This window comes from Grus americana, chromosome 1 (genome assembly GCF_028858705.1).
Source record: "Grus americana isolate bGruAme1 chromosome 1, bGruAme1.mat, whole genome shotgun sequence".
Classification (NCBI taxonomy): domain Eukaryota; kingdom Metazoa; phylum Chordata; class Aves; order Gruiformes; family Gruidae; genus Grus; species Grus americana.
Window position 1 is genome coordinate 189783698 of NC_072852.1, and position 143722 is coordinate 189927419.

Consider the following 143722-nt stretch of genomic DNA (forward strand, 5'->3'; position numbering starts at 1 on the left):
GGGGACACGGGGCAGGGTGGGGGGGGTGCCGTTCCTGAGGTGAACGTTCCCGGGGCAGGGAGGGGCTGAAGGGGAGTGCGGTACCACGGGCGGGGAGAGACCTGCCGCCGCCCTTGCTGGGCCGTTTCGAGGGCTCTGGGGGTGACGCTTCCCGCGGGGGTAGCGCCCTGCCCGGCCCGCCTGCTTTGAGGCGCGGCGGCGGGCGGGAGCCGGCCGCTTGGGGAGGGTGGCGAGGGAGGTCCCGCGGGAACGCGGGCCGCCGCAGGCCCCCCCCCAGGCTCCCCCGCGGCGGCCGGGGCGGTGATTCCGGCGCTGGCGGTTTGTCCCCGCCGGGAGCGGGCGGGTGAGTCACGGGGGGGGGGAGGGAGGGGGCGGGCGCTGCCCCCCGCCCTGACTCGCGGGCGCCGCGTCTCTCCTTGAGGCTGCGGGAAGGTCCCCGGGCTGCAGAGGGGCTGGGCCGGGCCAGGGGGAGACCCCATCTGCCCCGGCGGGTCCTTCTCCCTCACCCGGAGGAAGGCAACCCGTTGTGCGGGGTCCTGTGCAGCGCTCAGATGCTGGCGCCGCCCCTTAGGCTGGGGGGTGGCCAGGAAACCCGAAGTCAGCCTGAAACCCGCCGGCCCTGGTGCCGGGGGAGCGGGGGGCTCGCTGGTCAAGGGAACTTGGGCTCCTGGCGGGCGGTACTTGCGTCGTCTGTCGTATCCACTGTGTTTAGGGTGTGGAAACAGTGTTCAGTACCATTTTGATGGTGAACTCCCACAGACACGGTTTGTCCTTTCCCTCGATGCTTAGGAGGAAAAAAAAAAATTGGCTAGCTCTAGCTGTGACCTTTTCCCTTACATACATGCAGAAATTAACGCTAATGTTTCTTTGATCCACACTAAAGCACTCCAAATTTACTTTCTATAAATCATACAATTGTGGAGTCTTTCCAACCAACTAATGATGAAGATCTCTGCTCTCGGTTGTTTGGTTGGTGTTTTTTTGTTTGGTTCCCCCCCCAGCAATACAGTCTCTGCTGTTTTTGTTCTTGTAGCCTTAGAGCAGTAACTCTGGAGCCATTTCTTGGCATAATCGGTTCAGGAGATTGCTCTGCTTCTTATCTGACTGATATTTTTTTGCCTGATCCAGCTGATGTGCTTCCACAGCCACTGCTCTAGAAGGCATGAAGCCACTGTACTCCTTCCTTCTCTTGAGATAAAATTGGCAGTGTCCTGGTTTGATTCACCTTGCTCTTCCAGGCAAGATTTCTGTCATTAGGCAAGAGCCGGTTTGGGCATTTTTTTCTTTTTTAAATTTTTATTAAGATTAATGAAAGATTAGCGTTTGGTTTCTAGGAAGAGAGGGATAGATCAGTATTTCCATTACAGATTGGTATGCATTCTTATGCCTGTGAGCACCTTATTTTGCTTTTCCTGTTGGGGCTGCATCTCTGACCTGTGCCATCCGTTCTCAGTCATTGGGGTGAAGTTGGGGATGCTTCCCTTTCAGCCCAGTTCACCATTCAAGGCCATTAAGGAATCTCCAATCTCGAGGACCCTGTGAGAGACGGGAAGGAATCTTTGGAGTCTGTGCAGACCAAAATACTGCAGCTAGGTTACTTTCAAAGTAACATCTTTTACTATGGCTATTTCTCAGTGTGGATCCTGCTGGTGGTAAGAGTGGCCAAGCTGGTGTGCACCCAGTGTCTCTTGAGCTGCTTGTATCTTTCCAGCAGTGCAGTGTTAGAGCTCCAGCAGTGGTGCTGTGTTTCATGACCAGCAGCGAGGTTCTTCTGGTCCAGGTTCTACTGGTTAATCTGAATCCCTGCTGTCAGAGGAAGCAAACCAGCAGGTGCTGCAGAGGCCACATTGCCGGGCTGCCCTGGAATCCAGCTGCATGCCCCTGTTACACTGTGAAACATTTGGACTATCGGAGAGGCTTGGTTCACAGACATTTTCTCTCTACGGAGGTGTTTTGGGACACCTTTCTTCCCCTCAACTCCCCACAGAAAGTTGCAGGTATCTTCTGAAGCTCCTAAGGTCAGCAAGACCAGTTGCTGCTAGAGTAGTAATTGTCTCCCTGAGGTGGTGTGATTCAAGTTAAGGCTGTGGTGCTGCTTTAACAAATCAGGCCTTGGGATTAGGAACTTCATTGGAGAGTAACATCGAGTGAATGTATGATGTTGGCCTCTAATTGCCTTCTTTTTACATCTCTGAGATAGGCACATTCTTCAGACATGCCATTTTCTATCCTATTTGTATGTTGCTGATTTTTGATTGACCATCTTAATAAAAACAGCATCACTTTTACATGTCAAGCATCATGTATCTTCTTGGAGAGCATCCTAAAAATGGAAAACTTCTGCAATGGTTCCTTTTCCAAAGTGCTGGAAAAAAGGCATTTTAGAGCCCTTGCCATACCAGGAAAATGGCCTGGTGAAAGGAGACTTTGCGTAAATCCTGGAGGGTGATTTGGAATTTTTAAAGTTTGTTGCCAGTAAATGAAGGGGCGGGAAGCCATGTTAACTCTTAGTGGTAAAATCTGTCATAAACCAGCACGAATTCTAAATCAACTTTGAATATTGCAAGCTATAGGCACGCTGTAATTTTCTTACCAACACAAGAGGAAGGTGGGACTGAAGCAGCTGGACCCTCTCTCCTCTCAGCCCCAGTGATTATCGCTGATAGAAGAATCCCACGGACAAAACTTATATGCAGTTCCAGTGGGATTTATACAAGCAAAACCACTTTACTGTACTTTTCTGTACGTACTTGCTTTTTGCTGTTATCTTTGAAGCCATTTGGAACACTCAGTTCTTCCCGCTCCTGTGCATCTTACATTAGATCCATATTAGATCCCCTATAGGGCAGAATCAAGGCTGGGTGTGTGTCTGTGGTAGGCATTAGTACTTTTCTGCTGGGAACAAGCCAATTTGATTAATATTGAGAAAGATTCTTTCAAAGATAGATAATCAAGCCGAGCCTTAAGTGTGTATCAGCCTCTTGATGTGAGGCTCATAATGGCTAGTACTGCCGTCAGAGTCACATTTATAAATCTGTGCAAGAGATTTGCTGTGAAGGAACAAAACTCGGTGATCTTAGTGCTTATGCTCATTACTGGTAGAGCTGACACAGCTGAGCTGGGAAATCTTGAGACTAGATGTGTCTTTCTTTGGTTTCAGCTTTTTTTTACATGGTGGGCAAAGTTATACCCCATGTGTAGTCTAAATGAGACAGTTCTACCTTTTCTTCTAAATCTGGATGAATGATTTCAGCATGGTTCTGTCTGGTGGAATGCTCTTGCTGCCCTGATAATGGAAAAGATTCCAGCTACCTTCATACAGTTTTTGTTTGTTATTTGTCATGCATCCATGAGGAAGCATAAACATATATGTGTGTCTCAATACTCATTTTCTGATCTTCAAAATGGGCATCATCCATCTGAGGACAAATAAGACAGTATTAAAAATGCAAATTTCACTTTAAATTTGAATACTAAGTCAATAAATCAAAAATAATATTTTAGTATGAAAATATACCTGAAAAAAATAATTTGAAAAAATTGATACCAAAAATGCTCCGGTATCATTTGCTGTCATTATGGTTTTTTCCTTAAACAGCTTCTTCTCCCAGTCGATATTTGTGAGATTGTTGTTGTATTATCACATAGTGTTAACCTGTTGGGTTTTTTTTTTTTTCCTAAACTGCAGGTTTGAATGGAAGATGTTATGCTAAAGGTCTTCAGGCAGGTCTGAGAACTAAAATTGACTGTATGACTTTTTTCTTTTTTTTAATTGTCTTTCTCCTTCTTAGTACAGATTTGTTTCACAAAGAATATTTCAAGATCTTGGTCAGGCCAGGTTTTAATGACACAGGTAAATTTTTCACAGCTTCCTTTACAATACCATTCTGTAGCCTTATAGATTGTCACCATTAGACTTTTTTTTCCTGTTTAAAAGTTTTGTATTTTCCATTGCCTAATTTTATGTTACTGCTTATCATTAAAATATATATACAGCATACTAAGTTTCAATTTATTATCTTTTAATACTTGCGTCCTATTCCTTTTAGTCTTCATTTAGCCAAGTTCTGTGCATTCAACTTTTTTTATAAATGAAATTTTATTTTTTACTTGTCTTGCAAACATGGAAGCTTGTCTTGTTGGGGGTTTTGGTTGTTTTTACTAATTTCACCTGAGTGGGTTTTGACCCTGCTTTTTTTTTTTCTTCCTGAAATTGTTACCAAAGAGTAACTGATTTGATCTTACGATTCAGGTAGCTTAGGTAAACATATAAAACTCATCCTAGACTGAGTAATTACTGAGAAGGCTGCAATCAGGTAAGATGTAACCCCAAGAATTTTTCAGGAAAGTGATATTAAGATAGCTGGATCTCATTTTTTTATGTATGTTCTAGGACTTGGACTGAGGATGCCTATTTTTCTAAAATGTGCAGAGGCAGCTGCTTGCCTTTGAAACTGTCTAGCACCTTTTAGAACTCTGTACTTTGGCTTCCCCAGCACCAGAACACAGTGAAACTACATCCCTTTGCAGAACAATCACCTCAAAAAGAAGTTGCGTTCTGGCTTCTCTTGGCCCATCTTCAAAGACAACCTCATTTTCATTGTCTGTCCATTGGGAAACCCAGAGGATAGCCTTTGAAGCTTCCTAGGGATTTTTGTATTCCCCACCACCCCTTCAGCCATCCAAATCCCTTGCTGTTTCCTGGCTCAGGAGCTGGAACCACAGTGAACAGCAGCGTACCATCCAGGAGAAGAATAGTTCATGCGGAATTGCAAGGAAATGGGTATTCTAGTAGTTTCATATAGTTCGTTTTCTAACTGTACAGACTGAGTATGGGTACTGGGAGACTCGGGTCATGGATATTTGTGAAGTACTTAGGTTCTCCCAAAGAAAGTTATGATAGAAGTGCACAGTTAGATTATTTTCAGAGGAAAAACTGATCTCTTTGAGGATCATCTGTGCTGTGACAGTGGAAGTGAGTCGATTAATGATGGAGAGATTGCAAGACAAGGAGGCTTTTGTCATTAAAATCAAATTAAACTGTATATTTGATACATACTTTTCCTTTAGTGTTATTGGCCTTAGATTGAAAGGTCTTCTAGGTAATGAGTTGTCTTCATATGTATTTAACAGTGTTTAGCAGAGCAGGACTTCTATTTGGTACCATGTGGGAATATTAAATCTAACATGGAGAAAGCTGCTTAAAACAAACATTTCAAAATTACAGTTGTAATAAGGTAGTACATATGAGAATTCAAACAGATTTATGGTTCTTATATATCCTTCCTGATGTGCTACATTGCTCCTTTCACTTAAGGTAGGATTCTGGTCAAAAACAAAAACCTGTCTCAGCTCCAGGCCTTTAAATTTATTCTGTCTCTTGGGTATCTCAGCTGGCATGTCAAGACCCAAAGAACACAGAAAACACCCTCTAGCATACAAAAGCTAAAGTATTTTACCTGTTTTTTGGTGTGGTGATTTGGGGGTTTTTTTCTTTCTTTCTTCTTGAACTTAGTTTCTATCCTTGAGATGCTGGTAGCAGCAGGCAGCAGCAGTCCACTTGATTCCTGGTAACACTGGAGTGCCCAGGGAAATGCTGGTACAGATTTCTCAAGCTTCCCTCCAGCCCCCCAGGCCACGAAGGCAGGAGGAGTCCTCTGTATTCCCTAAAACAACAGGTCTGAGGAGTAGTAATCAACTCTGGTTTTGTTTAGCCTCCTCTTCTTGTAGCCCTGGCTAAAAGTTCCTGCATGCGTGGTAAGGGGTTAACGCAATCCTTCACACAAATACCTGCAATGTACAGTGTTGCCATGCAGGCTCTCCTCAGGATGCCAGGAACAGAACTAGGATATTCTTCCCCCCACAACACCACTTTTAAACCATCTTTCAGATGACTGTTACATCCCTCCCTGCGTGTCAGAACCCTGCCTGCACCCACTGACCTGAGAGATCCCCTGTCACCGTTCCAGCGATTGCTTTTGTTCCTTCTTCCAAGCATTCCTTCTTGTCTACACTACCAAGTTTCAGTAGCCCCGGAAATCACATCCTTCCCGAAGCACTGGACCCTGCCGCACATTTCATAGCATAGCAACGTAACTCCATTACCATGGATCCCAGACACAGGCGTGCAGAATTTATCTAGCTAATCGAGCGGCTAAGGGACACCAATTCCAGCTACAGTCAGCTTGGAGTATAAAGCAGTTACAGCTAAAAGATAGTCTACAAGCGCTTCCCAGGGAGGCAAAACAATGAGGTGAGGGTTTTTTTGTTGTCTTTTTTTTTTTTAATGGCCAACGTAATGGGTATAGTCTTGGTAAACAAGAGGACAGAATTATTCATTCATCCTTAAATTGCTTCCCACTGAAGTATCACACCTGCATGTGGTATTTGAGAGCTGGGAGCTTTTTCTTTAAAATACTGCCACGCTGTAGAAGTTTATTATCCAGCTTTTACTCTAAATGTGATTATTATGCATTGCCATCTTTTGCCCAAAATCAAAATACACTCTAAAAGAAAGATGCCCTTGGTTGCTGTCTGCAAAGCAGCTGGCATGACTGGTGTCAAATGGAATATGGACCAGTTGGTCTGTCTTTTGCCACTTAGCACTTAATGAAGACTTATCAAATCTCAATGAGTAGCTCATTGGAAATCTCTACAACAGCCATCTATAAAGCACAAACATAGGTCTTCTAGAATAAACCAAACCTGATAAAGCCTCTTTCATCCAGGGAAGAAATCTGTTCATCTCTATTCCCTGACTTCGAGCACCTTTGGCAAGGTGTTTGGGACTGTTTGCTGAGCATGTTATTCAAAGGATACAGTTAAAATGAAGTGAGAGGGGTTTTTTCTACTTTTATGCGCACATTGAAGGCCTGATATAAGGGCTATTTGTTACGGAAAACTTGAATGGATGCCACGGTGGGCAAATCTGTCTTGCACCAACTTGCAGAAAAATAGTGTCTTGGATTAGAAATATTTCAAATGGGAAGGAAGGACACTTAAAACATGGCTTTGAAAAGCACAAAAGGATAATTCTTACCGAGTTGAGATTACAAAAGCATTTCTTATTAGGAAAATTTTAGAACTGACTTGAGACCAGCTTATAAAGAACCTTGAATTACAAGTGTAACCTTTTTTCATAACAACAGTCTTCACCAAGCAGTGCTGTTTTGGTCAGCGATGAGTTCTTTTGTTGTTGGAGATGGCTTTCAATTTCATGATGTTGCAATCGGAAAGCTTCAAACATTTCAGGATCAGCTCTAATATTTTCCTGTTGGTAAGCCATTTTTAAGGCAATATACAGTTTATGGTTATTTTCCAAATATGGGTCCAAAATAAAAAGTCCAGGAAAGCCCATCCCATAATTCAGGCTGACACTAAGTGTACCCTTCTCCAGGTTTGGCGGAGTGTGTCGTGTACACTGGTTGTGTGATGAATGTAACATTTTCTCTGAGAGTCTCCTGCTCCTTCCCTCCTTTGAGGTATTTCTATTTTCCGTTGCTTCTGTTTTCCTAAGACCTTGACACTGTTATATGCATTCATGTTGGCTGGTTTATGTGAGTTGTGAATACACAGCTAACAGTGATTTATATAACTGGAGTCTTGAAGGAAGATGAAACTTAACAATGCAAAGGAGACAAAAAAGTCAGGCTTTTAACTATTCTATCCATTCCATTTACTTTCAAGGTATTGCAGGGTGTTTTTTGTATTTTTTTTCCTTGATCAATTCTTATTTTTCTTGGTGTCTTCCATTTCAGGTCCTCTTTATCTTGTCTTTTCCTTAAGAAAAAGTTACAATATGTTTTTTCTTGACATTTCTACTTAAATATTCATTATGGCTCTCCTCAGCTGGCCGAGGGAAAAAAGCCAAAACTACTCATTTGCCCTGACAAGTGTTTTCACTCTCCATGTTTTCTATGATTGGTTGTGCTCTGTGCTTGACTTCTGCAGCAGCTAATAAGTAACTCCTGATCCAGCAAAAGCTTCCAAAGGTTGACTGATATCACTTGAGCTCTTGTTTCAGAGGTAAGTGACAGCCCTTTAACCCAATTACAGTCTAGTGCAGCAGAGTTAGACTCACTTGTGATCCTCTACCAAGCAGCTACTACAGTTAATGTATGGGGAATGGAACAGTATTCCTTTTTCATAAGGGGATTAAGGTCTGTTGTGCTTTAATTTATATATTGTTTGGAATGCTCCGGCCTGTTTCTGCCATAGTGCCACTTTTTCCATTTGTGCATCTGCTCATTGTTTCCTAACTCCTCCTCTTTTTTTTTTTTTTTTTTTAAATACTGAAATCTATTATTCATGCATTAACGTGTTTTATGGTAGTTTTCACTGAGACATTTGGAGTTTTTACTTTTGTCTAGTGAGCTGGACACGTTTGTCACAGTGTCCCTTTAATTAATATGACCAATTTTGCCATAATGTCAGTTACTTTGTGGAGTATGTAACTGTAATTGTGACCTTCATCTAAATCTGTTCTTTATCGCACTAGTAGCAATCCAGCAGACCACTGCCACTAGCGCCAAACTTTCCTGTAATTCTGACATCATAGTGAATTCCTCCCCAACTGGCAATAAGAAGGTCTTACATGCCTTTTTTCTCTGCTTGAATTCTCTGTTTTCTGGATTGTGAAATTATCCTCTGCATAATTCAAGAACCGTTTCATGATCTATGTTTAGCAGAATTTGTTACCCAACAGATGTCTGGACAGTTAATGACCTCTGTAAGTACAGCCCTGTGATTTCTTGCTACTGATGGTCCAAGAATATTTAATCTCTTCTGCTACAAGTCAGCACTAGGGCAGCATGTCACCTTTTATTAAAAAACAAAAGCATAAAATGTGCATAAATTTTCCTTTCAGAATTGTTATGCCTAGTCAGAAGTGGTATTTCTCCCTCATTCTCTTTTGAATCTTTATGTTCATTAACGTGTGCATACATAAATGCGCATAGTCCCATATTTTTATGGCAAAAAAAAAGAATAAAACCCCTTGAAATTAACTAAAATATAATTTCAAAGAAGTACTTCCATAAATACAGGTCAGAACTGACACTGCAAGCCCTCAGGCTAGGGAAAGGGGTAGATGCCTAGAAAAGTCCGTGATAGGAAAGACTCTTCAACTGTCACTTTTATGCACATGGCAAGTGTAGTCTTACAAGAGGATTTGGAGGCACTGGAGCTAGATCATTACCCCTGGATAGTGACATGTTCACAGTATGAAATCATGTTGCAGCTGCACAACCATTCCCTCTTTCCTCCTCTCCATTCAGATTAGGGTTGAGCCCATCCCTGCACAGGAAAGTTGTGCTAGTTTCTCTTGGGTTTTTTTCTCTCTTTTCAGTTATTAGCACTTGGGAGAAGAAAAGTATCAGGCAGGATTGTATAAAAGAGAAGGTAAAAGACTCCCTAACATCTAGCACCCCTTTTGCAGGGGAGGGAGTTGAGGATTTGAGTGCTGATTGATACATGTCCAGTCAGATAGCCCTATGGAGGGATTGTGCAAGCCATATGCCAAAGTCTTCAGAACATAAATCTGCACAGTGAAGTGCTTGAGAGGATGGCTTGTACTTCACTGTGTGCCACTGTGAAGGAGAGAAACCGGACTGCCTGTACACAAATGCTCCTGTAGCAGTCGGGCTCCTGGCAGCTGTCCAGGACTCCCACCACGTAGCTCCTGAATGCCAAGGAGTTTGCTAGATGTCTTGTCAGTACTTGATCCTACAGTGGAAGAGTCGTGTGGCCAAACTGCTGGATTGGAAAGATTCATCAGCTGGATCTACACCAGTAAGGCTGAGAGGCCAATGCTTAGGCACTGCTATGCAGAGCTCTTACAATTGAATTGTAAGCACGTTATCTGGCAGTTTTGGCACGTGACTCTTAGCAACCTCTCAGATGGTACGTGGACATGGTGTGGAGGACAGCATGGAGCAGGGACCGTTTCCCCAAAGGCAGTTTTACATCATCACTCTTTCTTGGAGAAAGAAAATGTAGTTCTGTGATGCAAGCTGGGACGCACTGTTTGGCCTTAGAACCCAAAGAACAATCTCTGGTCTGTTTTATGAGCTGATAGAGCTGGACCCATGCTGGAGCAGGTACCAGAATATCTTGCTACAGTTTTGGCTTTGGGCTCTCTAGCTTTAGGGAAAGGCTTCTTTTTCAGTTTGGTTTTGTATTTGTTTGTTGGGGTTTTTTTAAATGTGTTTAAGTATGTGCATACATGTATACTTACCCATGTGGCTTTTCAGATGGAGAAACCTATTTCCAACCCTCATTCATTACAATTTGAGGGTCTTTTTATATATTCATAATTACTACATGTCCCTTCTCCAATGTCTTCTCCCTTGAACTTTGAGAGCACTAACATGGCCAGTTCTTACAGTGTTTCTCATTGTGGTTCAGTGAAAAATAACAATTGCCCTAGTTCCCTCCTATTACTGGGAACGGATCTAACACACCAGACAAGTTCTTTTGACTTCAAGAGCATCACTTGGCCTCATATGGAGCCTTTTCAGCACCTTTATTTTTGACACTGATACCTGATTTAGAGCCTCTGTGTGAAAATTGTCCTGTGCTCCTACTAAGCATACAATACAGAGGCTATTCTGGGGCCAGTTAGCCTGAACATCAGGGGCTAATCAAAACTACTGAGAATTCAGTCTTTTTTTTTTTTCCAGTCAGTCCTGGATGGGCTGACTTGGGGTTTTTCTTTGTTTTCCCATTTGGAGTTTCCTCATTCACTTTCAGAGGTACAAGATGTACATCCACCAGTTCCTCAAGTCTTCACAGAGGTATTTCTACTGTCTTGTCAGCTGATATTTTTACACACAGAGATCACCAAGTTCCAGTTGAGGACATGACTGAATAATTGGTTTTCCCCTCCAAACACATGTGGCCTCTTGTCTCTAGAGCATTTACTATTTTACACATAAAGAGTATTTCTCCCAGTTTCATGAATTTTTCTCATTTGATGGCTATCCTGGAATGGGCCAGTGCTTCCACACCCACTTTTGTCACAAAGGATTTCTCCCCAAAGCATCTAAACCTGACTCAGATATGATTCTTCCTTCAAAATCAAAGGGCACTCTGTAGATTCTGACTATAGACATACGGGCCTACTACTGTGCAAGATGTTCAAAGCAATCAGACATTCTGGCTGTAATCTATCTAGAATAAAAATTATGCTTATCAGGAATGGTCATGAGGTAATCAGGGAACCAAATGCTCCACGACGCCATCTGTGATAGTGCCCATCTAAATGTGGCATCACTGGGACGTATAGATGTGCTCACAGGCTGAGGAACCCCTTCCTGCAATGGTGGCCAGAAATGCTGACCCACCTGCTAAAGTGAAGGTGACTCATAACATTTACACAGAATAAGACATGAAAAAGTTTGATTAGACAATCTGAGATTCTTTTTAAACTCCTTGAACAGCCCTATAGTACTGAGTCATGCACTGAAACTTCTGCAATTTTTCTCTCAAGCTGCTTCTCAGGACTTCTTTGCAGGAGTCTTTTTCCATAGAAAGGATGAGTTCAGGCACCCTGCTTCAGGAACCACAAGCTTTTAAAGCAATCTTTTGTCACAGGTTTGAGTCGAGAAAAACTGGCAGCTTTAATGAAAGTCTACTTTTTTTAAAAAAAAAAAAAAGACTCAGATGCTTGTTTTGTACAATATGAAGCTTTCTATGTAATTGCAGTAAAGGGTAATCTACAAAATGGCTTGATTTCAAGAAAACTGCACAGCTCCAAAAACTTTCTATTGAAAAATACATATTAAAATTATGCTAGAGCTTTGTTAGCAGTAGCACTGATAAGATCTTTCTGGCCATAAGCTGTATCAGACTTTTTTTTTTTTTTAAGTATTTCTTCATTCCTACTTCTAAGGTACTTTCAATATTAGCATGCAAAAAACAGTGTTTAATAGTAGTTTTCCTGCTTGATTTTCTCTTTATATGCTCAGATCATAGAATCATGGAATGGTTGGAAGTGATTGTTAAACATCAGCTAGTCCAACCCCCCTGCCATCAGCAGGGACACCCTCCACTAGACCAGGTTGCCCAAAGCCCCATCCAACCTGGCCTTGAACACTTCCAGGGAGGGGGAATCCACAGCTTCTCTGGGCAACCTGTTACAGTGCCTCACCACCCTCATCATAAAAAAAATTATTCTTATGCCAATCTAAACCTATTCTCTTTCAGTTTAAAACAGTTGCCCCTTGTTCTCTCACTACAGGCCTTGGTAAAAAGTGTCCATCTTTCCTGTAGGCCCCCTTCAGGTACTGGTAAGCCACAATTAGGTTTCCCCGGAGCCTTCTCTTCTCCAGGCTGAACAACCCCAACTCTCTCAGCCTGTCCTCATAGGAGAGGTGCTCCAACCCTTTGATAAGCTTCGTGGCCCTCCTCTGGACTCGCTCCAACAGCTCCATGTCTCTCCTGTACTGGGGCCCCCAGAGCTGGATGCAGTACTCCAGGTGGGGTCTCACAACAGCAGAGTAGAGGGGCAGGATCACCTCCCTCGACCTGCTGGTCACGCTTCTTTTGATGCAGCCCAGGATGCAATTGACTTTCTTGGCTAGAAGCGCACATTGCCAGGTCATGTCCAACTTTTCATCCACCAATATCCCAAAGTTCTCCTCCTCAGGGCTGCTCTCAATGCCTTCATCCCCCAGTCTCTATTGATAACTGGAGATTGCCCAACTCAGGTGCAGGTCTTTGTACTTGGCCTTATTGAACTTCATGAGGATTCAGATGGTTGAAAGCATTTTGTCAACCTAACAACATCTATTATAGGCCCATGTGTAGTAAAGGTGAGAAAATAAAAAAAAAAATAGCTAAAAGACAAAAGTTGTTGTAAGAAAATGTTCCTTCATATTCCCCGGTCATGTTCTTAATTGTACACTTTAGATGAGAGAAAAGGAAATACTTCAAAGGTATTTTATAGTTTGTGCATTATGTAAGAGAAATCTATTTACCTTTCAAGCAGGTTACATAGGTGACTTTAATGCATTTTCCAAATAGAAAATGTATTTCTTGACAATACTGCATGATTCTTCAGTATTACAGAGGAAAGGAAGATGTAGGGGAAAAAAGAAAAAGTTCTGAAGTCCTGAGGCCTAGAAAAATACAAGAATAATGAACTTAGAAGAATAAGTGGTCAGAAAGTTCCACCAAAAAGACAGTGAATTAAATTACAGAGGGTTTTTTTTACAGCAAGTCGGGAGCCCAAAATGTGAGTAATACTATAGCAGGATCAATGAGGACAAAGGAAACAGCAATAAGACTGCATACAATGCCAGAACTGCTTATGGGGCAAAATGTGTGAGCCAGGAGTTCTCATTTGCAGCCCACACACTGACACAGCATCACTTTTTTTGTTCTCACATGTTCACAGTCAGTTACAAAGCCAACAGCACTTGCATGGCAGCTAAAAATGAGTGTATTTCTTCTCGATAAGGTGCTACATGGTGATACTGTCACGCGTATTTTTTAAAGCTAATCTTTTTCTCCATAACTTTGACCTATAGCAGATTCAAGCTGTTTCTGATAGGTCCTCATTTTCTGAATGCCCACATAAAACGAAACTAATGAAATATAAAAGAAAACTGTCACAACGAGCATGTAGGGTTTACTAATAGAAATGTGATAGGCAGTACTATTCATTGTGTGACTGATAAATACCTGGAGCAAAATAAGGAGCAATGTCTGAATTTGGGGGTGCATTTTTATAACAAGTTTTGTATTTTTAAGCAAGATGGACAAGTGAATTTTCCACAGAACATTTTGGTGCTCTGTGAAGTTTGCCTTTCTATATAAAGAGCTCATCTATATTTGTTTCCCACATGCTTCCAAGAATGATGTAGCATCTGAAATTAAAAATATTTTTCAGTAACTATCTTATGAAGGCTATCACCGTGGACAAAACAGGAGGAGAGAATTTTAAGCACGTATTTTTGCAGTTGCATAGAAGTGCAAGTTTTGAAGAAATTGTAAATCTCATATACTGTAAAGCTGGAAAACATTTAGTTTACAAATAGGCAGGGAAGAAAAGCATGGGAGAGAATAAAACACTGCCAAGTTCGACAGCTATTGAGAGGCAGCTCTACTTGTTGCCAAGTAGTTTTACCTTTTTTAATGTGGTTATCTTTTGTGTATATAAGTTCTTCGGTTTTGCATGGGTGATTGAGGAAGAGGCCTCAGAAGCTGAAATCTGGCTCGCTGTCAACGGAGCAGTTTTAAATTTAAGCACTGAATCAGTCAAACTGCAGTTTCACTCCCACACTAGTCCCCCTCTTGCAGAGTGAGAGCAACTGGAATCAGATTACTTAATGGTTCAAAGGGGCACATGTTGGATAGTTTGGGCCTAAAATTTAATTGCCATAAAATAGTTTTTCTTTATTAAAGGCTGGTTCTTGGGATTATTAATATGGCCTTTTCTTTATTAAAGGCCTGTTCTTGGGATTATTAAGATGGCTTTTATTGTTGTTGAGCACTTTATGAAAGGCCTGTTTTTCTTAACATCCCCAAAGAGGCCAACTTGTTTATGAAATTGTCCCACTCCTACTCAGTGGCCCCAGTGCTCCCCAGTTTCAGCTGAAAGGTATGCGAGATATCACTATGTTGCCAGATCATGTAATGATCATAATTTTGCTGAAAAGCTACAATTACACCAAAACAGAACATATTGCCATGCTTTTTGGCCAGGGGATTTCCCCTCCTGTTAGAGAAGTAACAGCTTTGCAGACAGGAGTATCTAAATACAGGGCTAGCAGCAGAGCTGGAGACCTCTGGCCACCTCCTCTCTGGGCCACCTGTTTCACCTGCAGGTCCTGCTTGTCTGAACTGTCACACAAGATGTGATTACGTACTTTTTTTAAACACATTTAGTTTGTAAAACTCAGAAGAATCTCAGCCTGATAAACCAAAATAAATAAATAAAATGAATCCGAAACCCAACAAACAAAACATAAGATGGAGCCAGAGAGCAGCTTTTAAAGCAAATTGCCAGAGAAGATGGGGAATTCTATTTGCTCCAACTCCTAAGCTTCGAACAAGACTGCAGATGAGGAATTGGAGAAAGTCCTCCAAGGCTCTGGTGCGGTATGAGGGCATGGAAAGTGGCTCCACTGTGTGTGAACGCATTGGTTCAAACCAGCACTGCTTCTTCCCAGAGGTCTTCTGTCGTCATCCTGTACATGAATACATGAGCCACTGTTACTGCTCACATGCAAGCAGCCTAATGCTGCTCTATCCAAAGCAAAAGAGTGAAAGTCAACCTGCATCAAGAAAATAAAGGCCAAAACTAACAGAGGGAAGGCTGTTTCATTTACCGTGGTGGCATGCCAAAACGCAGAGTAAGAGAAATTATGCTAAGAAACAAAGATGAGGTAATATTAATTCAGTATAAAGTAAGCTGCATTTTTCATCTTGTTTTTCACTCCGTGTTACTAACAGATACTCTTTTCCAAGAAAGTTCAAATAATCCAAGCATACTACACAAGTAATCACACTTTCTACCGATTCAGAATTTATGTTAACAAGAAAAAGAGCCTTTAAATGATGTCCTCATATAAATTTCCTCCCATGTAATTTTTGTGATTTCCTGCAAAAAGCACATACCAGTGGAGCATCATATAATTCTTAACCCTATGGTTTTTTGAATGTAGAAAAAAGAACTAAATAAGCTTGCTTTTTTTGGCTTCAATTTCAGTTACTAAGTCATTTTGCTTTCCATCCTAGCAATATTTTTAATCCATGCAATTTGACCTGAAAGCTATGACAGAAAATGAAAAGACACCTGCTAGGAAGTATTTCTAAGATATACTTTATGGATTTTTTTTCAATTATATGGGGAAACACTTTTCTAAACTACTCTAATTTTGCTTCTGTAGGTACTCATTAAACTTGATGTCTACAGCAATTCTAACTTGAAGTCTTTTTGTCCATCAGCTTTGGTCATTATGGGAAAATTGTTTTTTAAAAGTTTTTGATTAAATTGTGTGTGACAACAGTAGATCTGGGAGAACACTCAGGTCTTGCTGGTAATTTCAATGCCTATTCCACCATTATGACAATATTCTTTTAGCCTGTTGGGTGGAATGCAGGAGGAAGCTCCAGGTTCCCGTCTCACTTTGAAATCTATTTCTTCTCTGCTTCCCTTCCTCCTCTCCCCAGGTTTCCATGCATTACTTTTTCTTCCCTCAGTCATAGAAAAACTGGTTTTGTGTGCAATAATTTCCCAACCATATTTCCCCATCTTATAGGGGAGAGGAGAGCATTGACCTCAAGTTTGGACACCTGGTAAAGTGATGTACTAGACCTCAGGACACCTTTCTATTATTCAAGTACCTTCCTGGTCTTGTGGAGGAAGTCACCATTACAGATAAGCTTTAAAACATGCCCTTAAGATTTTTATCTTGGCTGGATCCTCTCTTGCATTGTGGGTTTGTTTCCGCCCCCCCCCCCCCCGCCCCCCCCGGTTAACTTATTTCCAAAGATCAAACCTTTACATAAAGCTTATATTTCATTTCAGCATATTGTTAGTATTTGACTTTGGTCCAAAATGCATGCCCCCCTTTCAGTGTTTTCTTCCAAACAGTGTCTTAAACCTTGAAGGAATAGTGTTGGACCTGAAACTGTTTAAGGATATAGAAGAGACAAGGTTAATAAGGAAATGTAGTATGTTTCAATAGGCAATTGAAGAAAATCCAGCTAATTTGGGGGATATGTAGGATGTATTTCCAGTCCAGTGTGAACCATGCCTTTGCCCATGAAAACACTCATTTTCTCCATTACTTGCTTCCTTAAAGGCCTTTTTGACAAAAAGTATTTTGGGTCTCCTGAGAGCCTGCAGCCTGCTGTCTCCAGCACACACTCAGCCTCTGTTCATCTGTCAGTGATGCATGGTGCCCAGTCTTGCATGCAAACAACTGCAAAGACAGGAGACCTTGCCAGACTTCAGTTTTAAAAGACATTTTTAGATATACGTCTATTCTGAAAACTATCAAGTTTATCAACATCTTCAAAGAGTATCTCACACGTCTCATCAAGTAGTGAGACAAGCATTTCTAGCTGTAGGTCTACCCTTGGACCACAGGATCATCCATAGCAGTAAGAGGATTTGTATTTGCCTCTTTAATAGTACTTCCCTTCTAAGAATTGTGAGAAAGAGATGTTATCTAATGCAATCACACATCCTCTGGGAAATAGTTTGAGACTGCAGAATCATTTCCTATAAGCCATTATACAGCCATCAGCTGTTGCCAACCAGAGCTTTCCCTCCACAGTACACTTAACCTCTAATAGTTTAGTTAAATAAAGCTTAAATGTCTTGCTGTGGTCCTGCAGATACTGCTTGTTTGTTTAACATAACACAGATTACTAAACAGAAACTTTGTTTCTGCCAAAAAAAAATTACTGTATCTTTCCTCTGTTGCCTATATCTACTACATAGGCAACATAATCCCGAGTGCCTACTTGCGTCCTTGTTCTGTTGCTGATGTCGCTGTATGTTTCTCCCAGAGAAGAAGTAAACTGATCTTTGGGTTTTTCATACCTGAAGTCTTACAAGTCTCCTCAGTGTTTCTCCTGATGGGCAGGAGCACTGAGTTTTTTCAGAGAACTGCTGCTTGTTGGCTTAGTGTGGGTAAATCTAAAGTTACAGCTGAAATAATGCTCTCCGATCTGCTGTGATGTAGGACAACAGTTCAGACACTGAGCATGATTTTCCAGAATCTTTTGAGACAGATTATGAAAGTTTGGCGTATACCTCAGGAAGAAGTGCTTTTTTCACTGGGTTTAGCATGGCACTTTGCTTAAGTTACCTGTCCTTCTTGGACCTCAATGAATCCATCAGGAAAAGCGAGTGGAAAAGTAGCATCTTGACGAAAATTAGGAGCTGCTGGAAGTCTGTTGTGTTTCCCTTAGGAATAAGCTCTCCAGAGGTGAATTTCCACTGCCATCCTGCCACGACCCCCTGCCTGCCGCCTTACCTCTGCCCGGGCTGGCCCTGTGTCCTATTTCACTCATTTCCAACACGGAATACGGAAATTCATGTAGAAATTGTTCAATTATGTAAACGTTGTGTGATGGAGAAAATACTACAGCAAGTTTAATACAACAAGGTCCCACCGTTTAAAGTAGCAGCAGAAATCCTGTCGTTACCTCACGTGCTGACCTTCAGTCCCAAGATAAACTCAGGTGGGGAAAAAGGAATGTAAACCGAGGGAAGCAATCGCCCCTTTTGATCTTTGCTCCCCTTTTTTCCGCAAAAGGGTTCACAGCAATGTGACTACGGGACGGACAGCAAAGCAGTCTAACCATGCCAAAGGAGGATCACTAGGTACTTGTCAGAAACGGGACGCGTTTACCTGGCTGCTGCCCCCTGAAGCGTACCTGCGCTCTGCCCAGACACCCCGGACCCCTGGGCAGGCGGTGACTGGACGAGGTGTGTGCTTAAACCACCGTCCGCCCGAAGGTTTTCCTTCGCAAAGGCGCGGCGCAGAAAGCCGGCACTACGAGATGGCGGCGGGCGGCCGCCATTTCCCCCCGCCCCCGTCAGACCGCCCCGCCCGGCACGGCCCAGCCCAGCCCGGCTCGGGGGCGGTGCCGCCGCTGCCGCCGCCGCCGCGTTGGTTCCTGCTTCCCAGGGAGCCCGCGGCGGTGCCCGGCTCCGGCAAGTCCCTCCTCCGCCTCGGCGGTGCGGGCCGCCTTCCCCGGCCGCAGCCTCCTCCGGCCGCAGCGGCGGTGCCCGCCGGCCCCGCGGCGCCCATGGCGACGGAGCCTCAGCCCAAGGCGCTGACTCGCAAGCCCCTCCTGCTCAACAAAGTGGAGGGTTCGCAGGAGGTGGTGAACATGGCAGCGATAGTGCCCAAGGAGGACGGGGTCATCAGCGTCTCCGAGGACAGGTACCGGGGAGCGGGCCTCCACAGGTCCTGCGGGGCCGTGGCCTGTCACTTTCCACCATCACCGACGAGTGATGGTGGTGACAGACCACTACCATCACTGATGTGACTCCACCACCGGAGTCCGGGCAAAACATCAGGGTTGCGGTGGTCCGGTATGGGGACATTGCTTTTAGGCAGCCACATCTGGTCCTGGAGGGGATGGAGCTTGGGGTAAGGGTCTCCAGCTTGGGGTCCGTCATCTCCTGCACCACCGGGTTGGTCAGGGCAATGAGTGGACTGGCGTGCTGCTGAAACTTGTGGGACTTGAGTGACTTTTCTTAACGTGGGTAAAATGGGATTTGAGATAGCCTTCCTCACAAGGATCGATGGGGAGGCTGTGGAGATCTTTGACCTTGCCTAAAGATTGCGGTGGCATTGGCTAAAACAGTAGTTTTGGTTCCTGTTTCCCCTCTCCAAACATTTCTTGGTAATTGTTTAAAAATACCGTGTCTCAGTGATAAGATCTTGGAGTTAAATCCCGTGTTGTAAAGCTGCCAAAGAGGAGAATGTTTTCAGGCAGTTTAGCTGTGCTATGCAGGGTCTGAGGCTGCCCAGAGGCAGCTCTGTCTCTTCTGAAAGAGCTCAAACTTAATTCAGCCCTGCAGCTGAAGCTTCAGAACTCCATCCTGAAGGTGCCTGCCTTTAAAGTAAGAGCTTGGTTTTCTTGCGGAGTCCATAAATAATTATTTTAAGCGGGGTTTTCTTTGCAACTCAGGTGCATGCTGTAACCTGTGTCCCCAGTCTGGAAGGCAAATGTTGACCCATGAGTGAATATGGTTCGATTCTCAAGTTGGGTTGGTTTTTTTTTTTTTTTGGTGGACTGTTTCTCTTGGATGCCTGTTATCCTATTGAGTGTTGGTTTTTATGTCTCTGCTAGCTTTCCAGAAAACTGTCAGTATTTCTTTCATCTTGACTTTGTCCTCATTGCAAGTTAGTTTTTGGCTAGTTGTCACATATGTGCAAATTTAAGATCATTTAAGTTCATCTAAACTGTGATCTCCGATTGAGCTCTCATGCATCATAGCAAGAGAAACTGAGCTATGTAAAACAAGTACACTGTCAAAGGGACTTTAAGAAGAGTTTTACATTGCTATGTGCTCGTGATTTTGTTGTCTTTACATTTTTAATGTATTTATTGTGAAGCTGACTAAAGCTTGAGTGTGTTTTGGCTCATTGTAGCTTGTTAGGCTTACTCAGCCAATTCTTTTTATCTGTGAGAAAGTATTCCTGAAATTCATTTGCTCTCGTATAGGTGTTTCTCAATCTCCGCCTCTCCCATTCTCAGTAGCTTGTGCTGGTTTAGCACATTTGAGTTGTTGAGAATATGTTGATGCTCCAAGTTGATATTTCTGTGTAGAAAAGGGGATTGATCAGAGATCTTTGTTTCGCTAATAACTGAGATGTCAGGTTCAAGAAAGAAATGGTGAGGTGAAAACCAGAGGTTTCACACTAAGAAACTCGCTAGTTCATGAGCAACCATCCCTCTTCCTTCCCATGCCAGAGCAAGCCCCTGGTGTAGGTGAGTTAGGTCCTGCTTGGTGATGAAACCAAGTAAAGACATCTGCTGCTAGATGCGCTGATAGAAATTTAAAGTTTTGCTGGTGATACAGGATAGTTCTACCGACATTAAAATACTGTAGTAAGTCTGGAGGTTCCCAGGCTATTTTCTGCTTAAAGGCACTAACCAGGTAATTTGCCTGCTTGTGGGGCTGGTTTGCAGTGTCTTTGAGATGCTATAAGCATCATGCCTTTCATTTCTTTAGGCAGGAAGATGTTGATTGATGGCTTTTTCTTTCATTTTCTGCCTGAATTAGCATTTTTATTGTAATTAGAAGGTCCAGTCTAAAACTTATTTGGAAGGAATAGCAGGTTGGGAGTCGCAGGTTGGAGGTTTCAAGACACCTGGGGTAAAAGCATAGTTTACTGGCCTTTCAATACCTGTGGCTTATGATTAGGCTTGTGCAGATCCTTATGGTACCTTTTCCTGTTTGGACCTGCCTTCCAGTGTTAGTGTTGATGTGGTTGTTTAATGGCCTCGGAATGTGGAGGGCTTTTAGAGATTCCTGGAAACTGTAAAGGACGCTTATGGAGATGTTATCTGTCTTTTTACTTGTTAGTCAAATAAGTGAGTTTTGGTGATATGTACTGCTCATATGAGATAAATGCTCTGAAACTTTTACAAAGAGCTTCAGCTGGAATGAAGTACTTGCCATCTCCAGCACTTGCTTCAGGCTGGGGAGGACAGGTCTTGTGGAGACAAAGAGCAGGGAGTTCTCTGTTGGTTCACTGGTTAATTGCTGAACATATATCACTGTTGAAGTTGTTCATAGTCTTAACATTCACAGCTACTAGGTACTGCTTTAAAGGTTTTCTTTGGTGCGTGATGTGGCTCTATATCCGTAAACCCTTCAAAGCAGGAGCTCGGTGCCTAGTCTTTGTTTTGTATGGCACCAGTGGTTTTATCTGGGTTTAGAAGACACGGAAGTGGTTTCAGCTATAGCTTGCAGACATAGTCATGCATTATATAGCCCTCAATCATTGTATTTGTAGCATATACATGCACATATTTTAAGAAATAAAATGAAAACTAAGTAATAAAAGAGAGTGTGCTTATTCCTCATAAAGAATGTCAGAGAGGGGGAGAGAAGGAATCTTGGGAGGGGGTTTACATATTTAACTAGATTATCTAAACTTTAAATAATCTGCAAGGTTGGAGTTTCTTTTCAGTGTACATCACCTGTATGCTCTACATATTTTCTCTTCTGAATCCTAGTCAGTCATGTTAGTTGAATGATGTGCATTTTGTCCTAGTTTTAGTTAATTTGGCTAATTCCTTACTAGGGCAAAATAGACTGAGCCTGTGTCTCTTTGCAGTACAACTGGTGTGCATTGTGGGGGGATAAGATGTAATCTTTTTTGGGTTTTCCTTCTGAGGAAAAGGGATGCACCTGTCTAGGCAGGTGACAGTTAAAGGAGTGGCAGCATTTGTTATCCAAGAATGTATAAATCTAATGCAGGAAGGCTCTAAGAAAGAAATTATTAGCTTTCATCCATGCTCTTTTGCCTGCCAGCAAATGGGTGGAACGAACAGACACGTATATCCAAAGGTGTAGAGTCTTGAGTGGTCCATAGCATTGAATGCCCTAGGTGCTACACATGAAGCTATAATGGGATTTTCCTAATGTGCACAGCTAGCCCTAAATTGTCATCAGCTTCTTGTGTGTTAAAAGCATCTGCTACCATTTCAAAATTGCTGAGCATCCTTCTCTTTTGTTGTCTTCAGAGGGAGATGTGGGTGTTGGGCACGTCTGAAAAGTAGGTCACTGGCATGTCAAGTTCAGACATATCTAACTCTGAGCTCCAAAGAAGATTTAGTGTCATTAATCTTACCTGAGCATGGGTATACAATGGGAGAGGTGCACTGAGTCACTCAGCTTTCAGTGCAAGCAGTTCTTGCTGTTGGCACACCTCTGTGTTTCTCAAGAGCCTGCCAGTGATGTGAGTGCTAATTCATCTGGGTGTCTGATGCGCTGATCATGTGTCACCATGCAAGACTTGCAGGAGGGGGCTAGGTGTCATCGTAGTAAATGTGCACTTTGCCACTAGCCAACTTTTTTTACGCTAGCTATATTGTAGGTGAGGAAATCTTAGACGTGTGCTGGTGTAGGCAACTTTCTGATAATTATGAACCCTGGTCTATGCCCTCTTTTGAGTGAGAGTTCTGTGTTCACTTCGATGCTATGGACCTTGGAAATGTAGGTGTTGCAGTCAAGAACTGTTCTCCTTAAAGTATTCATGGAAGGTAAAAGCTTTCACAGTCAACTGAAAATTGTCAAAATCCATTCTTTTTAAAAAACAGACATTCTAGTCACCTAGAAGGTGACAAAGTGTAGGAAGAAAATATTGATGAAATAGGATTATTTTTTTTAAATAGGGGAAGAGAGACCTTTGTCTTTTCCACTACCTTGTATCATCTTAAGTTCCTTTTGAACTGAGATGTCTCAGCTTCTTTGTATGGATCGCTGTATAAACCCAGACTGTCATGTGTGTTCATATTAGTGTCTTCATCTCACATAGAGAAAACTGTGCAGAGCTTATATTGCTAGGTTTGGTTTATAGTTTGAGGTTACAAATACAGATGTGTACTTAAGAGGTTTTTAAATGCAGATGTGCACTTAAGCTGTTTTTCCAAGACTTGTCTTCTGAGTATGCCAACTAGCAGGATTTTTAGGGAGTACAAAAAAATGAATGACTGTCGTTTGCAGATGAAATCTCGACTTTGCTAAACTAATGGTGAACTAGGAATGGGAATGTGCATATGTGACAATAAATGTGGGGGTTGTCTTTTGCATCCTGCTGACATGCCTTTTAGCATGGAGAAGTGTGATCTTTCCACCCATAAATATATCAAAAGCAATCTTTTACTCCTTCATGGTTTCTTGTCCAGATCCAGGGCATAATGCATATAGCATTATAGTTCATGCCTGCGAAACGCCTCTGATGGAAAGATTGGACTCTTCACCTGGTGCTGCATCCAGGCAGGGCACAAGAAACTGCAGACACTCAGTAAACTCCCTGGGTTTCCTTTCTCCTGTGGCGGAGTGGTAGAAAGCAATTACTTTGCAGAGCTATGGTTGCAATGCAGGTTTGTAATTCTCATCCAAACACAGGGTTATGTCACTGATGGCCGCTCTACTTTGTGTGTGGCTGTTGGTTCACAGCAGAAGTGTAGGTGGTGTGAGAACTGATTTGGATGCTGGCTGTGTATGTTTGTCAGTTCAAGCCTGTAGGTTCCTCACCCAGGTTATTGCAGCATGAGCAGTAGTTTAAGCACTGCAGAAAGTGTGGATGTTCTTCACAGGTGTGAAAAGACTGGTTCCTGCCTGGAGGTTCTTTAAATTTTGATAAAAACATTGGTCACCAATAAAAATATTGAGAAGTGAAGGAACTCTACATTAACAGTGCAAAGGTTCGTAAGAGACCTATTGCTGTAGATGCAACTTGTTTGCTCTGATTTTTTTTTTTTTTTTAACTAATTGGATGTGTTGCAACTTGATGACTGTGTTTGGAATGAATCTCAGGGTGGAGGTTAGTGCTGGCTGTTTGAGTGAAAAAAGTGGATGCTGGCAAGAGGTTTAAGAGAAGACAGGAAGTCCAAAAGTTCTTGGAATCAGAAATTGTTGCAGATGTTGAAAAGTAACTGTTCCTGATTTGACTAACATGTATCCTGTTGAGCTGCCAATATCCTGGGACTATCACATACAATGTTTTGCTGAGTACTGGTGGAGGATAATAAACTCTACTTTGTAACTTGTGGGAGGCCTTGCAATGTATTTTTTAAGCCCTGTGGCACAAAGTGCCACCAGGAGATGACTTGTTGAAGTTTGCCAAAGCTTATATATCCCTTGTCTTAGGATGCTCTCCCTTAGTGTCGTTCTCTTAGTGTCAGTTAAAGATTTAAAGCACTAGCATTTAGTCTTGTCTTTGATTTGAGCTATCCTGCAACTGCTAGCTCATGTAGGTCAATGCACAGTTGGTGCAACTCCTGCAGTTGTATTGAGTAAATCTCTTGACTGCAAGGTGGCAGCTGCAAAAATGTGATATGATGTGACTTGGACCATGACTTGTATGGACCCAGTTTCAGCAGTGCAATTAGGCTTCAAAAGAGTGGAACATTAGGTGCTTGAGCATTTAGTCAGACATGCAGTGGTTTTTACTCACCTCTCTGTTTTAGAAATTATTTTTTATATAAAAGGTGTAGATGCATGTATCTTATCTTACAAGCTTTATTTGGAATAAGAAGAGCTACTTAATACACCTTCCATTTGCCTCATGGTAACCTCTTTTTCCGCCAGTTGCTGAACAACACTCTTGGACTGCAGCAAGTTTCAGGATGGTGCATCTGCCTCACATATTAACCAGTTCTCATTTTTCTTCTTGTCTTCCCTGACCCCGTCTTATTTTCACCGGCATCTGCTTACACAGAGGCTGGATCACTCATCAGTGTGTCTTGTCTCTGTCAGGCTTGGTGACCTTCCCCTGCAGTCTCTCCAGTTCTGCAGCTGAGAGGGGACTGCACAATGCCACCTCTGTGTGTGCCTTGCAGCCCCTGGAAGAAAAACAAATGCTCGTTATGGAGTATGTGCAGTACAGAGCGCACATATAACTAAAAATGTAATGTTGTAGGAAACTTGTTTTTTCTCCTAAAGCTAAAGATGGCTAGAAGAGGCAGTGATGCTGCAGCATTAAACAGCTACATTTACCTTAAAATAAAGGTATTGCAACAGTTTTGAAGCTACCAGGCTAGTTTGGTAAGTCTGGCCTTCCATTGAGGGTCACTTAGCAGGCTGAAGGTCTCAAATAGCATGTGAAATCGTAGCACAACAGAAATATGTCAGTAGCTTGTTTGATCTGCCTTATAGTATTTTGGTTACTGAGGCACACTCTTTTTTCTTTCCCTCTCTTCAGCTGCACCAGTTCCTGCATGGTATCTGCTGACGGTCATCTGTGCACAGGTTTCCCAGCAACATCTTTCAGCTATTTGATAATACGTGCAAGAGAACTGCTCGAAAGTGGCACAAGTTTTATAAAATGTTAGAATCATAGAATGGTTTGGGTTGGAAGTGACTGTTAAAGATCATCTAGTTTCAAGCCCCCTGCCAGGGGCAGGGACACCCTCCACTAGACCAGGTTGCCCAAAGCCCCATCCAACCTGGCCTTGAACACTTCCAGGGATGGGGCATCCATAACCTCTCTGGGCAACTTGTTCCAGTGCCTCACCACCCTCACAGTAAAGAATTTCTCCCTAATACCTAATCTAAATCTACCCTCCTTCAGTTTAAAGCCATTACCCCTTGTCCTATCACTCCATGCCCTTGTAGACAGTCCCTCTCCAGCTTTCCTGTAGGCCCCCTCAGGTACTGGAAGGCTGCTGTAAGGTCTTCCCAGAGCCTTCTCTTCTCCAGGCTGAACTCTCTCAGCCTGTTTTTTGTAACAGTCTTAAGAGAAAAAATGAGAAGGAGAAAATGGGAGGGTGTAATGCGGGCACACACTGCTCCTGGGCTCAGGAGCTCTAAAAGCTTTGTAAATGATGTGCAACGCCGTAAGGAGAGCAACTGGCTTTTGCACAAGAATCTTATGTACATCACTGTGTTCTGTGCCCTGTAACTTCTCGGACATTGGAAGGTCATTTGCATAAAAGCATGCAATAAGCCATGTTTAATTGATTTGCCTATCATGTTTCTGTCACACACCTGTCAAATATGAGTGGTTTTATATAAAACTCTGCCAGTATCTGCGTATATTTGCCTAGGGATTTGATGAGAATTGCAGTATTCCCTAGAGTAGTCTGTTGCAAAGACAGGAGCAAGAAAAACCGCAGCTGTTTCCCTTCTGCATATGGTGTGAGGGAGTGATGGATGCAGTCATGGTGCCGCAGGATGTGACAGGCTGTGATGGGGGCACCATGGGAGGGGACGGGAGCGGTGGCCACGAGGTGCTGAGAATAGCTACACGCAGTGGGACACATCCTGTTGAGCAGAGCCTTGTCCTGCATGGGTTTTTTTAGGAAAGAGAAAATAAAACTTCCTTCTTTATACTTTTGTGAGGTGAAGTATGAAGTGCAGTAAATGGGAAAACTATAAAACAAAGATCTGCATGGGAATGGCAAGTACCCCGGCAAGCAGATTGGGTGAGTGGCTGGAGCAAGCCTGGAGAAGGAAAAGGACAATTTCGTGAAAGGAGAAGCAGGAGAGGGCCAGTTTACCAGGCAGTCCTCCAGGGAGGGGGCTTTACATAATCACGAAACCATATGCATCTCTCAGAGTTCTTCGTGTGTCACAGTCTGTGTGCCTGATGGCTTGAAACTGCACATAAATAACTGTCAGAATGGATATTTGGCTATCAGAAAGCAGGTAATAAATTTTGCAAATTAGTCTGTGCTGAAATTTTAGATAGACAAAATACAGCCTTCATTGTCATAAGAGGGAGAACAGTTGTGGAGGCTGGGTTAAAAAAAAAGTGGTGTTTTAATTTTTCTCTTAGTCAGGCTGCAGGAAATAGCGTTGTGTAACTAACCTTGGCCAGACTTTGAACATATGGGCTTTGCTTGTCATACCATGTGTATTCACCACTTAATTTAAGTTTTTCAGGGAACTCTTAAGGTTTTGAGCACTGAATTGAAGGCGATGCCAAAGCACATTTCTGGGTAGAAGAGTACTCACTGCTGTTCTACTGCCAAGTTTACCAAGAAGTTTGATCTAAAGTTGTCTTTTATTCTCCAAATCCTGTACCGTTCCCTCTTACTGCGAGGTAAAAGATCGATGTCCTTAGCAGGTTTTTGAAATAACGGTAGTGATCGATCAGCCCCAGAAGGCAATGCTTTTGACCTTTACAAGTCTGTAATAGTGGTTTCCTTAGGAGTTGAGTCCTGTGGAGAGAAATCTGGGAAAAGGCTGTCCTAATGAGAATTGGCCTATTTTGCCACCAGGTTGAATTATCTGGATTAGAATTATCTGGATTCAGGTGACAGAGCAGATACAGTGCCCTGTCTTGAAGGGATATGGAGAGAAGATCCTTGCCTGTGTTTAGAACATGACAGATAATGAGATTTTGCAACTCCAGCAGCGAGTGCAAATTTTATAAATGTACCTTCAGCTTTGAATTCACTTATAATAGCAAATAAAGGCTTAACTGTATTCTTAAGCAGGTGGTGCATCTGTCTTGTGGAGTACTTTAGGGTCTTAAAGTAAACAGCTTTTTTTAAAAAAAAACAACCTGTAGTGAAGTCTAAACATGAGTTGAAGCTTTTACTTTAGCTTGAAAGATAATAAGGTATAGCAAAAATATAATTACATTTATGCAAACTAATGTGTGCTAGAGGATGGGAGATGAGAGAGGGTTTTGCTGTTGGTTCAGATAAGTGGTACGTATCCTTCTGGTACAATGGTTTCAAGATTTAGATATGTAGGTACCAACAGTCCCCAACTTCCACACTATTTAGCTTATCCATGGCTTGGAATAAAAAAAGAAATAGGCAGGGACTGAAAGAGGAAATCCAGTAGGTTTATTGTGATGCAAGGTAAGATGAAGCAGGAGAGCACTGAAAATGAGTCTGTTCTGATGCTTTCCTTCTTGTTACTGTTTAGGCTTTCTGAAGCAGTACAGCAAAGCTTATCTTATAGATGTCTCCTCTGATTTGGACATTTCTCTGACAACATACAAACTGAGGTTTCCTGTGTTGCAGATGTTGGCTGAACATAGTGTTGAACTCAATATTCTGTAAGGTATTTGCCTATATGTGTGTTTCTGTGCCAGTTTATTACACTAAGATCCAGCAGGGATTGTCTTTTCATTTAAAACAGTTGCCCCTTATCTCTCTTAAGAGACAGGTTCTCATTAAGTATTTTGCCCCTTTATATATGTTGGAAACTTCAAGAATCTTGGTGCCATGAAACTGGAAATGACGGCTTAAATTTTATTTGTAACTAGTTTGCACCCATTTTGCTTATGTGCTGAATTATTCTCACTTTAAATATTTTCCTCTTGATCATTAGTATTATTAAGCTGTTATCACCTCACTCTCCTACTACATTCCTGTTTTCCTGTTTGATACAAGGAAATTCTGTCCCCACCTCTCAGCTCTGTGTTTTGCTAGAGCAGATGTGGGCTACGGAGTCAACCAACAAGTGGTTCAAATCGACATTGTGAAGGCCTGGTGTTTTACAGCAGCCCGTGCGTGGCGTAGGATTAAAGAAAAATTTCTGAGGAGATGTTTTCTGCTTTGATGGTAAGGGCATAGCCTGTGGTAGCTTTTACTGCATGCAGGGTTGACTAAAGATAGCTGCAGCATTTTGATGGCAGGGGACAGCTCTACATGGTGTCTTGACTGGACTTGCAAATCATGCCTTTATGTCACTTGCCATTTCAGCAGCTTCACCAGCAATAAGCTGCTGTCAAAGGCAAATTGCACTTCTGCAGTTCCTGGAAGTCCAGTAGGATGTCTCATGCTTGTGCTGTTCTACAACACTGGGCAGACAGCCCTTGTGCCTGCTCTTGTCCTGATGGTCCCACTGCTTCAAACTCCTGTGGCACAGGACTCCTTGGTCAGGCAGCGGCCTCGATGTAGCCTGCTTTCTGCTGGCCAGGACCTCAAGGGGAGGTGGCAGGACCTTTGCTGAAGAGCCCTGCATTTGGCTTCTACAACTGAACGTTTGCTTTTAATATGTTGTGGTACTGTTTTTTTTCATCAGTATCTGCTTCTGCCTATGCTAAAAGCTAGAGATCGAAGTAGAGCTGTATGATAGGTGCTAACAGGGGGAAAAGAGGACTAAAGCTGGCCCAACATTAATTCTGCTGAGGGAGGAGGGTGAGAAGATAACATACCTGTCAAGTCAAAATTGACACCTTTGGCTTTATTGTTCCCTAAGCCTGGATTAAAGTTAGTTAATGACCGCAATTCAAAAAGTTGATGCTTTTTGCTGCAGTGAAATTATGCATATTATTCTGTCCACTGAACCCAATTTTGTGTCCCATTCAGTTGAAATAACTACAATTAAGCTCCAAAAGTGTGTGTCAGGTCTATCAGAGCCTTGTCTGGGCCATTCTGTGTGCTGCCTTAGCAGCTGAGGCTTTTAGCACTGTCTGACGAGTGAAAGCCTGTCTGATATTACCCCATGTTTTCTAGGTTGTGTTGCATCTGAAGTCAGGAGTAATAGGAGGTTTTGGGACTGTATTAGCTACCATTACCAGGTAAGAGTGGACATATGCTGGTTTTCTTCAGGCGGGAGAAAGCAGGGGAAGCAGCTAAAGAGTATCAACTGCGATGGGTGGTAGACCACCATACTTGGCACAGCATGTTATGTAGCAGTGGTTGGTTACACAATGTATAGGCACTTAACCGTTTCCGGAGAAGAGCGCGGTCTCTTCCCCTCAGGAAACGAATCTGGCTTCATAAACAAATCTCTTCTCGCTGACTTCTGCAACTGCCAGTAAATGAGAGGGAATAAATAAATCCATCATCAGGCTTTCAAAATATCAACTAGCAAATGATCCTGCCAGACTTCAGCAGGGCCATCAGCTCAGATCCGCAACAAACACTGAACCTTCAGGTTCATGTTCTGATTCCTGTTGTTGCTAGATTTATTTGTAGCCGAAAAGCAAAAGCACATAAAATTTTGGAGAGCTTGCTGTGGTGCTTGGAGTCCTGTGGCAGCCTGAGCTTCGAAGCGCGGACAGATGAGGAGTCCTGTTGAGCACGGTGGGCTGTTGCCAAGACATGGTGGGCTGTTGCCGAGATATGCCCTCAGCCCTGCTGCAGGCAGGGTTTCTGTGGGCTGCACAGCTACAGACGTTGCTCTGGGGGACATGCTCTGTTGTTTGGCACTTCATCTTCCCCTTTGTATGCTCCTTGTGGTTGCCTGAATGGTGGGGGAGTATGTGACCAACAGGAAGGTAAGAAATCCCACAGTAGCTTGTGCCACTACTTCAGTTCCAAAGTTGGTTTTGGAGTGGAAGATTAAAAGCAAAGGTAGGGGTTTTTGTTAAACAAAAAATGCTATAAAAGATAGTGGTCATGATCCTTAGGTTTCTAGTGGTTAACTTTTCCTCAGATACTGTGTCTAACCAATATTAGATACCAGAGAAAGCAGCAGGGAAAGGGAGTTATGAATGTACTGATTGTCGGGAAAAAATTTACATGCTGTTGTGCCTGAAAATGCATAAACTTATTTGAATTCTGAAAGCTCCTCTGTGATTTAGGATGCTTTTACTCCTTCTTTCCCTCCTCCCCAGTAGGTTCTTTGGTAGATAGGAGATAAGCTTGGTGAGGATTTACTTAATAAGTTTTCATTAACAGGAAACCAAGCCAAGAAGTCTCCATCCCTGACTGGTTTCATCCACAGCGTCCTTTTAGTCACAGCTTATATTCATCCTTCTAAAAACCTGATGACTTATAAACTCTTTTTTGAGGAATCAAGAATGAACACCATTGTCTGCTTTTTACGAGGTGTGAACATGATGGTGTGAACAGCTCAAGGACTGCAAATGTTGAGGTAACCTGCAGGAAGCTTGGATAAGCCTAACAAATGGCTTGGTCTGCCTCGGTCAGTGTCTTTCCTTTGCTCTAAAACTGAGCTTGTGTTTAAATGCACTTTTTGACATAAACAGACATTTTTACATGGTTTAAAGAGCCAGATTCTTTTAGAAACAAGTGTAATTGTTTTTCAGCTCTTATTCACAAAACCAGGGCTATTAACTATGTAGGCAAGTGTTTTGTATACAAACTGATGTGAGAGAAGTAGAAAAATAACCATTTTGACAAAAATTCTGGATGTGGGAAAAGCAAATCTGCTCAGTGATCTATATTCAAGTGTTTTGCATGTAGATTAAAAAGTGCAAATGGTAGTTTCAAAAAGCAGTGTACGTGCATGTATTGACACCTCAGACTCAATGGTATTCTTCCAGAAATGAATGATACTGCCTGTGTTTGCAGACAGGCTCCTAATTTGAAAGCCAGCCATTGTGATACTCTGAAGCATTATTCTGGCAATGCTCATCTTTTTGTTTTTAGTTTGATTTCCGTTTATGGCTGTGTGTGATGACACTGGTTAAGCTAGAAATTGCTGTTTATTCAGTTGCTGGCCAATCCTTTTATATTGACCTCAGGCTAATAAAAACAAAGGAGGAAAAGAAGGAAAATATGGACCACCTTGAGATATTATTGTGGTGTACAAGGTAACAAGAAAGGAGGGCTCTTGTGAGTAGAGACAGCAAAGCCTTTGTTCTGACTTTCCAATTCTTCTAAACAAGCCCAGTATTGCACAGCGTGGTGTATGTAGGGCAGGCTTCATCAGGATCAATATTGTGCCTCTTCTCAATGACTGCATGAACCAGCTGGGAGAAATGGGCAGCTGAACCCAGGGCGACTTGCTATAACGACTGTATTTCTAATAAATTAAATAGCGTGAGGCTATGTATTCAGGCACGGGGATTTGGCTGGCTGTACCATATGGTTGTTTCTGTCAGGCACTGTTCTTGCCACGAGCCAATTTGCACAGGGTCAAACAATCCACAGACAGGGTTTGGGAGTCAGCTTGGGTCAGGGACTGCTCCCGGTACACAGCTTGGATGTAGCTGCTGGTTTTTATGCCAGGTGGCCTCTCTGCCAGAGACTGGTCCCAGGCCTGTGCCATTTATTAATCTAGGTGTGTTTCACATCTCCCGGGGACCCAGATCATGTGGCCATACCTGCTAATGGGGAGTCAGATTGCCTATGGGAAACTGGTTCTGTGAATTAAAAAAAAAAAAAAAAAACAACAAAACCCCCAAAATCAAACTAAGCCACTGGTTTAAACAAGACACAGACCTTAAAACTGATCTGCCTGTAAAGTTTTGTGCTGATTTGAGATCCGTAACAATAAGTTTAAAAAGCCTGAATTTGAGACAAAAATAGTTTGAAGATTCTTAAGACTAACTTCAACCAGATGTCTGGGGGAGGGCAGGTCTCCCAGGCCCATGACACCAAGCAGAAGTGCACATGCTGCCAAATTCCTGCGTGCAACATCGGCCAGCAACCCATGAGGCCGTGGCCAGGGCTGGAACCCTGCTGGAGTGCAGAAGGGGCACTCGTGGCCTCTCTGGCCAGGTCCTCTGGTCAGACCCCTGTGTGTGTTTGCTGCACCACCAGAGGCCCAAGCATTGGACTTTTCACCCATGTGAGTACATCTCCTCATGTTCCTCAACAGGGGTCAAGATAATTTGTCTTCACAAGCTTTTGCTTCTGACACTCAGGGAAGTATCTATCACTGATGTGAGCAGAACATTGCTTCATCATGTCCTGTAACTCTGGGAGACAGGATGTGAATGCTTCTTTGCACACCAGCTTGTTTCTTGCTTACTTTGTCTTGGGGTGGCATCATTCCCGTGGGCTTGGTGTCATTGCACCTGCATTGGGGTTGCTCCCTGTGCTGCCCGTAGAAGAGCCCAGGCCTCACTTCTGATAAATGTGATGGTTCCTCCACTGTTTCAGGCCAAGTGAAAGCTTTGGTCCTATATTTTCAGTCATATACAGTGCAAAGCTGTAGTAATGACCAATTTTTAAATACAAGCCACTAATCATCTGCCCCTTTGAAACGCATATACAGTTGGGTGTTATGAGCTGAAGGGAGAATTCTTCATCAAGGTGATTTAAATGTAGAGCAAAGCTTGGAGAAGATCAAGGAAGTCCAGAGATCCTGTGCAGCGAGGCTTTTCATCTTTGAGAAGATCTTCAGTCATAAAAATGACATTTCTGCTCCTTTCAGTCCCTAAAATACTTGAAGTAAGTTAGGCACAGAGTCACCACAGACCTTACTCCAAGCATTGTTTGCCAGCCATACATCTTTTCATGTAACCAAGGCTTCAGTAAGATCTTTGGTGTTGCTGCCAAATGACTACTGAAAACTCTAATAGGATATGAAGGTTGTATTAAAACTTCAAGGTGGACAGAAGATAAGAAACGTTAATTTCCTAGTAAAACTGGTGATGCCACAAAGGAACCAAGAAGACAAAATGTGCTACGTCAATAGCTTGTGAGTTTCTCTACCTGAGAAAAGCATAAGAAACTTCAGGTATAATAATCAACTTAAATCTTCATGTTTGCAATAGAAATCACTGTACAGCTAGAGATGTTTGTTCTGTAACTAATGTGTAGGCCTTTCTGTCTTGTCCAGTTTACCTGCTACTGCTAGTGTAACAGAAGTTACATATGTCATTGGGGCAAAGGCTTGTGGAGAGAAAGTTTCTCTTCCATGGTCTTGCATATCTTATTTTTGTACAAGCTGTTTCCGTTTGGGTATCTGGCTGAGGATTCACATGATATTTATTTCAGTCCTTTTTTTTTTTTTCTTTACCAACTGAAATGGGGACACTTATGTGTCTCCCGTTAGGAAGAAGTAGTGTGTATATATATCAATATATATTTATATCAATATATAAACAAACACTAAAATTATCACAGTTGGTTTCACCCTGCTCCAGTGTCATTTGAGAGTTTTGCTGCTGACCTCATTGTGAGGAGGATTGGAAAAGCGCTTCAGAAGCACAGCTGATATTTACATTACTGGAGAAGTGCATCTACAGCTGCTGCAGTAGGCATAAGGATGGTAGGCATCCCTTAGCTGTCACTGCTACAGTAATTGGGATGGAGCAGTGGTGGAGTCAGAAAATATATGTTGGATGTAGCATCGTTGTTTTGACGCTCTTTGGCATGGTGCTGCCCCGTGGCAGTTGTGTTCTCCTCCTGCTCCTGAGCTTGGCCCAAGTTGCTAAGCTGGGTTTTGCGTCTTGGAGCGAGGATTTCCAGTGGTGAGGAGTGTTGGGCTTTCCTCATCTATGTTATTGTTTCCTCCCAGATTGTGAGGGAATTTATATATTCTAGTTTGGGTTTCTTGTGTGGAGTCTCTTGTTGTAGGAGCTTTTTGTGTTTACTCCTTTTCTATGAAAAGTTTTTTGTTTACTTTTTAATATCACTTTAACTGTTCTCAGGATGGTTAGTCTGAAATCATCCTCTGGTACAGATCCTCTGATACTGAGAAAATTGTGTCAGATTATTTCAGCCCATCCCTAAAGTGATATAAGATTATGATTGCCTTTTTAAAGCTCCAAAATCAGAGGATCAAGAAAGCAACAAAATTTCCTTAGAATCATATGTACCTTGAATACCCAGGACGTAAGGGGTTTGCAACAGTCTTTATAGTATTTTTCTACAAAATCTGCTGCTTTTGCTGTACCACAAGATTGCACTTTCTTACTCTGAACAGAAATAGAAATTCTGCTTGGCCTCCATTGCATAAAATCTTGTGGAAACAATAATTTTAATCAGATGCTATGAGAGAGGAGCAGATTTGGAGTCAAATAAACTTAAATTATGTATAGCTATCAGTTATGCAGAAGTAACATAAACAGAACAAGATGTCTAACTTGGCTCCCCTTCCTCCTACCTATCTAAATTGGTATTGTTTCCTGAAATCACAGATCAGAGTGACAACAGTGTTGCCATTTGGCAATGTATTATGGTTATGTATTATGTGAAAAAATTGAGCAATTGTGATGGGAATCAATTGCTGAAGCTGGAAGTAGAAATTGAAAGTTTCTTTGTAGAGGGAGGGAAGGTATGATTATCCATCCTGCCTTGCAGAGAAGTTTAATTCTTGTTCAAGTGGTGTGCATCCAGTCTCAGTGGTATGTTCTTAACTGCTGTTGGAGCTAACCGCTGCAGCTTTAGTAAGTTTGTATAGTGGTTAGTTGCTGTTGTAAGAACTTAGCAGGTACAGGTGACCTCCGAGTATTCTGAGGAGAAAATAGCCAGGCTATCTATCCTACCAGGTGACCTACCATCAACTGTTTATTTAATTATTCCTCCCCTCAAAGTTGTGTTTGAGGTTTGATTCTGGGGAGGGTGATGTCAGTTTCCGCATACTCAGGAGATCTTACAGCCTGCCCTGTCCTCCTTGTGAGTGCTCTTACGGCTACAGCTGTTACGGAGTAAAACTGGGTGTCATGATCTAGGTGCTTACACAGGCCAAGTTAGGATTACAGGAGTGTCTCTGGGTCTGGGAAGGATGTGGGATTTCACACACCTATTTGGCATTTTTAATTTGTTGACTTGCACTGCCATGGTTTAATGAGAGTCAAAATTTTGAGTATCTACTCCTTTAGTGGGAGCAATGCTCCTAGACACAGACACTTACCTTAGACCTGCCGGAGTTTGGTATCATGGCTCTTAAGTTCTTTTGTGGAGCTGCATCATGGTGCTGCTTTCTCTAACTGTCCAGGATTGATTTAGAAGTATCTCAAACACATGGGTTTTATTTTTGACTAATATTCATACTTCGTAAATATTTCCTCAACAGGACCAAGTTTGATTCTGTCTGTTTGTTTATTCAGAAGCTAAGCTGCTTTGAACAGAAAAATGCTTTATTCTTGAGACCCAGGAGTAACTTGACTCAAGTTGGGGAAGAAATGAGAGTAGGAACTTGCTAAGAGCTAGTGCTGAGACTTGAAACTTTTTACGAGCACTGCAGAGGAAGCCAATTGAAGTGGAGTTTTTTCTCTCCCTGAAAAAATGTACAATAAAAACATTTTCTTTTAAGTACAAATTTTGCAGTATGTAGTTGGGAAAAGATCACTTGAAATTGAATTTAGAGAATCTGCATTGGTCATTACTTCCTTTTTCAAGTTATTGTTTATTTTCCTCTATGCTTATTTTGCAGTGATAAATAATGAACCTTTGTCTTAAATGCCAAAAAGAAAAAAAAATCTTGTCTGTTAAAAGAAAACTGATATAGCCCAATGGATTTAGTGTCCCAAGTAGCAGAGCAAGAACTTCATATCTGTGAGGTATGAGGTAAATGCAAGTGAACTATCTGGAGAAGCCTTAATGTGGAAAATACTTTCCATGTTACATATTTGGAGGTTACATGCAGGGAAATGCTCAGTTGTCGAGTGCAGCTGGAAAGGGTTTTCATTATCATGTCTGTCAGCAGCAGGTTGCTTCATAAATGCAAAGTGTGGAGCTTCACCCTTCCTTCTGGTGACCCCATACACAAAGCCGCCTTGATACCACAGTAATTGGGGTGGAGGGAAAGTCTTGGGCTTCGAAGGGTTTATCTGCAGCCTGTCGCCTCCATTTGGATAGATCCAATATTACCAAAACACTACGCTGTTTCAGTTTTCTTGTCTGACGGTTACTGAACCAGATGCTCACTGCCATCCTTACTGAAGGCTTTGTATTGTTTGTACTTTATAACCTGTTCCCTACTGCTTATTCTTTCCATTCATGTTTTATCTCTAACACGACTCCTCTCAAGTCACTCTCTCCTTTCCACACCTTCCTGTTTATTAATTCTTCAGTGACACCCCCCACCCCCTTATCAATTTGGAATTCAAATAGGCAGGCTGTCTGCTTCCTGCATGAACTCAGAGCAGCTACACATGTCTGCTAATGCTGAATGCTGTTAAATACCAATATCCAGCAGTCATCTGATATGAAAGCAAAATGGGGCAGCTTGGATTGGGAAAAACACTGGCACCAGAAATCTGCTAAAAACACACCTTGTGTGCTGGTGATGTGAAAGGTGTTTGGTGTGTTTAGCTGGTTTTATCTGCCAGATGTTGCCTTCTGCAAACCTGAAGTACCCACTGTATCCTTCTGTGTTCCAGCAGCTGTCCATTATAATTCCCAGTTTATTATTAGATTTTTGTAAGCTCTTTAAATATTCATAGAATCATAGAATGGTTTGGGTTGGAAGGGACCTTAAAGATCATCTAGTTCCAACCCCCCAGCTGCGGGCAGGGACACCCTCCACTAGACCAGGTTGCCCAAAGCCCCATCCAACCTGGTCTTGAACTTCCAGGGAGGGGGCATCCACAGCTTCTCTGGGCAACCTGTTACAGTGCCTCACCACCCTCACAGTAAAGAATTTCTTTCTAATATCTAATCTAAATCGACCCTCCTTCAGTTTAAACCCATTACCCCTTGTCCTGTCACTACACTCCCTCATAAACAGGCCCTCACCATCCTTCCTGTAGGCCCCCTCAGGTACTGGAAGGCTGCAATTAGATCTCCCCAAAGCCTTCTTTTCTCCAGGCTGAACAACCCCAACTCTCTCAGCCTGTCCTCATAGGAGAGGTGCTCCAGCCCTCTGATCAGCTTTGTGGCCCTCCTCTGGACTCGCTCCAACAGCTCCATGTCTCTCCTGTACTGGGGCCCCCAGAGCTGGATGCAGTACTCCAGGTGGGGTCTCACAAGAGCGGAGTAGAGGGGCAGAATCCCCTCCCTCGACCTGCTGGTCACGCTGCTTTTGATGCAGCCCAGGACACGGTTGGCTTTCTGGGCTGCAAGCACACACTGCCGGCTCATGTTGAGCTTCTCATCAATCAATACCCCCAAGTCCTTCTCCTCAGGGCTGCTTTCAATCCATTCCTCACCCAGCCTGTAGTTGTGCTTGGGATTGTGCCGACCCACGTGCAGGACCTTGCACTTGGCCTTGTTGAACTTCATGCGATTCGCATGGGCCCGCCTCTCCAGCCTGTCATGTTCCCTCTGGATGGCATCCCTTCCCTCCAGCGTGTCAACCACACCACACAGCTTGGTGTCGTCAGCAAACTTGCTGAGGGTGCACTCGATCCTGCTGTCCATGTCACTGACAGAGCTGTTAAACGGTGCCAGTCCCAATACCAACCCCTGAGGAATGCCACTCATTGCTGTTCTCCACTTGGACATTGAGCCATTGACCGCAATTCTTTGAGTGTGACCATCCAGCCAATATTATTGTTATTATCATATATATTATTAATATTATATATAATACATATGATAATAATAAATACATATTATTATTAATATTATTGTTTATTATTAGAATGCATTCAATTGTTTTGAGTGGTTGAGAGACAGTAAATGTGTGATGCCTCTCAGGCAACGGGGAGTGGGCTGGGATGCTACAAGCAGTACAGAAATAGAAATAAATTGGGAAGAGATTTTTTCCTTTGCAATGAGGTGGAGGGAATGGCAATATTTGCCTCACTGCTTCAAAGCCACGATTAACTCGGCGAGGAAGGAGACAACAGCTGCTTGGGCAGATATGTGGGCTACCTCTGCTTGGAGGTGCACAAATGCTGAAGGGTTGCTACTGCCAAGGAGAGGTGACCTTGGTAATCTGGTACCTGCTGGTTAATGTGTGTTCCTGAAAACAGGAGGACTGGGATGCGGAGGGAGTATCTGCACCTCCCCCACACACACACATCTGAAGCTTATGTTCTTGACAATAGTGTGAGTATTTTTAAAAGGCCAAGTCTAGCAGGACTTGTAAATCACTGTCAGCTCTTGCTGAAGCAGAGTGCTGGAGCCAAAACTCTGGGGAGATAAATAGCATGGTTGAAATGTGCATAAAAACCAAGAGGAGCAGACAGTGTGGGATGACTGGGAGAACTGATGGGAGTGCAGAAAAATGTCTCTGAGCTTTTAAGTGCGTAATTTGGAAGTAGGCTACTGGACTACCTTCTTTGGTTTCTATGTATTAAGCAGGGGTTACTGGTTGACCACTGGGAAAGCTAGGACGTAGATCCTCAGCGTTCAGTGGCTTCTAATTAGCATATGCCATATGCTGCCATACCATGAGCTTTTGTTTCCTTCTACATCAGTATTTTCCTTTCAAAAATTGATCAAACAAAATCATTAAATGCTCTGTCCAAAAAATAAAAAAAAAAAGTGGATATGGTGGGTTGACCTTGGCTGGAGGCCAGGTGCCCACCAAGCCGCTCTATCACTGCCCTCCTCAGCAGGACAGGGAGGGGAGAAAAATAAGATGAAAAAAACCCTCATGGGACAAGATAAAGGCAGTTTAATAAAGCAAAAGGCCATGCATGGAAGCAAAGGAAAAACAAAAGATTTATTCTCTACTTCCCATCAGCAGGTGATGTCCAGCCACTTCCCAGGAAGCTGGGCTTCAGTACGCATAATGGTTGCTCCGGAAGACAAACGTTGTAAATAACAAATGCCCCCCCTTCCTCCTCCTCTCTCTTAGCTTTTATTGCTGAGCAGCCATCTTATGATATGGAATATCCCTTTGGCTGTGTCCCCTCTCAAGACCTCGCCCACCCCCAGCCTACTGGTGAGGGGGGATGTTCAGAGACAGCCTTGGTGCTGTGCCAGCCCTGCTCAGCAGTAGCCACAACACCGGGGTGTTACCAACACCTTGCTGGCCACCAACACACAGCACAGCGCTGTCAGGGCTGTTGTGGGGAAAATTAACTCCATCCCAGCCAGACCCAATACAGTGGGAAAAGCAAAGACAAACCTTGGTCTTTCAGACTTATGTGAGTGAAGCAAGTATTTTAAAGGTGCAGTGTCAGGGTTGGAAAAGATGCATTTGTGAAATATTCTGGTTGTTGCATTTCTAAGAGCCTTTGCATTTATTTCTACTGTGCAGTGCAGATGATGAAAATTTGTGTGTATTTCCAAAGCAACCCATTTGTTCGCTGCAGTGTTCAAGGTCGTAACTGTTCTGGGTCTTGTAAACTTGCTGTTCCTGTTTATTGGTATTATTTAGAGCAAGCTGTCCAGCTGATCTGTTTTAGGGGCCAGATCCTGTCCACAGGACAGCTCTGTCTAATCTGTTCTCCCTCCTCACCTCCAACTGGAATAAAAATTGATTATAAAAATTGTTATCTTCCACTGGCCTCTGAGTAAATTATTAAAATACTGCCCTCGACACGTGCTGCCTCCCTCCGGATGCTCAGTAGTTGGGACATCTTTGAATTAAGTAAACTGCTTAATCTGCTGCAGATTGTTAATGATTTACATTTCTTGGTAACTGCTCACAAATTGCATATATCCCTCCAAAGCTCACTGTGTGTGTTTTTGATAAGAAGACACAATTCACTTGTATTAGATATGACATGTTGAAGAGCCTTACTGTACTGTCAGGTTGTTCCACCGGGATGTTTTCAACATGTCTCAGATACCAGAACAGGCGAGTGGGAGGACGAACTGCTTGACACAGCAGAACATACATGGATTTTGAAACCGAAAGAGTGGGGTTTAGTTTGTGGGAAGTGTATCTCATGGCTTGAGGTGACTGGACGTATTGTCTCAGCCTTTTTTCATAGTAGCTTAACTGTCTGCAGGGAAAGCTGTTCCTCCCCTCCCTGCCTTCCATGTAAGAAGCAATCCTGTCTGACCTGTGAATAACTGAGCCAGAATTACAAACCTGATTTAATTTTTCAGGCAGTGCTGAGCCTGCAAGGCAGCGGGATCATAAAGGACCCTTCCCTTATTTACTGCCTTTACCCATCTTAGCTCCTCTTTTTCCTTGGCAGCTGCTGGGAGCTGATTTTATGCTTTAACTAATAGCACAAGGATTTACTTGCCCAATGGGTGGTCTCTAGCTGTCTCCTACCTTGTATTACCATTTAAAATCTGGTGTCCTCTGCCAAGGTCAGCGATAGATCTAGTCTGCTTCAATCTGCTGCTATCCTCTGCTTCCAACGGCCCTTGAATAGCCCCAAGTCATTACCTCAGACACCTTTCTTGGTGCTGTCCATGCCTATGCTAACTAATAGTCTTCTGCAGGAGGGCAACATCTCTGAATGAAGTGGTGTAGAACAAGCTGTGTTCATGTGCATGCAACCACTCTGCAGGTAACTTGGGCCACTGTTAAAATATCACTTAACTCAAAGATTGGTGATGTGAGTTAACTCCAAGTTACCCTTTCCTGAAAAGAAACCATACAAATTATCCTCTTGTTGCCAGTAGAATAGCTTAGCGTCTCCACATCTTTACTCTCCAAATCTTTACTACTCTTTAAAGAGATTTGTTAATAGTAGTAACAGGCATAGTACCATCCTGACCATGATAGGGATGGGTGGTACAGCGTTTACTTGCAGTATATGCTGTCTCTAATGATATAGCACAGTGGAGGATGTGCTGCTCTTCATACCTGCACATCTCTGTGCTGCTGTTGTAGCCCAGCTCTGTGGTACCAGTTATAAAATACTTTGCATCTGTTGTAATCTTCATATCTGTCAGCTGTCGGTGGTTTTTTATGTGAGTTCAGGAATCCTTGCCTGTCTGAATTTGGGCAGGCTGGTGTGGGAGCTTACTGAAAGGAAGGTCTCTGGTAAGGAACCGTGCCTTTATTCAGGATGGGGAAAGCTGATCAGCTTTTTCCAGTGAACATGTACAGTTGCTCAGCAGTTACATTGGCAATGATGTTGTAAAGCCTTTACTTTGAAAGTACTCTGCCACAAATCCCTGATTCCAGTGAATAAATAAATATTAACACCTTTATTGTGATCACCATGTCTAATAGCATGACCTAGTAAGAACTTACCACTTTTGAACTTCAGGATGTTGCCTTTTGTATTAGCTTGGAATAAGATTTAAATGTGAGGGGTTGCAAGGCAAAGCAACATATATTTAGAGCTGATTTTATCTCAAGACCTCAAATCTGTTTCTTCCAAGATAAGACTGATACTTCCCCTATAAATGGCAGCAATAAAGATCTGTAGAGTGCAAGCTGAGACAGCATCTGGACAGGAATTGCAGAGGAGTCTTCTTGTAACCCTCTAGAGAAAAATAAGTCAGTAAAGTAAGCTAGTAACAAGGCATCAGCAGAGAGGTTTTAATAATGTTTGATGCTTTTGCCATGAACTGGTAGCTGTCCCTTATTGCAAAGTAGAAGTTACTGATAAGGCAATGACTATACAAATGAACCGAGGCTGCTATAGGCTTTATTGGTTTGGTGGATGGGTAGCAGTCACCTAAGCAGTGGCCTCCTGTCAATACACAATTCCACCAGATGTCTTTACAAAGCTGCAGTGTAATGTATTACACCGTTTCATGTATTTAACAAATGTATTTTTCCATACCCGAGGAGAGAGTTGGACTTGTGTCCTCCCTTACACTTATGTAATAATGTGGCTTTCCTGTCCCATCTTCACAGGGAGATAGTGTGATGTAGCGTGTCAAGGTTTTCCCTGGCATGTGATTGCCTCTGCCCATTGCTCTCCTTTATGATTTTGTTTCCACCTCTCTTGCCAGGAACATGTGGTTCTGGGATTGCCCCTAGGAACTGCAGCTGGTGAGTCCTCTGTTCCCTCCCCTACCAGTGCAGGCTGGGCCAGTTGTCTGCCCCAAATGAGCAGATAAGTTGATTGGGTCTGGAGAGACGTGGAGAACTGCAGAACACAACGAATGGATAGCAGTGTATTGCAGAGAGAATCTAATATTGATGAATACACATTTTTCTCTCATCCATATTTTGTAAGTTTCTAAATCATGTCAGTGTGAATAAAAAACATGTACAACTGCTGCCAAATAAGCAAACATTGCTAGAGTACATACGGGCAGAAGATGGATAAAGAAAAGAATGATAATGCTCTTATAATTCAGCAGGTTTGTCTGTGTCTGGATTGCTGTATTTAGTACAGAAGATGCCAGTTCAGACAGGATATTGCTTCATTAGAGGATTGGAAGACAGGTAAGGAGAACAGGGCACAAGAACGGCTTTCCCAAGAGATTGGAAAGATTGATTACCTTAAAGAGGAAGTGTGTAAGAAATGATAGGAGTATACACAGCAACTAACCAGTGGAGAAAGTACAGACAATAGAAATTTCCAATTTTGTAATGCAAGACCAGGACGATGTTTGTTGAAATTAGCAATTAACTATCTTAAAGATGATGGGATAAAATTATCACAGTATGAAGTTGAATGTTGAAGAACGGGAAAGCTGTAATGAGGCTACATGAAAGAAGTAGCTGGATGTGAAGAGGGACTGCATGTTTGAGATGGATTTTTTTTAAATAATAAAACCTAAAGTTTAAGATGTGACGTTCAGTCTTGTGACACAGGTTTGAAGACAGTGTCTAATCAACTTACATTGATTTCCATCTCCCCATGCAACCCCCACAGGAATGCAGAGGTGACGAACTGTAACTGTCTTGAAAGTCCTTGAAATACCAGATCACTGCTAAATTACAGAGTCAGAGGTTTGGGCTTTGCTGGCACCTCACAAGGCACTCCTCAGTATGTGTGATAAGAAGAAATCTGAGAACACCTGGCAAGGTCCTTCAAGGCTGCAGTTTCTTTGCAGCTGAAGAACAAACCTTTCAGGACAGGGTTGGGTTTGCATTGCTTTGCCCTGCTTCGTCTGTTTTTGCTGACACTAAAGCTGCTAGGCTTGCTGCTTTCCTTCCCAGAGAGTACTGTGACTCCCAGCCAAAGTTGTCCTGCTGGGTCAGAGCAACAGAGTGGCTTCTTGCCTCCTCTGGCAGAGCAAAGCAGGTAGGAGTCGGGTTTGTGCGAGGACAGTGAAAATATTCCTGAGTCCAGCTGCCCTGAGAGTAAAATAGCAATGAGCAGAAAAGCTGCGGGAACATTTTATCACCCATGAATCATTGCTCAAGTTCAATGGTAAACTAGAGGAACTGGAAATGGGAGTCCTCTGCAGAAAGTCCTTGATGCCCCAAGGAGAGCATTTCCAGAGGCATCTTGGTGTGGCACAGAGCACGCAAATACCTTCCAAGTAGATGCATTTGCTGTCTCTGGAAAAACAGTGCCATAATTGTTCATAAATATTTGAAAAACAAAAGTCTATCTGTTCTTAGAGAGGGTGTTTCAATAAGTCTTCAGCATCTACAGATGCATGTCACCAGCTGATTGTCCTATTTCTTGGCTAAGGAACTTACCTGTACTGTACAGGTATGAGGGTTGGTTTGGGTTTTGGTTTTGGTTTGCATTTTTTTGCACAAAGAACAAAACCAGAGAAACAATTAATGAAAGTGAAAGTTCATATAGTGACAGAAATAGATGTGTAAACTGAGTGGTAATGACTTTATGGGAACTATGTGGATGTTAGGACTTAACAGCTGCTTGCTTGGAAAGGGGTTCATTTGCATTGGGATATGATTGATGGTGGTCTCAAAATCAAAGAAACACAGGTTTTCCCCTACGACTTTGTGTTGTATGAATTAAATGTTAGGTGTTTTCTGACTGAATGTAGTAAGTGTGCTGTTAGTGGAAAATAACGCTTTTACAGGTGGTGCGCCCTCTTGGTTTTTTTGCAGCTAGGACCCTATTTTCCTTACATGAGAGCTCTCAGATATCTGCAATGAATGGTTATATTCTGTTTAATACATCAAATATCCTCCAAGAAGCAGTGTAGTAGTTAATGATTTAATTTAGCCTTTTGCAGTGGATGATGCAGATGACTTACACCCAGACATTAAAATGCTGAGAGCGAGCATCATCCTATGGATGTGAAATGTGGGTTCCTTCCCCCACAGTAAATGTATAATTTACTAGATGCTGCACTGTATGGGTAACCAAGGAAAACATTTATATGAAAAATAAATTGAGGCCTAAGGGTATGACTGAGCCAGGATATCTCTTCTTCCTCCATATCCCTTTATTATGTGCAAACTTTTTTCTTCTGCATTCATCTCTCCTCCCAGGTGCTGTGCTGTTTTCTTACTGATGCCATGGTATTGTTTCAGAGCAGAATGGGAAAGAAGAGTAAAACTGAGGAAATTCTTTCTGCTCCAGCAAACTAGCATTTATGTTTGTTGTAAGTTCCAGCTATGGACTTAATTTAGTGCTTGGGATCAAATGTTGATCTTTTCCTGTAAATTAGCCTACATATGAATATAATTTCTTAGAAATGTCATGCTGGTGATATGTATATTGAAAATGGGTATCATCTCCTGCTTTCACTTCATAGATTCAAAAGCATAAGCTTACTTTTTTATCTTTTGAGTAATGAATTCATTTTTATGCACAGTGAAGCATGCATAACTTAAAAATGAACCTTAGCTGAGTTGATAGCCCATAGCAGCTGTGGGGAAAAAGAGTGTTGTGTTCTTCTGGACAGATGTTCCTTCTGGACAGCTGGAAGCAGGGTGGTGACCTGCTAGGTTCTCATTCTTTGCCTTTGCTACATGGACAATTTAGAGGAGAGCTGGAGGGTTGCTTTCTTGCAAATCGTGGATCCGCTAGGTATTTTTAGCATGGTTCCACTGAGTCACTTATTGCATAGCAGGCCTGTATTTTAATGTAATGAGGATCTTTCTAATAACTTCCATTTCTGAAACATTTGAATGTGGGAAGGAGGTAAAAGTAATTTGATTGCAATAATTAAATCATCCAATGCGATTACCTTCAAAAGGTTGTGTGTTTATGCTTCCCGAATGCAAACGGGAATCGATCAGTACAAGAAGCACCAAAGCTGCATCTGTCCTGGAAGGAAATCATTTGGTGGGATGCAGGTGTGTGGGGGTGTCTGTTGGTAAGAGGGAGGGATGATCATGCTGTTACCCCAAAGCTCTGTGAGGAAGACTGATGCACAGGTCTGAATGAGATTTTGAAACTTTGCTTGAAAAAAATCCTAGTGTGGTATAAATGCTCATTGTTTAATAATTCCCAAAGCTATAGGCTGATGCTCACTGAGAACTCCAGACCTGCATTCACCTGCATTTGCAGATAAAATTAGTTTCCCTACAGCATTTTTGCTGGAATGTGGTGTAGTCACTGCTTCATATAAAACATGATGAGCAGTGCTTTTGTGGAGCCGCTGAAGACCTGAGGCAGCTCAGCTCACTGAACCTTGTGCTAGTAACCTCAAGGTAACACAATATTTTTCTGTGGTTGTGACTTCTGTTTCATTTTTTTGGTCTCTCTTTACTTGCCTGAAGTTTCTGCAGTGGAAACTGGTCAGAATCTGATTTTGGTCCAGTGCCTGAACAGCAGAGCATGCACTGCTTCCAGGCATATGTGCTTGGGTAACTGGAAAAATCACTGAACTGCATTGCTCATTGTCCAGAAAACTGAAAAATGGGTGGAAACTGTTTCACAGCTGAGTAGTAAAACTATCATGTTCCTATCTTTTTTTTTGGGTCATAAAAATCCATTTCTCCTGAGATTACCTCCTATGAATCTTTGTTTTCTAGTCACTTCCCACAAAATACCCAAAAAGCCCTCTCCGTAAACCAAAACTGTGTTAAATAAAGTGGTGTCTCTTTCTTTTAGGTCTAAGTACCACTGATGGTTATAACAGTTTTTCCCTGACAAACCCATGCAATTCTATAGCTGCATATAACCTACCAAAACTTGACATTTTCCCTATTATGCAATAAGCATTTGCATTTAGTTTACAGCAGCATGAATTAAATGGAGAAATATCTTATAAAGCATGGTTTGAGTTAGGATGTTGTGTAAGCTTTGTGTGAAAAAATTCCTGTCTGTCTGCTTGCTTGGCATACTCTTTTGTGCAATGTTTTTTTCTGCACATGGGTAGTAAATGTACAGTACTTCAAGTTCGCAGTTTCTTCCCTAGTGTACCTTTGCACTGAGCTTCATTCCAAGACTTTTCCACTACGTTCCTCCTAAGCAGAAAGGAACTAGTAAAGTGCTCTGCGAGATCATTAACCTCTGAGCTTAGTTTGCACAACACTTCAGTAGCTCATTTCCTGTCTTCTCTGGAGGTGTTGGCTCAAAATTAGTTTATTCATGATCAAAAAGTTTATATAACATATATACTTTAATTTTTGTAGGATACAGGGTCTTACTGGAGCTCGTGGCAAGGAACTATACTAGTGGCACTGAGAACGGGTGAGGCAAGAGACATTCACAGGGGAGGATTATGAAGAAGAGCAAATAAGACTATTTAGTTTTAATAAGGAAAATCATTAAAGATTGCAAAAATCAGATTCATTGCCACCAGCTGATGGTCAAAAAAGTCCATGAGTGAATCCCCTTGTGCATTTCTCCCCTGCCCTATTCTTCGCACCAGACTGCAGAGTTGCTCCTGAGTTCCCTGTTTAGCATCAGGTGGTTGCCCGCATTGTAAATTCTGCATTGGCATCCTTGTTTTGTGGCAGAAGGAGAAATGAGAAATCTGAAGTTTTATTGACCGAGGTCTGACAAATTGTATTGGGTCTGGCTGAGGTGGAGTTAATTTTCCCCACAGCAGCCCTGACAGCGCTGTGCTGCATGTTGGTAGCCAGCAAGGTGTTGGTAACACCCTGGTGTTATAGCTGAGCAGGGCTGGCACAGCACCAAGGCTGTCTCTCCAACGTTCTCCCTCGGCACTAGGCTGGGAGTGGGCGAGATCTTGGGAGGGGACACAGCCAGGACAGCTGACCCCAACTGACCAAAGGGATATTCCATACCATAAGATGGCTGCTCAGCAATAAAAGCTAAGAGAAAGGAGGAGGGAGGGGGGGGACATTCATTATTTACAACATTTGTCTTTTGGAGCAACCATTATGCGTACTGAAGCCCAGCTTCCTGGGAAGTGGCTGGACATCACCTGCTGATGGGAAGTAGAGAATAAATCTTTTGTTTTTCCTTTGCTTCCATGCATGGCCTTTTGCTTTATTAAACTGCCTTTATCTTGTCCCATGAGGGTTTTTTTCATCTTATTTTTTTCCCCTCCCTGTCCTGCTGAGGAAGGCAGTGATAGAGCGGCTTGGTGGGTACCTGGCCTCCAGGCAGGGTCAACCCACCATACAAGTGCTGTGTAGATTATTGTAATGGAAATAGCTGTAGAGATGAACCTCACCTACAACATTCTCTGCTAGCCTGGGCATGTATAAAATCAAAGCAGTGGCATTTTATATCACTGGGTGTGACTGACAGTGCACTTGAACGTTCAAGGACTCATCAGACCACTTCCCCCCCTGCACAGTTCGTGCGTGAGCTACTGTTATGAGATCCAGCTGTTTCCACGTGCTTTTTGGTGCGGTCCCTGTTTTTTGGTTCACCTCCCTTGCAGCAATCATGTTTCTCTGGTGCTTCTGAACTTTGTGCACAAGGATTGCTCGACATGAGCCGGCAGCGTGCGCTTGCAGCCCAGAAAGCCAACCGTGTCCCGGGCTGCATCAAAAGAGGCGTGACCAGCAGGTCGAGGGAGGTGATCCTGCCCCTCTACTCCGCTCTTGTGAGACCCCACCTGGAGTACTGCATCCAGCTCTGGGGGCCCCAGTACAGGAGAGACATGGAGCTGTTGGAGCGAGTCCAGAGGAGGGCCACGAAGCTGATCAGAGGGCTGGAGCACCTCTCCTATGAGGACAGGCTGAGAGAGTTGGGGTTGTTCAGCCTGGAGAAAAGAAGGCTTTGGGGAGATCTAATTGCAGCCTTCCAGTACCTGAAGGGGCCTACAGGAAAGCTGGAGAGGGCCTGTTTATGAGGGAGTGTAGTGGCAGGACAAGGGGTAATGGGTTTAAGCTGAAGGAGGGTAGATTTATATTAGGTATTAGAAAGAAATTCTTTACTGTGAGGATGGTGAGGCACTGGAACAGGTTGCCCAGAGAAGCTGTGGATGCCCCCTCCCTGGAAGTGTTCAAGGCCAGGTTGGATGGGGCTTTGGGCAACCTGGTCTAGTGGAGGGTGGCCCTGCCCACGGCAGGGGGTTTGGAACTAGATGATCTTTAAGGTCCCTTCCAACCCAAACCATTCTATGATTCTATGATTGCTGGACTGGCAGCAATGGCAGTGGTGTTTTGGATACAGCAGTAGGATGTCAAAGCTGTTGGCCATTGGGAGCTGACCCAGCTTCCTCTTAAAGCCAGACCTCACTGCTCCTATAGCTTTGTTGCAGGAATTGAGGCATACAGAGTAAAGAGTGCAATTATAGCTCAAAAGGCTTTTATTTTATAGGAAGCCCCATGCTTGAGTTACAGACTGTTACAATGAGGATATTGTGTCTTCTAGAAATGCCCTTATGTAATCACTGCTAAGAGAGAACCTCTCTAAAACAGCCCTGAAATAAAGCCCATTCTTCAAGACTCTTTAATGTTTTCTCCACACATTGTCCCCCTTTCCTGAACTAGTAGCTCTTACACTTAATTTTAGAAACTGAACCTGCCCTTTTGTAGTATGAAAGAACCTAGAACAGATCTACAGTGATGTATAGCTGTACACCATCTCATAGTCTTAGAAAGAGTCTAGTGAGTAAACCCTTGATTAGTTCAGTTTAAATTGCACATTTGTTCATCAAAACCAGTTAAAACAAGGTAGAACCTGGAATGTGCCCCAAAATTGTAGGGCTTATGCAAAACCCTCTGTCAGAGTTCTGTGATGGGCTTTGTGGGGACTAGCACGGGTGAGCCTGAGACACAGTCATGCACTTCCCTGGGTCTTTGAGATTGGTTTTGGGGGAGGTGGTGGTGTGGAAGTGTTGGGGTTTTGGGTCGGTTTGCTTTTTTTTCAGGAGGACGTAGGATGAGGGCATATTAGAATAAGTCCTCTTGGTGTCTGAGGTTTTGGCACTCTGCTAATAAATTTCTTTTTTGTTTTCCCTGAAACACAAGCTGGCTCAGAAATCAGTTCTGGGTTTGACTTTTGCTTTCATATATTCTCTTTCAAAATTTATCAGAGAAACAAAACTCCTCGTCACTGGTTCCAGTACACTGGCAGTGGTTCATGAGCTGCCACTAAACATGAAAGATCTTTTATTCTTTCAGAAAATCCCAGTAGCAGCTCATGTCATTAATTGGTGGGAGCCAGAATCTCTTCACATCTGTTGCCCACAAAAGTCCCTGGAGAAGCCGGGGGGGTTTATAGTACTGTAGTATCTTTAATGCAATTGTTAAATATTTTTCCTTATCCCACTTCTAATGACAATGTTTCTCTGTTAAAAGCAGTAAAACTGGTAGTGCTGTACTTGGACTTCAAATACTATGATTGTCATGTTTATTTAATGACAGCAGATAATGCTTTTGCTGTTTCCAATGCAGATATTTAGTTTCCAGAGAGGTATGGCTTTTGAATGCTTCTGAATTGTCTATTATTGGATATTTAGGAACAGGCAGAGTTTTTAATTTTTTTTGTTTCAACACTAAAGAAGACTTCAATTTATTGATGGTGAGAATATGTGCTAATACTCCATGAGGTATGCCTGAAACCTCACAGATTGCACTAACCCTGGGTATAGCATTATCCTAATCTTTTTTCCTTTCCTGTGTCAATTAAATAGCTAGATAAGCATTTTAAAGAATTTTCCACAATACTTTAGTGTCTTCCTTTTCCTATTTGGAACCTGTTCTGTAACTGTGTTAAATCAGCTCTGTGGTTAGGACAGCTGACAGAAGGAGATGTCTTTATTTTTAACCATGTAATGTCATCTGCACTGATGACCTACCTCCCTTTCCCAAGGAGCGGTAATGTGCATGGGACAGCAATGATCTCGGGATGAGCCTTTCAAAAGTGACAGATTAAAACTTCTGTACCAAGAGCCCACTACAAATAGGAAAAAAATTAATTTCACACCTTGTTCTGTGTTTGATGCTTACCCCTCCGGGGGTCCCTCAGCAAGATGAGATCAAAAATATCCGCAATATATGGTCCAAGGTATAAACAATAATAAAGAGTATGTTAAAATGCCATTTAAAACAATTTCCTGAAGCTCAAGAATACCTGCAAAATATTATAGTAAATTCTATGTGTTGAGGGTTACCTCTGCTCTGTTACACAGCTGGCATATGCCTGGGGCATGAAGGCGATAGTGCATTACACAAGTGCATCTCAGCAAAGAGAAATGTTTAAAGAGGCAGAAGTGAGGAAGAAAAACATTCACAAACAGGAGAGGAGGGATCTGTTATGGGAAATTGATATATTGGATTTCTTCACTCACACTGTACAACTAGAACTGGTGGTTTTATGGATATTCTGGAGAAGTGGAGTGGAATAGGGATAACTTGTTCCTATGGGTAATGGTAGTGTTGGATCTCCCTACAACAGAGTTCACAGTATTGCAACATCCAAACATCTTGGGACAGTGCTTAGACATGTCTAATATGTCTGTACTGTATGCAACACCAGTTTTTGTCTTTTGGCTTAACTTCACACAAGGCACCAAGGACAAAAGGCAAGAACCCTGCCTGTGAGTCAGTCACAGAGACTCAACTCCACAGCTCCAAGCGACACAGAGTTTTCCAGCAGTGAGATGACAAGAAGCTCAGGCCAGACTAGGGATCCAGCAGACAATTTTGCATCCTGCCTGGCAGCATTGTGCAGACTTTCATGGAGCAGACTGCAACCTAAATGCACAAACTAGGATTTATATGAGCAAAATGTCTTTATTAGATAGAAGACACCATGGCATGTACCACTGATTGAAGAAGTTTCTGCAGATGGTGAAACGCACAGCTGCCATGCTGAGGTGGACATGCTGCTGTTGACATAGGCTTCCTCTGAGCACCTGCTACTCACAGAGGTGCCTATCTCCTGCATGCATGCACAGCCTAGCAGTGTATTTGAGACCTGCTAGTACAACCACAGCCACCAGGACTTGAGACACGTACTGTTGAGCATCACAGGGAGAAGCACTTTTTCTTTTAAAATATACATTTTCACATCCCCTTAATATATGAAGACATAGCCTGTCTTTTGCATGGCAGGATTATTTCTGTATAGCCTGTCCCATTTAAAAATAAATCATCTCTGTTATGAAAAGACTAGAAGAGTATCCATCGATTTGACAGGTTCTAAAAATCTTTCCAAGCCAATTCACTGGCAACAAAATGAAGGGACAACTCATTTCCATGGTGATGCCATCTGAATCACTCTAGAGCAGCTGAAGAATAGATCCTGATCTGGGAAGGTGCAGTGTTTAAGTTCAGTAACCATGCAACCAGCAAGTACTCTTCATGCTTCATACTCTTCATCCATAAAAAGCTTATTTTCATTCATGCTTGGTTTTTTTCTATGCATTCTTTAGAAGCTTCAGAAGCTCTGGGTTTCATGTCTAGTGGATAGTATTATGTTAAGAAGTATACAAATATGTGCAGAACTGCAGCTGAAAAAAAAGACACTCTCTTCCAAGAGCATTTGGCTTCTCCCAAGTTCAGTTGTTGGCACAGTTTGTTCTTTAGCCTGAATCTACATTGAGGAAGAGTTACCCAGAAAAGTTTACTGAACTGAGGTCAGTTTTTCTTCTTTTATTAAAATTCCTTATCTAATCCAGTGATCTTAAGAGAAGAAAATAATGAGTCGTCATTTTCTGACAGAAGGAAGGCTTTTTACGCTTTTATATTGGCTTATACATAGGTACTGGAATTCTATTATAGTGTTTAACATAACTTTTAAATGCTTATCTTTAAGAGATGCATAGTAATTGTCCTTAATTTTAAAATAAATTGCTTACAAGATCTTTTATTTTCCTTTATTTAAAATGATTTACTGGGGAGATAAGTATTTCTGTAAGGAGTTACATGAACTGACTCGTTAATTATGTTCCCTTTCACACACCTTTGAGTTAGATAACATCTTTTCATAGTCTTTTTATTCTTAGAATGCTTTGTTTCTCATTTTGCATGAATTAGTCATTGAATGGAAATATACTTGACTATGTAAAGAAATGAGCATACTGTGTACCTACAGAAGAAGCCTACACTAGTAAAAGTAGTTTCACTCTTAAGTAGGAACCTCCACCAGTTTTGTGGTGTTTGTTTTTGTTTTTAAGCTTGAATAGAAAATATTATTTGTTTCAATATCATTCATCTGACAGTCTTAACATTGACATAATTGTCAAATTAATTATTAAATCTACAGTGGGTACAGTTTAAAAAACAACAAAATCATCCATTTTTTGCAAATAAATTTGATTTTTATTTCCTCCAGCTTTTGAAAAATCTTTTCTTGTACCTAGTCCTTTTTTACCAAGATGAATTACCTGTAAGATGTTGTACCAGATTTATTATTTGCCAGAACCTTAAAGTGGAGAGGAGAGGCAACCTTGTCTAAGCCTGGGAGTTTTGAAACTAGTAGCACTGAAGATATAGATTGGGATGGTCAAGAAAGGCAAGTCTGTCACAGGTTATTGGTGCACCTCCTCAGGGCTGTTTCATATTGAGTTATTTCAGCTCCCTATGATTCATCTCATTATTTTTTTGTGCACATTCATTCATTCCCATGAAAACGTCACTTGTCGAGGATAAATACGTTAGTAAGAACTCACCTGTTTGGGAAACAGAGCGGCTGATCTGCTTCCAGAATTACAGTGACCACCTTCTTAGCAAAGGTGGACCCGAAGGTTTTGGACCCTGTCCCAAACCTGGTGTAGAGTCCCCTGGCTGTGGACGTCTTCCCAGACCTGTGTGCTTAGGTCTCGACACAGAGCGCCGTTCTGACCACAGCTACGGTTAGCTACACTGAGAAATAACAGAAGGGTTTGGCCCTCTCACTATCAAAAATACAATAGCATTGTTATCAGCTGAATAATTGTCCCTGAAAAAGTATTGGTGGTTTTTCTTCAGATCTGCTGAAGAGCTGCTGCTGCATTTGTTGCAAAAACGTTGTTAGACTTAGGAGGTAATTACACTGGATTTTGTATGTTTTGAGTAATTTGTGAGAGCTTTCTAACCGTGGGACTTGTTGACCCAGCAAAATGTTAGTTTTTAGAGCAACATACTGTGTCAAAGTGCATGCATGAGACATTTCTAAAATGATGCCACTGTGTAGTGCCTAAATATACAGGTCTCTGAATTATTTGCTGAAAAATGAGTTTGGATGCAGAGCAGGATGAGTGGAAACCTGATTTTAGATATATGCAATCCAGGAACACGTAGTGGTGCAGCCCTTAGCTTGCAGTTTGCAGGATAAACAACTAGTTCTTGAATGACTTTACTAAATTGTATGGCATATCTGTTCAGACTCAATTTGTGTATGTAATGTAATTTATATTATGTTATATAATGTGTTGCTCTAAACTTTTACTAGCTAAAAAGGGATGAAATCTACTTGTCCATGAAAATGAGGTAACAGTAGCAATGACCATGTAGTCTTCTCTGTAAGCTGTATTTCTACATGTTTCATCAACTGGAAAGAGCCATTCTTGCTTGGTTTTTTCCCCCCTTAATCTTATGAAGTGCTAGTTATAGATTTACTACAGGAAAATAAGGCTTATGTTTAATGATAGTTTTTTAGATCCCTCTTGTATCTACTATTGCATACTAACTTTGGTGAAAAAGACTAAATAAAAGTGGGTGACAGGTTAAAACCTGTTGTGCTACACTAACACGATGCTATCTCGGATAACTAAATTTTCTAGAGAAGGTTAATACATTTGGTGTAAATCAGTAAAGCATGGAATACAGTATTATATGGAGAGTTTACTGTTTAAAATTGGAGATGGTAAGGATTTGAGGAACAGTAAGGCAAGTAACAGTTGGCTGTAATTGAGATGGCAGTGGGCTGTGCAGGAACAAGCAGGGGATTACTGATTGCCTGCTGCTTTAACTGGTGACACTGTTACTAGGCATATTTTGATGAAATTAGCTGATGAACTAAAGTTAAGAGAGAAATTCAATGAGAAAGAGGCTTCAGAGATTGGACCAAAACAAGAGAATGACAATAAGGACTGAAATAATAGTATTTAATGACCTGGATGGTACATCAGTCCAGATCCTCTGCTCAGAAAACAAGCAACAAGCATCTCAAGTGTGTGAAGGGCATGGATCGAGTAACAGGGAGCTGCCAATATGATATGATTATGAGAAAGCAAAAGTAATCCTGAAATACACTGGGAATGTCTTCTAGCAGAGAGAAAACCACTGGTGTGCTGGTGGGGAGGCCTGGAGCACTGCATGGTTCTAGGTGCCTCTATTCAAGGATGGCAACTCCAAACTGATGGGAGAAAAAAGGACCGCAAGGCTGCCTGTTGCCTTGATCATCCTCTTCAGAGAAGGATAAGACTTTGGCTTCTTCAGCCAGATGCTCAACAGGCATCTGTTAGCACTCTGAGTGTACTGAGGAGAGGGGAAGGTTCTGAAGCTGAAGAGCTCATTGTTGGCACAAATTGGCACACTCTTAGTAAATAGAAGCTGAAAATCTCAGAACCTCATTCCTTTGCTTAGAGGTTTTCTTGAAGCAGAACAACAAAATAACAGGTGGCAGATGGACCAAGGCCTACCCTGAGAGCAGGGGGAAGGTTTCTGCAAGGGACTGGATGGGCTGATACAGGAGTGCTTTCCTGGGCTACCTAGTGTGCCCTAAATCCTCATGTCAGGCATTGAATGAACAGTCTTGTTCCAGTTCTCCGGAAAGGCAAAGAACATAAAGCCATAGTAGTTTACGAATGCTGTTGTGATGTGTTCAGCTGAGATGTTGAGTACTACATGGAAGCAAGGAATGGGCTACCCTCATCACCTTATGGGGGTTAGTCTGAGGTTGATGCATAAGGGTGCATGTTTATCTTCCTTCTCAGCAAAATAATTTAATTTTGAAGGTCTTGTGCATTCATTGTCACCCCTTTGTTTTCACTCATGGTTACTTTTTCATTCTTCCTTATGTGTGTGTTGTGTTTTTTCTTTTGTAGAACGGTTCGTGTCTGGCTGAAGAGAGACAGTGGGCAGTACTGGCCCAGCATATACCATGCAATGCCATGTAAGTATAAGGAGATGTTCACTACCTACTGTGTATTTGCAAAATGGCTTTTCTGGTTTTGATGAAGCTTCATGTTTATGACCATTTGCAAGCTTACCACTCTGTATTAAATATTATTCTTGAACAATCTTCTTCGTTTCTGTGAAGCTTTACCAAGTTGCATGCTAATGCTTCTGAGAGGCATCAGGGATTACAGCAGGAAAAGCATACAGATATGCTACCAAGGGATGAGCATTTAATGCAAACATAGATTAAAAAATGCGGGAGCTCAAAATGTATTCTTGCATTCTGCCACTAATGGAGTCCATAAAGCTTTGTAAGTCTCCAGTATAAATCATTCTGTCCTTCCTACTGCATGTGCTCAGTCCATTAGAGTAAATGGTTTTATTTGATATGAACTTAATATCCTGCAGCAGCTAATATGATAGAGAGGATACTAGACAGGGAAGGCAGCTCTTCCAGTGAAGAAGCAGAATCATTTTACCCCTGCAATTAAATGTGGAAAACCAAGTCTCCCTGATGGATCCCTCCAGTATGATCTGTTCTATGTCTCCTCTCCCAAAGAGAGTGTTCATGCTTTAAAAGAAACTGCAGATCGATGTCCATTTTTCCAAGAGACAGTTGAAGAAATCACAGCCCTAGCTGTTTGTCATAACCCCTGTGCTGAGTGCAGGACTATAACTCTGCAGGTGACCAGCAGCAGGGGTATGCTGATGCTGCTCCTCAATCAGCTTCAGATGTGCTGGATTAGCCTGTCTTTGGAAAGCTTATGAGGCTGACCTTAAATCCACAGACTGAGGAGCATCTATCAAGTTCCATCGAAGTGTTCTTACTGTCTGAAGAAAGAATTATTTTAAGCTAAGATAGCTAGATTTGGAAAAGACATCTGTCTCCATGATATGTGAAATATTTAATAGTTATAAGTTTTAGTACCACAACAACATCAGCTTGGGACCCTAGAGTGGCCATGGTGTTTGACTGCCTGTTCTAAGAAAGCATTCATTTGTTAGAGAGGAGGATCTCTCTTCTTCCTTTGGTGATGAACTAGCTTATAATAATACGTCAAGCCTCAAAGGTACTTTCTGCTCAAGATTTTGTACAAAAAGATAGCGGAAACCAGCTAATGATATGGCAGTCTGTGGAGCTCTGTCATGGTCACTAGCAGTGGCCTGAGTTCCCTTGACCTGTCCTAAGAGTTTTGCTTTCCCAAGTCAAACTGTTACAAAATGGCTGTTTTAACAGTTTGGCAATGATAGTTCTCTTTCTCCATGTGATGTTTTTGCATACATTTGCATTTTAAAATCTTGTTAGGTCCTCCTCCAGTCTTAGCAAGGCTGCATTATTGCCAGTAATAACAGCTTCACTGGAAATGATGGAGTAGATCCAGATCCATTCAAAGGGGACTATTTTAAAGCTCCTTCATTAATTTGAACACCTGACACTGCTCCTTCACTTAGCAGGCTGGTAAGCTTTTGAGCCATGAAGTATTGAAATTCTGCTGTGTTATTCACCAATTTCAAGAATGATCAGGTATAATTAATGACTGGAGCAATGCCAATTACATCGTTACCAGCCATAGCTTTAAGCTTGGAAATCGTAGGAAGGGCTCTGAGTCAGCCTATGCACAAGTCTGCACTTGACTGAAAATGATGTTTTGTCTATTTCTGTATAGATCCTTTTTTTGATGGTCATCTGGTTTACATTCACATTGTATTTTGTTGTCTAGAGGACAATGACTGCCCAGAGGTTCTCTGTGTAAAAATGTAGTAGGCGTGATGGTGCCTTTGTGTTGCTTAGCAAGCTGTGAGTGGTGGTCCCACCTATAGCATGACTTGTGACTTTGATTATGGTGGAGCATGACCCACACCCTTTTATGATTTGATATCAGGTAGCCTTAATAACTGAGTTTGCGCCCTGGCTACTCTGGGAGATGAGGAGGATGAGGAGTTGGGCTGAGTCAGCCATCTGCTTTGGTCAAGCTCTGCACCCAAATGGGGCCATCAGTGCATTCTGAACGTGAAACCCATTAAATACCTGGAAAAAAGATCAAGATTGTAGATCTGTGGTGAATAGGGAAATTTGCTGCTGTTTAGAGGTGGGATTTCCCCAATTACGAAGTTTTATGCCCTGCCTATGGGTGTTTCTGTGTTTGGAAAATTCTGGACAACACGGTGGCCACATTTTTGATCATCTCCTCCAGCCCATGAGTAAGAAAGAGCTGTGGGTGTTATACAGAGTTACACTGTCAGTAAGGCAGACTGGGTAAGCTGGAAACCTGGCTAACGTGTCTCCTCCTTGCCAATCTTGTCTTAACAACTGTATCATAGAATCATAGAATGGTTTGGGTTGGAAGGGACCTTAAAGATCATCTAGTTCCAAGTCCCCTGCCATGGGCAGGGACACCCTCCACTAGACCACGTTGCCCAAAGCCCCATCCAACCTGGCCTTGAACACTTAACCACAGACCTTGGATGAGCAGCTTAACCCTCATATGCAACACAGATTATAGATCTGTAACCATGGTTAGATGTGTGACTTCTGGGCAGTGTCTGCACAGGAGGAAAAACCACAACAACTTAGTAGACACAAATGTATGAAAGGGAAAGTAATTGTAGTCAAGAGAAGTAAAAAAAAAAAGCCACTCAAAAAAACCCAAACCCAACCAAATAAAAAAACCCAAACAAAAACCTCTCACAGATGTGGAATGAAGTAAAGGATTTATTGTAGTGAGGAACAGTGCAGTATCCAATCTTTGAGGCAGATAATACACTGTCTCTCTTATGATGGTTTTCATAGCTAACACTTTGCTGTGAACAGGAGGATAAAAAAACTGTAAAGCGAAACATGCTGCTTTGGCCTTAAAGTATGCTACTTTTAGGCACTTCAAAGGGGATCCCTGAAACTGCAGGTACAAAGTTTGTATTTCTCTTCTACTTCTGTCAGCCTCTAATAGAGATGACACACTGTTGAGAGCATGAAGTATGTAATCGGACTTTTCCTTCATAATTCATTTTCCAAAGCCTAAAATCACTGTTTATTTGCCCTGCATTTAAGATAAAGACTACAGCCAGACTTCTGTATCAGGAATATCCTGCCTGTCTTCTGCAGTGGTTCAGATCAATCTTTTTCCAGTCTAAAATCCAAATCATAGCTAGACACTGAAGTAGAGGACCTTTGGAGTGATGTTATTTTTCCTGGCTATTATTTTAAAAGGATCTTAAACATTTCAGAAGTTTAGGGTTTGGGTATTTTTGTTTGGTTTGCTTTTGGTTTTCTCCCACTCTTCTTAATGAGCATAAGTGCTTAAGTATCCGAATGTCATCCTATTTTCACTAAAGCATAAGCTGCTGCAGTCTTGTTACAACTGGTATCACTTTAACCACATTAGCGTAGCTAGTGTGGACATAATTTTAGTGCTGACATAATGATTTTTCCAAGAGCACATGCTACTGAAGAATTCCCTTAGGAAAACAATTATAGCAAACTAAGTATCTTTACACTGCTATGACTGTGTACACATGGGTCTGGAATTTAGAAGTGACTTTTTTGTAATCAACCCATATCAAGCAGTTGCTTGCACCTTTTGTGTCTGAAGTGTTTCAGGCTATTTGGGAAAAGCTTTCTTCAAATAGCTAATTTACCTGAGACTTTTTGTCTGCAAGCTGTTTATTGCCTTCAGGGTTATTAGTGGCTCTTTCAATGTATGCACAGTGTCTAGTGCTTGAAAGCTGATATGTAGAATATGCCTGTTCTGGCATTAAGTGCCTTTGAAAGGATTTGATGCTTATTCTGCTTAGAATCGCGCTTTTTTTCTGTTTTTCCTACAACTGTCTCATTCTGCTACAACCCTAGAAGCCTCAGTATAATAGTAATGCACCACCATCCAAAGGCGTGATTTGAATTTGTCTTTTCTGAGGGAGAAGTATAGGAAGGAACAATTTTGTCATTGTTAGTAGCCCTAATTTAAGAGTTTCCTTTCTGGCAGTTTCCTTTAACTGAAGCCTTTTCTTTGATTTAATTCAGTCAGCCCTTCCAGGAAACAAATAAATCAGGTGCCTGCCTGGATGTGGATCTAGTATGCTTTCTGCTTGCAGTTGGTTATCCTTTAGGAAATGTTTCAAGGGGGAGTCAATATTGAAGGTAGAACAAGTTTTGTTAAACAGTCAGCATGGATCCTCCTTCATATAGTTTTGCTGCCAACTAAACTATCAAGGAAGATTTGCTGAGCTATGGATTGTTTAATCGTAGGTGAGACGTTACACAAATTGAGAATATACCAGATATACAATACTGCAAAAGAGAGGACTCCAAGCTCGTTAGTAACAAAAACACTGCTAGTAATCACAATGGAGAGTAGAAACCAAGAGGGGGGAAAAAAGCAGAACTAAAAGTGCATCTGACTGTACTCTATATTTATCACAAGAATACGGTTTAAAGAACACTCTTAGCACTATTGAAGGAGCAAGAATGCCTGCTCCTAGCTGCAGTTGGCAATTGCTGCTGAAAAATGATTCTTGAAGGTTTCTATTGGGACAACAGGACTCCCAACTGCATGCTGCTGTGTTGAGCAGTAAAAACAGTCCCTGCCTTCTGAATGCAACTTCACAATTTCTCAGTTAAACCAAGCATAGCTCTTGAATTCTTGCAAGAAAATTCTGGTTTTACCCATGATACATACCCTGACAGATCCTCGAGGGAGCGTAGTATGACTGACTTGTGTGCAATTTAAGAGTATATCCTGATGTTTATTAAAGTAATATGGATATAATAAAACAATGGCTAGTTTTCAATACAATCTTTTATTTTGGCCATAGTATGTGATACTGTCATAGCATTGTCTGTGGTGAAACTAGAGTAGGGGACAGTTGGACTCACAGTCCTTATTATTGACTGATATGTTGATTTCTACAGGTTAACTTTCTTACTGCAGCTATAGGATGCAAGCCTCTGACATAAGACACTGTTTTCTTTTATTGTCAGTAAAGTTCAGGCAAATTTAAAAACCTAAATTATTCAGCTAAGCAATCTCTCAAATTTGTACTGAAATATCAGGCGTCTCATATCAAACCACCACCACTGCTCTTGTATGATGTGCCTGTTTTCAGATAACTAGTAAGAAAAAATTAAGGAGCTGGAGCAAAAAATAGCCATTGTTCCATGTCCTAATAACATAAGATTGAATGAATTGCAAAACACGTTTTTTTTTCTTTAATGCTTGTCTATTGGAAGGAGCAAAATGCTGAACAGCATCGTAAAGCATGTTAGCTAGTTTTAGGCTTTCCAGAACTTCAAGAAAATGAGAATCACAGTTTTGTTAACTTCATCAACATGTTCATTTTTTTCAGCTCCATGTTCATGCATGTCTTTTAACCCGGAAACCAGAAGGCTGTCCATAGGTCTAGACAATGGTACAATCTCAGTAAGTACATCCAAAGATTTCTAGTTGAAATGCTTCCCTTTTGAGAAGTATATGTGTGATGTTGTGTTGAGGATATTTTTGCTAGTGTTTGGGAGAGAGACTTTTTACTGCTAGTGGAACTGAAGCTGTAGTGTAGAAAATGGCAGATTATTACAAATTTCATTCCAACTGCCACAAAGAGATTGAGTGGGGTTTACAATATTTATTAGGCAACTAAACAAACTGTCATAATTTGCATATCTCTTAAAAAATAACAATGCAGAAAAACAGCTGTTGTTTTATTAAATTCGAGTGACTTGTTAATCATACAATATGAAAGTTTTTTGAAAGCAACAATCAAGAGGGGAAAAATCATCTTCTTAGAGGCAGAAGGTGGATTTTTGCTGCATATCTAGCTGCTTTTTCAAACTTCGGGGTTCAGATTTTCTTTTCCTCTCCCTTCTTTCGGAGGAGTTGCTCCAAACTGGCAGTGCTGTTGCTGAAAGATTTGGTTCGTTAACATCTAAGAGAGATCTGTGTGTGTGTAAAAGAAGTAGGGTATTAAACCAAGAGTCTGTCTTTTAGATCTGGGACAGAGGGTAGCAGTTGACCTTATTAATTGGATTTTTCTTGTGGGATGATGAGTAAAGAGCTATATTACTTTGTGGAGGGGTCATGGGTCAGAGAGGTATGTTTCACCTATGCCTCATCAACAGACTCCTCTTCCAGTTTAAGATCATTTTAGCATCATTTCAGATTTTTACTGCTGTTGTCTCTGCCTTATGGGTTCTATAGAGTGTTTGCAGGTTGGCATAAGGGTAGCTGTCTGCACTAAAGCCAAGATGGTATTTGGGAAAGGCTGTGTGACCCTTTTAGCTGTTGCCTGTGAGCTGTATCAAAGATGTGAAGGTTTTGACCTATAAAGCTATTAATGGCTAGTAGCAGAGATTTTTTTTGTGCCTGTAGGAGATTTCTCCTTTTGTATCTAGGAGATGGGACAGCTGCCAGAGAATTCCCTGCACCTCTGAAATTCCCTTCTGCCCACTCTCTGAAATAGCTGTAATTTACCAGTCCTACTAGACACTTTTGTTTTCACCAGGCCTTTGAGGAATGTGACCGTAAATAAGGTATTTAAATACTCTGGCATCATGGAAGAGACTGTCTTTTGTCTTCAGGGCATTTTGCCTTGAAGAGTCAGAGGGTGCTTGAGTCTGAATGGAGTCAAATATTTTTCCATTCTGAAGCTAAAGAAGGTAAATGAGATATGCAGGTGGTAAACCAACCTGTGACTTTGGGTACTTATAGGTATATATTGCCATATCTGAGGCAGATTCTATTTGTTGCTAAGCTGGGCTTTTCTTTTCCCAGTCTTCTGGATACAAGTACACAGGGGGGTGTCTGTGTTGCTTGATTTAGTTCCCTGTAGGTGCAGGCAGTTGTGTGGTAGAGGATTGCGCAGAAAATGCACTCCACAGACTTCCACAAGTGATGAAATATTTCCCTCTGTAGCAAATCAAGGCTTGAAAGAGAACCCACAACTGTAATGTGATACAAGTGGTGGAGGTGGGAATGGAAGAAGAGGAAGGGTAGACCCATATCCAAGTCCCAGCAATATTGGCGTGTTAGAGAAAACCCATGGGTACTTGAAAGTGGGTTACAACCACCCTCTGGAGGAAAGGGTAAATTTTCTTTCCTGGGCACTGCTATGATGATCAGTTTAGCACAGGAGTATATAAGCAGGGCACACTGACCACAAAATAAGAGAACTTACTGCAACAAGATGATCTTAGTGCCCTTACTTTTAACTGTCTGGCCCTCAAAGGGAAAGTACAGGCAATTTACTTGAGCAGCTTGAAATATTTGGGAATTAGTCAGCTGTTCCATGTTAGCACTTCTGGTAACACCCAGCACCCTTGTGTACGCTGGGTGCAGGACCAAAAAAAAAGAAAAAAATCGTTCTCCATCTTCACTTTGTGTAGAAGGAAAGGACTCCTGATAACGGCTGTAGACTGATGTAATACTCATGAGCGTGCCATGTAATCTCAAACTAATCTTTTTGCAGTGCAGGGAAGTACTGCTCTTACTTTCAAATGTAAATAGGGATAAGAAAGTGGAGCTGCCCTTTTTCTTTTACATGAAATGTTTGTAAACTGTATGGATTTTGGTTATAAGCCTGGCACCTCAGAAATGTGTATGGTGGATTTTGAGAAGGATGGGCAGCAATGCTTTTGTCAAAGAGAGATGTTCTAGCAGAGCCACCATGAGGTGAGCTTGTCTGGCCACCTTTCATCGTGAAACAGGGTGACAATTTTTGCTTCTACAAAGATGAAGAGATTGTTTTCAACCTTTTGTAACTTCTCAACATGAAGGCTGCACAAACATTTGTGCAGCACAGTAGAAAGTTCTCTTGAGCGAAAAATTGTCTAGCATCGTGCTTGAAGAGCAGTGGTACCTAAAGTACAAAAAAAAAGTTTCTAGGATCTTCGCAAAACTTTTTTGAGAAGAAATGGCATTTCTGTTACTTTGTGTCTTAGGGATTGCCTGAGGTCCCTTTTGGAAGCCAAAAGACTTTATCATGGTCATAAATTCCTTGCTCTGAAGTGGAGAAAAACATACTTCAATGGGTGTAAGTCTCTCAAGATACCACAACAAGAAGAAACAGAGGAAAGGTCTGTTACTTGCAATAGACAGGAGACTTCCACAGCCAAGATGAGATTCCTCACCTAATTTCATCCATCTGAAAGTTAGCCTTCTAGACAAAGTTAATCATTAGGTTCTGCAGCCAATAGATGAAAGGTGAATTGCCTTTGGAGATACCCGTTACTTACCCTAGTTACGCATGTTACTTACCCTAGAACTTATCTTACGATAGCATAAATCTCTCCCCTCATTTCTGGGGAGATTTAAATGAGGGATTTAGTTTTTAGGTAGCTGAAGCTGAATTAAATCGATCATTTTTGCTGACCATGCTTGTATCTAGATGAAGCTGTTCCACACTTCAAGCAGGGCCACAAGGAAAACAGGGCACCAGAATAACCCGTTCAGAATTCTTCCTTGGGGGGTGGTACTTGTTAGGATAGATTCGTCTTCCACATAATTTGATCTTGAAGGTGTCTACAGGTTTGGCCATAAACAGCACTTTGAATACCTGAGGTTGAATCAGGCTCTACTTGCTGATGTGCACCCTTCCCCTCTGCCACTGTGGGAAGTTTACTATTTTTTATGTCAAGAAAACTACATGATACTTTCTGTCTTCTCACAGTTTTTATACTTTATAAAGTGAAAACACTGTAATCATTTTATAGAGCTTTCTTTGCAACAGACATAGATGTAGGGTCTGACAGTAGATTTAAGAGTCTTTGTGCTCTTCCATTTCTGAAGCGGGTTTGTTGTTCTCTGGGAGACACGGTGAGAGTGCTGTTGGTCACTTGTGTTAACAGGACAAAGTCAAGCCTTTAAGGAGATCTGCAATGTCAAAATGGCATCATCTACCAGAGTACAAGCTGTAAATTCCCTGGGGTGGGAACTAGGTTGTGAATGGATAACACATAACTATTATATAAAGATTATTAACTCTCAGAAATTGATTCAGTTGCCTAAGCAGAGGTCTCTAGTGCTATTTTGGGATACATCAGTTGGCATCCACTGCAGCTCTGGAAAGGCATGGGTCTTCCTTAGACCCTGGGCCATGTCAGCCAGCCCCATGGCCAAGGACTCTGAAACAGCACACACTTGAGTATGGCTTTTGTTTGCCTTAACAAGAGCCATTTGAAACAAGATGATGATAATATTCCCAGAGTGAGGATTTACAGAGGTCTTAGGCTCAAGAGAAGTTTGTGGTGGGTGTATAAGTTTCAGTGTGAGGGAGGTGTGCTCCATGAAGGTATAGTTGAGAGTCTATGTACAACAGTGGGCACTAAATTGGACAGTCTTTTCAGATGTTCAAGACTTCTCCTTTCTGCTTTGTGAAGGCTTTTATGGTACCAAGTCATTGTTGTAATACTAAGCTTACCTAAAGCAGCCAAGACTGATCACTGACATTGTCAGTATGGCAAAAAAAGGTAGCAAAGTAGCTCCAAAAAAACCTCTGAAGAGCAAAGAGTGATCTTGCCAGAAAAAATGTTTTTTAATCCCTGCAAGGAGGGGTTTTGGTTTTGCCATCCTGAGTGCTCTGATATATCCCAACCCCTCCTGTGCACAAGGGCTCTCATAGGACTCAGAAATCTTTCTCCGTCCTGTTAACAAGCACCAACTGAGCTGTGTGGGTGACCCCAGCCTTTCTATCTCATTAAGAAGAGCCAAGAAGCTGCCTAATGAGAACTGAGCGTCAGCAGCTCTGAGAGGAGCAAAACAGCTACGCATGGAAGGATAAAAAAACCCAGTTTCTGTTGGTACAATGTTAAAGAGATGTAGTCGGCATTTTTGTAGTGCAGATGACACAATGTATGTGCAATAGGGCATGAATTTCTTGAGCAAGGTGCCCTGTGCTAAAATACCTGTGTATTGATGCAACCAATACATTTGGCCTTGAGAAGGAGAGGGGAATGAGTGCAATGGAAGAACATGTGATAGTGTAAAGGGGAGCAGGGAGTAAAAGACCTGGAGAAAGATTAGAAAATACAAAACAAGAAAATACATCGCAAATTATCATATGCTGTCAAAGGAGAGAATGGGAAGCAAGAAGTCTTCAGGGGGAAAAAAATTTAAGAAAAAATTATATCCGGTATTCAGGTTAATGGAACTGTGTTTATTTTGTATTGTGTTTGTCTAACTCTTGGATGGAGCAGTGTATTAATAGTACATAGTTGTGGTTTGTATTAAAGTATACAGAGCTAATCAATACTTGGGTAAACCTTGCAAACTGCAGTTGTGTTTGATTCACTGTATTATAATGGAGAGACTCAAAAGCCTTTTCAGTCTTCCACTGAAACTGTGGGATTGTTTGAGTCACGGAAGAGAATGGCCGCATCACGTTTATCAAGGGGAAAATGCAAAGACACATGAGGATGCAAACCACACTCTTCATCCCACCTGAAGTCACCAGCACTTGTGTGCCACCACAGTGAAAGTTGGGGTCAGTGGGTCAGTACCAGGACAGCCAGATTGGTGGGAAAGGCAGACAAATTGTCCCACTATGTGTTGCAGCAACTGAAGCCATTTCTCTTTAGGTAATGACAGCAGAAAGTTAGCATTCATAGCAAAGGGCCTTGCTTCAAGTAGGCTTTGTAGTAGAGCATTTCATGTGGTGATTTAGCATTCTTCAGGCAGTGGTTAATGAAAACCACTTCCTCTGTAAGTAGCTAGGGAGGTATAGCAGATTTTTAACATTCGGTGGTTTGTAGAGTTAAGGTGACCCTGGTATAGAAATCCAGCTGACTTAATTATTTGTTACTGCTGTTTAAATAACGCTCCCCACTCTGTAGTCCTCCACTGCCAGGGGAAAGCTAACGGGAGGTGGAGCAGATTAAGGAAAGGAAGATGAAGTAGAGTAATTCAAGAGAACATGTTTATAACTAACTTACAAACAGAAACCTGGAAACAGCAAAATACATAGCTGCCTCAACCCACTCACAGTTGTTTTTCCTGGAAGCTGGGATCTCTAGATGTTCCACAGATGAGTATTGTAGCCTCTCCACGTTGGTGCCAAGCAGTAGATCTGATGTGTTAGGGTAATCCTGGTGCTGGAAAGCCGCGCAGATCACCTACAGTGACCCCACAGAAAATGCAGAGTGGCTATTTTTTTTTAATTCCGGTTTGGAAACTGTGGGTAAATACCAGCTTTTTGGTGGTTAGAATGTGTTCTCGTGCAGTTTTGCACTACACATTTGGTTTGCCTTAAATATAGTCTGTAGGCTCCTGAAGTCTGGTCTTCTCTACTGTTGCACAGTGCTTCTGTCAGTACTTACACATTAATATTTCACAACTGTATGCTTTAAAATTTAGCTTATCGTGTGTTTATAATGCTTCTCTTATTTTTACCCTATATCCACATTAAATGAGTTAGGTTTTACTTCTTCTGTCCTCAAGGTAGAATAGCTCAGGGAGTTTCTGTGTAGTTTGCTATAAATTATTAATATGATGTGTTTTTACACTCCTTGTTTTTTCTTTGTGTTTTTCTGAGTACGTGGTGTACACTTGTAGATACCTGACAGCAGTTTGAAAGCTAATTCATGCGGTGGTGCTGCAGAGCCTACCCTTTGGGTGTTTCCTCCAGAGACGTGACAGAGGTTTTGTTGTGGCCACCCAGCTTTGAGCAACTCTCCTCTTCACATCGAGTGGCAGGGATGCCCAGGTGCTCAGTCAGTTTAACCACATGGGGGTTTTCCAGGAGCTGAGGCTGCCATGCAGACTCTTAGCTGCTGTTTTCACCTTTTCCTCGTGCAAAAGCCATATCATCAGTTAAACAGCAGCAGCAAGGCAGCGGGACTGCAGAACCAGTCCCCATAGGGGTGCTCTTCCCTGGCCGCAGGACAAGCCTGGCTGGGTCACACCACGCATCTGTCCCCAGGCAGCCACAGCCTGTGCTAAGCCACCCTCCATCCCATGCACGACTGCTTGTTAACCACAACAAAGCAGTAGCAAAGCAAGAAAGTCTGCTTCTGAGATACCAAAATAAATATCAACCATTAGTGGGATAAAATCAAGGGGGAGGGGGGAAGTCTGAGTTTCTATTTGTCTGAAGCACTGACAGACTTTTGAATTTGAGTTTCTGACAGAATTTGAGTTTCCTGAGTGTTCAGGTTGGGGTGTAGTGTATGCACACACATGGATACACATGTATACACACACGCACGTGTGTACACACATAGCTGTGTACACGTGCAGGTACCTGAGCAATAGGGCTGCTACATGCCAGATCTCAGGGCTCTCATTTTGTAGTACCTCAGCTCATAGCAAGCCATTTCTGCCAGCTTTTTTTGGCTTCTTTTTTAATAGTTCCTCTTTTACATCCACCATTCTGTTCAGAAGCGCTCAGGATGTTGTTTCATAGGCAGCTTTAAAAAGTGAAATAATTTAGTTTTTTAGATGGAGGTACTCAAAATTAGTAAAAGTATAGACAGGACTGTGGTTGCAAAGAAGTAAGAGCTTTGGTAATGAATTCAAATGAAAACACCCTCAAACACTTTACATATCTAAGCACAGTTTCTTTTTTTTCTTTTCCCTCCCTCAGGAATTCATTTTATCAGAAGATTACAATAAGATGACACTAGTGAAAAGTTACCAGGGTAAGAACCATGATCCGTGTTAATTGGTTTGTATTGTCATTAATTTTTGTTAATGTTCTCTTAAGGAGTGTGAATGGAGTGAAGTCTCCTTTACAGTGATTGATTTTTTTTTTTTAAACTAATGTAAATGCTGTTTTTATCAATAGACCAATAATGTGCTTTGTTCTGGGATTACAAGACTTTCAAAGAGTTGTTTCAAGTTCTGTTTTTCCTTTTAAATGTTCCTTTGGAATTTCATTCTAGATAGCAAACTGTCCAAAATCCAGATCACATTTGGGGAAGAGGAGTATTAATTTTTCATCTTTAGTAATCCGATGTATCTAATGAAACAACTTAGGAAACTAACCCATCTTTTAAGGCTGGGGCATTTAGGACTGTAGCTTTAGGGGTTAGTCTGGTTATACTTCAATAACTGTCAGCTTCAGTAATGTCGAGATTATCAGTGAATACCTGTCATAGTAAAAGGTCAAGAAATGCTAATCCATACCTTTACTAATTATATTCTGGTATTCACTAATGTGATGTTTTAAGAAACCTAGCTATTTATCTTTGTCAGACCTCTAAAGGACACTGCACTTGGGACAGGTATTCTTATGAAAGTAACAAATACAAATGCAGCAATTTATTCTTCTGTCTCTTTTGCTGTTAGACTAAGAAATGGTATGATATTATATGATATTATATGGTATCATATCATATTACATTATATGCTAAGTATTATGTTTCTGTATAGAAACCTCCGACATGTTGGTTTGAGATTTCTCACATACATTTTAAAATATGTATTTACTCATATATTTTGAGTTTTATACCTAAAAACATTGAGAGGATAATTTAAATCTCTAAATGGAGGCTCTGGGGATCACTTTGTAACATTTAGATTTTAAGGTATGAAGAGAATCTTGATTTTTGCAGAGCATGGCTAACATGTATCAGCTTTTGAGCATTTTATTTCAGTTCTGCAATGAATGCCTGGTATGTTGTAAAATTAAGCTAGACTGCCTGCATTTTTTTCTTAGCTTGTAAAAACTGAAGAAAAATATCCAATGATGTTAAAATATATGTGAATCTTAAATAAGATTGCTGCAGTCTGACTGTACAAGTCTTTAGTATCTGAATTTGTGATTGCTCCACAATCACCAAAGTTTGACACACCTAGGTTTCATATTTAAGGGTTGTTGCACTGAATAGTCCTACTGAGTGTTCTGTAGCCCTCTTTGTTATTAGCTCATGCATTTGCATGCTTGGATGCAGTCTTGCAGGCTAATCACAGCCTAGGAAGGGTGAGCTGAAATCTTCTCTTCTGCATATGCAGAACAACATATGCATGAGGCCACCCTTCTTGCCAAGCTCTTCAGGGAAAAGGCTGAAAATTTTGGAAGGGGGGAACGTATATCTTGGCAGTATGGCAGAATAGCCAGTTGACTGTGCCAGACCACCCAAGGCCTGGGGAGCACCCCTCATAAAATTAAAAAAAATGAGATTAAGGCTGTTCTCATGGCATTGTGCTGCAGTGTGCCAGATGTGCTGCTGCTGCAGAGCATTGGAGGAGGCCTTTGGATAGTAAGACGCCATGGAGAGCCTCCATGGATTGTCCTGTGGGAGAACCCCAAGAATTCAGATGGCATCCCCCAAATGCTGGACAAGAGAGGACTCTAATGAGGGACCATTAACATCAATAGAGAGGCAGTACAACTGGCCACAGTCCCAACTGCAGTCACCTCCTTCCCAGACTGCCTGTCTCAGCACAGGAAGGTTTTTGATCAGTTCTGGTCATTTTGTGCCAGAACTCTCAGATGATGTGTTAGATTTTATCTGAAAGCTGTGGAATTATTTTAGGGCAAGAGAAGCAATACTTGTGCCCAGAATCAGCAGAATTTCAGTTCTAGCCCAAACCACAGCGATCGCTGACAACAGACAGTGTCTGCCTTCAGGCGCTTAAGCCAGTGCATGGGACACTCCTGCTGTGTCCCTCAGGGGCATGGAGCCCCTGCCTCGTTTTCTCCCTCGCTTCCAGAGTTTGATGTTTGGTCTTTTCCTTGTTTTAGCTGATGAAGACTGTATTCCCCTAATTTAAAAAATAGTGGCAGTATGCAAGTGACCTAGTTTTGGGAGCGGAAAGAAAGCGTGGTGATCCCAGGTTGCTGGGATCCCCCAAATTCATGTGTATGGGATGTCTGTATAGTAATCTACCCTCTGTGCAGGGGTTAAAGAACCAGTGGAGCTGGTGTTCTGCTTTCTGCACATTGCCAGCCACGTGGGCAAAAGTTTGATTTTGGAAAAAAGTGCCCTCAGGTACTGTTGGAGATACTTTTTTCTTTTCTTTTATCTCCCCTCACTGCTGGCTTAGGGAAGCCAGACTGCTGTGAGTGCTGCAAATGGTGACCAGAGAGGATGGAAGGCAGGTCTCAATTCATTGCTACAGGAGGGACAAGACTCAGTGAAGGGCCATTGTGATTCAGTAGGAAACTTTCCCTGGAACAGCAGTCGACAGCTGCCACATAACACAGCCAGGCAGGACATGGGGAGGGAGGAGAGCTGCTGCATGAAGACACACTCTGCCCAGCTTACCAGCAGTGCTGGCAACCCGTTCTGAGTTACACAAACACCTCTGTGCTGGTCCTCTGTCCAGACCAGCAATGACACGGTGCTAAGTAGGTTACAGCAACCCAGGGACAATCTCAACTTGCCTCAGCTCCACTGGAAAGCATCACCCAAAGTCCCAAGGGGCAATTGCAGTGGGCAGGTTTTGACAGTGCAAAGGAGGAAAACAAAGTGAGATTCCCCACTGTTTGCAGCACACTGATGACCTGAGGCTGCCTGCTACTCCGCAGCACTGTGCCTCCCGCCACCCCCATCCATACACACATGCTCCCTGGTTCTCCGCTCTTCACACCGCTTGTTGGTGGAGGAGGGCAGCACTCCTCCTGCCACTTCCCTGGGCTTGGCTGGACACATACTGGAGATCCGGGGTGCTGGGGAAATATCACAAAAGCAAGATGCTCTGGGAGCTGCTTTCAGTCACAAGTTCCTGCAGTTCCATTGGACCATGCAGTGGTAGGCACTTCCATGCTCTTCTTGCTACAGTTGCCTCCATCCAGGACACTGCATTTGGGCTAACTGGGGGCATCACTGGGGCCAGAGTCCAGCAGTGCTGCTGGCACAGTGCAAGGAGGAAAAAGTCCCATGTTCACCCTGCTCTCTGGGAGAATACACAGGGAAGGGCCACATAGTCCGTTGGGCAGGCATGTCGTGATTCAGCAGAGATGAACCTTTCTCACCTGGTCTGGGAGGAGTCCCCTCCACAATCCCATCCCTGTAGTACACCTTTCTCGTATGGCCGTACCGAGGTATATGGGTTGGCATAAGCATCTTGGCAAAGCCCTGGGGCAGGGGAAAACATAATTAAAAATGAACATGTAGTTTTGTTTGGTATGGTGGCCTTCTAGTGGTTCATTTGTTAAAAGCCTTACTTTTTAAAAGTGTTGGTTGTGTTTACAGTTTTCAAGTAAGGCCTTTATATGCTTTAAAAATATTTTAGGGGTGTAAATAATTTTATTTAGCCTACCAAGGGGATTTAGCTTAGCCATGCTGGCTGGTTTTGTGTGTGCCAGCTTTGTAAATGTTCAGCAGTGCTCTTTAAAAGTATCACCTTGCCTGACAACTGGTGGGCTATTGATCATCTCCCACAACAAGGTATTACTATATGTAGCTGAAGCTACCATAGTGATTAAAGAACATTAATTGTGTCTTGAAAGGCCATGAATATGTCTGCCAAATGATCTGCTAGTGACAGAGAATGACAGCACGTGCATAGGCTGTGTTTTGGTCTTGGCAGGGGTCTATAGCCAGGTCTGGTGTCGTACAGCAGCCCAGCACCAGCAGCATACATGGCCAGCTGTGCTCTGTGCAGTTTTTGCTGCGACACTGTGTCTGGAGTTGCGAAATCTTCTGTTTCTTGAAAGGGATCAATCCACAGAGATTGGGGATGTGACACAGTGTTAGTCAGGATTCCGGGGTGGGTCATGGGGCATGGGCCTCCTACAGGCACTAACTCCCTTCCTTGTGTGAGGAGGGGTGGTGCAAGCATTTAAATGGTGCCATTTGGGACACTCTGGAAAATTAAACTGTTAATTCTGTGTCGATCTTTCATAAATATCACTGTTGCCTCTTCTTCAGCCACAGCACCAGCTGCAGGCACAGACAACCTCCACTCCTAGCAACCTTCTCTTTCCCCAGGCAGCTCCTCTTGCATTCCTGCGAGACTATGGGTATTGAAGAAACCCTTCCCTCCATGCAGCAGCCTTGGCTTCCAGCCCCTGCCAGCCCCTTCTTACCAGGGGCCATGTTTCCAGTCCATGGCCCCTCTGGATGATATAACAGCTCCTGCTTTTTTTAAAAAATTTATTTATTTATTTATTTATGTAACATGCTGATGTTCTGCCGAGCAGAATTTGTAGATCTGCTTCTATTCCATGCTTTCTACAGCCTGCCCATCTTGGGAGTGTCCTCTTGCCTCCTTGCTTTCAGGCCAGCTCACGCCATGTCCTTACTTCTGCTTTCCCTTTGTGCCTTTCTTGCACATGCTAAGCTTTTCTTTACTACTACTTCCATAACTTCCACCTGTCTTTCTGTGTTTACTGCTGCTTTTCACTGTTCACCCAGCACAACCTCTTTCCTTGCACTGCGCGTGGCTGTGCACTGGCTGTGCTTCTCAGACCTTTGCCTTTACACACAGCACAGACCATCCTTTCTGCTGTGCTCTGGATGCCGACATCTCAGCATGTGCCTCCTGGCTGCGGCTGCTTTTTTCTAGTCAGAACCTTTCTATCTCCTCTCCAACCCGCTCTTTGCACAGTGCTTGCTGCTGCTTTCTCATAGCAGGAGTGCAGCCCCTCTGCTCCCTCCCACCCTCCTACTGCATGTGGATCTGCTCCCTTCTCCTGTCTGCTGCTTCTCTACCTTCTGTACAGCACAATCTTCCACTGCACATGGGCTCTCTTCTCATGCTTGCTTACACAGATCTGCTCTTGCCTGGTGCTTGCTGTGGCTTTTCCTGTACTGTGACCACATGTACCCTGCATCCCCCCTTCTCCATCCTGCTGTTGTTGCAGTGAGAAGCTTTGGAAGTGTTTACTCCACTTTTTTTTCTGCACACAAACGGTGATCAAACCTTCCATGGATGAAGGACCAGCTTTTGTTTGCTGCTTCATGACCCTGAACCTGTGTTAATCCTAGAGTCCAGACCTCTTCCTTGCTCTACTCTCAACTTCCAACCTTCTGACATTTTGCTTCTTTAAACCTTACATGGGTCAAATTCCCTTAAATGACAGATGACTTTCTACTTGCATTTGTCCTCTCTTTCCTCCTTTACTTAGATGACCTCCACTGTGCTTTTTCACTTGGTTCAGATATTTCTGCCATCAACGTGTGTGTGTTGGCACTAGTTAATACATGCAGCACTTGCAGGTGGGCAACAGAGTGCTGAATCGAAAGCTCTTTTTGGGGAGGGAGGATAAGAAAAGCTATCATGCACACCCCTTCCACCTCTTCGCATGTACACATTTCTTTAGTGTCTATTCTTTACTTGCCAGAGAGCTCCCTCACCATCCGCTGGCAGTACTTCTAGCAAAAGGTACAAGCTCTGCCCTTTAGAAGAAGTTTTAGGAGGAGATTTAGGAGAGTTGGGTGTTGCCAGCTATCCCCATGGCCAGTTCAAACCATGGGAAGCCAACACTAACAGGAGCAGTTGCCATGTACTGAGAAAACATTCCCTGGGCAGGCCTTGAACAGCCTGATCTCAGCCAGCTTTGCACGTCCTCTGGAAGTGCATGGGTCTGTCTATGACACTGCTGGTGCACACAAGCCCCAGGGACGGGTATACAAGCCCATCAGGTGCTTGTAGCAACATGCATCCCATCGTGGCCCTTTCTGCATTTACCACTCCACCAGCTAGTGCAGGTGCGCCCAAGGAGACCACCAAATAGGTAAAGACAAGCATTAGTCACCCGTGGGGTCACTGAATTTCTTCCCAGAGAAGAAATCTGAAGGGTGGAGAGAAGATCTGTTTAAAAGAGCTCAGGTGACTCCTAGGTGGTCACCATCTCTCTGTTCTGATTACAGACCTGGAGTTTAAAAGTGTATGGAAATGAAAGCCAAAATCTGACCTTTTCTATGGGTGAGGGTGAAAGCATCTGGGCACGGTTCAAGTCTGATGCTGTAAACTAGTCCAGCTGCCAATCACAGTTATGGCAACTTGTGCCAATGCATCTATTGACTTTCCTCCTCAGGGAATCTAAAAAGCAGTGTGGATCAGGGGCAGATGTTGGCTTGCGCAAGCCTCCTATTCTCTGCTACAACTGGTTCCCCTTGTAGGGTTTGAACTCTCATCTGTGCTGGATGTTTATATAGGGCAGGCAGCAATGTTCCCATACTGTTCTGAAGAATTTATCTGCATTTCAAATGCAGGTTTTGAGCTGGTTTTTAAGCATCCAAAGATATTTAATCTTTCCGGTATGTCAGCTTTTACACAAACAAATACAAGAAGCCTGCTTTGTGCGACACATGTTGCCGGGTCTCAGAACAGTAATAAACCAGTAGGGCTGTGGATTGAAGAGTATGGCATTCACTGCTAAGTTACAGCTGGGAATAATTCTGTATGTCTTTCCAGCCACTTGTTTTATTAAAAAGTCAGCTCAATCAGCACTTCACGACCAAACCCACTGGTCATTCATACAAAAAATGTCTGTACAAGCCTGGGTTCCCTGGCTTTAATGAAAAGCTTTTGATGGCTTTATTTAGGTAGCAGTAGAAATTTATTCCTTCAGCTGTTTTATTCATCTTGCCCAGCTGTGATCTTTTTAGGTTTTATTTTATTTTATTTTATTTTATTCCAATTTCCTTTTTAGCTGGTTTACATGCAATGCTAAAACTGCTTCAGTGCAGGGTTGTGCCTATGCTGTAACTTATCGTTCTGCTGGGATACCACAATCCGCAGCCCAGATTCACCAGACCTCACAGCAGGAGGAGCGGCAGCGTAGGCATCTGCACTGCTGTCATAAAACCAGCTCCAAAGAAGTTTAAGTAGAACTCAGAGTGCTTCCCACAATGGCAGCTTTGTTGGTGATGATACAATGATGGAAGGAAGACTTGTGCTACTGCAGAAGATAGTAGGCGTGGAAGGAATTAAGTCTTGCTTCTGCTCTTTCTCATGCAAATGCTGAACATGCAGAGCAGGGACCTTACAAGCTTGCATGGTAGCTCCTGTTATCGCGACTGTTAAACACCAATTTCCTCTGTAGGGAAGGGTGAGTGGGTGAGTAGGGAGTGGGGGAGTTGGGTGCAGCTGGTATTTGCAGCGGTCTTCTGCTCCCGCGTTCTTCTCCGCAAAATTATATGTCTGTCTGCTTAATTTTCAGCTCATCAAAGCAGGGTCATGATGATTCTGTTTGTCCTGGAGATGGAGTGGGTGTTAAGCACTGGACAAGACAAACACTTCACATGGCACTGTTCGGAGAGCGGCCAGCGGCTGGGAGGGTACCGCACCAGCGCAGGCGCCTGTGGCCTCCAGTATCCTTTGCTGAGCTCTCAGTTTTATTTCTGCTCTTTGGCACTCAAACAAGCCTTTTAGTTTATTTTTCTAGTTGTTCTCCAATTTTTGTGCCCTGTACAGATTCAGAGCTTTGTGAGAGAAACTGTTAAAGCCAATTTTAAAAATTGTCTGTACTCCTTGCTTTGTCTCCTTAATGTGGGGTGGCATATTTAGGTCTAAGCATTTTTGAGCAAAACAATGGGTGACCTGCAACCTATTGTGGTCTGCTATTGTAATAAATATGGACAGGGCCTTCATTTAAACATGCAGTGCATGCTTTCTTCTAAGAATTAGCAGTAGCAAAGTAGGTCGGTGATCAGGTCAGCGTGCCTGTGTGTACGCATGGTAAAAATTAAATGACGTTAATATAAAATACTTGTCCTTTGCTCAGGAACAGCCCACTATGTATTGAGAATTTGGGTTAACTGAAGAGTAAATGGGTCCAGAAGTGGCACACAAGTGGCTTATTCACCTAGAGCTGCCCCAGCTGCCTGACAATAAAAGAAATATTAAGTCAGCTTTATTGCAAATGAAAAGGGAAGTGGAAAAGTATGAGCTCTTAGGCTGAAAACAGGGGTTAGCATAAACAGACTTTTTTAGTGCCTCGTAATGTACGTGGTATAGATGATGTGTGTTTTCCTAGTTAATGGGAAGTGAGACTGACTCAGAATTACTCTCTGAACATGGCCTTGTTTTATATCATCTGGTCAGTCAGCCAATCTAAATGGCATAAAGACTGAACTTAATTTTTAGTTAAATGATAAATACTTTTGAAAGCGTGATGCAGGAATTTGTCCTGTATTTCCTGAATCTCTCTAGAGAATGGACAATTTATAAGTGATTCAAATTACCCACTTTAATTTGGGTAATCAGATCATGCTGGTAGAGGGCTGGGGCAGGGAGAATCATTGACAAATATTGCAAAAAGCTTGGCAGGACCAGGAACGTGGGGGTTTTTTCCCCCAGTGTCCTGTGTGCATAGAATCAATGCTAAGCAGTTGCTCCTTAAATACGTAGTATAGACTCTGAATGTGGAATTAAATTGGATGAAGAGGTCAGAATCTGTCCAGTTAGGTGGTTGAATGGGTCTAGATTTTATTCAGTTTAGACGATGATGTGTGATGCACCTGATGTAGATGATACTTCCCCAAATATGACATAAAACAATAACCTTTTGTTGTATTTGTAAACCTAACTATAATTAAAAAGCAGTATGGTGGGTTGACCCTGGCTGGAGACTAGGCGTCCCCCAAAGCTGCTCTATCACTGCCCTCCTCAGCTGGACAGGGGAGAGAAAATATAACAAAAGGCTCGTGGGTCGAGATAAGGACAGGGAGAGATCACTCACCAGTTACTGTCACAGGCAAAACATACTCAACTTGGGGAAATTAGTTTAATTTATTACCCATCAAATCAGAGTAGAGTGATGAGAAAATAAAACCAAATCTTAAAACACCTCGCTCCAACCCTCCCTTCTTCCCAGGCTCATCTTTACTCCCAATTTTTCTCTATGTCCTCCCCCGCAGCGGCACAGGGGGATGGGGAATGGGGGTTGTGGTCAGTTCATCACACGTCGTCTCTGCCACCCCTTCCTCCTCAGGGGGAGGACTCTTCACACTCTTCCTCTGCATGGGGTCCCTCCCACAGTCCTCCTCCAACTTCTCCAACATGAGTCCTTCCCATGGGCTACAGTTCTTCACCAGCTGCTCCAGTGTGGGTCCCTCCCATGGGGTGCAGTCCTTCAGGACCAGACTGCTCCAGCATGGGTCCCCCACGGGGTCACAAGTCCTGCCAGCAAACCTGCTCCAGTGTGGGCTCCTCTCTCCACAGGGCCACAGGTCCTGCCAGGACCCTGCTGCAGCAAGGGCTTCCCACAGGGTCACAGCCTCCTTCGGGCATCCACCTGCTCTGGCATGGGGTCCTCCACGGGCTGCAGGTGGATATCTGCTCCATCATCAACCTCCATGGTCTGCAGGCGGACAGCCTGCTTCACCATGGCCTTCTCAAGGGGCTGCAGGGGGATCTCTGCTCCAGTGCCTGGTGTACCTCCTCCCCCTCCTTCTGCACTGGCCTTGGGGTCTGCAGGGTTGTTCCTCTCACATCTTCTCATTCCTCTCTCTGGCTGCAGTTGCACAGTTTTTTTTTCCTTTCTTAACTCTGTTATCCCAGAGGTGCTAACACCATTGCTGGTGGGCTTGGCCTTGGCCAGTGGTGGGTCCGTCTTGCAGCTGGCTGGCATTGGGTCTGTCAGACACAGGGGAAGCTTCTAACACCTTCTCACAGAAGCCACTCCTGTAGCCCCCTGTCATGGTTTAACCCCAGCTGGTAACTAAGCACTGTGCAGCCCCTTGCTCACCCCTCTCCCTCTGTAGTGGAAAGGGAAGGAGAATGGAAAAAAAACCCCAAAGGTTGTGGGTTGAGATAAAGACAGTTTAATAGGATAACAATGGAAGAGAATAACACAGCATCAATAATTATATATAAACCCAGTGATACACAAATGCAATTGTTCACCACCTGCAAAAACAACCCGAAGCCCAGTCTGTTTCCGAGCAGTGATCCCACCGCCCGGCTCGCTTCCCCAGTTCTATCCGGAGCATGACGCTCTGTGGTGGGGAATGTCCCTTTGGGCAGGCTGGGTCAGCTGTCCTGGCTGTGCTCTCCCAGCTCCCTGTGCACCTGGCAGGGCCTGGGGAGTTGGAAAGTCCTCGACTGGGTGTAGACACTACAACTACCCAGCAACAACTAAAACACCAGTGTGTTATCAACATTATTCTCATCCTAAATCCAAACCACAGCACTGTACAAGCTACTAGAAAGAAAATTAACACTATTTCAGCTGATACCAGGACACCCTCCTGCTACCAAAACCTTGCCATGCAAACCCAATACAAGCAGAAAACTAGTAATAGTTACTTTATACCATTTGGGGAAGGAAAAGACAGAGTGGATACTATCCAACTCTGGCACCTAAGTTAGAGAGCCTGGGGAGATGACTCCTCTGTTCATGGTGAAGGGCTACTTTAAAGGTGTTTCATAACAAAAACACAAATTACAGCCTCTGGAATAGTCTCGTTTTTTCTCACTCTCTGGTTTTCTTAGGGAGACTGCACTATTAATATGAACAAATATGAGCTTGATGCCTAAAAGTACCCTTTGAACACCTCCTTAAGACTGGAGTGCTATCACAAGGTTCCAGTATACTTGTGTTGAAAGAATTAACAAGTCATGAAAGGAATGCAAAACTTGTATAAGCAATGTATATAAACCTCTTGGGAGAACTTATAGCAGCCTTCCAGTACCTGAAGGGGCCTACAGGAAAGAGGGAGAGGGACTGTTTACAAGGGGATGTAATGATAGGACAAGGGGTAATGGCCTTAAGCTGCTGAAGAAGGGTAGATTTAGATGATATAAGGAAGAAGTTCTTTACTGTGAGGGTGGTGAGGCACTGGCACAGGTTGCCCAGAGAGGTTATCGATGCCCCATCCCTGGAAGTGTTCAAGGCCAGGTTGGAAGGGGCTTTGGGCAACCTGGTCTAGTGGAGGGTGTCCCTGCCCATGACAGGGGGATTGGAACTAGATCATCTTTAAGGTCCCTTCCAACCTAAACCATTCTGTGATATGATTCTATTCTATGATATGTATTTTCCTCAGCATTTATCCATCAGATTTGATGTGGAAACCCGGCATGTGTTTGTTGGTGATCATTCTGGGCAAGTGACCATACTCAAACTAGAGCAAGAGTCCTGCAGCCTTGTTACAACATTTAAGGGACACACAGGTAAGGCCTCAGGAGGAGACCCAATTAGGTTCTTCATCTGTGCTTAGTGTCATGGTGTTTTGACTCTCCTGTGAAACACTAGGATGGCTTGTGTCAGCGTGTAGCACGGAAGGGAGATAGACCTTAAACTATCACTACAGCTCAGGGAAGTTTATTCTTTATTGGTAAAAATGAGAGCGATCAGACTTGATCAGAAAACTTCTATGGCAGAAGACGCCACAATTGGTAGCTTCTAATTAAAGCAGAATGAGACTAGAACAAGTTGTGGTAATTCTGGGGGGAAAGGATGCTCCTCAAGGAAAGACCCATATTTGTAGTCACTTTTGTCCAAGTGGAATAGGCACATCTTGGAGGCACTAACTGCTTGTTTTGCTGCTGGGACTTGTGCCTCATCACACTTTAAAACAGCAACTCTGGTATGTGACCCTGCCATCTAGCAGAAGAAATGGTCATTCCTCAGCATTTTCTCTCCATATCCCTCCTTTCTGATTGAATGCTAATAGCTCAGTCACGAGGTAGCACAAGATAGTTCAGTCCCCATGCTAGGATACTGTGAAGATGCCTATAATATTCCACACTTGCTTCTCTTTTGTAATCTCCTGGGAATGATGGAGATGAAAAGCTGTGTAGTCACACCGTGGCCATCCTTCTACCACGCTTTACTGCTCAGCAGATTCATCCATGCGAGTGGCAGCGGAGCCCTCTGCCTGCAGAAGAGCAGGATGGGGCTTCAGTAGGTTTTCCAGGCTGTTTGTTTCCAACTGGCAAGCATAGTGGCTGCATGGCGTTTCCTAAAGAGACCTGCATTTCAATCACACTCTCTCTGTTTTTTTTGTTGTATCTTTACATATATATATTTAGCTACATTCCTGTCTTCCACTTTCTGTAATGAAAATGGCTGTTGTGTGCATCTTCTATTTCAGGTGGTGTCACTGCTCTCTGTTGGGACCCAATACAACGAGTTTTATTCTCGGGCAGCTCTGATCATTCCATTATAATGTGGGATATTGGAGGAAGAAAAGGAACAGCCATCGAGCTGCAAGGACATAAGTATGTTCAAAGTCTTTCTTCCTGCTTTTACAGGAGACAAGCTAAAGGCAGAAGCCACATCAGGAAATAAATAGCCCAAAGGTTACAGTCTTCACATGCCTCAAGCTTGTATGTGTGACTCCCTGTGATCCACATACAACTGGAATAAGTTTTTCAGCATTGGACGCATAGGCTGGTTTGAGCGTCTGCAAAGGGTGGTGAAAGAAAGCGCAATATCTGTAGTCCTAAGCATGTTATGCCAGAGCTTGCACCTTTGCTGGAAAGAAGAGGGTCCTCAAATGAGAACAGCTGCAGGGAAATTCTCGCTTTTTGGGTGTCACAGTCTTTCCTTCCCCTAGAGGGAGCATCAAGCTTGGACAATTGGTCTCTTTTTCCTCCACACTAACTTTTTACATGCTACTTTACCTACATCCTGAATTCTAAGTAATGTGCTTTACCTATAGGGGCCCTCGCCATCTCCTCAATGCAAAGAGGCTTCATCTTTGCACGTGCAGACCTCACATTTGCATAGCATAGTAGATTTCTCTGAAGAAGAGTAAGCCTGTCCTGACCACTGAGTAGAGATCAGAATGGCTCTACTTGCAATGACCTCCTAGCCTTTTAAAACTGGCAATGCAACAAGTTTGTTTCAGTGTACTGGGAGCACATATACGTGGGACTTGCATGCCAGACTCAGGTCTGGAGAGGCAAAATCCTGTGGTGGTTTTGGTCTAACACTTTCTTACATATTCATATGTTTCTTTTGAGTCATGCTGCACTCTGCTGAGCGATTTGGATGCTGCTGGGATTTCAGAGCACTGCAGAGTTCTTGCTGAAATTCCCGGATCACCCTTGCACCCTACCAGTGGTCCTTGCTAATGCACTGCTGCTAGATTTATTGCTGTGGAAATTAGTTCTCCTAATATGAAGTTAGCTTCTGGATCTTAATCTGTGGCAGAGCTGTTGGCTGGCATACAGCATAGAGACCTGATCCTAAGGGGCTTAAGAAACATTTCACCTGATGGTGCCATGGGTGCTGTGAAGGCAGGTGTCCTGGAAACTCATTCGCCTCTGGAGGAGCAGCCATATGCACAAGCAAATGTGTTAGCATGAAAGTCCTTTGGGTAGACAAGACCAGTGGTGGTAGTAAAGAAAACCAAGTGTTGTGGGTTATTTCCAGTCACTGTATGCTCAGTTACTGTCTCTCCATAATTTTTTTTTTCCACTACAGTGTTGTATGGTCTTTGTTTTCCAGCTTGTAAATAGCTTGAGATGAGGCCTAGTTTTCTTTCTTTTATGAAGAAATGAGCACAGCTTCGGGGGTTTAAACTGAATTATTTCTCCCATGTTGCTTTTTCCTTAAAAGAAGAAGCAAAAGCACCTATATCTTCCACCTTACCTTGGGAAGGCTTAGGAACAATTTAGTGATTCCTATATTATTTATGAAACTCTCTATGCTTGTTAGTGCTAAAAGAAAATCTTCAGTATTTCCTCAGTGCTTCGTTCCTAAATGTTGCAGAGATTTAAAAAAACAAAATTTGTTACTGACTTTCTGACAGAAAGGTATGTTACCGGGGCTGCGTTTATGCATCCAGCTGTGCCTTCAGAGAGGTCCATAGCTGCAGCTCTGTTCAGGCTTCCCAGTGCAGCTGGGAACTCCCATCTCTGGAGCAGCAAAAGTAGTTATCAGAACAGGTCTTTGCTTTTGTGGATCCTACCCTGATGAGCAACACTCTGGTTCTGGTCCTAGCTGGACAGCAAAGACTGATTTGCATCCGATGGGTGCCATGTACAGTGAGGGCGGGAGGGAAACATGGGTAAACAAGTGGTTTATACTGGTTTATTTATTCTACTTACTTGTATACTAGCCATAGATGGTTGATTAGTAACTGTCTTGTTTCTTTTTCAGTGATAAAGTTCAGTCTCTCTCCTATGCTCACCACACTCGGCAGCTCATCTCCTGTGGTGCAGATGGGGGAATTGTCGTCTGGAACATGGATGTTGAGAGGCAGGAGGTGGATACTCGGTTCTTGTTGATTTGGTCTGAAACAGTCTTGGGAAGAAGGGGCCTTTCCAAAATATGCAACTTTCAACCTAAACAAGATCATTCCAGGCTTTAAAAATGTTTTTGGACATGCTCCAGTTGTTATACAGCAATTATGCCATGCCTTTGATAATATGGTATGGGGAAATTTTCTGGCAGAAAATGTGTATTAAGTAGGCTGCTAAATGTCTCTTACCCTTTACATTACTGCTCTGAAAGACAGCCTCTAAGGAGGGCATTGTGAAATGTTCTGCTTTGTTTTTCAGAGCATCATGAAAAGTATTATCAGTTCAGAGGTAAACGGATGGATTGATAATTATTAGGGGTTTTTAAGAAAACAAAACAAGAAAGCTCTTTGTCATCTCTGGAAACCTGCAATCCGGGGTTTTTCTTTTTTCCTGTTCTTGCTAAAAAGACATTTAACTACAGCTTCAATCTCACCTGCTACTCGGTCTTGCATCCCTCTGGTGCAACCACGTGGAAGCAGGGTAAATGATGACTTTTCTGATCCAGACAATAATATTTCACCCACGCACTCCTAATTGCTTTTGTGCTGCACAGCCAACGAATGTAAGCGGGTGCAAAAACGCACCCCGAGTGTTTGGCGCTGTGGGAGCAGCCTCCGCTCAGCAATTTCTGAGACCTGACTCAGAGAGGGGGAGCGAGCGCTGTGCTGAGTGAGTCAGGAGTCAGCGTGGCAAATCCCGGTAACATGAGTCACAGCAAATCTCTGCCCTGTTCCTACAGGGGGTAGGAAGGCACCCCGAGTCCCCGCAGCAGGTAGAACTGAGCAAGGCTTTTGACAGCATGGGCTTTCACCAGCTTTGCTGGTTCTCAAGGGTTTTGGCCTCCCCGGGTCATGTGTGTCTCCCTGGAGCAAGGAGAAAAGCTAAGTGGAAAATTGGATTTTAAAAAACTACTGAAATAGGCCTAGGCAGGAACTGAGCTCCCTTTTTAATGTGAATTAGCATTCCAGTTCGCTCTCTTTAATTGCTAATCTAATGGCCAATTATGTCATCAGCTCCAAAAGTGAAACGAAAGCAGAGCGGCTTCCTCCTTCCCAACAGATGTTTCCTTTTTGCTGCAACTCAAACATTCAGAAATGAAAACCTTTTTTATTCGCTGCCTTCGAAAGGCTACAGTAAGGGTTAAGACTGGCTTGTAAAACAGGCTGCAATGCTGTGAGAAGGCTGGCTTAAAAAGTGGAGGAGAGATATAATTAGCTAAATGAGGGCTTAGCAGCAGGTGCTAACAGGTGCACTGCTTTCTCCGACTATGGCTATATGGGCTTGTTCATGTTATCAGTAGTGCAATAGGGTGTTCATGGTGCAAAACCACCCCCAAAACATGAATGTTTGAGATTTTAATACCAACCTTGGTTTGGGGTCCTAGAACATTTTCTTCTGGATTTTGGCTTTGGTATTTTTGCTCCTATTTCAGGGTTTTCTCTTTGTGATGTGTGCTCACTACTCACTTTGACGCTATCGGATTTTCCTGCATCTCTGCGATTGCATTAGAGTGAATTAAGCCATTTTAACCCTTGATTCTCTATTTTAATCTCTGTTTTTAAAAAGCTGTAAGAAGACAACATCTGAAAGACACTAGAAGCTGTGCTTCTATTTGACTACAAAGCGGTTACTTGTCACAAGCAAAATGTCTTCTTCATCTGTAGTGTTCAGATGCTTAAGAGACAAAAACTTACACACGTGGATGTAAATCTGTAGGCATTAAACAGAAAGACTGTTGTCAGTAGAAAGGACAAGGATTTGCCCCAGAAGAATGAACTGCCTTCAGAGTAAACTGGCAGAAGAAGCTGAAGCAGGAGGTTGCTTTATTGCTGAGGGTGCAAGCTATCCTGGAGCTGAGGGTCTCCGTCAGCCTTACCTTATCTGTGCCTGGCTTTTGTATTATTTTTAATTCTTAATCTCAGCTGTGTTTCTTGCCATTTTACATTGCAGCATGTGAGAAGCCAGTGGCTCTGGTAAGACAACTGCAGTTTGCTAATAGCACTCCTTCACAAAGTATCAAACATTATCAAATAAACACTAAATCTCATGGGGCTGGTGGGAATGTGTTGCAGCAGTGCCAAGGCAATGCTGGCAGGGCTGTCCTGGTCTAGCTGGGGCTGCCCTGCTGAGGGGACAGGACAGACTCGCTTGCCAGCACCAACTTTGGGCTGAGCTCTTGTCCTGGTGGGGCGGAGAAAGGAGCAGAAGTCATCTGTGGGAAGGAGTGTCGCTCTCACTAGGGCAGGTTAGGACAGACGGACTGACAGCCAGCTGGAGAGGGGTCAAGAACCAAGATTCTTCCTGAGAGTCCCATCCCCCGGAGGGTTTCCTAAACGTTATGGGGAGACACACAGCATGTCCCCCAGCAGCTCAATGCAAGACAAGTGTCAGGGAACCCAAATGAAGGGGAGGAGATCGACTGCCCCTCCACATGTCCCCCTGCCACTTCAGGAGTTTCCTGAGCTCTTTCAGGATCTGGCAAGACTTGCTTCCCTACAGGGCATCTGATCCATGCTACTACACACAGGAAAACCTGGCTGCAGGAGAGAGAAGTGCCTTTAATATTTTCTTTCTTTTCTTTACATCTTATTACCCTCTTCATCCACAGTGTGAGTGCAAAACTACGCACTGCATTAGGAAATGGAAGACTTTTCTTCCATCATCTTTCTGTAAAAGGAGGGAAAAGAGAGTTTGTTTGAGTGAATCTCATCTGTCTCACTCCTATGTGTGATTTGTAGCACAGATACCTCTGACAGCAGGAGCACCTCACACAGTATTAAAAGAAAGAAAGAAAGAATAATATAAAATCCACATCAGCATTTCAGATACCTTCCCCTTTCCTCCAGATGAGTAGCTTGGCTATTGGAAATACTAATTGCCCCCAGTTGCTACCAGAAGCAATAGCAGAAGGTAAATGCTGTCCAGACAGGACAGGACAGAATATTTTTATATGCTTAATTCCAGACTTGGAGAGGTGGGGGAGGCTTGTTTGTTCCTGGGTTATTTTTTATGGTCTTATAATCAAACTCTGCTTTGTGATTTGGGTGAGACATGTCCCTCCTGTGTCCTTCAGGCTCAGAGCTGAGCTAAGAAAGACATCCCATGGAACAGTCAAAATGTCTTCTTGTGAAAATGGGGGGTTTTAATCAAGTTTAGTTGACCACATTACTGCACCCCAATACATCTTTCTTGTCCTGACTCTAGGCTCCATTGGAAGCTTTTCTGTTTGTTGCTCATTCCCACTTTGTGTCTTTGTGTGTTGCAGACTCCAGAGTGGTTGGACAGTGACTCCTGTCAAAAATGTGACCAACCTTTCTTCTGGAACTTCAAGCAAATGTGGGACAGTAAGAAAATAGGCCTCAGGCAGGTTTGTATGGGTCCTCTGATGTGCTAACATGGTGCAAATGGGCTTCTGTCTCATAATAGATCACGGTAACCTTTTTTCCCCTAAAGCCTTGAGACCTTGCACTTTGTTCTTACACTGAGTGCTCAACAGTGGGACAATGAGCTCCTCTCTGATCTGGCTTGATTTTGTAGGCAAGAGGAACACACTTCCTTTTTTCTTCTTTTTTTTTTTTAATGCAGCCAGTCCCAATAGCAAATGCTGAGTAAATTGGTTTTGAGCCATCCATGGCTTTAGCCATGTGGGATTTTGCTTATTGTTAGTTGAATGTGTTGTAGAAAGAAATTTGCAGCTGATTTTTGGAGATTGTGCTGGAACCAAAGCTGTTTTCAATGAGTTTGGGTAAACATCTGTAACTGCTCAGGCTGTGTTGGAAAAGGCTTATTGGTCTGCTTGGAACACGTTGCTGTGTTTTCCTGCCCAGCAGGAGAGAGCTGAAGATCGCAGACTTTTGGGAGAGGGGTGTAAAAATACTGAAAGGGATGTTCTCATGGAGCTTGGAGAAGTCAGGTGTCTGGGGCAGAGCTGAGCTGCATCTTCTCTTTATGTAATACTGATCACCGCAGAGCCTGGCTCTCCTGCAGCTGGCAAGGCAAGCCTTGCTGTCCTACACAGCCAGTGCATGAGAAAACGCCAGATGGGTAGCATCAAAATGCAGAAACACTGGTGCTTCTGGGGCTCAAAATGGCCAAAGGAGTTGACTGAGATGATTAGGTGGTAGATGTTTATACTTAGAGGCTGGGATGGGACTCCAGAATCACACTGCACTAATGTAGCCCTGTCCTGTCTCAACCTGGAGATGTTTTAATGTGTCATGTGCTGCTGAGCGGTAGTGTCATCCCCTATACCCCAAAGTGAGACTCCCAGGGACAGGGGTAATTACAGCTCCTAGCCCTGCAGCAGATGCCCGGCTGGCTGGGACACATCTCCTGGGTGCATAGGGGGACTCTTTGTCCTGTCCTCCCTCCCATCTCTGGCTGTGCTAACGAAAAGAGGACAGCTTGGACTTTCTTCTTCCACCTTCTATCCTGTTGAAAATCCCCTGTAACACTGGTCACACTCAGTGTAGAAGCCCTGACCCACAGCTACATCCACAGATGTCAAGTGGTAGAGACAGCGATGATTTACTGGGTGGTGTATGGTGTCACCCTGGAGCTTGGGAGAGAGGTAGAGTCCACCTAGCCTGGGTAGAGCTTTATCTGCCACTTCCCAGTGTCCATGCTAATGATCAGCTGCTGCTGCCCCAGGTAGTGGAGAAGGGGAAAAAAAGCAGGATCCCCCCAGATTTATTCTGAAGTCCTTGCGTGTTTTCATCTTCCCTGGAAGAGATCTGGGTTTGTGGTTGAAAAAGTCTTTCCGCGTGTTGTCTCCTACAGCATCACTGCCGGAAGTGTGGGAAAGCTGTGTGCGGCAAATGCAGCTCCAAGCGCTCCTCCATCCCGCTGATGGGCTTCGAGTTTGAAGTGAGGGTCTGTGATAGCTGTCACGAGTCCATAACAGATGAAGAGTAAGTGTGAACACTGAGCCGGTTTGCACTGGAGCAGGGCAAAACTCCTGCCTCTGGGAGGGCCTGGGCAGATGCGAGGCTCTTGGAGGGAGCAGCCCAGCGGGGTGGTCCCTGGGCTCTTTCAGCAAGAGAAGCCTCTGGGGTGCCTACCAAACTGAGAGGTAAAAAGGGCCCTTCACCCCTGCTCCTCTTGTGCCAGAAAGGTCTCAAAGTGAAGTTTACAGAGAGGTTGCTGAATTAATGACTTGCAGCAGCATTCAAATACTTCCTTCCTCGATAGAGAACATTTTTGGGGAAAACCCTGCAGTCACAGTCTTTGCTGATTTTTTGATTTCTTTCTTCAGGCGGGCACCCACGGCTACTTTCCATGACAGTAAGCACAACATCGTTCACGTACACTTTGATGCCACCAGAGGATGGCTATTGACCTCGGGGACAGACAAGGTTATTAAGGTAGGTGCGAGGAGGTTGCTCTAGCTCCTGTATTTCATTTCCCCTTCTTCTTCTGTGTGGTTGCAAGTATGTTCCACCTGCTTTCTTCCACCCAGAGACCTCTCACTGATGGACTTCTGCCCAGTATGGACCAAAGAGGTCTTGGTCCAATGAAGTTATTGCCTGAAGGGGCTGGGACAAGTGCTGACTGTAGCTTTTCCTCTGGGAAGACAAACTGTATTTCAACATGGCAAATCTGTTTGTGTGGCTAGATAAAGAAAGAGCTAAAATAATGAATAAGTTTATAAGAAAGCTTGAATAATTTTTAAAACACCCCTCACAATGACTATGCTAATTATTCAAGTTAGCAATATAGTGGGTTTTTTTGGTTTCTCTTAAGGCCAGCTATGAACCTGGCTCATAAGGGTAAAAGCATAGTGACATACAGAATGTCATTTGGTCAACCTCCTCCAGTCTAACATGAGCGCTGGAAAACAAAATCAAACTTCTGCAGGCTTGCTGCATCCACCTCTAACCACGTAGCCTCTCTTAAGCAAAAAAAAAAAAAAAAAAAAAAAAGGGTGCAAATTATTTAAAGATTACATTTATACTATATTTTATTATCTTTTCCCATTATTCATTATGTTGTTATATTTTATTGTATTAACAGCTGTGGGATATGACACCAGTAGTGTCTTGATGGTACATCAGTGGAACTTGAAGGGTGATATTTACAGAAGAAACAGATTTCCTAACCCTAATCATATTGCAGAAGATAGATAATGCTGGGCGCATACGGCAGATGAGAAAGGAACTAATGCGTTTACAATGATTTTTACGTCCTCTGCTTGATCAAGGCTGAACATTTGCACGAAGACTCTTTCCACTTATTCTCAAAATACACAAGAAGGTATTTTTTTAACTAATGGTTTGTACGATCTGACTTCGGTTGTCTTGAGTTTGTTTGAAAAATCCGTGTGTGGTGCAATTTTTAGGTTTTTTATTTCATTATGTTGAGATACTTGCTGCTTTGTACAGAGGGTTCTTGGGTTGTGTCTTACCGTGGGAGTTTTTGGTATCAGCATACTGTATAAGGCAATCGGCTCTCCCCGCAGTGAGTACCTATTGATTTGGGATCTTTCTGCTGACCATGCCCTCTTCAGTGGAGGAGCTCCAGGTGCGGCGTTGTGTTCTCCGGGTGCATCACCAAGGAGCTGATGGACTATTGCAATTCCTGAAAGGGCTCTACCATCTACTCATCCTAGCGGACATCATCCAGAGAGCATTTTATTGGTTTGTAGTAGCTAAAATCCAGCTTCCTGCCTCTTTCCTTGCTGCACAAGTCACAAAACCAGGGGGCCAGGTTGCTTAGCAACTAATTTCTACAAAAACTGAAATAGTTTTCCGGCTCAAAGCATTACATGGAGCACACAGACCCGTTTGAGTTTGATGAGGCTGACAGGCTGATTCAAATTAAATTATTGGCAACAGGAACTTTTGGGAGTGTGTGCATAGAGGGGGGGAAGGTCTAAAACTGGTCTAGGTCTGAAAAGTCTGGTTTACCTCTACCTCTACCTTGTGCAGCAACATTTCAGCATTTATACCTGTCTGTGTTGTTGAAGATTAATTTGATTTTCCTGTTTTCCATATGGTTACTCATATTTATTTTTTCAAATGCTGATGGTTTTTATTAATTTCCTCTATAGACCAGAAACTGATATTGCTGAATGATGCCCATTTTCCTGTTGTCATATTTTACATTTAAATTTAAATAAAAAGTATTTAAAACCCTGGATTGACCAAAATTACCTTTTTAGAAGGACATTGTCAAGATGAATAAACAAAAAGCCCTTTTTTTCCAAAGGGATCTTCTCGGAAGGGTCAGCTCTCTGTTCCTTTAATCCATTTCACTTTTTAGCACGCTATTGCTCATGTGCTTCAAAGAAACTGGTGTGGAGAATAGAACTGCAGACCAGACCTACGGCTTTCCTGTATCTCCAATTTAAGCAGGCCTTGTGGTCTGTAGCTGCCGTGACACAGCACATCAGTGGTGCTCAGTCTTGCCCCAATTTTGGACTTTACTTTTCCCCTCTAAAACAGGGAGGCCATGACATTTACCACTACAGAGCACATTGCTACCTAGAGAAGCTTTGTGGTTTTGCTTGAGTGATAATGCCAAAAGAAAATAAAGTTTCTCCATTTTTTGCCTGGTGGTAATTCACTTTTGAGGAAACAAGAAGGTTAACAGAATCCATGGCATTAATTCTAGACTGGTGATCTGCCGCAGTAAAGGGTGAGTGGACTTCTGTGTGCGTGGTGCAGGACTGCTGTGTATTTTCAGGGAAAATTCTCTTTTCAAACATCCTATAAATTGTGCTTAAGCATTTTGCAGTCATGTTCTCTAAAATGATGCCACCTTGGCTTTCCTGGTCATACAGCCTGCTGTTGGTTCCCCTCTAGGCAGCATATTCTAAAGCATATTTTCAAATATAATTCACACATCATTAAAAAGATTCTTTTTCCAACTTGAATGTTAATTGTTTTCTAAGTCCTCCCACTTCCTCTCCTGGAAGCTAGATGCTTGTTTCCTCTTGGAAGGCTTTTCATTGCACCTTGTGCATGTTTTCTGATGACTGCAGTGTTCTTGGCTGACAAAGCTATGCAAGATGAGCAAGTCGCCTGCCAATATTTCATTCCAGCTGGAGAAGATGTATGAAACTTTGTTGGACTACGCTGTTCCATGTTACCTTGGGCTCGGGCCCTTTTGGCCGAAGACCTGACTTGCTTTGCTGTGCAGAGAATATCTATCTCACACAGCGGCAGAAACATGGGAGCACCAAAATGAACTTAAGTCACCATTCAGCACTCTGTTCCTGAGGAGACGTAGTGGTTGCAACAAGCCTGGGACTCCAGCGTGAATCGTGCTTACACTGATGGAGCGGTGGAGTCAGCAAGCTGAGGATCTGCCCCAGGTCAATGTCTCGTCCTTTTGAACATGTAACGTCCAAACAAAGGTGAGGAACTGGCTCCAAAGGAGACTAAATTTGGGAGCGAGGTGTGTTTGGACTGCTCTGCAGTAAACTCTTGGCCAGCCCCTCAGTGTCGCTTGTGGGTGGATGTTGGGTATACAAATCCGTTTTGCAAAATTTCCCTCTCTGTTCTTTCTGACTAAACTACCTGCAGGGTTCTCTGAATTTAAGCTGAACATCCCCTTATCTTGCAGTCTCAGGAAAAACTAGTCTTGACTTAGAAAATGATATAAACTGAAAGTGAAGCTGAGGGGGACAGGGAATTTGTCCCTTTGAGCTATAATGTATACGAAGGGAAAAGAGGTGTCTCTAATGAAAATAATAATTCCTTTACATCCCAAATGAAACAAGGATTTGATGCTGGGAGAGTTAAAATGTCTGCCTTCCTGTTCTGCCATGTTAGGGTAACAATCTCAGTTTCTTCTGTCTTCTAGATCTGCACTAAAAGGGATCTCTGTTGCCTGGTCCTTTTCTTTCTATTTTAGTTGCTGAATAACAAATCTGAGCTATTTTTATGAATTGCATTATGGGGGAGAGGAGGAAGGTGTCTTTTGGTGCAGATGTAGCACCCCACACCCACTCAAACGAAGCGAAGTCCCCTTTCCGCAGGGCTGCTGAAGTGCAGCAGCAGGCTTTTAGTGATAGCTCCTGCTGTGCCAAGGGGCGTACAAACAATGCTGGCCTTCCTCTGCTCTTCGCTTTGGAAAAACTGATTTTCATTTCTCTCTTAGGTGGTGTTCCCTTGGGGAAAGAAGCAGTGTTCTTCAGAGCATCTACCTGCCATTCTTGGCTTTAAAATGAACAGTATCTGTAGCACTTAGGGAGGTGGTGGGGCAGGTGCTGGTCACATAGACAGTGCCTGAGCAGCTGACGTGAGCTGCGTGTTCCAGGTCGCTGAAGGAAGCTCAACCTGAGCCCCAAACATCAGTCTTTTTAAGCTGAAAATGCGTAAAGGGAAAAGTATGTGGGCAACTGCTTGTAACGAAAGCAGTGATGGTCCTTCTGTCTGTAAGAGGCTAACATCATGGTTAGCCATGGCTGAAACAGGGTAGTGCGTAGGGTTAAAGTCAGCCAGCGTAAGCGAGGATAATCCCAAATGGTGACATTAGTATGCTCAGCTGTTAGCGCTCAGCTGTCAGCACTCTTGCCTACAGCTGCTCTTGACGGTGAAGCCCAAGTGACCTCCCCACCTCGTCCTCTTGAACTTGAGGCCATCACCTGAATGCCAGCACATTGACTCTTAGCATATCAAAAGTGATAGCGAGGGTGGCAAGAGTATCTCCAGTACTGGGAAAAGGAAGGATGCAGATGTTCCCTCTGCACAGGGTTGGTGGCTGATAAGAAGACGGATGGCTGGGTCCACAAAAAGGATTGTGCATCATCCAAAAAAGATGTAGGGGAAAAACCAGTTTGCTTTATGTCTGCTGAGGAAATCACTGTTAGAGAGAAATATGGAACTTTTTTCCCAACTGTGTCCAGTTCTGGGCTCCCCAGTACAAGAGAGAGATGAAGCTGCTGGATAAAGTCCAGCAAAGGGCCACTAAGATGACAAAGGGACTGGAGTATCTTTCCTACGAGGAAAGGCTGAGAGAGCCTGCAGGAAAGAAGGCTCAGGGGGATCTCATCAATGTATATAAATGCCTGAAGGGCAAAAGGGGACGGAGCCAGGCTCTTCCCAGTGGTGCCCACTGACAGACCCAGAGGCAATAGGCCCAAACTGAAACACAGAAGGCTCCCTCTGAACATCAGGGAACACTTTTTCACTGGGGGGGGTGACTGAGCATCAGCACAGGTTGCCCAGGAAGGTTGTGGACTCTCCATCCTTGGAGATACTCAAAAGCCATCTAGCCATGGTCCTGGGCAACCAGCTGTAGCTGGCCCTCCTTGAGCAGGAGGGTTGGACCAGATGACCTTTCCAACCTCAATCATTCTGTAATTCAAAGTCCACTTAATGTCAGCAGCTACTGCATGGGTTAAAAAATAAAAATAGATTAAAAAAAAAAAAAAAAAGTCTCTTTCTTTAACTCTAAAATACTAGGGCTACTAACAAATTAGCAAATGCTACATATGTCTGTTCTCGCTGTCCCCAACAGGATTTGGGTAAGAACAGCCAAAATTCTCTTTTGTAGCACATAGGAAATAGGTCTACGATGTGCAGTTTTACAGGGCCATGTCCTTTCCAGGAGACCGCATTGAGCACACGGGATGTTTTCAATTAGGATTTAGAAGACTTTGTTTCTATATGTAACAATAGTATGCAACAGTAACAACAAACCTGATCCTTTCTTTCAGGATGGATTAATGTGCTAAGTCCCTTCAGCATTGACCTCTTGTGTAATATTGAGGAAGAAACTGATTTTTCTCTTCAAAATTGCATGTGAAATTTGGCAGGAAATCTTTGATCCTCAGAAGAAAAAAGTGGTCCCTAGTTTGACAATAACCTGAAGTTCTGGAATTTAAGTTTGAGATTAACTGTGTGTGGTCACATGTGACTTTTCATTGCATTTTTCCTAGTTTTGGGGGATTTTCCCTTGTGACCAGTCTTTGGCCATCTCTGAAATTTTGTTTGCTGCAGGACAACATTGTGCTGCTAAGAACAGAAAGAGGTTGAGTTCAAAGGCATTGAAATCAGTGCCATGTGAGGATGGTGAACTCAGAACAAAATGAAAAAAACAAGGGAGCACCGTCTACTGGCAAAGCCTTTGCAAAGAAGAGATGCCAAGTGAGAATATTATCAGCATACACAAAAAGCCAGTAGTGTAGAAATGAATATTCATCAACACTGTACAAAGCCGAACCACCCTCTGTCCTGGCAGTGTAAGCTGACCAGCAGCCCTGGTCAGGATCCAGAAGCCACGAGGAGTGCAGAGTTGTTCTAGTGATGGGGTGGTAGATTGAGTCTATGGAGATCTGATTTCAATTTCTTGTCCTTTGGTTTAATCGCCCATTAGTATTTATCTACCTCAAGTAGTGCTGTGAGAAACGCATTAAATGCGGAAGCACTTTGACATTAAAATGATGGGGAAGAGACACATCACACTTGAGATGGTGCAGAAGAGGTGTCAGGCCTTACGAAGATACAGGTTTTGCATCTTTCCAATTACTCATTCCCTATACATTAAATAATCTGAATTTATTAAAGGTTTTATCACCTTTGTACTTTCCAGGCTTCTTTACACATTTTTTTCATCCCTGTTCAGTGAATTCAGCACCTTTGCAGATGCTAACTAAATACAAACATTTTATAACAGGTCAGGGCTTCCCTCAGACGTGAAAGATCCGTCATTAACACCTTGACTTGGTCCTGTCTGAAGAAAATTTGGTGGGGTTGCCACCAGCAAGTAATTAAGAAAGTTTCAGAAAAAAAAGTTACACAAACTTGATTTATCTTTGTTATTACCACCAGTTTCAGCTGTGGTTTAGTCTTCCGAAGGCTGAGCGTTGCTTCCGCCTCTCCGCTTGGTAAGTTAACTTCGCCATACTGACCAGTGTCTTGTAGGCTTTGTTGTCTTTCAGAATAGAGACATTTTACATTAAAAAAAAAAAAATCTTACTGGCTTTTGTTTGGGTCAGTGTTTTCTAGGAATGCTGCTCAGCAATTTGACCATTTTTTTCTGCTAATTATTGTCTAACACTTTCTAGTTCTGTTCCATTCTGTAAATAAGTGTTTCCAACACCACTGAATAAATTGTGCTAGTTTAACCCCACTAAATTAATGTCTGTCAGCTGCTGGATAGTTGTAATGAGGGATTTGGGTTGTTGAGGTTTGACTGGACCCATTTATCTACCTGTTCTGTGAGTTGGAATCAAACTGACAACTATTGCATGCGCAAGCGAGGTCATTCCTCTGCCACAATGAATTCTCAGTCCGAGCGCCTGGCAGTGGGTGAGCAGCCACGGGAAGCAGGGTTGTTTGGGCGGTCAACAAATTGCACAATTTTCTGCATCGCAAGGCTCCCTGCAGATTGCAGATTCTCAGCTGGAAAGTCAACGGAAGATGCCCAAGATGATTTTTTAACCATCAAGGAAAACACCACTTCCTGGCAGCTGCCTGAAGTTTGCACCAGTGCAGGTTTTACCCCTCTTCCTCTGTTCCGGCAACGTTTTAACCCTTGAAATACCACTGCCACTGCTGGCACAGCAAAGGTTTGAGCTGTTCCTCACTGAAATCCTGGCCTGCTGAAGACCTTTGGCCAGGCTGGCACTGCTCTTTGCAAGCATTAGCTTTTGTCCTGAGAGAGAACAAGTTTCCTTCCCAATACATCATTTTTCCTAACACTTATCTGGTGTCTTCCTCTAGAGAGAGAGGAAGATAAATACTGACCTACTTCACAAACTGAACTTCTTGGATTTGGTCACTTTTAGTCCCAGAAGTGTTTTTGTTACACTCGCTCCCCATTAGACCCCGTGGCTTTGCAATGCTTTCTTCCTCTCATTGTCTAGGTCAGTGCTGTTAGGATGGCTGCAGGAATCCGGAGTTTTCAAGTCATCTTATTTGCATTTCAAAATTACCTCCTGTAACCAGTCACTGGGTCTGCCCAAATGCACCCAGAACCACCGCTCCCGACAAAACAAGGAACGTAAGCCTAAGTGACAAACAGGGAAATACTCCCAGCTGAGCCAGGAGAGAGCCAAAGTTTCCTGCTGCCATTCAGAGGGATAACAGCTTCTTTAAAAGGACACTGGGAGGATGTTGCCCAGCGCCAGTTTTAGATAAGAAGGATCTGGTGTCATGAGAAGGAGAGCTTTATATTTTTTGCAGGGAGTGTGAGTGCAACACACACAGGGAATGGAGGAAGGGCACAGGCAAAAGGAACTTCTGGATTAAAATAGTTTCTAGCTGTCCTTCTCCACTGGGGCCAATAAGCACCAGGTTGTTCTCTGAAAGAATAACTCTGTTCACTCTCCACTCACTGAAACGTTGGTTAAGGAAAACTAGTACTGCTCTTACTAGTTACTGAAAACTAGTTAATGAAAATTAGTACTGCTTTTAAAAACTGCTGTTATTCCAAAAATATAAATTGAAATGTCTGGCCCAGGGCTGTGTCCCACCAAACAAATCCTTTGTACTGAGTTTTTCAGCACTGACTGACTTAAGTCTGCGTACACTGAAGTCTATCACAAACTCCCCTCTCTGAGCGCAGGCAGGGCATGCTGGACATCCCACCTGAGTCTTGTTTAACAGGAAGCGCTGTTCCTGCGTCCACTTTGTTCCCAGCGAGTGGAACAGTCTGAGTGCGGAGCATTAGGGCAGCATGGAAACTGGCGGGTGTGTTGGTGCAATGGCAAACGGTATTTGCAGTTTACTCCAAAAGAGTGAGGCACCTGTGGGAATGCCCTGCTATTCAAAGGCAGACAGCAAACAACTGTTTATGCCTTTAATCAGACAGGTTGTTTTATTTTGTTGTTTTTTACGAACAATAAACATGGTCCAGAAATGAAACTTAGGAGAAGAGGAAATGCAGTTTACAAAATCCTCTGATATCTGTTACACTGACATGCTAAGATCTTCACCCATGACAGAGAATTCTTTCAGCAGCACCTGTATCACTGTGGCCAGTCCCCCTGTGCTGCTGATGGGCCATGCGTTTCCATTAAGCCACAGGGAAATAAACGCCTCTAAGCATGGGCTGTGGCACTAAACTCTTCATGCAAAATCCTGGAGCAAAAACCTTTTGACTAGGTGACTTCACAACATGAAGAAAAATGCGAAAGCCTTCAGAATGCAAAAAAACCAAGTGAGGTCAGAGTCACATCAGCCTGCAAGCTGACACAAAGAAGCGTTGGGCTGAGCATGCAAAGGGCAGGGTGGTAAGAACAGCTGCTGTGCTTATCATTTGGCTCCTATAAAGCAGGTGTGGACTGAATGCCTCAGCCCATGCTGCTCAGCGAGAATTTGCACCACTGCGTGTTTCTGGTAATCCATCACTGGATGCCATTTTGCTCTTGCCCCTAAAATTTTATAGGTGGCACTAAATGTATTTGCTTACATGCAGGTACAAGTCATTCTGAATTGCATTAACGCGAAGCATCTCGCTGGCTTTACAGCCACACGCTGTCTGTGCTCTTGTGCAAAGAAGCTGAAGTAAAACATTATCGGCACCATAATACCAAAGCGTGGGAGACTTTAGATTTTGTTTCTAATCACTGTCCTGTGTTTTAATTCTTTTTAAATCACAAGTGCTCTTAAACCATAGTATCTGGCTCTTTTACACTGTGACCAAACTTTAATTAAAGCAGTTTTCATACTTTTGGTTTTATTTGTAAGCTGTGACTAAAAAGAAAAACATAGGCTATTCAAATACATCAGTAAGAGAAAGCAGACTAAAAGATATGGGTTTTATATATATAGTGCACTTTTGGTTATTTTTTACTAACTATTTAAATACCAGTCATTAAACTTCCATACTGCGGAGCTAAGAAGCTGCTTGACTTAAATACTCAAGAATGGAAATGTTTTTATTAGCCTTGCAGCTACTGGATTGAGAAATGTAGTTATTCTATATGTTTCCAGCCACGCTCTTGTGTTCCATAACTGTATTTAACAGTTTGAGCCATGGAATATGCTAATACCAGACTTCTAGGAAATAAACATCTGTACAAGCCTTGCTGTTGTTTTCTTTCACTGTAGTGCGAGGAGGAGCAAATCTTCTTTCTTTAAAATGAAGCTATAATTTGAATGCTGAGCCAGCCTCCTCAGGAAAAGCTGTGACAGCCTGACGTATCTCAGCACCGCTTATCATGGGAAAACTTATTTCAGGGCCTCTCTGACGGTAAAGCCTTTATTTCCAAGGAGACTGACCACAGGCTGAAAGGAGAAGGTTTTTTCCTAAACTGATACTCAATAGGATGTCTTTGAATAATGAGTAAATGCCATCAGCCAGGACATCTTTTGGGAAACTAAATTATGTAAAGCAGACATTAACAAGTTCTCCTCTGCCCCGGGCATGGCCTTTAGCTACCAGTCACCGCAGAGAGCTCAAGAACGCCTGTGTTAGAGTTGTGTCCAGGTCTTTGGTCCTACCACACTGGTCTACAGCCACATATAAAACAGTAGCGCAGCTTGGTTAGGGTCTGCATGCAGTTTGCTATCAAACACACTCCGTTCAGGAGAAAACGTGTTACCACTATTGTTATTAATAGCCTTGGCTTTGCAGTAAATCTGAAAGACCTAAGACAAAATGAAACCTGCCCGAATGTCTTAAGTCTGAGCTGGTTGTCTTCACCACCAGTAGAAAGATGTAGGAATAGAGGGGTTGTTTCTTAAACTAGAGGCAGTAAATCACCATGGAAAAGCCTGTTTTCGCTCTCCTGATTTACAGTGAGAATCCCAATGAGTAATTCAAATGTCCACAGGTCAGGTAAGATGAATCCCATCCTCCGTGTCTGGAAATAAACAGTTCCAGACAAAATACAACCTTCTCATCAGAAGGTGGACTTCTCCTCTAAGACCTGTGCCCCCCAGTGTTCCCTTCCCTCCTTTAATCCACTCATAATGATAAAGCAATTCCCTTTGATCTTTCACAGAAATGGCAAGCACCAGTGGCTTAGCATGCTATTTCTTTTCACGCCTAGAGTAATGCAGCCCTTTCTCCTCTGGATCCAACATGTCTGGGTGTGGCATGTGTTGAAACCTCCTACTTCATGGTGTCTTGACATAAACAGGATAATATTCAGCCCTGGCTCCATAAAGTAATGTGGAAGGCATTTGGCAGCATTCCTAAATTCTTGCTGTTTAAACGCAAGGAAGCAGATCCCTTCTGCATACCAGCACTGACTTATAGAAACTGAAGGCCATGAGCAATCCTCCCATTTAAACTAAGCAGGCGATGCAAGAGAGTTTCTGCAGTCCTGGTTATAGGTTTGAGCCCAGTCACCCTCACGCAGTGAAGGAAGCCACCAACCTGGCAAATACAGCGGTTAAATATCGCTTAAAACATTTACTGCTTCTTTCCAAAGTCTTTCATGAGGGCTACTGAAGGTACATTCCTCTGCATTTTGGGTAACTTCACAAAGTCCTGGGTTTCATTTTAATGCCTCCAAATTTTTCTTCTAATTCAAAGAACACAACCTTACTGTGTCTCAAGACAGCAGGTGCATATTCACAATGGGAGAGACTCTCAGCAGCAGGAAAAGAAAGGAAAAAAGTTGCAGGCACCACTCTCCCCCATGATGAGAACACCTGAACACTATTTTTAACAGGGCTATGGCATCCTACTTCCCCTCAACAGCAGGCACACTACAGTACTGTTACTGTGTAATTAGATTTGTGGTTACACTGTGTCAGCAGTGACACTAAGTTCCTGGAGATGTGGATTTAAACTTCTGGGAGAACTCTTCCAGCATCTCCATTAACTTCTCCTCATCTTCTGACGGACTGTGGGTGCTTGCCAGGGGTAAGTGTGTGGGGACTGGTTGCCTGTCTGGAAGAAAAATAAGAAGAAACCTTATGAGTAGATTATGGGAATTGGACTCGATGATCCTTATGGGTCCCTTCCAACCTGAGATATTCCATGGTTCTATGACTTACCTACTACTTCTAGCACAAAGGAGATTTTTCTGCTAGTCAAAATACTTCCCAAACACACCTCATGGTCTTGAAGCCAGGAAACTTACCTTTTAGGTTTCTGTAAATAACATTAGTTAAGCGTATCTTCCAAACCACTAACTAAACTAATTTAATTTGTATTCTGGAACTACAGTGATTGTCCTTTTGCATGGTATGACTTGACTAGGGAGCAAGAGACCTCATTTACAGCTAGGGACAGGATAAAGGAAGGCCTTATTGGGGGTTTACACCTGCTCTCTGTCACTAGTGTAACTCCTGTGGACAAAGACCAATAACTTGAGATTGTTGCTGCAGGCAGAGGTTGCTTTTTCTGCATGAGACAGGGTTTTTCCTTGCCTCCTGGATAACGTTTCTAGTGCTACACAAATTCCCCAGCTGGGACTTCGTAGTTTGGATTATATCTTAAAATGCTTACCTTCAGCCTTAAAAATAAATGGTTAAATTCTAATTGCTATAGAACTTATGCTAATTGCTCAATCACCAGAAGTAACATGTATCCAATATGAAGATGTCTGACCAAATTTGCTACATTTGATGCTTTGATTGGTTTTCCGGATCTTGTACTCCTCGCTCACTCTGTGTATATATAGCCATATCACCATCCATTCCAAGGGATTTTCCTCTCCAAACCCATGGTATCTAGAGCCTGGGAACCTTACGACAGTGCCCTCAGACGTCTGTGAAGCAGCCGTCAGAGTGCTGCTGCAGCAGTTACTCTATTAAATAAGTCCAACTTCCACAGTAGCCAGCTGAGACTAAAAGAACAAGCTGTTGCAACACCGGGCAGCAGATTTCTCTGAAAACGTATCAGGCTGCCATCAGGCTTCCCAGGGAGCAGAGATGTTTGTTCTCTTAAGAGCAAATGTTGTAACTGGCTGCACACACCACATAACCTCTGCTCATGGAAAACCAAGGAGAGAGAAACACACAGAGGAACATTCCCTTCTCCATCACTGAATTTGAACTGCTTTCTACCTAAATGTGGTGCTTCCAGTAGCCTGTGCTAAAGTTTGAGAACTCTGTGTGAAAGCCAAGTTCAGCATCATGGAGAAGATGCTTCTAGTCTTTGGCAAGCAGGACTCTGTCAAACATTATTTATTTTGGCAGATGCAAAGCATTCTGGTTGTACAAGTCATGTTCTCACTTCCTTTTTTTTTTTTTCCTGAGGAAAAAAAAAATGCTGGCTTTGGTTTGCACTCAAAAGGAACCAAATAAAAGAACAGAGGAAATGGAGGGAAAGTATGACTGATTCAGGAAATGGCTGTCTACCACCAGAAGAGCGGGGTCTGTGGTAAAGTGCTCCTGCAGACAAAGGGCCTGAAGATGGCCCATACTAAGGGTGGTCAGAGGGCTCTCTAGTCCTAAGGGCTTCCAAAGGGCAGTCAGAGAGAAAAATAACAGACTTCACTATTTGATAAGCACAGGACAGGGATACAGGAATTCTCTTGCAGCTGTAAGAGCAGTCATGCCAAGCCCAAAGCTCTCAGAATTATCTATAGCTAAAGAGCCATGGTGTGTTCCCTGTTTACTAAAGCCAGGCATAGACAAAGGCCAAAGGCAAGAGCCTGGTGGAATTATGATCTAGAGCAAGAACAATGGACTTACAAAGACCACTGACCAGCTGGGATGTAGGGTTTCTGCATGCACCACATGATGACGTGAAAAAGGTCTGGTTAGATATCTGTCAGCCAACGCTGTGTGACTGCCTGGGAGGGGACAGAAGGGACAAAGTCACCCAACTCCAGAAAAGTCTGAACTTCCTGAACTCTGTGCCAGAAATTCAGTGGATCAGGATTTGAGTGCCACATCCAACAAAAGTACTGGAGTTACTTTTTTTAAGCAATTACTCTGAGCTTCTCCTTTTTCCTACAGGCCTGACTTGCATCACCATTAAGACATCTATCTATGCTTCCAGCTGCTCCTACCAAGATTTGCCTGGGAGAAAAGAAAGGCTCTGCCCTATTTTTCCATTCCCTATGCTTACAGTGCCAAAACTGCCACTGTGCTCAAGTCTCTGCCCAGCGTTAGGGAAAGGGGGAGCTGGCAGATTAACTAGCATGGAACGGTAGGAAGAAGAGCCTGTCAAAGCAAAGCCAACCCCCAGTGCTCAGTAAGAAGGATGCTAGTTTCCCAGCATCATAAAAGATGCTGTTTGACTGCTGTGATTCACCTTCCCTTGGCACAGTCCTGCACACAGCCATTTTCATTAAAAAAATCCAACCCTCCCTAAAGAAATGCTTTGAAGTTTCTATCAGCTACTTCAGAGGACAAAAGCAGGAACATAACGCAGTCATTCCCTGGTTGCACAATGCTCACCTGAACCTTTAGTCTTGAAAGGATTTTGAGAAATACTTTATCCTTTGAACAAGGGTTGCCATTCCAGACCAGAGGGGGACACTACAGTTCAGGCAGCTTAGGGATCTCCCACTGCTAAGTAGTGCAAGACACTGCCGCCTTACCTTGGAAGAACAAGCCACTCGGTAACTTTGTTGCTTCAGTTGATACTGCCAACCATACAACAGTATCAGCTCCCTGGGCCTCTGTGCGCAGATTATTCTTCATCTTCTGATAGAAATCTGGCATTGACGATCTCACAGCTATAAAGAACAACGGAATGGTGACCTGCCATGCAAAGATTTTTTGATAATAATAATAAAAAACCAGCAGCTTAAAATTGCCATTGTGAGTGCAGGAAAAAGACAAGGCATCTCAGAGTCCATGAAAGAATGAGTATTTCCCCATAGCTAGGAGTACGATGACTTGTGGTGGAATGGTGCTGAACTGCCAGATGATCCACCAGTTGTTTGTTTGGGTCAAATTACAGGGACAAAACCAGTAGGAGCTGAGAACAGGATCAGTGAGAGGTTCCTGAGCCAATTCCATTCTAAACTGCAAAGACGGACTTGAGGGAAACAGAAATACCAAACCCCAAGTATTCTAACAGGATTTTTAGCTCTTATTTTCTCACCAGTTTTAGGAAACCAATTGCAGCATGGTCTTTAAAAACTGTATTGTGAACAGTACCTAAACCAAAGACATAATTCACGTTTAAACTCTGGTTTCTTTTTGTTTTGTCCAACAGGTGATGATTGAAGGCCCAGCACCTGCAGCTGTTTATTTTTGGGGGTTGGAGAGTCCTTGAACTTTAAGGTGGGATAACTTTATGGTTCATTAGGTTTGAAATCCACAAAGAATGTGCAAAAATAAATGTATTTTAAAGAAAAAGAAATACTAGGATATTTAGTTGGAAAGAGCAGTTTTCAAGCATAATGTAGACGAGGTAAATGCTTCTGTCATCAGAAGGAAGTTTGGGAAACTGTGGCATCCCAAGCCTGGGTGTTAGGGACTGTTAACATATTGCAGAACACAATATGCATACTGGATAACTGATGCTGGCCCGCCTGCTGAGGCGCAGTCACTGAAGAACAGCTGCAGCTCAGACAAAGGGCTGTCTGGCCAAACACGCTGCTTCTCGACGGCAGTAAGTGTTTAGCGGAAGAGCAGAGGAACACAGCTTGCACAACATCGCATGCTCCTTTTTCCTATGTGCCCTCGCAAATTCCCGTCGTCTGCATGTTGGTACTTAGAGGCAGAAGCTTTATCTGTATGTTTAACAGTCCCACTACAAACGTAACTTAAAGGTTACCTTAATGCATTGTGGCTCTGCTGCGCACTTGCGCAGAGCTGGAACCATTCATTGCCCATTATTATTCTCTGGCTATACACAGATAGCAGAGACTGTGCAGAACAGAGCTACCAAGGGGGTACAAAACTACTTCAATCACCAGTTTGGAGCCAAGAAATCACTGCAGCTGTTGGAGAAATCTACCAGAAAGTCTCATTTCAATTTGCTTTTAGACTAATCCTGAAAAGAAAAAAAAATAAAAAATATATTCAGTGTCAAGCAGATGTTACCTGGAGTGTCTGCCCAGCCAGGGTGCATAACAGAGAAATGGATGTTTCTGTGAGCTTTTGCCCATTGTTCTGTCAAGACAACTTGCTGTCTCTAGGATAGAGCAAAAAAAGCCAGACTAGCACCTCAATAGCTCGTCCACTAAGTTAGTTCTCAGGGAGATAAACCACATCAAACATGCTGTAAATACCAGGGCATTTATGCACAGCAGAAATATACCCTTGCTCATCCTGACTGGATTTATTGGATAATTTTGTCAGAGACCATGGTCATTGCAATCCATATCCTGGCCACAGCTCGCTTTTCAAGCGGTTACACTGCTATTACCGACCACATCTACTTGCTGCAAATTGTAGCTAAGAACTGAGCAGGCAGAAAGGGTTTGTCAGCTGAAGACAGTTTTCCCCCTGAGACTTAAATCAAATCAAATGAATGTCTAGCCATGCTCTCTGCACAAGATGGTGTGCACTCATAAGCAGATGCCATCATACTCCTGAAGATTATAGCTCTGTACAGGTTGGATGCAATGGGAAAGCAACAGTGAACAGGCTTTTTGCAAAGCAGATGGTATAAGCCACCTAGCAAACAAGCACTGGGCTTTGTTTTCCAAACCACGGACTGTACCTTGTTTTGTGCATACACCATAGTTCCATCAAATGTCCCATTTCCCGACTGCAAGTCAGATATGTTTAATTTTTGAACTAGCATGCCCCCAGAAGAGACAGTTATCTGTAAGCAAATGAATGAAAAGCAAATGAATGAAAAATAAAACTAGGAACTCCCCACAGTCACACTCATGAATGAAATGTAGTCTTCAGGCCATGTTTTGAAGTCCCTAGGAGCAGGATTCCTCTGCAAACTCTTTGCACTATGCTTCTGCTCATGCGTGGAACATACCTGGGGATGAGTAGGAAGAAACACCTTTTTTTTTTTTTTTTTTTTTTTTTTAAGAAAGTAATTTTCGTTCAAATTGGTGTCAACTCCATCAGGGAACTTTGTGCTTCTTCCTTTTGAAAAGTAATGGGGAGAAAGAAAATAGAAGAATAGCACTGTTTGTAGTTTTTATGTTTAGCGTTTATAGATGCTAATTAGAAAATGAGAAGCACTGTTCAAAACTTGGGAAATTTCATTTAAAAAAAAACATACCCGCTGTCCTGTTTTAGACCAAGACCTCTAAGGTTCTTTTAAGCCTATACTTCTGTTCAAGGTATTTTGCACTATGCTACAAGAGACAACTTGCCCCAGGGAAAGGAAAAGGGGATGTTTCCAAAGGAAGTGTTTTACTCTACTTTCCAATGAAGGGTTGAGAGTAGCAGGCAGGAGCTTTGCCTTGGAGAAGGAGGTTGCTGTTAGCAAAATCCAAGAGAATTCTAGAGATGCTTACAGCATTATAACTAATCCTGCATTGCCAGCACAGCCAAAGAAATGCTGTCACAAACCAGAAGATAAGAACAATAAAACATCGCTTTTCAACAGCATCACAGACTCACCACTCTGGCATCAGCTTCCTTTTCCAGGAGGGGCAGCAGGGCAGTTGTCAGAATGTATGTACCTACAAGACAGGCACCGACATTAACATTTCTTTTTAAAAAGCTTTTTTCTTGCTGCTTTACCTGCAATATGCCAATTCAACTTGTAGTGGTCCGCATTGCGGCATACTTCTCAAAAGGAACATGAGTTATTTTATAGACTTTTATGTTTATTGTACTTATAGAGCAAACTGATCACTACATTCCAGCCTTAACTGTGAAAGCAAAATGGCTCAGGTATGGATTTCTTTGTGGGTAAGGCGATGCCAGTGAAGAAACAGGGAAAGCATTTCCTCTCCATATGTGGCATATATACACATATCTATGCTGGGTTATGAACAAGAGAAGGAAACTGTGCTTCACACTTGTGTTTCTTTGGCCCCTGCATATGCACTTAAGACTTACCCATTTTTGCCTTCTCACTGTGAAAACACTCAGAGTAACCCAACACTTCTGATTTGTGTTGCATGCCAAAACTGCCTCTTAAATCCCCAGCATGACTATTACAGAAGATAAGGAACCCTTGAAGGGGGAAAAATATTAATGTTAGATGCCCAAGGCTGAGCTAAGATTACCTGGGGAAACTTAACTGTGTCCTCCCCCACTTTGTGTTCATTTAGCATAGATTTGTACACACCACACAAATGTATTCCATTACAGCTGTTACCACGACCTAGAGATGTTTCACACGCTCATGTGCAACACAGGGATTTTTGTTTGGTTTTATCTCTTCAGAGATTTTTTTTTTTTTTAGTTTTTCCCCTTTAAACTGTATTTTTAAAAAAAATCTGTTTAATTCAAAATTAATCTAGTTCCATTTAGTCTAGTGCTTCTGCGTTGAGTATAATACTACTCTCTCGTCTCTTCACAAATGGCTCTAGTTCAACAATTCTGTGTCAGCGATAAACGTATTTTTTTCCATGAGCTACCAAGGCCATGTTTTTCACTAGACATGAAGACTTCAGCATGTGTCTTTATAACCTCTCTTCCACAGAGGCAATGAGATCACCCAGTTAAAACACAGCATGTTTATAAATATGCTACCAAAGTCAAATGTGCTACATGCTTGGTGAACAAACTGTTCAGTTTCCCTGTCAGTCACAACAGTCTTCCTTTTCTCTATATAATCACAGGGACATCCATATGCACACAATATATTTAAACCCTGGCAAATCGAACAAAGCGAATGCACAGTAGATGAGTAAATGCAGTCTGTCTTCAGCAGAAAATGCAAGCAAAGGCAGTTGCCAGTGAATAACAAGAGCCCGTACGTCTCCCCTGGTAGTGGCGGGGAGACTGAACGATGACATCATCAGGACAAGAACTACTGCTGATTGTCATGGGAGACTGTGCCACAATGTTAAAAAAAAAATAAAAATTAAATCACTTCAGTACAAGCTGAGAGCCTGGATTAAATTCTGATTTGCTATGGATTCTTCAAATGCAAAGTAACATCATGTCTTGGATAAATAAGCTGCATTTCCTAAAGGCAGAGCTGCAATGCACCAGCTATAAGGACGCATCATTCTACTGTCCTGCAGATTAATTTACACTTTTAAGGGGCTTCACGTTGATTTGTTAATTCTAAAGGGATGCAAAGATGAATGCATTAACATTGCCTCATTAACAACTGGGGTTTGTTTTGTTTTCCAGCTGGATGAGAAACGTTCAATGCCAAAAATCCTGCTTATAGCAGCTACAGCTTGTCAGAAGTTTAAGTGCTTATATAAAACCACAAACTAACTGCAAAGCCAGCATCTCCTCTCTTCCTCAAGTTCACTAAGAATTCAGTAAATCCCACAGAGCCAGAGCATTCAATCTTTTTGCCCCACAAAACCACTTGCTCATTTGCTTTGAGATAGAGCACAAAAAGACCAGTTTTGAGCCCAGCTTCTATGGTAAGCACTAGTATCTCAAAACACGCAGATGTGACGCATCAAGCATTAAGACTGACGCGTTTCATTTCTACCACTACTAAATATTTCACCAACTATTGTCCCCTTTTTGAGTGTTTGAACACAAACTCCTTAGTACTTTAACAAATATACTTGGCTATTACATGTTCTTATTTGCAGGGGCTGGTCTGTCTTCAAAACAGCCTGAACAAGTAGTTTAGTACAATAATAGTAGAATAGATATACCTTATTAATAAGGTACAGCACAGAGTTTGATAGTTATGTTCAAGCAAATAGGAACCATGTGAAGTACAGCCAGTGCCGAGGCCTGGCACAGCCATGTACCTCATGGCATGCATTTGGCCAAGCACAGCTGTATTGCAGTGTGCAGTAATACAGAACTGAATTTCTAAGTAAAAGGGAGAGCTGCAAATGAATGCATTGCCTACCACAGTCCTTATAAGAACATGAACTGCAGTAACAGTATAAAAACAAAAAAGGAACATTTTCTTATCTTTAGTAAAAAAAAATTTGCAAGGAAAGCCAAGACTGATTCAGATAGAAAAGACTACATTCCCCTCTCCTCCTTTAAGGAAATCAAGACAACATCCAAACTATTTATCCTTTTGCTAATAATTGATTATTAATATCAATGTACTGAACATATGCCTTTTCAAAATGAATACTTTAGCATTCTAGAATGTTTCCTTGAAACACAATCTTTTCTAGTTCTCCTGGACTACAGCCCATTTCTTGCACAGGTCTGAGTGCCTGTGGAAAAGAGCTGGCTATTTTGAATTACTCACATGGAGGAAACTCAAGCAGCAGCCTTTCACACACCTCTCAGACCCAGCAGGCAGGGAGCTATGAGTACACCTGCAAGGCAGTGTTAGACATATGGCTGTACAACCTGCATCTATGACTGTGTGACAGAGGCCAGACTCTTATACATCACCTTTTCCTGCTTTGGAAGGTCTACATGGCCTGAAAGCCTGACACCCACTGATGTAATGGGGGGGTAGAAATAATTTTGCAGTGAAATGGTATACACCACTTCCCTTTGAAAAGGGGTACTTGCTGTGCCACAAAGGAAAGCAGCAAGACAAATTCGGGAGCTTGCTCAGAAGCAGCAGGAATGCGGAAGAGGGTGAGTAACTGTCCAGTCTATCACCCCCACATACAGGATTTCATCTTGCCCTTGCTGAACTCTGCTGAAGTGAAAAGTTGACTAGAGAAACCTACTGGACAAGCTACAGCCCTGTTCTGTGTAATGAGGTTTGACACAGTACTTGCTGGCCATGTTTTCTCCAGTTAAAGAGGCTCCTGGGACTGATGCACCATTTCTTTTAAAGATAAACATCCTGTCAACATTTGCTTTTCTTTGGAAAAATTCCTGTAAGTTTTCTATCTTGAAGCTGAGCTCACATAATAGGAAATCATGTATAATACAGTGTAATTAAACCACTCCTATGAAGATACAGCGATTCCACCATTACACACCATTCAACCAACTCTATTATATGGTAGATTAGACAGTATGTGTTGTCCGTCTGTGCATTAAATATAGTAATTCCAGTAAAAGCAACAAACATGGCACCTAATGAGAACACACTTTGTTCATACCCACTCCCTCCCAAGTGCTGATCACATTTATGTTTAAGTTTCATGTTTATTTGCTAAAAAATAACAACAACAAAAAATGTATCGCCATGCATTCCCTCGTGGCCTGTTTTGTAATTGCTCCACTTGCTCTGAGATCTTCTCAATTTAGTTGAGTCATCTGATATTGTGCTCTAACAACTCCCATTTTTAACTCCCTACACTGAACCCCTCTGTCAACCTGTACAAGCAGTAATTCAGTGGTTTCACAATCATAGAGGAAAACTTTTAATGATGCAAGTGTAGCAAATGAGGAGCTGTTATGGAGATAAACATTCAATTCATACACTAAGTTGTTTAAAAAAACCAAAACCAACAAAACAAAACACACCTACAAAAATCATCCTGTCTGCTTCATAAACTCCTAAATAAAATTATGCTACCTTTCGCATGACCCAGGTAAAAGCTGATGGGACTCTATGGAAAACACTATTGTTAGGTCTTGCAGAAAGGTAGCTCTGCATGTTCTTGCAACAGTTCACTGTGGATCTCACCATCTCTACCACAGCATAACCAAAGAGAAAGCTATGCCAGTGCAAGGGACAGAAGCCTACAGTGTATTAGACACTGGTCTTTCCCACAGAAGGTTACAAATCTTTCTGTACTAGAACATGAAACTAAGCAAAACATAGAATAGCCCTAACAGAAAATATAAGCAAACACCGTGAAAGCAGATTTCAAAAATGCTGGTGGTATAAATCAGCTTTAGCCTGCTAAAACCTGGAAGACTCCTTTGGATTCATACAGTTCAGACTTGGAAATCAACAGGATATCATGTATAATAATAATGTATGAACACATACTCCTACCTGCTTTACAGATTTAAAGTGACCCCAAAACCTGTACTTTAAATTTGATTTATAAAGAAAATGATGATTTCAATAGAAGTAATATTGTAAAGCCACTACCTGTTTATAACATCAAATTAATTGATGATGTAATTATTGCAGACCCAAGTGTCTTGGTGGATTCTAGAATAGTTTTTGCTTGACGTTCTATCTGGCAATTAGTGGTGAATTGTTGGTGAGGTTTTTAATCTGCTAACATTCAGATAAGGGCAGGCAGCCAGCACCACACTCAGTGAAGTTTTCCATCTGCCTGAGCTTTGCAGTATTATTAGGAACAGTGTTACTTCAACTGTGAAAAAAGTGGGAACAAAAAAACCAAAACACTTTTATTGTACAGATTTCAATGACTCATTAATCTAGTAAAAGAGAGGAAAAAGGAGAGAGAGAGGAAAAAAGAGAAAGAAAAAAAATACACTGACATTCTTTCTTGACCTGGTTATCTTTTCAAGCCTTCAATTTCTGCACTTCCAACTAAGAGACATCCCTGAGTCTGTTTCCAGAGTACAAGATCAGAAATGAAGATTTTAGTGTGCTGTCTCTGAGGGCCAATTCTACCACACTAGCAATAACAGAGCGTATGGGAAGAGCTAATGAACATGAAAGACAAAACAAAGGTTTACATTTCCCTTGCATTACAAAGCTCAGCTCAATAAGGGTACCTCTGTGTCCTGGGATCCTAGGCTTCAGTACAGCTAGTGGATGTGCAACTATATTCAACCTTATCCTTTCACATAGCATCTCTCATCTGTAAGTCTCAAAGGTCTTTAGAAAGAAAATTTGTATCATAGTCTCCTTTTCACAGGTAAGGTTGTCTTGCCAAAGATCAGGCACTGACCTTATGGCAGACTGACAGCTGGTATCCAAGTTGCCTGACTTTCAAGTAGTTCAGAACACAGTCCACCAGGCCACACTGGCTTGTGTGAAACACCAGTTAGACATGGTTTATGCATAGGTAAGAGACTGACATCCATACAGGTTAGGCAATTTGGCATAGATGGGCCATACTGCTACTGTGGGAGAAAACCATCTTATTTCCTCTGGCCGTACCCCTTCTTGCACAGAGAGTAAATGTATATGGCTTATATTATTAAAACATGACACTGAAAAAAAGATGCATACTGGAAGCATCATTTATTTATATCTGAGTGTGTTTTAGCATCCCCTTGGCTGGTAAGTAGCAATAAAAATGTAACATATATGCCATTTTTCCATGTCTAGCAAGAAGATGTGTTGAGTAAAAGCAAAGTGAGGCAGGCTATAAAATAGAGGAACAAGGATTGTTTCAGCTAAACATCTAATGCTTCACTAAGAACACACTTCTGTTGCCTCCACTTGTCTACCAATGCTGACAGGGTTTTCTTCCAAAATGACTGAATACTGTCGGTTTAAATAGTCTTTGCTGGGAATTTTACTAAAAGTAAAATTAAATTAAATTTTAAAAAATAATAATAGTGTTGACTCAGAAGTCTGCAAGACAACGTCAGAAGAAATGATTGCTTGTTGCTACCCAGCTCCTGGATACAACCCTGAGTGCAAGGCCAGCCCACAGGAGGGAACGTAAGAGCAACAACACACAAACTACAGGGTACACAAAATCTACCCATCAGGATCAGTAGCTCCCCAGGAAATCTGCCCACATTACCCCAAGCCAGTTGCTCAATTTCATATGGAAGGTATGATTCAATCAGCAATGTGCTGTTTCAGACTGTCTGACTAGTGCTCCCACATTACAGTCTAAGTGGTCCACAGCTGTTCTGCTCTCTACACCTTCAATGAGCTCCAGCAATCAGAGCAACAGTTCTTGGGGATGTAGCAGGGAAAAAAAGTAAGATATTTCACATGACAGCAACAACAGAACCACAAGCAGCCCCATGGCATTTGTGCTGAGTCCCACTTTAACGATGCTAGGCACCAGCACAGATACGGCTGCCACTGCCTGCTCAAAGCAGTTTACATTTGAACTTGACTATTGAACAAACCATATAAAGCCTGAACTATCGACCTTCATTTTGCATTTTCATGACCTTCACCCATCTGCATATTCTGACAACACCAGAGAGAACTCTGCACCTTCTATTTCAGTGAGCTGCCCTCAATTAGCCAGGCAATGGTATTTCACATTAAAGGAAGTTTACTTGCTATTCTAACCACTATTATTTTTGTACATATTCATTTTATCTACCAGAGGACTTATGCATTTGTTTTTGTCCCATATATGTCCAAGAAAAGATCAGGATATAAGGTATGCTTCACAAGCCAGATGATCAATTAGAGCTGAACTCTAACATCCATTATGCTTGAAAACAGACTAACAAGTCAGTCAAGCGAAATATTCCTAGCCTGGATTTAAAAGCTCCACAGCATTTTAGACACCTAAATGAGCAATTCTACAAGCTTATATAAATATTAAACAGACATCAGATACAGAATTCTCTGCCCTGCATTTAAAGCATATTACAGTTCAGAGTCTTGCATTCTTAGATAGTTACAGCCTACGCATTCCTTTACTAGACCAGAGCTAAGATCCACGGTAGAAACGAATAGTGAAAGAAAGATGGAAGGAACACTCTACATGTGAAGATCTGAAAATAAATAAATAAATACATTCCATCTTATTTCTGCAGAAGTTAAGCAGTCATGAGTTATTGTTTCCATGCTGCTCATGAGGGGGACAACTGCGGATTTTCAAAACAGGGGCCCTGAGCCCACCCATGTCACCCTTCAGGCTTTAGCTTTCCTGGGGAAAGAGACAGAAGGGAATTTAGTTTGTTCTCTCAAGCAACATTCTAGGTTACAGCCAACCTATATATCAGCCATATCGAATTTACCCAAGTTTTTCTCTGGGAACCTATAATCACAGATAGTTACTGATATAGAAATAACTTCTCCAAAGTCAAGCACACTCAAAGGTACCTAGTGCTTAGGGAAATGACTTAACACAGCATCTATTCTCACATGCATTTCTCCATATGACTTTCTCCTACTATGATTCCAGCAGATATGATTTTTACCTCATCTCTGAGGAAAAAAACCCTGCACTGTTGATAGCATTGGTCCTTCATGTGTCTGACCTGCAAGCACAGAAACTTTCTCTTGCACAGCCAGCCTCTTCCAGCTCAACCAAGTCCCACTCTGTTCTAAAGCTTCAAAATTTAATCCTTACTGTTGCCTAGAGAGAACTAGTCTAAGCAAACAAGCCAGTCCTTGCCTAAACCCTGCAGAAGCTGGACAACAGAGGATGAACTTACCTGTTTTACCTTATCTGCTCAAATGTGCAATGACCTCCTTGACCTTCTTATACAGTCATGCAGCAAGTGATACACAAATGAATAAAGGAGATCTATTCATAACATTCATAAAAGATAATACAGGCATCTTCCTAGATTGCTACCATCGTAATTCAGCTTCCTCTGTGCAGCTGTATCTCTCTAGTGAGGCTGACTTACAGCTGGGAAAGCAGAACTTGATGCTTCTACTTGTGTGATGAAATTTAATTCAAGTGATGCACTAGTACAGTTCCTCAGCAATTAATTTTCTCAATGTTTAAAACTAAACCAAAACATGTTTTCATGTTCAGACTGTTGTATTTGTTTCACTCTGCTTCTTTCTGGAGGAACTACACCTTTGCACGTTGCTGGATTTTTGCCTGAAAGACCACAAGAGGGTTAAACTAATTTAAGGTGAATAGATTTCTGAAAGTAGAAGTTCTTGTACTTCTGCAGCCAGGGGAAATTTGATGGCAAAATAAAATTCATTTTGAATTTTGACCATGAGAAACAGAAGAATGTTAGCAGAAGATTAATGTGAAGAAAATGAATCTGTGACTTTATACTTGAATTAATTGTCATTTTGATGTAGTCAGATTTGCTGAAAAACCAAGCTGTATGCACCACATCAGATAAGCACAAGACATATCTAAAATGTTAGTTTTCAAAAGTAAATAGGAGTTAAGGAAGCAACACAGGAGAAAGGCTAAGAATAAAACCCAACAATGGTTTCCAGGCTGTATTAGTTCTATAAATGCCCAGTCTTTATAGTCTAAGCTTCCCCTTCCTTGTCCCACATATTGATGAACAGGAGGAAAATGCAGAAACAAAGCACCACAGCTCCTCCTCAACATACTACTTCTGATTATATTAAATATATTCAATATACAATTTCTTGAGAAAGCCACCTACCCTGCATGGAGGCAGAGAGAAAAGAGAGCGTCTGGACTGTTGGTTGATGCAAGCACCACACCTCTCTTTGCAAGAGGTGCAGCTTTCAGCCCTACAGATACCAGTAGCAACAGACAGCTCTTCTCTCTGCTGGCTGGCTGTTTACTGACATCTTTTCCACGGCGTTTATGGGGGAGCCTTCCACTTTGCTTGCCATCTTCCTAGCTGATTCACATTTCCCCTTTCCCCCTTTATTTGCTTCCCTTAATTTGTCCCTCTTATACCTCCACCGCACAGTTCATGGGATACGCCCCTTATATGTGGGGTGCTTAAGACTTACCTACTACTGCCCAATCACTTGACTAGATGTCACATCTGTTCAAGTGTCCAGAGCACTATGTAAGGCACAGCCTTCCTACGCAGTGCCTCTGTCACATCAAATGGGGTTTTTCAGGCCTATTGAAACATTTGAATGTCTTTTTAAATACCTGAAGTGCTCCAAGCTCTAGCCAAGCCACAGGAGCACACTTAATACAAAGAAAGTATCATTAACAGCACTGCTTGGAATAAAGTTTCCTAGCAAGTTTCAATTTAATTAAATCTCATCTGCATTTGTCTACTGCTGCTATGATAAATAAAAGGCATTGATATGAGAACAACTGAAAAATGGACAAATTAAAAAAAACCCATACTCCAAACAAGCTGTAATATTGCTTCTTTTGCTTTCCCGCTCCTTCTCTGGTACAGCAATGGTACAATCACTCTTTGAGCAGGAATACACACCTCACAAACCCAGCTGTAAACACACACTCTGATACACATACGTATCAGAGTTCAGAACTAAGCCTTTAATACTCACCCAAAGTGTTCGTTGCAAAGTTTTTTTCAAGTCCATCTTCAGTTAATTCTCTGTTATTCACCATACATCCTGCATTGTTGATCTGTAAGACAACTCCTGTAAACAAAAATAACCTACACAAATACCTACAATCAAAACCATACATAAACCATCCCATGTTAGTTTGCTGTTTTCTAACACTGCAACACAAAGCTGTAAACTGTTTCAACACCATGATATTCCAAGTCACACTACTTTGTCACTGACCATAAAGGTTTTTCACAAAAGAACAGATCTTCAAAGAAATGGATCACCAACAGTCCTCTTAGTGCCCTACTCCATGTTTTTAAACTTTTCTCACAGAAAGCAATGTGCAAGTTGTAGAGCAGATATTAGAATATATATGCAGCGTAGTTTGTTAGTTTCATCTGAGAGATCACACTGATCCCACATGATCTGTGCTACATGGTGATGTATTCTCTGTTAGAGATCTCTGTATTGGGGAAAATTCACTAAGGGAAGCTGTATCACACACAGTAGAACAGTCTGCAGGCACCCCGACCCTCAGCAAATTAAATGAAACTGCCCCAAATTTAGCAGCAGTTTAGCCAGGTCAGCAGGTTAGCACTGCAAAGAGCAGAGCTAAGCAGCAGAGGTGCACCATCATGACTTTGTGCCCTGGTTGTAGGGACCCCAGCATTTCTGCAGCCTGGCAAACCTGCACAGAGATCTCACCTGACTCAGGCATCGCTAAAACAGCACCATGCCACACAGCATGGATGCGCTGTAAGGTAAAACCTCGTGAATATTAAGAAGCTTGCTCTGTGTAGCCAGCATATTTTCAGTCACACTTCTTTCTCTGCCTTACCTTTCAGAGGAAGCTCAAGCTTTTCTTTCCCATGTTCAAAAGAGATCTACTGCTACTCACCACCTTACTCCTTCACTGCCACTCCTCACAAGCTATCTTCCCATTTCTATCAGAATTTCCTCATCTAGTAAGCACCAAAACATCTGCTCTGGGTGCCTCAGTTTTAGTACAGCCCCCAGAGCAAAACTGCACTGCTAAATAAAGCAGGAAGAGTACTGAGCCCTTTACCATCCATACTGCTTAACTGTTAGCTCCCTCCTTGGCTCAGTTTCAGACTGCTCAAACTAGACTTTCTATAAAAGTTTAATCTTTAAGAGGCACTAGCTGGAAGCAAGCATAATCTGCCCTTGGGAGGAGGCATCAGTCCCTGCCATATTCCGATCAGCAGAATACGCATAGCCTGATATGCAACCTAAAGGCCACAATGTTTCCATGGTGAGAACCTCAAAAGATGCAGCTAAAAAAATTATTGCATTTCTCTTTTTTTTTTTTTAAATGTCATATCTGTGTACGTGAACTGATAATAGACAAGGGCAAACAGACCTTGGAGACTACTGCAGCAACATCTAGAGAAAATTAAGCAGAGAACCATGGGTCAAATTGTAAAATCTTAGACTACCCTTTGGACAAGTTCAGAGGCTCCACACTCCACAGACAGACATGATTGGTGGACTTGGCAGTGTTAAGTTAATGGTTGGATTTGATGATCTTAAAGATTTTTTCCAACCTAAACAATTCTATGATTTAAGTATGCAAACTTACCAACACATTTAATTTATGTTCATTTTTGAATTTTTCAGCAAACTTCCAGATTTCCTTGGGATTAGATATATCCACAATATGCAAGAAGATATTCTAAACAAAAACAAAAAAAGTAAGTTACAATCAACATGGAGAGTGAAGAGACCCTGTTCACTGCTAAGGCCTGTCTAGGTGAAAAGGTATTTAGGCAGTGTGAAAAAATATTATCTCCAGAACACAACCAAATCACTTATGTTTAACAGGCACAACTGGGAAATATAATTCTAGTCCTTAAAACGCGTTTCATCACTTGATTCAGTTGCTTCTTAGCCATAGCTTTTTAATGCTGAATTTATTAAAAGAGAGCCCTACTTAGATAAATATACATAACAGACAGTCAGGCATAGCAGAGAGCTAGAAAAATATTGCAAAGCTTGCAAAACTTCTGTTTAAACAATTCATACAGCAGCTTCCTCTTTAGCTGAAAGCAACACTCAAGGTCACAGCATTAGAGAATAATTTAGGTTGGACGGGACCTTTGGACATCACTTGGTCCCACTGCCGTCTCAAGGCAAGTAACTGAGATCAGGTTGTCCAAGGAAGTTTTATTTCCAAAGATGGAGATTCGCCAGCCACTCTGAGCATTGTGCTCTGGTGTTTGACCACCCTCATGGTGGAAAAAAAGCTTTCCTACTAACTAGCCAAAATTTTCCCGTTACAATCTGTGTCTGCTGCCTCTTGTCCTTTCACTGCAGACCTCCAACAGAAGCATGGCACTACCTTCCCTACACCTGTCTATCATGTGGCTGTAGACTACAGTAAGACCTACCTCAGCCTTCTTTTCTTAACACTGAGCAAAACCAGCCCTGTCAGCCTCTCCTTGCACATCATGTGTCCCACCTCCCTAGTCGCTCTGGCAGCCCTCCATTGGACTCGCTCTAGGACATCACAGATTGGTAGAGGTTGGAAAGGACCTCTAGAGATCATCTAAGTCCAACCCCCCTGCTAGAGCAGGATCACTTAGAGCAGGTTGCACAGGATGGCGTCCAGGCGGGTTTTGAATATCTCCAGAGGAGACTCCACAACCTCTCTAGGCAGCCTGGTCCAGTGCTTGGTCACCCTCCAAGTGAAGAAGTTTTTCCTCATGTTCAGATGGAACTTCCTGTGTTCCAGTTTGTGCCCATTGCCCCTTGTCCTGTCACTGGGCACCACAGAGAAGAATCTGGCCCCAACATCAATGACTTCCTCATCCTAGGGAGCCCAAAACTGGGCACAGTACTCCTGCTGTGGTCTCACAAAGGCTTGAGCAGAAGGTGCGCTTCCCTCAGCCTGCTGGCTACACTTGTGTTCATACAGCCTGGGGTATGGTTGGCCTTCCTTGCTCCAGAGAACACTGCTCACTCAGGGACAACTTGTCACCCACAGGTCCTTTTCTGCAAAGCTCCTTCCCAGCCAGTTAGTCCCACAGCCTGTACTACTCCATGGGGTTACTCCATTTGAGGGCAGGATTGTGCACCTGCTCTCCATGAACTTCATGTCGGCCCACCTCCTCACCTGTTAAATCCCACTGAATAGCAGCCCTGCTCTCCAGCTCCCTACCCCTCATCTGAGATCATTTGCAACCTGACAAAGATTGCCATTCACTCCATCATCCAAGTTGTTAAAAGAGGCATTAAACTGTTTTTGCCCCTGTATTGACTCATGAAGGGATGCCACTAAACAACTCTTAACAGATCAGCTTTGTACTGTTGATTGCTACCTTGAGCCAAATGTTCCAGACAGTTTTCCACCCAGCTTGTCATCCACCAGTTCAAGCCACATCTCTCCAAACTGGCTACGTGGATACTACGGAAGACCACGTAAAAAGCCTTGGCAAAGTTAAGGAAAGCGGGAAGCACAACTCTCCACTTGTCCATACACAGAATCATCTCACCAAAGGCAGCAACCAGGATGGTCAGGCTAGGTTTGCTCCAGATAAATCTGGACTGTTTTTTCCTCAAATCACCTTCCTATCTTTCATGGCTTCATGAGGATTTGCTCCATAGTTTTCCTGGGGAGTAAGGTGAGGCTGACTGCCCTGTAGTTCCTGAAATCCTGCTTGCCTTTTTCAAAGATGAACAGCTTGCCTTTTTGCAGTTAACAGGAAGAACCTTCTGCTTTGACGAGGTTTCCCTTGAAGATCAACCAGCTTTCCCAAGGCCTTTTGCTCTCCATGGCTGTGTTTCATGGGGTCCTGCCAACCAGGTCCATAAAAAAAGACAAAATCTGCTTCCCTAAAACCAAAGACTGTAGTTGTACTACTCATCCTTCTCACCTGTCTCAATCTTGAATTCCACAATTTCATGCCACTTCTACCAAGGCAGCTATTCAAGACTACTATTTATAGCAGGTCCAGCAGAGATCACCCCTAGCTGGCTTGTCCAATACTCATATAAAAAAAATTGTCCTCAATGATCTCCAGAAATCTCCTGGATTGTTTATGCCTTGCCGTGTTGCCAGCAGGTATCAGGGTGGTTCAAGTGCTCCATGAGTACCAGGAACTGTGATCATGGGGCTTCCCTAGCCCTCTAAAAAAGGCTCCATCTACTTCCTCTACTTCACCAGGCAGTTTGTAGCAGACATTCATCATGACATCACCCACATTGACCTCACCTCTGTCTCACCCATAAGCTCTCAACTGGCTTATTTCAGAGCAAAGCTCCATGCATTCAAGACACTCCATTGCATAGAGCACAACTCCTCCTCCTTGTCTTCCCAGCTTGTCTTTCTAGAAGGGCCTGTATACATTCGTTGCAGCACTCTAGTCATGCCAACCATGTCTCTAATCCCAGTGAGACTACAGCTCTGCAACCATGCATGGATTCCTGTGTTTCCTATGCTATGTGTATTCATGTACAGCCATCTGAGATGGCGACCCAATCATGTTGCTTTCGCATGAAAACTGTGAGAGCCTCCTCCATTTTGCTGTCCCCTAGACACGTACTCGCTGTCCCCATGACCCCACCACTCTTCTGGCTTTAGTCACTTTTCCGCAATTAAAGCAGTTTAAAGCCCTTGTTACCAGCTTAGCAAACCTTTTGGCAAAGACACTCTTCATCCACTTTGTCATTCCTGCTCAGCAATGCTCAATTCTCAGAGAAGGTCAAAGAAGTCAAAGACCAAAGTGACCAAGACCGAAGTGACACCAGCTGCACATTCAGGCGTTAGCCTGCAGGGTGCATATGCTCCTACCCAAGCCCTTCCCTTTCACTAGAAGGATTTAGGAGAGCACATTTGGGCCCCCATGCCCTCCACTCTCTGTAAGCACTCTTGATGAGCTCAAGGTCATCCCTCACAATGCCATGAGGATTCATGTGGTTGGGCAACAAGAGGCACTAGTCTGAGGTCCAGACGAGCCTCAGCAGTACCCTAGATCTGAGTCCCCAGCACGTGACAAACCTCTCAAGACATCAAGCCAAGACTGCAGATGGGTGCCTCCATCCCCACACAGGAGGAAGCCTCCAGCTGTTATCACCCACCACTACCTCCCAGTGCTGACAACAGTTCAGGATCATCTGGCTCCAATACCTCCCCTGACAAAGCTTGTTCTTCCTCATCTGTTACCATGGCACTATACCTATCCTATAAACACACATCTGCAGAGAGCAAGCCTGCCTTCTGTTGCCAGCAGTGACAAGCTTCCAATCTTCCCCATCTTAAGAGTCTCTATCCACCACTCGTTTGAGCTTAGCTTCTAGCTGTTCCTCCTTCCACGTCATGCGGGGGTTGTGCTCTTCTACTCTCTGCAAAGACTCTGTCAATCTCCTGTTTCTGTTCTCTACAGTTATGCAGCCTGCTCATTTCCTGCAGTTGCTTCACCTGGCAGCCCAGCACCTTGACCAGAGCAGAACCCAACAGGTGAGACCACCATCACCCTCTGCCCCAGGCTCGGGGAAAAGTACCAGTCACTCCTCACAGCTCAACACCTGCCACATCATTCCTCTGGAGCTCTGTCTGGGCAAGCGTCCCACGGCTACGCACAGTTGCTCCGACCAGGGTAGGAGAGCATGTTTTCGGGTGCATCACTGCACCCACTCTAGCTGTCTCAGAGCGTCAGGTGCCTTCTGCACCCTCTTCCATGCTAACTGCTGCATGAACAGCTCAGTCCCGGTTAGCCACTCCATGTCACAATAGTCTTGCAACATTTTGAAATACTATGGCCAAGGATGTGGATGCAATAGAATTAAAAAAAAGGGAAAGCTTGACATGAGAGCAAAGTTATAATTTTCTAAACCACTAATGCTAGAAATATCTCCTCTCTCGAAAACATCAAAAACCTTTTACTGTTTGTTCCAGGCAATTCTCTTGCTTTTTGCAAATTTGTGTTCTACCTAGTACAAGCACAGTGGCATTTATCAGCATACAAAAGGCATGTCAACTCCTACTCTTCTCCTAGATAGCACTTAGTCTCGAAGACATACCACAGATAGTCTTATGACATATCCCAGGAAAAGGCAGTTCTAAAATAATTATGCAGAGGATGTGTTCTCATGCAAAACAACAAATAATCATTAAAGGACCTCCTCTCTTTCCAAGCTGCTTCTTTAAATACTCATTATACAAGCAAATGAGATAAGTGAAGAAGCTGAGAAAATTATAAGGCATTATTCCCTACCTATAATTCTGCTTCCCTGCAGATAAAAACCACATGACTTTTTCTCTCTAGCCATTGGATTTCAGCTCCTTAGTTGAGTTAGGTCAGAATTTTCTCATTGTAATATTCATTTCTGACCAAAAATTTGACACCGCTTTACTGTTTCTATCTACATACCTCTCTAAAAGCTTTCTACTTTTAAAGCTACTACCATTATCTACTACAACAGAAGAGCTGAAGTTTTTTGGCCAGATGTTCCAATATTACAAATGATTCTGGACACTGAAAAAGATCTAAATCAACACTTATCTGCTGAAGACTATCACACGGGCTCAGAAAAAGGACCCACAGGCCTGTTCCCTATAAAAGTCATTGATGATAGCAAAGTCATTTTCAAAGTGAGACCTAATCTCCGTGACTAGATCTACTTTAACACATTAGAACTTCCCAGGTCTAGGTGCAGATGCCTGCCAAATAACTCCATTTCAGCACTGAACTTCAGCATGTGTTGCTGTGGAAGATGGAAAAAATCTTTGGCATATACTACAACAGGATCTCCATCCAGATGATCAGGAAGAGCAAGTTAAGGCTGGATACAGCTTGTCAAGTTGCAGAGAAAGCATGTTATTATCTCCCTGGATTGCTTCTGAATGAGCACTTACCAAGAAGGATGTTCTTGTGGACTCCTTATTAAAATGACTCTTCCCAGTGCAGTCACATGTCCCACAGGGCCTCTTGTACAGCTCGTCTAACACTTCACTGAATGCTGCTTTCTATACAAGCACCCTGTCCCCAGGATCACGAACAAGTTCTGCAGTGCCCTCATACTCTTTCATGACTAGAGAAGCGACAGGTTTGCAGCCTACTAGAAAGTGGGAATGCAGTAATTGTGCTGGTTTTAGAGGAAGAACATTATTTGCCTCAAGTTTTGCTTCACCAAATGACAGAAAACAGAACATGAAAGAAACTTCAGAGGTCATCAAACCCACCTCTCTTCCCAGGCTGTCTGACTGCAGTTAGAAAATGAGGTAACAGATAATCACCAGTCTTACTATAGCCATGGGATTACACAGTTACAGGCAGCTGGAAAGTATTTATTCCTACATAAGGACTGATCTAATTCACCCCCATTAAAGAACTGAAGTGTAATGTTGGTTGTGTCACACTAGGGAACTGAAACCAAAGAGCAGAAATTTAGTCAATACAGTATCTCTAACCATAAAAAGTCTTCAGAATTTTTGATCCACATTAAAAACTGTTACTGGAATCAAAATACTGTGTTCAAGAGCCAAGCCACTATTTAAAATGAAGATAGCTGTTGTGGGTTAACCCTGGTAGGCAGTTAAGCCCCACACAACCATTCGTTCACTCCCCTCCCAGTGGGATGGGGGAGAGATTTAGAAGGGTAAAACAGACAAAACTTGAGGGTTGACATAAAGACAATTTAATAAGTGAAGCAGAGCTGTGTGTGCAAATAAAGCAAAATAAGGAATTTATTCACTACTTCCCAGCGTCAGGCAGGCATTTAGCAATCCCCAGGAAAGCAGGGCTTTATCACGTGCAACAGTGATTTGGAAAGCCAAACACCATAACTGTGACTGTCTCCCCTTCCTTCTTCTTCCCCCAGCTTTTGTTGCTGAGCATGTCATCACATGGTATGGGATAACCCTTTGGTCAGCTGGGGTCAGCTGTCCCAGTCTGTCCCCTCCCAACTCCTCGTGCACCCCCAGCCTACTCACTGGTGGGGTGGGGTAAGAAGCAGAAAAGGCCTTGATGCTGTGCAAGCACTGCTCAGCAATAACTAAAACATGGGGTGTCAACACTGTTCTGGTCACAAATCCAAAACATAGCACCATAGGAGATGCTATGAAGAAAATTAACTCTATCCCAGCCAAAACCCGTACACTAAGACAGAAAGACAGTGACTGTACTTCTCCATAAGCACACCCTCCTGAATAATTAGCAAAAGCAACAGTGACAGCTACAGGGGTATACTGTAGAGTGATATATGCAGGAGCAAAAAGGGAGGAGTTAAGGAAGAGATATTATAAGAAAAGGAGATGGAAAAGTCTGTAGAACATGGAACTAGGACCACATATAGGACTTCACAGAGCAGTCAACCTTAGCAAATCAAAAGCATGTTATTCAGACACATAAAACCTTCAACTCCAATGCTGTAAACTCATAAATGTTGTTGCAAGAGTGTTGCAATGCATTAACTTTTAAGAGCCTCAGCCAAATAGTCAGGAATAGTAAGTAGGACATCACAAAACATATCGACAACAAACATTAAATAAAACAGCATGCTGGTGGTGATGTTATTAATCACAGAAAATGTCACCTAGTGCAATTAAATCACTTCAAACCATATTAAACCACTAGATGTTTCCATGTCTATATGAAAATACTATTAAAAAACAACACCAAAATGATGAAACTGAATGTCTCAAGGCCTCTGAGGTCTTTAATATTAACAGTCTTTCTAAGAGTAAACAAAAGACTGAAAAACAACTCACCGGATTGCCCGTTTCTGTCACTATTTCTCCTTTGGCAACCTCAGCCCGTTCCTTACTTCGGCAAACCAGATGAACCGTGCCACCTGGTGGATTGTGACAAGAAACACATTTAATTATTAATTACTAACTGCGTTTGGGAGAGGCATCAGCAAAGAGGAAGGGCCAGGAAGAGATGTCCAATTTGCAGTTCTTGTTTGGTGTTAGGTTTTGACACAATCCAAATGAAACAAAAAAACCCTTTGTGATTGCAGTCCAGTTTGTGGGAAATCTACAGCTTGCTAGTAGCAGTAGCAATGCTGGTCAAATGGTCACCAAAATATCATGGGGGCTTCCCAGCAGACAGAACGTTCCTGAGCTCTGCACAGCCAACAGTCCCACTTCTCTGCTGCCAAGAGCCGAGCAGTGGCTTTTCATCAATGCTGCTGAAGCTCAGGTCTGTGGGGCTCTCAGGGCTCCTGTCACACTTGCTGATGAGCTGGGAGCTGGTTAGGGCCATAGCACCTCACAGCAGTCCCAGGTACGCTGGCCTTGGGCCATTCTCGGATAAATTCCCCCAAAAGGCACTGACCCAGCAGTACCATCAGGCAGACCAGACACACCAAGAATCCCAAGAGAGTCTGTCAAAAGTTAAAGGTCCTTCAAACAAAAGGTTTAGGACACAAAGAGTGGATATCGCAAGAAAGCTGGAGGACTTGTGCTTGGCTCTGGTCTCAATGAAGGCAGGAAGGAGAAAGCATCATGCTGTAACATGGCCCTCACACAAGGCTGCATGTATGCAAAAAGGTCACTGTGCTCCAGGTACTGTCTGCTCAAACCATTTTCTGTCAAGTCTGCACATCATGTTTAGTGTTGATAAAATACCAGAGCTACACTGGAAATTGAAGCTAAGGTATCTGTATTGCAAATGCCTCTTTTGGCACATGCCTTACAAAGTTCAGTAAAGGGCTTGAACAACACAAGTGACTGGAATTGCTCTGAGAAAAGGAAATAAAAATGCCTGATATCAGAATTCTTCTCAGCAGTGGCAGATATGACAAGGACCATGGCTACAAATTGCAGCTTAGGAGGCTCAGGTCAGGCATTAAGAAAAGTTTTCACTAGTTTTCTTATAAATAAATCAGGCTGTCCCTGAGCATGCATATTTTCCATCCTTGCGGGTTTCAAGTTCCAACAACACAAAGCAATGGCTGGTTTGATCCAGTGTTGGCACCAGTCTTGCTTCAACTGGGATGCTGGACAAGATGACCTGTAGAGGTCCCTTCCAACCAACCTTTCTATGAAAGGAGTACGCAGGGCAAGGCTCCTATCAAAGGCCACATTAAAGAGAGCCTTCAAAAAGAGGACTAAAGTACAGGTAGGCATAATTCTTCTTTAGTTTTATGCTCTGTATTCTCTGATCATTACAAGTAATGTGTTAATCACAGGAGTACCTGCGCTCTTTACTTTTACCTATTGTTAAAGGTGTTTTAGGGGTTGCTAGCAGCCCGCTACTAGAAGGATCAAGCAATGTAATCCCAAAGGAGCGGTAACAGAAACAATGGCTGCTGGCTCACTCTTCTAGTGCCCAGAACCCAAATGCAAGGCACCAACTAGACCCTAGGGATAGAGCAGTCACACACTGCATAGCCCAGTGTGGGGTCTGATCATGACATTTTCTGTTTGTGAGAGAGCTTTTTCCACTGAGCACCATTACAGCAAGTATCCTTGACTTCTGTAATTTTCTAACAGGGTCTGATTCCCCCAGAGCTGGCTGGGTTACCTTTACCAAGTGCACAATTGCAGGCAGCACTGGGAAACTCCCAAATCTGGGATGATCATACAAATGACACTAACTGTTGTTTAATACAGTATCACCTTCAGTTTGTGTTACACATGTACCATGGATGGAAGGGACCGTGCACAAACAGGCGCTGAATATATACAGATCAGAATGAAAGAGTCTTTGCCCCAGGGACAGCAGATTTCATGAGTGAGAGAAAAGGCAATCAGAAGGGGCAGTGTCCCATGCTCACCTCTCTGGCCATTCTCACAGTGACTGCAGGCTTCACTGCAAAGGAGGGCTTTACTTACAGATCTTAAGGCAGTTAAGGATGCACACTCACAGATATTTAAGGAACTCTTCCCAAAACACAGGGGACAGCAGAAGTAATGTGCATAGGTACAAACTAAACACATGGAAGAAGTAGCTGGCCTTCAAGCTCATGAGGAATGTTCCCATAGTCTACAGTGGAAAACATTAATTGGAAACAGGGGTTTTAAGGGCTTTGAATATGAACTTTTCTTGCTGTTAAGGAGAGAGGAAAGTTTTGGTGTGACCTATGGGCTAGGAAAGGGATTTAAATATAGTTTCCATGGTAAAGATTGAAACTATTTGAACTTGAACACCACACGGGAATTGTCAGAGTGGTTGGGAGACTCTGCATCCAACTGGAAACGCAGTTCACAACACATACAAATCTGCAATACCCATAAGACACCAATTTAGTGAAAAACTGCACTCAGGCTAGAGAGATTCTCCTCAAGACTGTCATTATTTACAAAGATCTGAAGTGCTTGAAGGTAAAGCCAATGTAGCTTGGTTATTCTTTTGCCGAGTCTGAATTCCTTATTTTCTTGTCATGGTGTACTTGAAGAGATTCAACTAGAAGCCAGAGCCCCAACAGCTGACATTGAGTTTCAGAGTGACACACACAAGGACAGGATCAGGAAGACACGTAAGTCATTTTAACTTCATACACGCAGCAGCACCCACGCAAGGTATTGGACAAGCAGTCTGAGCCCAAAGTTGCTCTTCAGGCTCCAAATACTAGACATGGTGACCAGATCCTATGCAGATCCAGTCAGCTTGACAGCTTGCAAAAGCTGGCAGGCATATCCATTTGTGAGCAAAACAGTCACCAGACAAAGCAATACGTACATAAGGCTATTATGCATAATGGCAGTAGTGGGAATCTGAAATCAATCCCGTACTGGCAGTGACGGGGATCTTTAACCCAAAGGCTCTTTGATGCTAATAATTTTGAATTAGTTTAACTGAGCCGCCACTTTCCTTCATAAGATAGTTATGAAACCTAAGCAGGCAAAGAGAGAGCAAAGCCGCAAGCTCCTCCTTTTTATTCTACATGCCAAAACTCCTATCACTCTTGCACAACAGGAATTATTTTGTCAAGTCTGAAAGGGATTAGGTTTATCCTTCAACAGTAGCTAGTTCCAGTTCATACCATCTCCTTGCTTACAGAGAGCAACAGAAAAAATGGTTGCATGTAATCAGTTAAAGGGCACAAACTCGAGGTTATTGCCAAGATCAAGCACAACTATATTGCTATTTTCATACTCTCCCATCTCAGCTTAGCAAAGCCACTTGTTTTCTTTCATCATGTGATACTTTTGCAAGTTCTGCAAAACAGTTCAAATTCAGCCAGGCTGTTACTTGTACCAAATCAGCCTTACACAGACCTTGATCTGTCACTAACAGCCTTAGATGCCACTATAACACAAATAGTTTTGATAAACATATACTTAAGAAACACTTTGCAGATCCTCTCCACTAGTTTTGTTTCATTATTCCAGTTTTCACAGTACTCATCATGCTTAAACCTCTCTAACCCACACTAACAGCCTTGTAAAATAACACACCTGACCCTTCATCCCAGGGAGCTGTGTCTTTGGGTTTACACTGGAAGGCCAAACCTGCTTCCTTCCATCTTCTCTGTAACAACCCCTCAGAGCTCCTTACAGCCCAGCTCACCTCTCCTTGCTATCTCTTTGGCGGTGGCCTTGCCAATGCCACTGTTTGCGCCGGTGACCAGAAAGGATCTTCCAGCCACGTTCACCTCCACATCAGCTGGATTGAAGTGCTTGGAAGCAGACTCATAGCCACTCCTGAATAAATCAGAAACAACTGTGAGAAACTAGAAGAGAGTACATCCAAAAAAAACCACGGGGGAGGGTTGAAAAAGACTCTCCCTTCACAGCTCAGCATACACTACACCCCCCCCTCTCCTCATTACTCTCCGTACCCATGGGACAAGCACATATAGTGTCAGTGACACCACAACAAGTGATTTAGCGACAACTCCAGACGTTTGCTCCTCACAAGCCACACAGCTCAAACTTTGACGCTCAGAGGTGGCCCGGCTGCAGCCCCAGGGCGGGTGTCCGAGAGGGCCCAGGCAGCGCCACCGGGAGTCCTCACAGAGAAGGCATTGAAATTTGTCCGCTCTGGAGGGGGTGCGGAGGCTTCAATTAAAAGCATAAGAACCCCAACACCTCGAAACGGTTAAACACCCCGCTGACGCACAGAAACGCCCCCACCCTGGCCGCAGCGCCCGCCCCGCCGCAGAGCCTGCTGCCGCCCCACGACGCGCTCCGCGGGGCCGCGGCTGCCGCCCATACCTCGTGTACTCCCGCAGCCCCTTCACAAACCACACGGCGTTACGGTACCAGGACATGGCGGTGGTGCTTCTGCCGCCACAGGGGTGCCGGCCCCGCCTCTGCCCTTACATAAGGCGCGCGGACAGCCCTGCCCGCCGTTAGGTAGGGCCGAAGGGCAGCCCCGCCCCGTCATGCCCGCGCCTGGTACCGCCATTACTGGCTGGCCTGCATGAGGGGCAGAGGGGTGCGAGGGAGGGTAGTGTGTGTTTGTGGGAGGAGTTGTGCTCCTTTCCTGCCCCCCAGCGGTCTGGGAGTTGTTTTTTCTTCTCTCTTCTGTTTTCCTCTCTTCTTCATTAACCAACAAGGAAAGGAGGCTGCTTTTAACCACTGGACCCGGGTGCCTCCCAGCCAGTCGGGCATTTTGTTGAGCATTGCAGTTAGTCCCTGCCGCGCTAGAGACTGCTATGCTTCGTGAAGGCCGTGGCAGATGAAGGATGGAGAGTTTTGCAGGGCACCTGTATGGGACAGATGCTGTTGTCAACCTAAGCCAGGGCTGGAAATGGGGTGTCATGTTTTGGGTATGGGGAGCAGTGCTACAGGACTTGGACCTGCATCCTCTGCTCTGGAAAGCTGTCGGAGGGACACTCTTGCAGAAACATAAACAACTGCATTGTGCCACACCAAGTAGCATTTTATGTAACAAACCCATGAAATTTCTGGCTCCTACTGATGAGGTAAAGTATACCAGTAGAGTATGTGAGTGGTGGTTGCAGTAGGGAGAGTGAAATTTAAAATGTGTTTTCAATTCCTCTGGTATGTGCATTGGAGTTGTGAAGCCCAAGGCAATCATGTGGAATTGCACATCTGGACAGCCCATGTTAGCTATAAGGAAGTTGTCATTACAGGTATAATTACATTTTAAAGTATATTAAAGGACTATGAACTTAGAAAGTTCAGTGTGCACGTTAGATAAATTCATGTATTTTCTGTGGTATGCAGGGCCACACACAGAGAAGCTGCTTTGGGATCCCTATCTTAAGTTTTCAAGAGCTGAAGTTACCTGCTTTCAATAGCAGAGATAGGGGAGGAATGGGAATATTCTGTCTTTTTTGACCCTGTATGATAGCCTGATACTTCTTTTTCTAAATCTCTTCACTCTGGCAAAGACCTCGTACTAAAGTCTTCCACTTTCTCAGCATGTTGTGCAAGTATTAGCCTCGTACAAAAGGTACTTCCCACCATGAAGTTAAAACTTTTGAACTCAGCACTGTCTGCTTGTACTAGGTATTGTGTGTGAAGTAAGAATTTTCAGAGGGCAAAAAGACACATTTTCACAGCGATATTTTCTTCCCTTCAGACACTATCCAGCTAAATGTCATACCTTTGCATGAAATCTAAAAATGCTTGTTCTTATTAAAGCAGTTGAAATAATTTATTTAAAAACAGCAGCCTGAGTCCGTTTTGACTGATTTTGTTTTTGGAAATGGCTAGGAGTTTTTGACTGAAGTGTTCTTAAGCAATTGATCCTGATTCTGATGCTCAAAATGGAGACTTCTGGCCCAGAAAGGAACAACTTGGCAATAGTATGAGTGGCAGAAAGTTATTTCCTACAATGGAAAATGAATGGCAGCCTAAACTACAGATACATACTATGATGTCTGTAAGTATGTAATTGTGAGCTATATGGAAATAGTTTTATGGTCATCACCTACAATGTGCAATTAGCAACCAAAACTGTACAGCCTAGACTGCTATAATGATGTTAGATAATCACACTTGCTGTGAACAAAGCAGATGTTAGGCTTCAGAGAGCCCTGCGTACAGGCTGAGATAATATTCCCTCTTCCTACTTTCAATCCCTTGCCCTGCTAGCCCTTCAGCTCCTCCCTTTCCTTCACAGCCTGTACAAGTCTGCCTGATTACTGTCCTCAAACCCTGGCTTAGGGAAAATACACAGCAGGGGAAAACCAGAGAATTCTGTGGGCATGCCTGCTGTTATGAATATCCAGGCAGAAAACTGCAGTGCTGCCCCACATTTTTATGATAGAGAATGTCTCGCCTTGGGCTTTGTAATCTTTGGTGCATCTCAGTGTCCTGTTAGGAGAACAGTAATGTTCCAAGGTTTCTTATCCCACAGAATTAGCTGCATCCTTTACAGGAAATATGGTTTCAGTTTGAAAAAAAAAAATTAGCAAACCCCAAACAAAACATAACCAAACCCCTGTGAAAGTTTCTGTGATGTGCTTCATTCCCTTGTCATTTCCTTGTTTACCTTCTTTATTTCTTAAGCACTTAGACTATGGCTTAGTACAGGCAAAACTGGATGATGGCTCTGATGTGTTTTATTTCTAGTTTCAGTTTGTGTTCTCATAGATTGAGGAGTACATCCCTGCAGTCTGCCAACCTCTGGAAGTAAATAGGGAATATGCAGATACAAAGGATTCCTTGCAGGCTAAACCATTGGGACTGTAATCAGCAAGATGCTGGATGGTGCAGCCCTGAGGTGCTAACCGATGGGAGTACGCATGGCAGAAGCTGTCCATGAGTCAAACACAAAAATATATTATGGCAGCCAGACAATGGGAGCAGCTCATAATATTTTGGGTTGTAAGCAGTAATGGGTAATTATAACATATCACTCTTATTAACATTAGAGAAGATGAGATAGTTAGGAAGACATTTGAATGCAAGGTTGGGAACCAGTGTCACCCTGGTACACACACACCATTCTCTGAGGGTATTATATAAATACTGTGGCACCACTACTGTCATGTTAGCCATACCCTTCTAACACATGACATTTTCAGGAGATTTTGTAAATGCTGAGAAATGGTGCCCTTGCCAGAGTGCAACAATCCCTGAGCACACTCAGCGGAGAGATTTCTGCTTAGACACACTTGCTTTTTCCATAGTGAGGGCCTCAGCTTGCACCCAGAAAGGAATCATCACAGCACAGTGTTGACACGTCTGTGCATAAATATTTCAGCCATGAAATCTCTTTCTCTGAACAGCTTCACATCAGAAGCGAGCTGTTGCACGCTGTCCTAACACCTAGATGTTTCTGCTACCTCATTTCAGCCCCTGTGATGTTTTGCTTTTGTGGTGGTGTTTCAGAGGCAGGAGGCTATAGAGATTGTATGAGTGCTCTCTGCTAATCCAGCCATCACAGTGATGAGACATTATGGGTTGTGTGCAGGAGAAAGGGAAGACATAGTTTTGCCAAGAGATGGCTGGTGCTAATGAAGGGCCTGCCTCACAGTACTCTCACAGGCAAAATTTCTGCTCACATCAAGAGTTTTGGCTGCATGATGCCTTTTGTACTGAATTTTAGGTTGAAGCACCCTGTTAGCTGAATTAGGATCCATTCTGGAGCTTTGGGAATTTGGAAGGTTACAGCTTTTGGTTTCTTTCATGATTGCTACTAGCTTAGCATTAAATGCCGATAGGACAGTGCTCTGAATGTGAGAGATTTTTTAGACAAGGAATTCTTCTCATGGCAGCCAACATCTCAGATAGTTCTCACAGCCAGCAACTGATATCTATGTGTAGCCTGGCTCCCACACTGGAAGCGGGGGATCAAGAGACCTGCAAGTCTGTTGAGCTCCTGACATTTCCCTCATTTGAGCACAGAACAAAATGGCTTCAGCCTGGCTAAACACACCCTAGTGGTTAGCCCTGATAAAACATACCCAAGTTAACTCTTCCCCTTGAGGACTACAACACTTCAGGTATATCTATACTATTAAATAACTCATAGCATATTCCCAGGTCCTAATCCTCTTATTGTCCGTGCTAGGCACATGACTGTTGATGGCCAGGCTTTCTTAAGTATTAAACAGATACTTCTGTCCAAAACAAGCTCAAACATCATCGGGGGCGGGGTAATTTGCTCAAGGCATAATTCATTCCCAAGCACTATGGATGGGACTGCACCAGGATTAACAGTGCACAGCTTGGCCTAGAACCAGTGATCCTGCATTCAGGTAGATGTATTTACCAGTGTAGAAGTAGCCCTGGAGTCTGTTACAGAGGCCTTCCACGAATGGAGATAATCCTCAAAACAAAATTCTGGAGTGTTGTGACTGTGAGCCTCCAGATGTTAGGATTTTTCATACAGTAATGATTTGAGAATCTCAGTATTTTCTTAAAACACAAGAGCTGGTGAAAAATGGCTCTCTGGCCCCCATCTGGACTAGCATGAAAAACACATCTAAGCCTTGATCCATCTTTGTACCTGTCAAAGAGCAAGGACTTTTAAGCAAAGTTTTAATTGCCTCCCAACACAAAAGAAAAGTTGAAAATACCTAATGCTGTTAAGGGCTGTGTGTTTCAGCATGTTTCATATTTTCTTCCCAGGGGACAGATCTAAAAGGTAGATAGAGTACTCAAGAGCTGAAAAGCAATTATATATGATACAAGATGTTTAAGAGCAGCTTCAAGGCCATCTTGCCAATCTCTTTTATTATCTTTTTTTTTTTTTTTGAGAGGCTAAAATCTCTGTCTTAAGGACAACCAGCTCCTTTGCTTGCTTGCTTCCTACTGGAAGATGACAGGCTGTTGTGCATTTTCTCCTTCCTTTGCAGATACCAATTTTCTAATTAAGTCTCTGTGCCTGCCCCCATTAAATCAATCAGAATGTCGCCACTGATTGCAATGGGAACAGGAGCAGGCTTTAAGGGCCAGATTTGCAGAAAAGCTTGGCATGTATAGTTGGGACCAGGTTTTCAAAGGAAGTTGCAACCATGTGCAAGCCACTGCTGCTGCGGGAGCTACTCCCAACCCTGCATTTGCCCTGCTGGCCTCAGCTCTGGGTGCAGAACACTTGAAAAGTCCAGCTTTAGAAACTAGTGCTGCCCCAGTGAGTGTAATAGCAATTAAGAGCTGTCACCAGCCTGGGGAGAGCAGTCGGCACTCTTCCTTTTGCCTGGCTGAAGCAGAGGGTTTGACGAGTGATCGAAGAGGAACATCCAGGCCCTGAGGTCTCAGGGACGTGTCTGAAGTGCTTATGCTATTAGCAGGGTGGGTGAAGCAGAAGCTGCTTATCCTGAATGCAGGGAGGGGTCAAAGTTCTGGCATGTGTGGTGTTTTTATGAACAGTGGGGTATTTTCTTTGTTGTGTGCTCTTATACCCAAGTCATCGCTAAGTTTGCCAGCCGCTGTCATCAGCAGTGTTGTTTTCAATGAACAGTCAAGACCAAATAGCCTTTTGTTCTTGAGAAACAAATGTGGCAGTATGTCATCAGCTCAGCTCAATCACTCCCTTTTACTGAGGGGCCAGTAAAAGGAATCTCTTACTTTGCTTTATTACAAGTATAAGTTTGCTCCATCAACTGTTGAGGGCCCTGGTCTCTGAGAGCCTGCGGGACCTCCCAGGGACAGGCACATCCCAGCAAGGAGAAGGACTGCTGAGTGTCCTCCCAAAGTGAACAGAATTAACTGAGAACAGCAGCTAAACCTGCTGTTAAGCTAGTTCATCTCCTGTATATTCTACATGCTTTAGTATATAACAGTTTGAAAAATAATAGGAGATTTATAGTTGATTTTAATCTTAGAAAATGAAATTTTTAGTCAATAAAGCATCAATTTTATGATTCCCATGACTGAAAAATTGTCTTGGTGTCTTTACAGTAAGCATCATACAGACATGCATACATGTCTGTTGCTGGGCTGTGACAGTAATGCAGTTATCTCTACTAATATTTTCTTCAGCTACCTGTTTCTCTTCTTACTACTCTTCTAGTGGATCTTACTGTTCTTCCTACCAGCTCTTGGACAGTGATGCTCATGGACTTAATAACTCAGGTGAGTTCTGCTATACTCCGTTCTTTTCTCTTATTTTTCTTATTTTTCTGCAAATCTTATAGCTCATTAAGGTTGATTATTTCAGCACAGTTGTTATCACTAAGTTGCCAATCCTATCTAGTAGTATGTATCCACCAAGAGATATCTACAAGCAGGGCAATAGACACACCTCAGTTTATATGGTTGCTGTACATTGTGGTCAGATGCTAAAGGGACAGAGTGAAGTTTTGTGCCCATCAGCAGTCCACATGCTGTGGTAACAGAAACCATGGAGGTATGTAAAACTTATCCATGTAAAGCTATGGAGCCAAATCCTCCCCTGCAAATAACCACCAGACTCATTTATTAACAGTCTTATTTCACCTGTTGTTGGACAATTATTTTTTTTAAAGTCCATTAAAAATAATGAAGCAACTCCTTTTCTGATATAGTCTGAAGATAAATAGAATTTATGAATAGTAATGTGAAATCCATGCAGAAGTAGAATAGCAATACAAAGAGCAAAAATAAGCAATGATAATAAAAAGGTGGTGTCTGTAGCAACGTGTGAGTAAGTGTGTATAGTGGATTTTTTTTCTCCACTGTTTGCACCCTGTGTACTCATTTCATCTTGATACTGAAAGGCTAAATATGTTTTTCCAAAGGACTGAGAATGAAATCCATAAGATCCATAAGACCTAATTCACATGGAAATTGAGAGGACCTTGTTAAAAAAAGCGTTCATGCATGTTGGCCTACAGGCTGACAGTTTGCATCTCAGGGCACCTCTCACTTTTGAGCTGTTGTACTGCAGCATGGGGAAAAGTATCACAGATTTCCCCTTTGCTTGAGTACTAGTGATCGTACAGAAGAGTCAGTACGGCTTAGATTCAAATCTGTGGGCGAAATCAGTCTCTGATATAACTATTCATGTCAGTGAAATTGCAGTATGGTTGATTATAATTAGCATGATTGGTAAATGTGAAGTACCTTAATTTTTAAACTCCGATCACATAGGCTTATGCACTTACACTGGTCCATATCCTCCTCCCTGCATTTTTATTCAAATGAGACATTTGATAGAAATTCACTGTTACAAACATATAAATGTGACTTCTCAGAGCTTCATACAGTTTTCTCAGAAACCTGTTCTTGCAATACAACATTGTTCTTTTTAGCAGCTTTCTTGTACTTTGTTTTCTTGTACTATGCGATATCAGATTGCACTTGTCAGCCTTTTTTATTTTCCCTCAAATATTATGCTTTTAAAAAATGTTTTCTTTTTCCTCTATGGCTAGCACCTGTGGGACTTTCATGTACTCCAGTAGTGAACAGGAACCTCAAGAAATTCAAGCCACGAAGCAACAATTTCAACTCACAGTCCTGATGTAACAATCCTTTCTGTATTATACGTAGAACATACATGGGTATTCATTGTGATGCAAAGTCCCTATCAGCTATAATCTGGGGAAGATAAGTAATCAGAGATAAGATTCAACATAACTTACAGAAGCTGATCTGGTTTAGAATGTGGTACAATGTATTCAAGTTGTCACCGGTTTAATCTTTGTAGACCTTTGCCTGTTAAGTCAAAGCATTTAGGCTCATTTATACCAGCTGTTCACATTTCAGGATCCAAGACATTCAAAACGGTTCTTAACATAACCTACAATAGCTTCTGCTTCTTTTTTTTTCTGCACAGTCACCTTGTAGTTTTAAAGTCTGATGTCTTGGGACCTCATAAAGCTCAGAGCGAGTGCTGTGTGAGAGAGATCTTCTCTAACAGCGCAACATTCCTGTTTCTTCTCCTGAGAAGATGAGGTCTGTGATATGTCTGATGCTCATCTTTCCTCTCTTTGGGTCAGCGGGTAGGAGCTTTCTGTGTTGAACATTTGGAATGAAGGAACAAAACATCTGCTTGTCTGTTGCCACTTTTAAAATAGCTGTGGGAAGCTGCTCCTTAGAGCTTTGCAATATTATGCTCATTGCGAAAGAAGGTAGAGTAGCAGGAGGAGAAATATACTGTGGGCAATAAACTGTAATAAGTGCGATTCATTTCATGGCTGCTATCATTGCTTTTATCATATGTATACGTCTACAGTCTGCGTGTGCATGCAGAAACGTCTTTGTGTCTTTATATTATTAGATTTCTGTAGTACCCATAACTAGCAGTGAGCAGGCTATCTAATGCATTGAAATCGTGTATTTTTTTTTCCTTTACAAGCTAGAAATAGACCTTTATTTCTCAAGAAGGGGAGACCATTTAACTGGAACAGTTACAGCTGATTTCCTGCATTGAAGTAAACAGATTTCTGAGTTCATAATAATTAGCTTAAGGGTGTATTTTGTCCAATTTCCAGAAGCCATTTATATTACTGGGGAAAAAAAAATAAATGAACATTTTCAATTTGTAATTTTAGTCTAGTGGCAAAATATTAAACATTTGCATACCAAGGTATAGATTGTATTTTCAGCCATTCGACCTTTGGACTGTAATGACTTAATTCCCCCCCAGCTATTTGCTGAGGAAATGTGCCTACTCCTCCAGGGACTGAGCATATGTCTGGGACACCGTCAGTTTGTGGCAATTTAAAAAGTTGCTGCTTGCAAGTTAAGGTGCTGTGGACCATGCACATGTTCCTAGCTTACCCCAAAGTGAAATAAAGTGCCTTCAGTTAAACTACTTTCATTTGGGTTTAAGCTGAGTGCTTTATTTAGTCATTGGAGCAACCCAAGAGAAACTATGCTGCTGATGGTGGGTCAGGAAGAGTGGTAACTTAGTAAGTCACCGTAACTCAGTTGTATTTAATCATATGCCCAAAACTAGGTGTCCCTGCTCCACACCTGCATGATTCCAGCCTGCCGAAGGAGACAGTAGCAGTGAAAGTGCAGAAGGCTTGCTTATATCTCTCTGGATACAGAATTGATGGCTCCAACAATTTTGGAGGTGTTGATGTTCACACTTGCATGTGCCATAGCTTATTGATGTACAGAAGTAAAGGTAAATACTATCAATTCAGAATTTTCCTCTCACAGGCCTAACAAAGCTTTTTTGTTTACTCTGTGTAACTTCAAAGTATTTCACAAATGCCTTTTGCTTCAGTAATACCTCCTATATCATTTTGTGTTTGTGCCAACCAGGTACTGAACACTAGCGTTGTGATTTGGCAGCACTTTCCCAAAATGTCAACGAAGGCACCGGGTTCTCATACCTAAAGAATTAAGCCTCCGTGGCAGACTGTAGAGAATCAGTCTTAGCCTCCTGTGAATGAGACATAGGCCTCAGGCTTACCCTTGTGTGGCTGAAGTTTGATAAATCAATGCACATCAGCTGAGCTGCTGTAACTATGCTCACACAGGCACACAGAAAACGCAAGGCAATGTGACTTAGCTTAGAGGTCTTCTCCTCCAGGCTGAACTAAAATCACCTCATATTTGCTTAGATAGCACACATCATCACTTGGTGCAGGGTCACTGGATGCGCAGTGACGTGGGAATCAATTCAGACTTAATCAGAAATATGAGCCCTTAATTCTTTGTGATCAAGAATGATTCTAGCAGAATTTTTCAAGAACAGGGAAGTTTGTACTGGAGTCCTATGGATGGAGTGTGTGTAGCTACTTTCTTGTTAAATTTCTTTTGCATTATCAACTGAGTATAACTTTCTTTTTTATGCCTGTTCCAAGCTTTTGGGTAAAGTTCATGTGTAATGATAAACAGCTGCTTTGTTGCGTTTGAGTGATGGAGTTATGCCGACCGATAGGCAATTTCTTAAACACTTTGGCATCTTAATGAATGAAAGATGCTCTCCACTGAAGAGAGAAGTGATCTAAATCACTTAAATCAGTTCAGAACTGAACACTGAAATCCAGCAGTCCAAGCACTGAGCCAGTGAATTATTTGGTGTGGGAAAGAGGAATTCTAACGTTCCATCACTGGCAGGAGTAATATTTCAGAAATGTGTAGTACCTTTAGAGAGGCAGTGGAGAGCGTGGGGTGGAGCAGCTCTTGGGAAAACACAGCCTGTGATTTCTCCCAGACGCAATCTGAGGCCCATGAATAAAAGGAAAGATTTCCATTGATCTTATGTCCTTACATACTACTGTGCATGGCCTCAGTCAGCCAGCAGTGTTAGTAATTCCCATTCCATGGATTTCTGAGCAGGGATAGCCTGACTGTGACTCTTGAGTGGCTGCTGCAGAACAGGGCAATGCTACACTGATGCTGCTCTTGTCAGATTATTTCACCCTTTATCCCACCTTCTTTCTAAGATCAGTTTTCTGAAAATAAACAATTCTTAAAGCCAGGGCCTGAATTAAAATCCTTATGGACCAAATGCATCCTTAGTTATCTGTACAATGGCCCCTGAGAAAAAAGTTCATGGTTGAAGACAAGTGGTTCCCACAGATGTTACCTTGTGTTCAGCCTCAGTCCCAGGAAGGAAGGTTGAGCAGAGCCTGTTCAGCTGTGGTATATTGTTAAGGTTCTTTTACAGTTCTCACTCTTCCACAGGCATTGTGCAACTCTTTTAGGTGTCTCTAAAACATCGGTTTCAGCTGTGTAGGTTTTAACAGAAAAAATACCCAAAACACACATCCTCTTCCTGTGCCTGGGGCCACCCTCATGCTTGTACAGAGGGGAGCCCCTGCATATCGACCATATTAACAGAAGTGCAAAAAGCAAAAGCAGAAAGAGCACTTTTACACTGAATTCATCAACACAGGAAAAAAACAATCTACCAGGACCAGTTATGGGCTTGTTCCATTACGTGTCACAAAACAATTGTCTCTATGCATGCTGGTGCTTTTAAAGCTGACACTGCTGCTGACTTAAAAGCTGTTGGCATTACATCTGTCCATTAAGTACAGATTTCCATATGTACAACACCAAGGTGAAGAAATCGAATGTACACACACACCACAACCAGAGAACTGCTGTAGTGAACACATCCACTTGAAATTCGCACATCCCTGCCATGTCTTATTATCATGTTTTATATTTAAAATACTGACCTAACATCATCAGTTTTTCTATGAACTTGATAACAATGGTTTGACAACCATCTCTGTGTTGATGTGGTACTGACAAATTACTGTTATACAAAAAGTGGAGAAGAGGAGTCTCCCCAGATTGGGGAATGCTGAGCCCTGCTTAAAGCACCGATCTGATACTCAGTAGCTCAGTTCTTTGTTCTGCCAAAGACTTGCAAAGTGGCCTTCACTCAGTTTGGATGTATTGGATATATATGGATATATTCAGCCTATGTATTATAGCACCACAGTTAGATATAGATGCTTTCTAATCCAAGTTCAGAAGAGACCTGGGGGCCAGGCGGGGAAGAGCATCTTCAGTCATAGGCGTGCCAAGCTAATGAAGAGGGTTTTAAACTGAAGTTGCCAGGGGAGGGGAACCTCAATCCATCCCACTCCTACGAGTTTGATGCCAGTGCCAGCAATAGATGCCCAGAGCCAGGAGAAGGATCACAGGTCAGCAGGAGAGCACCTGAAGTGCAGCACAAAGGAATTCCAGCCAATAAGCCAGCTTCATTGCAGGCCCAACTGAAATGCCTCTATGCAAACACACGTAGCATGGGGAACAAACAAGGAATTGGAGACGTGTGCATGCCTGTAGGGCTGTGATCTTATTGGCATCATGGAGACATGGTGAGATGGCTCCTGTGACTGGAGTGTTGGGATGGAAGGATACAGGCTCTTTAGGAAGGACAGGCAGGGGAGACGAGGAGGGAGTGTCACCCTCGATGTCAGTGATCAGCTGGAGTGCATGGAGCTCCACCTGGGGATGGATGAGGAGCCAACTGAGAGCTTATGGGTCAGGATTAAAGGGAGGGCAGGGACAGGGGACATTACAGTGGGGATCTGCTACAGGCCAGCTCACCAGGGAGACTGAGCGGATGAGGCCTTCTATAGACAGACAGGAGCAGCCTCACATTCACAAGCCCTGGTCCTTATGGGGGACTTCAGCTACCCCGATATCTGTTGGAGGGACAACACAGCAGGGCACAAGCAATCCAGGAAGTTCCTGGAATGCATTGATGATAACTTCATCCTCCAAGTGACAGAGGAGCCAACAAGGAGAGGTGCCATGCTGGACCTTGTTCTCACCAACAAGGAGGGGCTGGTTAGGAATGTAAAGCTCAAGGGCAGCCTTGGCTGCAGTGAGCATGAAATGGTGTTAGGACAGTGAGGAGGGCACACAGCAAGCTCACTATCCTGAACTTCAGGAGAGCAGACTCTGGCCTCTTCAGGGATCTGCTTGGTAGAGTACCATGGGAAAAAGGGAAGGCAAGAGGGGCCCAAGCAAGCTGGTTAGTATTCAAGGATCACCTCCTCCACGCTCAGGAGTGATGCATCCCAACAAAGAGGAAGTCAGGAAAAAATGCCCAGGGGCCTGCATGGATGAACAAGAAGCTCCTGCACAAACTCAAACACAAGCAGGAAACCTACAGAGATTGGAAGCGAGGGCAGTTAGCCTGGGAGGAATTCAGAGAAATTGTCCAAGCAGCCAGGGATCAGGTTAGGAAAGTGAAAACCCTGATAGAATTAAATCTGCTCAAGGATGTCAAAGGCAACAAGAAAAGCTTCTATAGGTACATCAGTAATAAAAAGAACACTAGGGAAAATGTGAGCCCTCTCTGGAAGGAAATGGGAGACCTGATTACCCAGGACATAGAGAAGGCTGAGGTACTCAATGATGTTTTTGCTTCAGTCTTCCCCAGCAAGTGCTCCACCCACACTGCCCAAGTCACAGAAGGCAAAGGCAGGGACTGGGCGAATGAAAAACCACCCACTGTAGGAGAAGATCAGGTTCGAGACCATCTAAGGAACCTGAAGGCGCACAAGTCCATGGGACCTGATGAGATGCGTCCGTGGGTCCTGAGGGAACTGGCGGATCAGGTTGCTAAGCCACTCTACATCATATCTAAGAAGTCGTGGCAGTCCAGTGAGGTTCCCACTGACTGGAAAAGGGGAAACATAACCCTCATTTTTAAAAAGGGAGGAAAGGAAGACCCAGGGAACTACAGGTCGGTCAGTCTCACCTCTGTGCCTGGCAAGATCATGGAGCAGATCCTCCTGGAGACTATGCTCAGGCACATGGAAAATAAGGAGGTGATTTGTGACAGCCAACACGGCTTCCCTAAGGGCAAATTGTGCCTAAAAAATTTGGTGGCCTTCTATGACAGGTTGCAGTCAATGGCTCGATGTCCAAGTGGAAACCAGTGATGAGTGGCGTTCCTCAGGGGTCAGTACTGGGACCAGCACTGTTTAACATCTTTGTCGGCAACGTGGACAGTGGGATTGAGTGCACCCTCAGCAAGTTTGCTGACAACACCAAGCTGTGTTGTGTGGTTGGCATGCTGGAGGGAAGGGATGCCATCCAGAGGAACCTTGACAGGCTTGAGAGATGGGCCTGTGTGAACCGCATGAAGTTCAACAAGGCCAAGTGCAAGGTCCTGCACATGGGTTGGCGCAATCCCAAACACCAATACAGGCTGGGCGGAGAATGGATTGAGAGCAGCCCTGAGGAGAAGGATTTGGAGGTGTTGGTGGATGAGAAGCTCAACATGACCCAGCAATGTGAACTCGCAGCCCAGAAAGCCTACTGTGTCCTGGGCTGCATCAAAAGCAGCGTGACCAGCAGGTCGAGGGAGGTGATTCTGCCCCTCTACTCGGCTCTTGTAAGACCCCACCTGGAGTACTGCGTCCAGCTCTGGGATCCCCAGTACAAGAAAGACTTGGACCTGTTGGAGCGAGTCCAGAGGAGGGCCATGAAGATGATCAGAGGGCTGGAGCACCTCTCCTAAGAGGACAGGCTGAGAGAGCTGGGATTGTTCAGCCTGGAGAAGAGAAGGCTCTGGGGAGGCCTTCTAGCAACCTTCCAGTACCTGAGGGGGCCTACAGGAAAGATGGAGAGGGACTGTTTACAAGGGCATGGAGTGATAGGACAAGGGGTAATGGCTTTAAGCTGAAGGAGGGTCGATTTACCGCCCATGGCAGGGCAGTTGGAACTAGATTATCTTTGAGGTCCCTTCCAACCCAAACCATTCTATGATTCTATGATTCTATGATTTAGAATAGATATTAGGAAGAAATTCTTCACTCCGAGGGTGCTGAGACGCTGGAACAGGTTGCGCAGAGAAGTTGTGGATGCCCCATCCCTGGAAGTGCTTAAGGCCAGGTTGGATGGGGCTTTGGGCAACCTGATCTAGTGGAGGGTGTCCCTGCCCCTGGCAGGGGGATTGGAACTAAATGATCTTTTAAGGTCCCTTCCAACCCAAACCATTCTATGATTCTGTGATATTCAGGCTGCCTTTTATACATGCTTGCTTGCTATCATAGCTACTTACTGGCTGGTCTAACAGTGGCCTGAATACCTCTCTAGTGAGCATCTAAGTTACTGTCCATGCGCCATGGAGGGTGGTCTGAATACAGCCTGTTGTCTCTTTGTCTCAGCTCCCTCATCTGTAATGCAGGGACAGTAACATACCTCAGTAAGGCTACAGAGATGTTCAGATCCCAGGGAAGAGGACAACATGGCTACTTTTACAGGCAAAGATGTTCTATGCTGAAACAACATAAGGGGACCTGGTTTTCGTGGAGTTTGCCATCTGTAAGAGCATACCGCAGATAGAACACCCAAGAGTTAAAAAAGGGATGTAGAAGTTAGCAAGAGTGCACGCTGGCATCTGCAGCAGCAATTTTACACTGACTATGCTGTATTCCACCTCAGCTATTTCCAGATGGCACTGTATTTTACAATTTCCTCTTGTAGTTGACTGCTATCATACATATATATAGTACAACAAAGATATACACAAAGGGTGAATTATTGCCTGTTCTTTGTTGTACACACTTTCCCAAACAGCTGGGGCTTTATTTATGTGGCACTTAGTCTTCCTCAGAAGAGTATCTTTGCCTGGAAAAACAATATATGCAGCAGCTACAAAAGATAAGGAGAAAGAGAACAGTATGGCTAATAATGAGAACACCAACAGCAAAAATGTACAGGGTTTTGTCACAATAATCCTGAGGCTGATGGAAAGGTGGGATGAAATTTGGCAGGTACACAGAAAAAACCCAGTAGTTCCCAAGAATGAACCAGAGAAAGAGGAAAAGGCTGAGGGTTAGATGGATGTAGTACTTGTGAGCATTCTGCCTCCAGGGATATTCGTCGTCATCATCATCATCAATCACAACTGACTTGGAAAGCAGCTGCCTCATCCTGGTTGAGTCGTACAGCAGGAGAGTCACCTGGAGGCATTGGGAGAGAAAAAGGAATAAGTTAATTGACTGTGGAAAGTCTGAGCACCTTCTGGCCACTGCCAGCCTTTGGGACAAATTAAAACTGGGTGTGGGAAAATCATGTAAGAGGGAGCTGAGGAGTCGCAAATGAAGCAGATCCTGCTGAAAATAGTGCATGTTATCCCTACAGTTTATTCACCAGTGAGATTGAGGCCAGACATTGGAAAAAACTTGCCAGTGGTGTGGATGGAAAGGCATGAGAACAGATTGTGTAGGGAGATGGCAGCAGCTCCTACGCTGGAGACTTTTAAGAACAGATCAGAGTAACTGCTAAATGACTTAAGTAGAGTAGTTCCTGCCTTGTAGTGGGTGGTTTTGTCTCTCCTAACTCTATTTTCCATGGCTATATAGGTGAATCAACTTAAATAAAATTATGAAGGATCTAGACTTTGACCTAAACCCCAAATAAATTGCTTCAAATACTTGGAATGATTCTGTCGATTTTTCTTCAATTAAGCATCATTTTCTCAGATTGCTCCATTCCTGCCTTCAATCAGGACCAGCAGAGAAATAGGTGGAATATCATGGTACTGTGAGGTTAGGAAGGTCTGGTCGACAGGGAAATGCAGTAGGACTCGTCAGAAATGCTTAGAAGATTTCTAGTTCAGTCTTGGCAATACAAAGTATGAAGGTAGGTTGACTGCATTGTAGAGAAGCTTTCAAATTCCCCTAAATGACTTTCTTAATTTTGGTAGATTTATAGGAGAGAGCCCAACAAGGATTTGGGCCAAACATTGTGAAACCTGTGTTACCTTGCTACACCTGA

General features: G+C 42.9%; 3 protein-coding genes and 1 long non-coding RNA gene across 16 annotated transcripts in view; 2 read left to right on the top strand and 2 right to left on the bottom strand.

Moving 5' to 3' along the window:
- Positions 1-18628: 18628 nt before the first annotated feature.
- Positions 18629-90808, top strand: WDFY2 (WD repeat and FYVE domain containing 2). 4 transcript variants are annotated; one of them, XR_008578296.1, is made up of 13 exons: positions 18632-18908; positions 55801-55868; positions 61214-61287; positions 68438-68492; positions 75911-76061; positions 79751-79863; positions 80787-80913; positions 82802-82907; positions 86210-86311; positions 87724-87854; positions 88199-88307; positions 88957-89196; positions 89402-90808. XR_008578296.1 is itself a non-coding variant. In XM_054835564.1 (12 exons), the coding sequence occupies exons 1-12, from the start codon at positions 18772-18774 to the stop codon at positions 88984-88986; spliced, it is 1203 nt and encodes a 400-aa protein (XP_054691539.1). In that variant the 5' UTR covers positions 18629-18771; the 3' UTR covers positions 88987-90808. The 4 variants fall into 4 exon arrangements, 3 of the variants coding, with proteins under 3 accessions (XP_054691539.1, XP_054691559.1, XP_054691551.1); XM_054835564.1 differs by having other exon boundaries at positions 18629-18908; positions 88957-90808; XM_054835584.1 differs by lacking the exon at positions 18632-18908 and adding an exon at positions 19505-19594 and having other exon boundaries at positions 88957-90808.
- A 5876-nt stretch (positions 90809-96684) lies between these two features.
- Positions 96685-128095, bottom strand: DHRS12 (dehydrogenase/reductase 12). 5 transcript variants are annotated; one of them, XM_054835598.1, is made up of 10 exons: positions 127877-128095; positions 127230-127363; positions 123482-123564; positions 116354-116446; positions 114745-114826; positions 105288-105349; positions 104422-104526; positions 103800-103890; positions 102344-102481; positions 96685-99738 (listed from the first exon to the last, which is right to left on the bottom strand). In XM_054835598.1, the coding sequence occupies exons 1-10, from the start codon at positions 127930-127932 to the stop codon at positions 99611-99613; spliced, it is 972 nt and encodes a 323-aa protein (XP_054691573.1). In that variant the 5' UTR covers positions 127933-128095; the 3' UTR covers positions 96685-99610. The 5 variants fall into 5 exon arrangements, with proteins under 5 accessions (XP_054691573.1, XP_054691601.1, XP_054691583.1 ...); XM_054835626.1 differs by lacking the exon at positions 127230-127363 and having other exon boundaries at positions 127877-128089; XM_054835608.1 differs by lacking the exon at positions 116354-116446 and having other exon boundaries at positions 127877-128089.
- Positions 127877-135053, top strand: LOC129210123 (uncharacterized). 2 transcript variants are annotated; one of them, XR_008578310.1, is made up of 4 exons: positions 127883-128017; positions 129347-129515; positions 133565-133657; positions 134935-135053. It is a non-coding gene; the product is annotated as an uncharacterized LOC129210123 (long non-coding RNA). The 2 variants fall into 2 exon arrangements; XR_008578311.1 differs by lacking the exon at positions 129347-129515 and having other exon boundaries at positions 127877-128017; positions 133596-133657.
- Positions 134334-143722, bottom strand: part of TMEM272 (transmembrane protein 272) — a 31635-nt gene continuing 22246 nt past the window's right edge. For all 5 annotated transcript variants that reach the window (XM_054835667.1, XM_054835646.1, XM_054835657.1 and 2 more), the window contains one exon: positions 134334-142905. In XM_054835667.1, the coding sequence (XP_054691642.1) occupies positions 142543-142905 (363 nt within the window). In that variant the 3' untranslated portion in view covers positions 134334-142542. The remainder of the gene's footprint in view (positions 142906-143722) is intronic.

Excerpts from the sequence above, each read along its gene's own strand:
- WDFY2 (XM_054835564.1), top strand. The coding sequence starts at position 18,772 with ATGGCGACGGAGCCTCAGCCCAAGGCGCTGACTCGCAAGCCCCTCCTG. Across the intron at positions 18,909-55,800 it reads ATCAGCGTCTCCGAGGACAG|AACGGTTCGTGTCTGGCTGA; the intron begins GTACCGGGGAGC and ends TTTCTTTTGTAG. Across the intron at positions 76,062-79,750 it reads GCAGGCGCCTGTGGCCTCCA|ATTTGATGTGGAAACCCGGC; the intron begins GTATCCTTTGCT and ends TTTATCCATCAG.
- DHRS12 (XM_054835598.1), bottom strand. The coding sequence starts at position 127,932 with ATGTCCTGGTACCGTAACGCCGTGTGGTTTGTGAAGGGGCTGCGGGAG. Across the intron at positions 123,565-127,229 it reads CAAAGAGATAGCAAGGAGAG|GTGGCACGGTTCATCTGGTT; the intron begins GTGAGCTGGGCT and ends ACAATCCACCAG. Across the intron at positions 116,447-123,481 it reads TGACAGAAACGGGCAATCCG|AATATCTTCTTGCATATTGT; the intron begins GTGAGTTGTTTT and ends GTTTTTGTTTAG.